The sequence below is a fragment of the Bubalus kerabau genome, chromosome 5, assembly GCF_029407905.1.
Source record: "Bubalus kerabau isolate K-KA32 ecotype Philippines breed swamp buffalo chromosome 5, PCC_UOA_SB_1v2, whole genome shotgun sequence".
Taxonomy (NCBI): Eukaryota; Metazoa; Chordata; class Mammalia; order Artiodactyla; family Bovidae; genus Bubalus; species Bubalus kerabau.
This window is the reverse complement of record NC_073628.1, coordinates 44813915-44929337: the sequence shown is the minus strand read 5'-3', so window position 1 is coordinate 44929337 and position 115423 is coordinate 44813915. Positions and strand designations below refer to the sequence as shown.

Sequence of the window (115423 nt, the reverse complement as noted above, 5' to 3'; positions counted from 1 at the left end):
TCTCCAACACCACAGTTCAAAAGCATCAATATTTGGCAAAACTAATACAATTTTGTAAAGTTTAAAAAAAAAAAAAAGCATCAATTCTTCGGCGCTCAGTTTTCTTCACAGTTCAACTCTCACATCCCTATATGACCACTGGAAAAACCATAGCCTTGACTAGACAGACCTTTGTTGGCAAAGTAATGTCTCTGCTCTTCAATATGCTATCTAGGTTGGTCATAGCTTTTCTTCCAAGGAGCAAGCGTCTTTTAATTTCATGGCTGCAGTCACCATCTGCAGTGATTTTGGAGCCCCCCAAAATAAAGTCTGACACTGTTTCCACTGTTTCCCCATCTATTTCCCATGAAGTGATGGGACCAGATGCCATGATCTTCGTTTTCTGAATGTTGAGCTTTAAGCCAACTTTTTCACTCTCTTCTTTCACCTTCATCAAGAGGCTTTTTAGTTCCTCTTCACTTTCTGCCATAAAGGTGGTATCATCTGCATATCTGAAGTTATTGATATTTCTCCCGGCAATCTTGATTCCAGCTTGTGCTTCATCCAGCCCAGCATTTCTCATGATGTACTCTGCATATAAGTTAAATAAGCAGGGTGACAATATACAGCCTTGATGTACTCCTTTTCCTATTTGGAACGAGTCTGTTGTCCCATGTCCAGTTCTAACTGTTGCATCCTGACCAGCAGTGGTAAATTATTCCAAACATTCAAGGAAAATATAACACCAACTTCTGCTAAACTTTATGAGAATAAAAAAAGAAGGAATACTTCCAATTTTACAATGCCGGTATAATCTTGATAATAAAATCTGATGCAAACATAAGAAAGAAATATGTCAGGTTAATATCTCTCATGAACATAGATTCAAAAACCCTAAATTGTATTAGCTGGTAACTGAATCAACTGAGATTAAGGTACGTTTGTTTTAGATTGTTTCAATATTCAAAAAATATTCACTATAGTTAGAACATAAAGAAGAAAATCATATGATAATCTCAGTAGTTTCAGAGAAAAGCATTGATACCTCTCCTCACTCATTCGTGTTATAAACTCTTAGCCTGCTAGAACTAGAAAGAAACTTCTTTAATATGCTAAAGAACACCTATCAAACCTTTACTGTATACTTCACAATTAAAGGTAAAATCTTTGAAGTTTGCATCATGAGCTCAGGAACAAGGTCAAGATGCCCACTCTCATCTCTTCGGTTTAACAATATACTGGAGATCCAGTCAGGACAAATGGTGTGAGTCCTGGAAAGGAAAAAATACTGTCATTATTTGTGGATAACATGATTATAGATGTGGAAAATCCAAAAGGATCTCCAGACCATTTATAAGAATTAGCAAGTGAATTTAGTAAATTCGGTGTACAAATATCAATTTGCACTTTATATACCAGCAAAAAAGTGATTAGAAAAACAAGTAAAACTACATAGCTAATGAACGATGTACAAGGCCTGCCTATACACAGAACACTTTGAAACACTATTGTGAGATTCTAAACATACTCAGATCCAGATCAAAAACAAAAACATTAAAAAATGCCCATGAAATGTTAGTCCTAATTTCCTGGAAGCCCCAGTCAGGAGACAACCTATTAATTGCTTATCAGAGGATGGTTTTCCAAAAAGTTTTGTGAAAAAACTCATTGATTTCAAGGCTTTGTTCATCTCTGGCAGGAAGGGTTGTGATGTGTCTTATGAGTGTACTGAACATCAGAAGAGCTAAGGAAGATAATGTTGATAATGATCTTCAAAGTGCCGCTGATGAGGGGGGTGAAGAAACTGGAGAGGGCTGATAGAACAGATGAATTTATGCCTGTGTAGCTGCCCTGAGGGTCCAAAGGCGAGCAGCAGGTCACCTGACTTAGGTTTTCAACTGTAACCAAGGCACAGTATTAACAGCAATTTCCGTCTTTTGAGTCAACATTAATGTGCACCCAAATCTAACTTTTAGTGTACTAAAAGTCATTTATAGTCTGTCCTCTGTGAAACTAAGCCCTCGTAGTGAGGAATATTAGGACAGTGTTATTCAAAGCATGGATAAATTTTGTGCGTCTGTGGTTAGGCTTGTAAATTTATTGAACACATACTATGTGTCAAGTGCTCTAGAAGAGATTTTACACATATAACACCTGTCAGATATTTTGGTCCTTTTCTTAGAGATAAGGGACTGAGACTCATGGAGTTTATGCAACTTGCTCGACGCATCCAGATACTTGAGTCAAAAGTCAGTTTTGAACTCAGACTTGACCCTAACCCTAAAACTTGAGCTCTTTTCATTACACTGTGATGCCTTCAAACTTGAGTTTTGTGATAAACCATTTAGTTCAGTAACTGATACATCATTAGAATTCAGTAAGTTCTATTCATATTTCATTTTATTAAAATATGGCTGAGTCTCCTAAGGAGTCTTTTTTTTTTTTTTCTTTTAATGAACTAGAGTCTGAATCTCTTATCCAATGATTGATAGCTTCTCGGTGGTACACATTGTGAAAAACTATAGGAACGATAATACAAAACATGACAGAGAGAGATTTCTCCAAGCTTTTCTCTCAAGAATTGACAGTAAGTGAAGACAGCTAGGATCTAACAAAATCCTAGCTGTCTGTGGGCTGGGCTTCCCAGGTAAAGAACCTACCTGCCAATGCAGGACACATAATAAGATGCGAGTTCAGTTCCTGGGTCAGGAAGATCCCCTGGAGGAGAGCATGACAACCCACTCCAGCAGTCTTGCCTGGAGAGTCCCATGGACAGAGGAGCCCAGCAAGCTGCATCCACAGGGCTGCAAAGAGTCGGACACAACTGAAGCAACTTAATATGCATGCATATACTTTCCCTCTACTGTATTCCTTTGGTAACAAACTCTTAAAAATCTGTGATACTCTTCAAAGACAAGAAAGATTTGCTCCAAACGCCGAGGATCAGTTTATCCCTGTGGTGTATTAATCATTGGATAAAACCTTAACTTATTTCATAAATAACAATTTGGAAAGTCTTATAAATGAACAGCCTGGAGAATCCCAGGGACGGGGGAGGCTGGTGGGCTGCCGTCTATGGGGTCACATAGAGTCAGACATGACTGAAGCGACTTAGTAGCAGCAGCAACAGCAGCAGGAACTGAATTAGTTCTTCCATCTTGAATGAGTTAGACTCTTGTGGTCACTGAGTTTGCAGTAAAGGAATCTCTTCCTGCCTTTTGAGTAGGTTGTTGTTTAGTCACTAAATCATGTTTGACTCAGTGACCCTAGGGACTGAAGCCTGACAGTCTTCTCTGTTCATGGGATTTCCCAGGCAAGAATTCTGTAGTGGGTTGCCTTCTCCAGGGGATCTTTGCAATCCAGGGTTCGAAACTGTGTCTCCTGAATTGGCAAGTGGATTCTTTACCAATGTGCCACCTGGGAAGCTAAATTCTTAATGAAAAGAATTATCTTTCATTTTGCTATTCTGAAAAAAAGGTCCAGTAGAAACACAAGAAGCTATTTAAAGTGTTTGCATGATAATAAGTAGGAATGAATAACCACATTTCTAATTTACCAGTTATTTTCAAGGAAAGAGAAAGGTAACTTTTTATTTAAAAACACCATTAAAAAATATTACCCACATGTGAACTCACATTGTGGGTTGTATGTGACAAATATTTCATCTTCAGCAATCTTTTTATATTAATACTTGGTATTCCAAATAAGAGACAATCCTTGTTAGATTGTCCCATTTCTCTTTAGGAAGTTCAAACACTTTTTTTAATTTAAGTGTAACAAAACACAGTTACTGTTTCTCTAATGGTTGTTTCCTAGATTCATTTCATCTCTTACAACCTAACAGCTACCAGTGTCCTCACTTTACACCTCTTTCTCACAAAGCTCACCCGCTGTTAAGAAACTCAGTTAGCACATTATATAGGTGGCTGTTGTTTCAACACTCTCCTTTATCCCGAGCTCCAATCATTTTTTCTGTAAATGTAGTCAGGCAGTGCCCCTTGAATGCCCTACTAGTACCCCAAAATCAGATTCAGATTGTATTGACTTTTAAAAACATTTTTTTAAAGCTTTACTGAAGTGTAGTTCGGAGAAGGCAATGGCACCCCACTCCAGTACCCTTGCCTGGAAAATCCCATGGACTAGAGGGGACTGGTAGGCTGCAGTCCATGGGGTCGCGAAGAGTTGGACACGACTGAGCGACTTCACTTTCACTTTTCACTTTCATGCATTGGAGAAGGAAACGGCAACCCACTCCAGTGTTCTTGCCTGGAGAATCCCAGGGACGGGGGAGCCTGGTGGGCTGCCGTCTCTGGGGTCGCACAGAGTCGGACACGACTGAAGCGACTTAGCAGCAGCAGCAGCAGCAGAAGTGTAGTTGGTTTAAATATTGTGTTAATTTCTGCTTTACAGCAGTGATTCCCTCACACACACATATATTATTTTTCATACTCTTTCCCATTATGGTTTATCACAGGATATTGAATATAGCTCCCTGTGCTGTACACTAGGGCCTTGTCATTTATTAAACTGACTTTAAATACCAAGTATCTGTTGGGCAATTTCTAGGCATGCTTATCTCTGTTCTCCAACTGCAAAATTAAAAGTATCTTGAATTTAAATACATAGTCTTCTTTCTACCCCATACGATGTTGCATTATTATAAAGAGCTACTATGTATTGAACCACCTAACTGTGCTCTATGTACTGTACATGTTACCCTGTATACAGGAGATCTCTTTAATTAAAAAATAAAGGTAGATGATATTATCTTGATTAAAAAATATTTAGATTCAGAACGTTTTATGTGCCCAGTTCAGTTCAGTCACTCAGTTGTATCTGACTCTTTGCAACCCCATGGACTGCAGCACGCCAGGCCTTCCTGTCCATCACCAACTCCCGGAGTTAACTCAAACTCATGTCCATTGAGTTGGTGATGCCATCCAACCATCTCATCCTCTGTCATCCCGTTCTCCTCCTGCCTTCAATCTTTCCCAGCAGCAGGATCTTTTCAAATGAGTCAGTTCTTCGCATCAGGTGGCCAAAGTACTGGAGTTTCAGCTTCATCAGTCCTTCCAATGAACACCCAGGACTGATTTCCTTTAGGATGGACTGATTGGATCTCCATGCTGTCCAAGAGACTCTCAAGAGTTTTCTCCAACACCACAGTTCAAAAGCATCAGTTCTTTGGCACTTAGCTTTCTTTATAGTCCAACTCTCACATCCATACATGACTACTGGAAAAATGATAGCTTTGACTAGATGGACGTTTGTTGGCAAAGTAATGTCTCTTGTTTTTAATATGCTGTCTAGGTATGTCATCGGAGAAGGCAATGGCACCCCACTCCAGTACTCTTGCCTGGAAAATCCCATGGACTGAGGAGCCTGGTGCCCTGCAGTCCATGGGGTTGCTAAGAGTTGGACTGAGAGACTTCACTTTTAATTTTCACTTTCATGCATTGGAGAAGGAAATGGCAACCTACTCCAGTGTTCTTGCCTGGAGAATCCCAGGGATGGGGGAGCCTGGTGGGCTGCTGTCTCTGGGGTCGCACAGAGTCAGACTTGACTGAAGCGACTTAGCAGCAGCAGGTATGTCGTAACTTTTCTTCCAAGGAGTAAGCGTCTTCTACTTTCATGGCTGCAGTCACCATCTGCAGTGATTTTGGAGCCCCCCAAAATAAAGTCTGACACTGTTTCCACTGTTTCCCCATCTATTTCCCATGAAGTGATGGGACCAGATGCCATGATCTTCGTTTTCTGAATGTTGAGCTTTAAGCCAACTTTTTCACTCTCTTCTTTCACCTTCATCAAGAGGCTTTTTAGTTCCTCTTCACTTTCTGCCATAAAGGTGGTATCATCTGCATATCTGAGGTTATTGATATTTCTCCCGGCAATCTTGATTCCAGCTTGTGCTTCATCCAGCCCAGCATTTCTCATGATGTACTCTGCATATAAGTTAAATAAGCAGGGTGACAATATAAAGCTTTGATGTACTCTTTTCCCAATTTGGAACCAGTCTGTTGTTCCATGTCCAGTTCTAACTGTTGCTTCCTGACCTGCATACAGATTTCTCAAGAGGCAGGTCAGGTGGTCTGGTATTCCCATCTCTTTCAGAATTTTCCACAATTTGTTGTCGTCCACACAGTCAAAGGCTTTGGTATAGTCAATAAAGCAGAAATAGATGTTTTCCTGGAACTCTCTTGCTTATTCAATGATCCAGCAGATGTTGGCAATTTGATCTCTGGTTCCTCTGCCTTTTCTAATTTCAGCTTGAACATCTGGAAGTTCACAGTTCACATACTGTTGAAGCCTGGCTTGGAGAATTTTGAGCATTACTTGACTAGCGTGTGAGATGAGTGCAATTGTGCAGTAGTTTGAGCATTCTTTGGCATTGCCTTTTTTTGGGATTGGAATGAAAACTGACCTTTTCCAGTCTTGTGGCCACTGCTGAGTTTTCCAAATTTGCTGGCATATTGAGCGCAGCACTTTCACAGCATCATCTCTTAGGATTTGAAATAGCTCAACTGGAATTCCATTGCCTCCACTAGCTTTGTTCATAGTGATGCTTCCTAAAGCCCACTTGACTTCACATTCCAGAATGTCTGGCTCTAGGTGAGTGATCACACCATCGTGATTATCTGGGTTGTGAAGATCTTTTTTGTATAGTTCTTCTGTGTATTCTTGCCATCTCTTCTTAATATCTTCTGCTTTTTTAGGCCCACATCATTTCTGTCCTTTATTGTGCCCATCTTTGCATGAAATATTCCGTTGGTATCTAATTTTCTTGAAGAGATCTTCGTCTTTCCCATTCTATTGTTTTCCTCTATTTCTTTGCATTGATTGCTGAGGAAGGCTTTCTTATCTGTCCTTGCTATTCTTTGGAACTCTGCATATGTGCCCAAGATTTCATATAACAGAGAAAAGATTCGAACCACAGTTTTTATGATTTCAAAGTTAGTTCTTTCACTACTCGCTGCCTCTAATATTCACTCTCATTTTTAAAATACAGTATAGTGGTTAAGAGTATTTACGAGTTAGCCAACTTATGTCTGAATACTGGATGTTATATTTACTATGCTTATGACTTGAGGTCAAATTATGTTGTTTTCCTCTGCCTCTGTTTTCTCATCTATAAAATGGAATTAATAAAAGTCCATACCTCACTGGATTATAAGAATTATATGAAATATGAACAACCTAATACAGTAACTGGCAAGTAACATAGCAAGCTCTCAATATACTTTCCTGGAAATCATCTAATAGTTATGCTATCTTATTAATTCATTATTAAAATTTTTCCTGTATACCTTTTCATCTTTTTTGCTGTTAATATCCACGGTCTAAATATAAGAATCTATCTTATTAAATTACTAGTCCATTTTCTATCCTAGCAACACACTGATCCTGTGTCTGCAGTCATTTTTGGGCACTTCTTTCCAAGAATGCACTCTCTATTCTTCTTTGTGTCATCAGATCCTACTCACCTCTCCAGGCCCAGCTCAAATTTGTGTTTAACCAAATTCTTCTCAATTAGTGCTTTCTTCTGCCCACCGAGAAACCAGGAGTTAATCTTGTTTTATGATTGAGTGTGAGTGATAGACCCTCAGTTATATCTGACTCTGGGACCCCATGGACTGTAGCCTGCCAGGCTCCTCTGTCCATGCAATTTCCCAGGCAAGAATACCAGAGTGGATTGCCACATCTTTCTCCAGAGGGTCTTCCCAATCCAGGGATCGAATAGGGATCTCCTTCATTGCAGGCAGATTCTTTACCATCTGAACCACCAAGGAAGCCTACTATTAAGAGACATTTCTAAGTATAAAAAGAGGTCAACTTAAAAAGTATCAGCAGATAGGTGCTTGACTTTATCTTATAATCTATAGAAAATACATTAGAATATGTCATGACTCCATACAGCTTTTCCAAAGGAATACCCAAGACAGAAGTAGCAACAAAGTTATAAATGACAGTCATCGATCCGATAAATAATTTAGATAAAGCTTATCTGTCTCGAAGAGATAGGGACTGGGCAAGTGGTCAGGAAGGAAATACAATGTGCTTTTAACTTTGGATGAAAAATAATGTTCAGTTCCATGTTGCTGAACATAGTTCTGTTTTTGCCAAATAAATCCTCTACTTCAAATTACTGTGTGGATGCTTAATTAAAATGCTGCCTCTGGCCTTTGTTTTGGAATCTGTTATTTTTGTTGCCGCCTCTTGATCACTGTGCTTGGAAGCTCCCACTTCTTTCCCGGGTCCCTGAAGCCTCGGATTCCCTCCCGCTGCCCTTGGAAGCTGCCCCATCCTCCCCGTGGTCCTTCCAGCTCTGGTTGCTCCATGGCCACCGAAAGCTGCCAGCGCCGTGAGTCGTGCCCCCTTCCCTGTACTTCTGTTCCTGCTGCAGTAGGGCTATCCAGGCAAGCACCCTGCTTTCCTTTGAGAAGGACTGTTCCCCTCACTTTGGAATCAGTATCCTCACCCAGCTGCTCTTTAAGTTCTTTCCAAGCATAACTAAGCTTTGGCATTAGAGTTTAACATTCTCAGGTGGTCTTACCTATTCCTGTGGACCTCAGATTGATACACACTACTCCTCTCTCCAGGGCTTCCCGGTTGGCTGGTGGTGAAGAACCCACCTGGCAATGCAGGAGACATAAGAGACCTGGGCTCGATCCCTGGGTCGGGCAGACCCCCTGGAGGAGGCCATGGTTACCGTCTCCAGTATTCTTGCCTGGAGACTCGCATGGACAGAGGAGCCTGGCAGGCTACAGTTCAGGGGGTCACAGAGTCAGACTCGACTGAACAGATTTAACACGCACACACTCCTCTCTCCACACGACAGCCTGATGCCATAGTCCTAGCCTTGTCCACCAAAGGACAGATTTTGTGAGTCGCATCTGGCTTTAGGGTAAGAGACTATTGGATACTCGGTTCTCCAAGGAAATATCATTCTCTCCTTACTGTTACCGTTCACTGATTAATCACAATCTGTTGTGAATACACTGCATGTAATTGCTGACATTATCAAAATTTTGTGGAGAGATAGTTGTGATGTGTATTCATCAGGGTAATTAATTCTAGCTGCTGGAGAAAACAAACTCAAATCACAGTGGATTAAAAAAAAAGGTTTATTTTTTATTCATGTTTCTGTCTGCCTAGGGTCAGGTGACCTGCTGGAGATCTTGAGGAAGTGCTGGCTTCCAAACAGTGACTCAGGGAAACTGGTTTCCCATCATGCAGCATGATTCCCCACATGGCACATGGTCATGAGTGAGTTAGAATGGGAATCAGTCGCTGGAGTGGTTTACAGCTGGGGTTACATAATAGTCACTGTGGACGGTGACTGCAGGGGCTTCCCGGGTGGCTCGGTGGGTAAAGAATCCACCTGCAATACAAGAGATGCAGGAGACATGGGTTCAACCTCTGGATAAGGAAGATCCTCTACAGGAGGGCATGACAACCCACTCCAGTATTCTTGCCTGGAGAATCCTGTGGACAGAGGACTGGCAGCTACAGTCCATGGGGTCGCAAAGAATCAGACACAACTGAAGAACTGAGCACACATGCAAGGTAACTGCAGCCACGAAGTGCAGAGACGCCTGCTCCTTGGGAGGAAAGCTACGGCAAGCCTAGACAGTGTAGTAAGAAGCAGAGACGGCACGTCGCAGACAAAGATCCCTATAGTCAAAGCTATGTAGTCACATACGGATGTGAGAGTTGGACCATAAGAAGGCTGAACGAGCACTGAAAAATCGGTGCTTTTCAACTGTGGTGCTGGAAAAGACTCTTGAGAATCCCTGGACTGCAAGGTGACCAAACTAATCAGTCCTAAAGGAAATCAACACTGAATATTCACTGGAAGGACTGAAGCTGAAGCTCCAATACTTTGGCCATCTGATGCGAAGAGCTGACTCATTAGAAGAGACCCTGATGCTAGGAAAGACTGAGGGTAAGAGGAGAGCAGGTGACAAAGGATGGTGAGTGGATAGCATCACTGACTCAATGGACCTGCATTTGAGCAAACTCCAGGAGGTAGTGAAGGACAAGGAAGCTAGCATACTGCAGTCCATGGGGCTGCAAAGAGCTGGACACCACTTAGCAACCAAACCAGGTGGCTCAGAGGTAAAGAGTCTGCCTGCAATGCAGCAGACCCAGGTTTGATCCCTGGGTCGGGAAGATGCCCTGGAGAAGGGAATGGCTACCCACTCCAGTATTCTTGCCTGGAGAATCCCATGGACAGAGGAGCCTGGTGGGCTACAGTCCACGGGGTCACAAAAGAAGCGGGCACAACAGAGTGACAAATACACTTAGGGAGTAAATAACAACAGTGACTTAATAGTGTATCTCCATTCACATTTTCATTGGCCAGATCCCAGTCATGTGACCTTAACTCAACAACAGAAGCTGGGGATTCCTTTTCTTGTGTTCCCTGGAACAGGAAATGGAATTGATCAGCTTCTAGCTTGTCTGTGACCCTTCGGCAGTCTCCCCTTGACTGATATCGATCCGCAAGACTTCTATGAAGCTATCTCTTACCTGTTCCACCTGAAAACTAGATCATGTCTCGACTATTCCAGTCACTCCCAGATAATAAAACATCACTTGAGTTCCAAGAACATTCTCAATCTAGTAATTGAAATGTCCAGACTGACTCTGAAATCCATTTGAAACTAAAGTATTCCTCTTTCCATCCTGCATCTCCACCATGGTGAGAAGCCAGGTATGGGGCAGGAAACACGATGGGCTTCTCTTCACTAGCGGTGATTCCTGAGACGAGGATTGGCACCGGGAGGGAACCAAGAGGATACACTCAGGGCATATCAGGTTTTAACTGTATGCTCCTAGCCAGGAGCTAGTGCTCTCTGGGTATGGTAGATATTAAAAATCTTTTTCCCCTTTATGTAGTACATTATGAGTTCCTTGGAGATTTCCCAGTTAAGGACATTTGATTTCCTCACCCTTGATGTTGGTAACATCTTCATCTTGGCTGTCTGAATGATCCCTGTCTCTCTCCTTTGTTTTGTTTTTCACTTTATTTATTGATTTTTGGCTGCGCTGGGCCTTTGTTGCTGCACACGGGCCTTCTCTGGCTGTAGCAGTCAACTACAGTGCGGGCTTCCCATTGTGGTAGCTCCTCTTGTTGCAGAGCCCAGGCTCCAGGATGCTTGGGCTTAGTAGCTGTGGTACACAGACTTGGTTGCTCCCTGGCATATGGAATCTTCCTGGGCCGGGGATAGAACCTGTGTGCCCTGCACTGGCAGGCAGATTCTTAAACTCTGGACCAGGGGTGAAGTCTGATCCTTACCCTTATGTTTATGCATCTAATAAACATGTTCATAACAAGGCTGACTCTTGGACAGTTTATTTCTTAAAAAAGAATCCTTCAGACTGGCTCCCTATTATACAGTCTTTCTTGGCTTCTTGACAAATCTACTGACATCAGTGGACACTAAGCTTCTTCCTACTGTAGATAGCACTTTTCATTCTGAGACTAGGACCATAGTCCCAGCCTATTCATTTTCGATTTCTCAGGCATTTCTTTGCAAACTCCAAGGTGTAACAGAAAGTGGGGTCGGGCTGCTTCCTGCTCAAGAATGAGGCAAAACTGGTGGAAAGGAAAGTTGGCTTTATTTTGGATGCTGACAGCCTGGGGAAGAGTGGACTCCTGTCCAAAAGCTGACCCCCTTCACTGACAGTCAGTGGGCAAGAGCTTTTATAGTCTGAGGGAGTGGGCTCCGTGCAGAAACAGCACAGTCAGCTCTGACCGTCATCCTGAAATTAGTCATGTAGTTGTCTGATCAGCATTATCTTGATTAGGTACAGTTAATCATCAGGTCCAAGATCAGTTTGTTTCCTTTTCATGAGGCCATTTCTCAAAATTGTGACAGAGTATGTCATGGCCATAGCCTGATCATCATGTAGTTAGCTTTTTTGCCTGATGGAGATTCCAGTGTCTATAAGAAAGATCAGAGGATATGGCTCAGAATAGTATCTATAGCCTTTGAGAAGGAACAAGAGGTTCTTGACTTGACTTAATGACTAAACTACTATTATTTGGTCTCCTTTGACTGTTTTCTTTGTTTCTGAATGTTCTCACTTCTCTGATTCAACTTGTTCTTTGATTAACGTTTTCCCACAGACGAAAGGCAGGCAAAGAACATGAAGGACAGGGAACATAGGGTCTTGTTCCTATTCAAAGGGATGCATGAAAGTGAAAGTGAAAGTCGCTCAGTCGTGTCTGACTCTATACAGTCCATGGAGTTCTCCAGGCCAGAATACTGGAGTGGGTAGTCTTTCCCTTCTCCAGGGGATCTTCCCAACCCAGGGATCGAACCCAGGTCTCCTGCATTGCAGGTGGATTCTTTACCAGCTGAGCCACCAGGGAAGCCCAAGAACACTGGAGTGAGTAGCCTATCCCTTCTCCAGGGGATCTTCCTCATCCAGGGATCAAACCCAGGTCTCCCGCATTGCAGGTGGGTTCTTTACCGGCTGGGCCACAGGGAAAGCCCAAAGGGATGCAGACCAAGCTGTGTAAGTGGTGTTTTTGTTTTTTTAATTATTTCTTTGACTGCTTCAGGTCTTAGTCACAGCGATTCCTTGCATCACGTGGGATGACCGCAGTACGTGGACTCTCTGGTTGTGGGGTGCGGGCTCAGCAATCGTGGCTCTGCAGAGTGTGGGATCTTAGTTCCTCAGCCAGGGATGGAACCTGTGTCTCTTGCATTGCAAGGAGGATTCCTAACCACTGGACCACCAGGGAAGCCCCTGTAAGTGGTTTCTTGAAACCTTTCACAACCTGCCTGAAATAAAGAGAACATCTTTTCCCTTATATAAGAGCAAGTGTTGAGGAAAAAATATTGTAACATTCTCAACTGTTTTCCTTCAATATTTCTCTCATCCTTCAACCTCATCTCAGGAGGTTGTGGCTTTTTAGTCACACTGTTTGCAAGATCTGCGTAGGTGGTTTGAATTCCTTTGAAATTTTAGGGGACTGAATGTTGACATATATTGCATTGTTTCTCTAACCTGAGACGATACTGAGAAAATTATCAGTTTAACATATTGTTGGCTTAATAATAAGCAAAATATCCAAGGAATGATTTACTTTTAAGAAATAAATCAGAGTGGATTGTCTAAAAGTCATGGCCCACTCATTTGCATTCTGACTGGGAAAGAAAGAGGAAGAATTAGATCTTAGTGCATTGGGCATCATCTTCAGATTTCTTCCAACCCTATTTATTAATAAACCTATGTTTCCCATTTTTAATCAATTTATAATTAACATACCATATTATATTAGTTTCCAGTGTATAGAATAGTGTTTCAATATTTTTAAACCTTATGAAATGATCACCTCAGTAAGACCAGTTGCCATCTGTCACCATACAAAATTCTGACAATATTATTAACTGTATCGGAGAAGGCAATGGCACCCCACTCCAGTACTCTCGCCTGGAAAATCCCATGGACAGAGGAGCCTGGTGGGCTCCAGTTCACGGGGTCGCTAAGAGTCAGACACGACTGAGCGACTTCACTTTTTCTTTTCACTTTCATGCATTGGAGAAGGAAATGGCAACCCACTCCAGTGTTCTTGCCTGGAGAATCCCAGGGACAGGGGAGCCTGGTGGGCTGCCGTCTATGGGGTCGCACAGAGTCAGACACGACTGAAGTGACTTAGCATAGCATATTAACTGTATTCCCTATGTATTGAATTATATATATATATGTGTTTGTGTGCATATGTATCCTTGTGGCTTACTTATTTTACAGCTATGAATTTGTGCCTCTTAAGCCCTTCACCTATTTCTTCCAACTCCCCCGCCCCCTTCCCTCTGGCAACCGTTAGTTTGTTCTCTAGGAGTCTGTTCCTATTTTGTTTTGTGTGTTTGTATTGTTTTTTAGATTCCACATGTAAGTGCGATCATACTCTATTAGTTTTCCCCTTTCTGATTTAGTTCACTTAGCACAGTACCCTCCAGGTCCATTCATGTTGCTGCAAATGGCAAGATGCCAGTCTTTTTTATGGTTGAGTAATATTCTATTGTATGTATATACACCACATCTTCTTTACCCATTTATCTATGGAGAGACACTTAGATTGTCCCATCTTGGTTATTGTAAATAGTGCTGCAGTGAATAGGGGTATATATGTCTTTTTAAATTAATGTTTCATTTTCTTCAGGTAAATACCCAGAAGTGGAATTCCTGGATCATAAGGTAGTTCTGTTTTCAGTTTTTTTGAGGAAACGCTATACTGTTTTCCAAAGCGATTGTACCAATTTACATCCCAACCACCAGTGTATGAGTGTTCTCTTTTCTCCACATCCTCATCAATGCTTGTTCTTTCTTGTCTTTTTGATAATAGCCGTTCTGTTAGGGGTCAGATGATAACGAACTGTGATTTTGATTTGTGTGTCCCTGATGATTAACCAGTCCATTCTGAAGGAGATCAGTCCTGGGTGTTCTTTGGAAGGAATGATGCTAAAGCTGAGACTCCAGTACTTTGGCCACCTCATGAGAAGAGTTGACTCATTGGAAAAGACCCTGATGCTGGGAAGGATTGGGGGCAAGAGGAGAAGGGGATGACAGAGGATGAGATGGCTGGATGGCATCATCGACCCGATGGACGTGAGTCTGAATGAACTCCGGGAGTTGGTGATGGACAGGGAGGCCTGGTGTGCTGCGATTCATGGGGTTGCAAAGAGTCAGACACGACTGAGCGACTGATCTGATCTGATCTGATGATTAACAATGTTAAGCATTTTCCCATCTACCTGTTGACTATCTGTATGTCTTCTTTAGAAATGTCTATCCAGGCCCTCTGACTCTTTTTTTTAATCAGGTCATTGTTTGATATTAAGGTGGTTGGGGACTGAGTCCATAACCTGTGGAATCTGATGCTATCTCCCAGTCGATAGTGTCAGGACTGAGTTGAACAATAGGACTCCGTGGAGAAGAGCATGGCCACCGACTCCAGTATTCTTGCCTGGAGAATCCCATGGACAGAGGGGCTTGGTGGGCTGCAGTCCGTAGGGTCACAAAGAGTCAGACAGGACTGAAGTGGACTTAGCAAGCAAGCAATATGGCACCCAGCTGGTGTCAGAGAATTGGTGCTGTGGGCAGTTCTCCCAGCACACTGAAAATGGAGGGCAAGATCCCTGTAGCCTCTGAGGTCCCTCAAGTTCCCAGTTTGTTTTACACCAGCCCTGCATGATTGCTGAAAGCTTTCTGATGTCTCTTTCCCTGGCAGAGGCCATAGGTTTGGGCTAACCCCAGGCCTCAGCTTCCTGTCACAATGCGCAGATGCCCTTAGCAGGAACATGAATGGAGATCATCAGCTCACTTTCCCAGGACACTCCTTTCCCTGAAATTCTAACCTAGTTCCTGTTGTTCTCACACACTCTTGCTACCATTCTGAAGTTAACCTTTCTGTCCCCTGATATATGTGTATGTGTGTGTATCTAAAACAAATACATGTATGTGAAAATGTTAGTCGGTCATGTCTGACTCTGTGACCCCATGGACTGTAGCCCACCAAGCTCCTCTGTCCATGGGATTCTTCAGGCAAGAATACTGGAGTGGTTCAGTTCAGTTCAGTTCAGTTCAGTCACTCAGTCGTGTCTGACTCTTTGTGACCCCATGAATTGCAGCACACCAGCTCCCTGTCCATCACCAACTCCTGGAGTTCACCCAAACTCACGCCCATCGAGTCAGTGATGCCATCCAGCCATCTCATCCTCTGTCATCCCCTTCTCCTCCTGCCCCCAATCCCTCCCAACATCAGGGTCTTTTCCAATGAGTCAACTCCTCGCATGAAGTGGCCAAAGTATTGGAGTTTCAGCTTCAGCATCAGTCCTTCCAATGAACACCCAGGACTGATCTCCTTTAGGATGGACTGGTTAGCCATTCCTTTCTCCAGGTCTCCTGCATTACAAGTGGATTCTTTACCATCTGAGCCACCAGGGAATCCCATATACATGTATACATATGTATTTAAATTTTTCATGCTATTTTACTATTTATTTATATCTATTTCCATTAGTGATTATTCGTGAGGATTTATTATTTCATTTTCATGACACCTCGCATTATAACTGCTCTTGGAACACAATTAAGAAACTTTGTTAAGTTGAAATATGTTTGGTTTATGGACTAATCTGCCACTTCCTTAATTTTGACTAATTTTGGAATTTACTTAAATTAACACACATGTTTGAAATAAAATAGAATACAAGGTAGTGAAGAATCAGAAAACTTCCTTAAAGCACCTAAAGTCTAGGGTAGAGTGAAAGTCATAGTGATGCCTCTGAGGTGTCTCCATTTACAGAGGGTTTCTTATTAATTGTCTGAGGGGTGAGGAATTTCTGGGTGGCATATTTCCATTTCATAACTCTCTTCTACCTCTTTCTCCTGGATTCCATATTTTCTGGTACTTTTCCCAGCAGGCTTGAGAATTTCAGAAATGTAGAGCAAGCCCTCTAGCTACATGTTTACTTAAGGAAAAATTCTATGTAAGATTACTTCTCAAACTTGAGTAAAGAATGTGTTGTACATGCTAAGCTGCTTCAGTCCTGTCCAATTCTTTATGACCCCATGGACTGTAGCTCACCAGGCTCCTCTGTCCATGAAATTCTCCAGGCAAGAATACTGGAGTGGGTTGAGTAAAGTATTTTCCTCCCTTAAAAGGAAAATATTTTAATGGATTTCTAGCATTGTCTTAACTTATTTTTATTATAGCATTAATAAAATATGCTTAAGAACAGGTATAAATTCACTAGCTCTTTTAGAACTAAAATATCAAAACACATTTATAGATTAGTTATATGCATGTGGGCTTCCCAGGTGGCTCAGTGGTAAAGAATCTGCCTGCAATGCAAGAGATACAAGAGATGTAGGTTCGATCCCTGGGTTGGGAAGATCCCCTGGAGGAGGAAATGGCAGGCTGCTCTAGTACTCTTGCCTGGAGAATCCCATGGACAGAGGAGCTTGTCAAACTGCAGTCCATAGAGTTACAAAGAATGGTGCAAGCTTGAGCAACAGAGCATATATAAATATAACATTTTGTTAAAAGTAAGATATTAACTAAATGGGATAGGTGATGTCATCTTTTAAATTTAAAGGCCAGTATTGAATTTAATTGTACAAATATGCACTTGCTCATTTGCTGTTTTACTTTCTGTGTTCTTTTCTATTTACTTTTTCTTGAAGTATAATTGATTTACAATGTCACGTTTGTTTCACATGTACAGCACGTGATTCAGTTTTATATGTCTATTCATTTTCATATTTTTCCCTTATAGTTTATTATATAATATTGAGTACAGTTTGCTGTTCTATACAGTAGGTCCTTGTTGGTTGTCTGTCTATTTTACTTTCTGTGTACTTGATTTTGTTCTTTTGAACTGCTCAGGTTATTTTTTGATTGTTATTCCTATCATTTTCATTTAATGTTTAATAGAACATTTTTGTAACTGCCAAAACATGATTTCAGTGGGCCAATTAAAGTAATGTTGCATTATAGAGCACAACACTGGAACATTTTAAGGACCATTTTAAACATTTCTTCATTTTTTATTTACAACTATACATACTGCCAATGAACTTGTATAAGCTGGTAAGCTGACACGAATGACCTGCCCAAAGCATTTGCTTGCAACTTGGGCTGACTGTTCAGGCACAGAACAGTGTGAGTTCAACATGACCTGTTAACATGATGTTAGGGCAACTTTCAGCTGTCACAGCACCAAACTGATTATACATCCAAAAACAAACCAGGGAACAGAATTAATTTTTAATTTGGTTCTCATCAGGGGTCCCCAACCCCTGGGATCTAAGGTCTGATGATCTGAGGTAGAGCTGATATAATAATAACAGAAATAAAGTGCATCATAAATGTAATGCACTTAAATCATGCTGAAAACGTCCCCCACCCCCACCGCATCCATGGAAAAATTGTTTTCCACGGTAGCACAGTCCTTCGTGCCAAAAAAGATTGGGACAGCTGCTAGATGATCTATTTTATTCTGTGTTTGGTCTCCCAGATTTAATGAAACGTCACTGATGTGTCTATGAAACCTGCTTGGATACTGCATCCATCAAGGCACTGTTGGGTACAACACACCGCATGCTGAAGAAATCACTTCTATTTCTTGTCTCAAGAAAAGGAAAGATGGCATAGTAGTGTTTGCCACCCAAGTATTTTCCACTCAATATATAACACTTGCTCAAACTCTTTCTCCTTATACCAGCTTTTCCTGTGTTGGCCAAAAGAATTCCTTGTCTCCTTTGGTCCTACAAGAGGTGTGCCATGGAGTCCAAAATCCTTGGCTGTCTCTGTGTTCTATCCATGGCTTGGTATATGTGTGCATGCGTGCGTGCTCAGTTGCTTCAGTTATGTCCAACTCTTTGTGACCCTGTGGGCTTTCCTTTGTCCAGGGATTTTCCAGGCAAGAATACTGGTGTGGGTTGCCATGCCTTCCTCCAGGGGATCTTGCAAACCCAGGGATCAAACTCACATCTCCTGCATTGCAGGTGGGTTCTTTACCCACTAAGTCACCTGGGAAGCCCTACATGTGTGCAATTAGCTGTATTTAAAGGTAGAAAGTCTTGAACATTCCAAGAAAGTTTTATAAGATAAAATTCTATAGGATTTCAGATAAGTGAGATTCCTTTCATTTAGGATATTTGAAAAGATATATTGAAATATAGCAAATGATAGCAAATATAGCAAATATTAACAACCGTGTCTCGTGTTCTGGTTCCCCCAATCCCTAGAAAGCATGCAGCTTTCTTCCCTTTTCCTACTAGAGTCTCTCTGCTTTATCACCAAGATCAGGGTCTACACAAGACTATGTGGTAGCTTTGTTCAAATGAGAGAAAGGTGCCCCTTCTCTAGGTGAAGGCAGCCCAGCACCAGATTGCATGGTCTGGTAAACAGAGCACAAGCTGGTTTTAACCTGCAATTTTTCCGTTGGTTGAGTGCCCCTGTTCAAGGTGTAACATGCACAGTTGTCTATGGTGGCATCGACCATCATTCACTTAGATATTCTACCATGAATCATCTTAGACTAATAAAATGTGATACGTTAATGGAGGATTTGGGAAATAAAATTCTCTATGGAAGCTACTGAAAAAGACACTCGGTCTCATTGGACATGAATAAGAAAGAGATAGCCTTAGTTAATGCAGGATCTTGAGATCTTGCAACCAGGCCCAATAGGAAGCTATATTAGGTATAACATACAAAGACACAGAAATGGCTCAAATACAGTACAGGTTTGTTCCTCACTTACATCAGTTAAGTTTTTTATTGCTGACATCCAATCAAAAATTGCCAGCACCCAACAAGGTTTTTGTGTTCCTATAAATATTGTTGGGGCTTCCCAGGTGGTAAAGAATCCACCTGCCAATGCAGGAGACACAGGGAGGTGGGTTCAATTCCTGGGTCACAAAGATCCCCTGAAGTAGGAAATGGCCACCTGCTCCAGTATTCTTGCCTGGAAAATTCCAAGGACAGAGGTGCCTGGCGGGCTAAAGTCCATGGCGTTGCAAAGAGTCAGACATGACTGAGCACGCACGTACATAAACATTATTGAGCTTTGTTCTGGGGTGGTCTTACATTAGTTAGAAACAATTTTATTCTTTCAGGTTTTACTTTTATTATTTGTTAGCAACAATGAGAGAGCCTTTAGTTTCGGGCTAATTTAGTCCCACTGCTGAGACAAGACTCCTTTGAAAACTACTTAATACTCCCATGAATTATGAGGGTTTTCAGCCTAGCTGGATTCTTTGCAACCCCATGGACTATAGCCCTCCAGGCTCTTCTGCCAATGGAGTTTTCCAGGCAGGAATACTGGAGTGGGTTGCTGTTTTCCTCTCCAGGGGATCTTCCCAACTCAGGGATTGAGTCCAGGTCTCCTGCATTGTGGGCAGATTCTTTAACCTCTGAGTTACCAGGGAAGCCTTAGCTGTTGAGAAGAGACACTAATTTCAGCCCTGTGTGAGTTCCAGGTAGTGTTCCTCCTGCTGCTGCTGCTGCTGCTGCTAAGTCGCTTCAGTTGTGTCCTACTCTGTGCGATCCCATAGATGGCAGCCCACCAGGCTCCCCTGTCCCTGGGATTCTCCAGGCAAGAACAGTGGAGTGGGTTGCCATTTCCTTCTCCAATGCATGAAACTGAAAATGAAAGTGAAGTCACTCAGTCGTGTCCGAGTCCTAGCGACCCCATGGACTGCAGCCTCCTCCATGGGATTTTCCAGGCAAGAGTACTGGAGTGGGGTGCCATTGCCTTCTCCAAGTGTTCCTTCTAGAACATTGTTTTTCCAGACTCAAATAGTTTCCTCACACGTGCTGATCAGTACTGTGCTGAACACTCAAGGGGTACCCTCTGCACACTTCCCAAGGGCTCTCTCTCTGCGCCGCTCTACCCTTTATGATGCTTTATCCTGTGAACTCTAGCTGCCTAGGTACCCTTAGAGTCCCATCTCTGACTCCTCCTCCAGACAGTGTGCTGGGCCCTGCCTGAAGTCACACTCCCTGAGCCGTGTCCCAGCACCTCTCTCTCCAGGGTTGGAAGGATGGGGCTGATCTTGCTTAGCTTCTCAATGACCACTCTTTTTCACTGCCTAACGTCTATGACCAATGCCTTGAAAACCATTGTTTCAAATATCTTGTCCTGTTCATTGATTGCTTTGGGAAGGAGGGTAAATCTATTCTCTTAACTCCATCTCAGTTAGAAGTGGAAGCACCCCAACTCCTTATAGCTCCTGGCTCCCCGGCTCTCAACACAAAGCTTGCAGGATCTCTGTGCTCTTTTCCGTCAAGCCACAGAAAGAGAAAACACACAAAGGATCACATGTGGGTAATTTTTATGAGTCAGGTCTGAAGGGGGGTTGCTCACATCTGTGACGTCTCCCTGGCCAGACATGGATCACATGGCCACATCTGACAGAAAGGCTAATGGGACATCATAGTCAAACAGAAAAAGGAAATGGGTTTTGGTGAATGTCTAGCCAGTTTCTGCCACGTTGCATTTTTATGGACACCAAATGCCTATTTTATCCTTCCTTCCACACAATAGAAGACACTTATTCTGTGTCAAGGAAGACAGTCATCCAGGTATTTATGATCTTCAAGTGATGCTTGCTCTTCTCCACTGAGTCTGAATAGCACCTCTAATTATCTTGCAGCATATGAAACAAACAAAAAATAAATTATTTGCCTCCCATGCCCACCCAGCATAAAGTATTGGAGCAGAATCCGTTCAGACAAAGGCAATGAATGGGATTCTACTGTGGCCCATAGCATTGATAAATGCTCTGTCAGCAGGCACAGGGAGGCCGCTCTCCCCTAACAAATAGGGCAGGTCCTTTGATTAGACTTTTATTCTAGTTTCTGAAAAGAACATTTTCATCTTTTGCTTTCTGCAGGCCCTGGCTCCTCCCTCTGGGAGGTGCTTCCTTGTTAATTATCCTCCCTGATCTTTTTTTTTTTAATTAATTAATTTATTTTAATTGGAGGCTAATTACTTTACAGTATTGTAGTGGGTTTTGCCATGCATTGACATGAATCAGCCATGGGTGTACATGTGTTCCCCATCCTGAATGCCCCTCCCACCTCCCTCCGCATCCCATCCCTCAGGGTCATCCCAATGCACCAGCCCTGAGTGCCCTGTCTCATGCATGGAACCTGGACTGGCGATCCAGTTACCATATGGTAATATACATGTTTCAATGCTATTCTCTTTTATGGTATGGTGACAGCCGAAATTCTGTCCTGAGGAGCAGTCCTTTCTCAGGGGGTACATAGATTTCATACTTCTTTTCTGTTCATGAAATTTTGGAGCCTGTCTGTGTCTGAGACATGTGTGGTCAAGATATCTTTAATATCGGTTCATGGCCATGTGTAGCCCATGTACGCTTCTGCATGCTTTCTCCTCCACAAGCTATTACATTTATACCACTTCTTCTTGGCTGCAACACAGTCACATGACCAAACCTAATTGTAAGGAAAGCTAGGAAATCATACAGTCCACTTGCCTCATCAGGAGAAAGAGCTAAAAACCTTGGTGAGCAGCTAACCAGTTTCTGCACGTAAACCAAAACTGTGGAAGGTAGAGTAGGAAGATCAGAAAAGTGAAATCCTTCTTGACATCCTTGAGCTACTCAATCAAATTCATTGTATTAATAGCACTGGATTTTTCAATGATGTTAGCTAACATTCTTTTTATTGCTGAAGAGTTTTAGTGGGGTTTTCTACGACTTGCTATGCCAAATATTGTAATTAATACAGTTGCCAGAAGAGTTTTCCATTAACATCAACTAACAAACCAAACACCCAGTGATGCCTGCCTGTTATCTATTTGTGTAAAGCAGTTAGAATGTCTAATGTTTGGGTTCCCACTGAAGCACCTAATGTATCAGGCTTGCATCCTGGGAGATTCAGCTTGGTCCATGGGATGAGGCTTCAAAATACTTAACACAAGAGTTTGGAGGCTGGCTAATTCCAGGTTTGAAGAACACTCGGAATTCATGTTTATCTGAGAGTTAATCTCTTAGTAGAAATGTGATGTGTGATGCTCGACTGGTGGTGGTTTACTTGCTAAGTCATGTCCGACTCGTTTGTGACCCCATGGACTACAGCCCACCAGGCTCCCCTGTCCATGGAATTTCCCAGGCAAGAATACTTGAGTGAGCTGCCATTTCCAGGAGAAGGAAATAGCAAGCCCGACCTCAATTCCCAACTCAGGAACTGAACCCGCAACTCCTGCTTGCCAGGCGGATTCTTCACCACTGAGCCACCTGGAAGTCCATACGGCGTCTCAAGGTCTCAGAATCTACGACCACATCTTTGAACTTCTCAAGAGCAGAAGAAAACCCACAGCTTAGTCACTGGTTCGAACTTGACTCCAGGTTTTTGTTTGTTTGCTTTTCCCGGCTGAGATATCAGTTGAGTCTTGGCCATACTTCTTGGTAATACCCAATCTGAACTCAGGTCTTAAACTAAATTCAAACAATCTTACTTCTCAAGGCCAAAATAAAACTGAGCACAGTTCTCACTTTGTGGTGTCTGCTTCCTTCTGTCTCCTTTGTCAGCAGAGAAGCTCACTGGTGTCTGCCTCCCTTTGCTTCCTTATTAAGAAGAGAAACTCATTTTCCCATTTCCTGTTTCTGCTTTTGGGAATCATTCATTCATTCATCAATTGAGTCAACAAATATTTACTGAATGTCCACTGTGTATCAGACTCTGCACTGTGCTAGGAAAAAAGCTAGACTGAGCAACTTCCACAGATCAGAAAGGAGAAAAGCTCATGGAGCATTTAGGCAATTTCTAGAATGGTGCTGTGGAAAATAAGCATGGGGGGGAAATAAGGTGTTGAAGTTAGATACTATTGAGTTTAATCTCCAACTTAATTACTTACAAATTGTGTTAATTGTGAAATTAAGCTATCCTATCTGTGCTTTAATTTCTTTGTTGTAAACGTGTGGATAATACCATTATTTCAAGGTTAGATTAATAGCTAAATGATACAGTGTTAGTGAAAGCGCTTAGCACAGAATGGGGCATAATAAATGCTCCCTCTTCCCTCTTTCTTTTTTTCTCTCTCACCTTCCCTCTACTTTCTTTCACCTTCTCTTCTTCTCTTTCTCATTTTCTGTTTTCCTTCCTTCTTTTCCAACACCCTAATTTTCTACCTGCCTTTTCCAGTTGAACATGCTAATGGCTAACTTTCCATCCTCTAAGGTTAAACTGAAATTCCAACAAATAGTCATCAGCACAAACGGCACAGATTATATGCCCTTTGAGTATGTAATCGAGACTATAGATAAAAATATCACTTATGAGATATGTACTTTCTTTCCTTCCTAGATACTGCACAGTTGTTTTTATTTATTCTGACTCTAAAAGTAACACATCATTGTCCAACCGGGTTGATGGCCTAGTGCTACTTCCCAGACATGTCACAGAGGTGTTACTGTAGAGAGCAACTAGACATCCAAAATAATAATCAAAGCTAAAATGATGACAGAGCAAAATATTTTAATGGAAGACAGAAAAGCATGAGGACTTAGTAGAGTTTTTAAAGCTATGCATTTATCTAATTGACCATACTTGATAAAAATGTACTATTTGGATCTATTTCATTTTAATAAATAATTATAATAGGTGAATAATGAAAATAAATAGGCTTGTTTGATTCCATTTGCCAAATCTTCATCTTGAAATACAGTATTCATTTTAGTGCTCTAGAATTTGAGTATATCATATATTATCATATATTACAGGTAGCATCTTAAAAAGGATATTTTTGTAGAATTTATTTGTTGACTATCACCCCAAATTAAATCTGTAATTTAAAAAACTTTGTCTTTATTAAAATGTGTGAAATGCTTTGAGGCACTCAAGATAAAGAGTGCCAAATACTAAGTATAATTAGATGTAGAAAATTTGCACGTGCTAAAAACTATGTTCAAAGGCCTCATTAATTTTTTTTGTGAAATTCACATTTTGAATGAATTCCCAAAATATATGAAAGGTAATTTTATAAAGCCCAAGAAGACTATTTTTATTACTACTTATTTAAATTTTTTTAAAAAAGACAGATGTTGTATTATCTCTTGAAAAGGAAATAATATTTTCCCAACATGCCATTTCCTGTGATATATCACTTCCTATACAATATGATAAAAGTCAAGAAAAAACTCATTAAGACTCAAGTGAAGTTATACTTAACATATACTTAACTATACTATTGGGGTTGAGAACTGATAATTTGCTAAGCTTCATCTTAGATACACTTTTAAAGGACAACGATCTACGATTGTTTGGGAAAAAAATTTATTTCATAATGTTTGAAATGAGGGAAATCCTCATTATGTAAACAAGTAAAATTAAGAAATCAAGGTACATATATAGTTTGTTATAACTATATTTATATACCTACATATTAAATATACATTTTAAGAATAGAAATAAATAATAAAATAACACACAATATAATGTTGGCAGTAATTGTGTTAGATGATGAAATTATGGCTGGTTTATTTTTTCTACTTTTGATACTTGTCAAACTTCCTGAAAATGGACCTTTAGGAATGTAACTACTATTTGCCTCTGAGCGGTGAGTGAAAATTCAACGTTAAATATATGTATTAACAGAAGCATTTATGACTTACTAGTAACTCTCCAGAGAAGGTGATGGCACCCCACTCCAGTACTCTTGCCTGGAAAATCCCATGGATGGAGGAGCCTGGTAGGCTGCAGTCCATGGGGTCAGGGAGGGTCGGACATGACTGAGCAACTTCACTTTCACTTTTCACTTTCATGCATTGGAGAAGGAAATAGCAACCCACTCCAGTGTTCTTGCCTGGAGAATCCCAGGGACGGGGGAGCCTGGTGGGCTGCCATCTAGGGGGTCGCACAGAGTCGGACACGACTGAAGTGACTTAGCAGCAGCAGCAGCAGCAGTAACTCTCCAAAAATAAATTTTCTTTTTGGTAATTATATTATGTTCCTTCATAAAATGGATAATAGTATGTTACAGATTGGAGAAGGTAAGTTCAGAAAACTATTGCTTATTAAGCAATAATAGTTTAGATTTTTGAGCACCTACTCTACATACTTTACATTCTTCTACTTAGTACTCAGAACAACGCTACTAGGGAGTACTAGCTTTATCTCCGTTTTACAGGTAGTACACCAAAGCGCAGAGGGGTTACGTATCCGGCCCACGGTCACACAGCTAACAAATGCCAGCAGCAGAATGAACCCAGGCAGTTTGGCTGCAGTGATTTCCCGTGATTATCAGGTAGAGAGTGATAGAGCCACAGTTCAAACTCAGGTCTTCTTGATGCAAAAGCAGCATGCGTTTTAGACTTTCAGAGCAGCTGGGGAATCACTTTTAGCAGGGCTCAGTGATGCTTTCTTAAGGGAAGTTGAATTCTTTTTGTCTTTTAGATTTATATATGAGCTTTAGAGTTCTTTTAGCCCTACGGGATAAACATCATAGCTAGTCTTACGGTATTTAGTCTTATAGCAGAGCGCTTTTCCTCTTATAGTGATCTCTTCAATTTCCTAAACAGTTGCTTAGTCATTTATCTGATTCGATTTTTACAACCAGGGAGGGTGATAATATTCATCACATTTTGCTGCTAGAGAATCTGAGGCTCAGGGAGATCCAATGACATTCAAGGTCATACTCCAAGTGAGTTTTAGAGCTGAGACTTGACCCAGGAATTTATCTTTTTGGTGGAATTTGAAGAATCATGTATGCAAAATTAAGAGTTATTGTTGGCCTCCACATTTAGTATGCCCCAAGCATCAGTCCATGGGGTTGCAAAAAGTCAGGCACGACTTAGTGACTGAACAACAATAGCAATGATCTGTTATGTATGTTTCCTCCTTTCAACGGAAATGACCACTCCTTCCTTTGCTCGGACCTGTAATTATAACCCTTTTAATAATGCTTGTCAGCCCAGCATTCCAAATCTTGTTTTTCCTAGTTCTGCTAACTTCTTGTATAATAAATACTGGGCAGCACTAGCTAATTAGCAAACAGCAGACACTGCACACTGATACATAACTCTTACTCTTCCACGGCCCCTGTTTGCTGCCAGTGACTTGTGACCTCACCGTGAACCCAGATGCAATAAAGCCACCACTGTGATTAGGCTTAGAATGCATGTAATCTTCTTAGCCTTAGTTGAAACTGTGAAAATCCCTTTCATCTTCAATTATTATTTATTTGGCCCTTTTCTTCAGAGGGCAAGGGGCTGTCTAATCCCCCAGGCTGAGCCTCAGGAGTCTGTTTTAGCAGGAAAGAATGCCAGCTTTGCATACCAGGAGCTGGAAGACTGGGCCATGGGGCAGAGAGGCCATGACCCTGGTGGGGCTGGAGGTGGGGAAGCTTCAGGACCTTGCTTGTCTGATGGGTATTTTCCAAGGGAGCTGCTTGAAAAATGACGCGTGAAAAGTTCCTGGCTATGTAAAATTCTCCTACCTGGAAGAGAATTAACAAACTGTAAAACAACAACAACGATCCCTAAACTGAGGTGCTAACAGTGACTCAGGAGTCACTGGTTCAGAGGATTCAGCTGATTGAATTATTGCATTCCCAAAGGGCCTCAAGTCAGCAAAGCCAAGGTGTGGTCACTGAAGACACACAAACTGTATTCCAGAAGAGCTGAGCACGTTGGAAGATGTGTTCATCAAGGCCATATGCCCAGATTGAATCCCCTTGGAGGAACTCGGCTTTAATGAGTCAGTGGTAAAGGCTCGGCTGAAGAATTGTTTCATCAGATGGAGGAAGTAGCAGCAAGACAGCTGCCACCGCCGTAAGCGCTTGTCTAACGGGGCCTGGAGCTTTAGCTTCACATGATCCTGATCTTCTTGAGACTGCTGGAGTTCCTGGTACCATTTTTTGGGGAATTTATTATGGGATTATCAGCTTTAGGAAGGCTAATGGACAAGTCCGGGGGGCATCCGACCCTCTCTGTACCATACGTCACGTTGCGCAATAGCATGCCTTCCCTGGGGAAGATGATCCCAGCTGTCAGGATAAGCATCTCTTCTCCAAGGTGCACTGACCGAAGGAGGCAGGCACCACGCAGTGTGGCTTCTGACTCAGGAACTCTGCAGCTGACACAGATCTGGGATTGAACCCCTGATCAACGGAAAGGTATTCCAACCCCTTTAGTGGGTAGACTTAGTCTATACAGACCAGAGCTAAGAGTTTGGTTTTTTTTTTTTTTTCTCCTCCTTTGGAAAGAACAATGACAAAAGCAAACTCCCCTCTCTGCTCATTAAGATGTTGCCTGTCTTTCCTTTTGGTTCTTCCTAAACCAACTTTCTGAAATAAAGATGGTCATTAGATGCAGAGAGGGTGTCGGGGCAGGGATTACTGGGGGACAACAGAAACATGTCATTTTATCCTGTCTCCCAGTTTGCCCCAAGTTGAGTTCAGCTCAATGAAAGGGTCTTCATTCAGTAATGCAGTTTAAGAATTCCTGTTTCCCACAGACCATCTATTATCTGTTTCACAAAACACCTAGGTTACGGTTAAGGCTTGGGCGCATGAGGACTTGAAAATCTATAGGCAACTTACAATTCCAGTGGTATTTAAACACTTCCAGTGTGCTGCACTAGGCGTTGAAGTGCTGGGTAGTAAATTTTCCAATAATTTTTAGGAAGCTTCTATGAGATTGTTATTTAAAAAATTAACTTAATTGATCAAGGAAGCTATTACATTTTTTTAAAAAGTAAATAGATCTAAACATTTCTTGGAAATCAAGTAACTGCTAAGAAAATAATCAACTAATAAAACACTCTCAGTGGAAGACTTGGAAAAGTCAGCTGAGGAAATCTTCCAGAAAGTAGAATAATGAGACAAAAAGAACAAAACAGTGATTTTTAAAAGTCTTAATAATGCTGGTCTAGAGTTAGTTAGAAAAAGGTAGAAAAAAATTGTCTAAGAAATAATGCAACAATGCTTCTGGAAAATCAAGTGCATGAGTATCTGGGTGTCAGAAATTACTTAGTTACTTAAAACAAGGTATATTATGTAAAATCTCAAAATGCCAAAAGTAAATAAAAATAAATAGTAAATCCTAAGAGAGTTCCAAGATAATCATACATTAATTTTCAACATTTTTAAACTCAATATATGTATATTATAGAGAATTTAGAAAAGTACAAAGATGAAAAATCACCAATAGGTCTATCATTCATATTTTAAGTTTCCTTCCAGCTATATGTATAATCACACACATGTGTTTGCAAAATAGGGTTGAGTATACATATGTATATATGTATATGTGCACATTTATGTTTCATACGTAATTTTATATCTTGCTTTTTCCAGAATAATATTGTATCTTAAACATTGCATGGCTCTAAATATTCTGCATAAACATGATGTTTAATGGCTGTAAATATTATATTTTATGGATATGACATTGTCTTTTTAACCAATTTTCTATTGATTGGTACTCAGATGGCTACTATAAATAGTGCTGCATTAACTAGCTAGTGCATAAAGTCTTTGAAAGACTGTCAGATTATTTCCTTAGGATGGATTCTTACAAGAGGAATAAATGTTTAAATGGCATTTACTCTTTGTTGGATAATTATGCCTGTATTTAAGACTCTTAATGCACATGGCCAGGTTATTGTTGAGAAAGTCTGAACAATTTGGTGAAGCCGTTCTAAGCGGGTTCCAGGTGTATGAGATGAAGTGACCAGACCAACTTAGGAGTTAGTAGCAGAGTCACACGGAGAAGGCAATGGCAACCCCACTCCAGTACTCTTGCCTGGAGAATCCCATGGATGGAGGAGCATGGTAGGCTGCAGTCCATGGGGTCGCTAAGAGTTGGACATGACTGAGTGACTTCACTTTCATTTTTCATTTTCATGCACTGGAGAAGGAAATGGCAACCCACTCTAGTATTCTTGCCTGGAGACTCCCAGGGACAGAGGAGCCTGTTGGGTACCATCTATGGGGTCACACAGAGTCGGACACGACTGACGTGACTTAGCAGCAGCAGCAGCAGAATCACAAATGGAACACAGTTCTTAAAACTTGTAGTCCAGCAGTCTTTGGACACCCTGCCCCTGCCCCCTTTGCATTGCTTTCTGCAGAAGCAGGTAGCAATGTTTAAGTTTCTTGTAGAAAAAAACAGGCAGTGTATAGCACCCAGGACTCTAAGTGATTCAGTTCAGTTCAGTTCAGTTTGGTCGCTCAGTCATGTCCGGCTCTTTGTGGCCCCATGGACTGCAGCACACCAGGCCTCCCTGTCCATCACCAACTCCCAGAGCTTGCTCAAACTCATGCCCATTGAGTCAGTGATGCCATCCAACCATCTCATCCTCTGTCATCCCCTTTTCCTCCCACCTTAAATCTTTCCCAGCATCAGGGTCTTTTCCACTGAGTCAGTTCTTCACATCAGGTGGCCAAAGTAGCCAAAGTGATTGGCAGTAACATAAGACATGGTTTCATATTGTTCATGTTTTCCGTCATCATTAAAGCATTTACTGTCTGTGCCAATCAGGACATTTAATGTCCTGCTGTAGCCCAAATGACAGAATGTCTTGAGCCCACAGTTGGAGCATGGCAGGGGCTGTGCCAGGTGCTGGTAGGGTATAGAATTGGTAGGATATAGAGTGGGAAGAAATCTACAAAAAGAATGCCGATAGGACATGCTGAGACGGCATATACATAAACTGCTGTTTTATAAGTGTGCTTGGGAGGGAGACGACCTTGTCCTGTCTTATTTGGCTGCATAGGACAGAAAACACAGCTCAACAAAGGGTTAAATAAGATAGAATGTTTGCCTCTCACACATAAAATAAGTTCAGAGATTGTGAGTGGAAGAATGCCCCACTGAAGTAATTTATTTATTTACTTATATATATTTTTTTCTGGAGTATAATTGCCTTACAGTGTTGTTCTTTCTGCTCTCCAGCGAAGTGAATCAGCTCTGTGTATACACATATCCTCTCCCTCTTGGAGCTCTCTCCCACACCCACCCATCCCATCCCTCCATGTTAATTTTCTGTTTAGTTGATCTATCCATAGAGCACCAAGTTGAGCTTCCTGTGCTTTACAAAGAGGATTGATCTGGGAATAGTGGCAGGTGCAAGCAGGGAAAATGGAGTCAGGGAGATAGCCTTAGGAAACCACTACTTGGTGAGACGTCAAGAAGGGCTGAAGTGAAGAAGACAGGGTGAATGGGAGAGAGTCTGGAGGGGAGCATCAGAGAATCGGTGTCAGAGTGGAAAAGTGAAGTCGCTCAGTCGTGTCTGGCTCTTTGCAACCCCATGGACTATACAGTCTATGGGATTCTCCAGGCCAGAATACTGGAGTGGGTAGCCATTCCCAGGGAGTCTTCTCAACCCAGGGATTGAATCCAGGTCTTCCGCACTGCAGGTGGATTCTTTACCAGCTGAGCCACCAGGGAAGCCCCAGAGTGGGAAAGTGGGGCACAAACAGGAAGGGGGCAGAATGACAACAGGGTTTGGGAGGCCATCCCCCTACGAGAAGACTTCAGTCTCCTTCCAGGGATACGTGCCTTGCGGGGAGGCTCCCGTCAGTGACTGGCCTGCAGACCCGGCTGCCAGGCGGGCAGTCACTCCAGGACAGCGTGGGGACTTTGCTGCCCCGGAAATGGAGCTTTGGTTCTCTGGGGAAGGCGTGTCTCTCAGCACTGATAAGATAAGTGGAATCAAGATGAGAAAAGGTTGACTGCAAAATTACCGAAACTTAAAACGCTGATACTCTGTACTTCCTGGAGAGACCTAGGAAAAGTAATTGTGATGATTGCTGGGAATCCTCCTCTAAGATCCATTCAGTGCACATTCATTTTTTTTCTTCTTTTGAAAACAATAATTATTCCTGTAAAAATAGAATATATAAAAGTAGAAAAATACATAATAAAGCAAAGCAGTAATTTTGTCATCTAGAGATCATCTCTGATGACATATTGGTGTATGATTTTCTATATCTTTATATGTGTTTGTGTGTATGTATAATGGAAATTATGTATTTTATGCCAAACTGGGTTTAGTACAAATATAGAGATTATCAGCAGACACTTGATAGTTGAACAAACTGGGTATATACTTTGTGGTTTTCTCCCAATTTTAAAATGCAGTGAAAAATATTGTGAATATCTTTCCAGATAATTCAGTATTTTTCTTAAACATCATTAATAAATGTTGTATAATATGTCATCATGTATATACAACATTGTAATATTTCACCTGAGGCACATTTAGAAAATGTCAGTTGTTTTCTATGATAAACAACATTGTAATATGCATCCATGGAGTTAAATTTTTACAAACTTCTCTCTCTAATGATAGATGTTCATAAATTCCTACAAATACAATTTTTAGGTAAAGAGACACATGCATTTCTAATGTTTTTGATACATATAACCCAATTTTTCTCTAACAGCTTTTTCTTCAATTATAATCCCACTAGGATCATGCTAATGTCCATTCTTTGCATCCTCACTGGTATTAGATATTTTTATATTAAAACATATATGTCAGTTAGAAAAATGCAAAATGGTTTCTTGTTATTGTTTTTCTATTCCTACTACTGTGAAAAATAATTTTTTACATTATTATTGACTTTTTGTGTGGTCAATTGTCTTCAGTTGTTTATTTGTATTCCTGTTCTTTATCTATTTGGATATGTTAAAACAATTTACAAGAGCTCTTTATATATAAAGTATAAAGTATATTCCCTTTTTGCCTGCCTTAAATGTCAGACATTTAAGGCAGGCAAAAATCTTCCCTATTTTGCATTTGCAAAATGTTTTTCCTCTTATGATTTCTTCCTTTTGCATAATACTTAAAAATCCTTTGACCACAATAACATTGAATAGGTATTCACGTCTATGTTCCAACAGCACCTTTATGGACTAGAAGAAATGTATTGAGGGACCTGAGATAGAGTCAGAAGACTCGGGCTGCTGGGATGTGTGGCAATAAAGAGGGAGGAGTCGAGTGTGGCTGTTTCCAGGCTTGGTAGGCTTTGGGGAGGGTGGAACCAATGACTAAAACCAGGAATACAGGAAAAGGAACAAGTCTGTTGGGGTAGATAATGACTACAGCTCTGTACATGTTGCCTTTGAGATGTCTTCCAGAAAACCTGGCAGAAATGCCCAAAAGGCAGTTGGAACAAAGGTGCAGAAGGCAGGAGTGGGATTGGGGTTTTTAGTACAAATACAGAGGTCATCAGCAGACACTTGATAGCTGAACAGCATTTTCAGCGCATCTCCTGGGTCAAACAATGTGCTGAGCATTTTACTGTATTATTTCCTTTAGGCTTCTTCCTTTAGGAGGTAGAAATTATTATCCTCATTGTATTTAATTAATTTATTTCTTAAGTAAATATTTATTTAATTTTTGACCGTGCAGGTCTTCGGTTGTAGCCCAAGGGCTACTCTCTCTGTGGCCTGGGGGCTTAGTTGCCCCTTGGGTGTGTGGGATCTTAGTTCCCTCACCAGGGATTGAATCCATGTCCCCTGCTTTGGAAGGCAGATTATTAACCACTCAATCACCAGGGAAGACCCTATCCTCATGTTATACATGGGGGACAAGCCTACAGAAGTTAGATGACTTTCCTAAGGTACTACGCCTGGTTAGTGGTAGACCTTGGCTGTAAAATGAAAGAAGACAGTCTAATGGCTGAGTTTAATCTCTAGCCGGTTTTGCTATTTTATCACGGGAGTGTCCTCAAGCAAGGAAAGTCCGGGTCCTGAGGGTGGAGAATTGCCCTCTGGAGTGGTGGGCAGCAGAGGAGGGGAGAAGCCAGGGAAGGGGTCTGAGAAGGAAGCAGAGGGCCGTGTGTGCGTGCCGACTGACACTCCAACCAGGATGCTCACAGTTTGATGACTGGGGCTCATGTTCTAAATATTCTCGTAGATACATGAGACCCGACTCCTCAACCTGACCCTCAAAAATTCAGTCACAATGTTTTACACAAAAATGTGTCTTGATTTGACCCTGATGCTGTGTCAGCAATTTTCTTGAGTTACCCTCTGAGTCAGACCATCCCAGTCCCTGGGTCCCCACTTGTTATGAACGAGGGGCTCATTGTCTTTTGCTTGAGTTGTTGAATGAGTATGAGTATCCTTTTACCTTTGAAGCATACTTTTTTCCCTCTTTTATTAGATATTTCCCTGCATACTTAGGACTTTGTAAAATACACAGTCAGCTCCTTTTCTTTGCAGTCTGGATGTCTAGTGTGTGTGCATAGTTGTATCTGACTCTTTATAACCCCATGGACTGTAGCCCGCAAGATTCCTCTGTCCGTGGATCTTTCCAGGAAGAAAATATTGGAGTGGGTTGTCATTTCCTTCTCCACGGAATCTTCCCCACCCAGAGATCAAACCCACGTCTCTTGTGTCTCCTTTGCAGGTGGATTCTTTACTGCTAACGCCACCTGGGAAGCCCAAATAGTGTTGCATATTTCTAGACAACTGCTGCACCCCTGAATCAATACTGGACGTAACTCCCATTGCAAGTTAACACAGGTTTCAGACCAGCCTAGTAGATTAAAAGCAAATTCTTTGAAGACAATAAAGAAATGAGCTGCAGCCTTAACTTGGCAAAACTATTTATTAAAATACTGATTTAGGAGATTTTTTTCAAATGCCACTCTCAGCTGTATATCTCATTTGAGAACTCTAATCCTCTGCTTCAGGAATGAACTTTCTTTAGGACATCCCTGGCTTGTCCCTGTGGTTTGGTATAATTATTAATGGTGACCCCTTTCACTCTCAAGAGTCCCGGTTTAGATGATAAAAATTTATGGTCTCCTCTAACAGGCCTTTTGGAATAAAGTCCATGTCTTTGAAGATTGTGTTAATCTAAGAAAAATCACTTTACCTGTCCTACAACAGAATATTTGGCACCCTACCTTACAGTCATTTACATATTTCTTCAGAGCAGCAATTAAAAACCACATAAGCTAGTGAATAACTCCTATGGCTCTCTTATTGTTCAAAGCAAATAAAGCAACTTCATAGGGGCTCGCCTAATATAGCAGGCCTGGGAGGGGAGCATGAGGGTTTCAAGTTTGTGTTTGCAAAGCCATCATTTAAATTAGTTTTTCCACTTAATATGTGCAAATAATTTGTTCCCACACTGGTCAGCAAGGGAGCGAAGTCTTAGAGAAATCTGACTCTGTGCCGTGTACGACACCATTCATCCTTGAATTCCGAGCCCTTTGTGAGACTTGAGTCACCCGCTTTACTGTTTTTCAGGAGAGGGAGTGCTGTGGTTTAGCAATCTGAGGGTAGTCAGATGGTCAAAACATCCCCAAAGATGCTCTGAGATTGACTGCGGAGAGCAGGTTTCATGGTGCCGGGCGGCTGCTGGGAGGAGGCGACACATGGCACAGCAGCAGACCCTTCTTTCTGGAGGGAGAACGGCTTGCCAGGATAAAGCTGGGCACCCTTGTGGACAGTCTGAGGCAGACGGGGTCTCAGGAAGCCTCATGATCTGGGGGTAGAGGGAGGATGGGAGACAAGGATGGTCTGCCTGTTTGCTAAGGCCCTTGCAATCTAAAGAAGCTCTAGCCTGACTCTAGTTTATATTCTGTCCCCACCTACCTGGGTCCCTGTTTGCAATCTACTTCTGAGCAAAGGAAATAAATTCAAAGCAAAGCAAGGGAGCACAGACGCGTTTGCCCTCCAAAAAAAATGTACTTGGAGAGCGCTTATCTTGGGGGAGAAATATACAGCAGCTGAGCAGCTTACAGAGCCACAGCCAGGAAACTAGAAGAGAACTACAGCATAAGGTTTGGTTTGAAAATGCCTTTGCACAGTCTTTTTCCACCTCTCAGGTAATGGTGCCATGGTGGGGTTGGTTAGAAGGCCGGGCTGTCACTTACCGGAATACATCCAGAAGACCCAGAATACTATTTTAGAGTCAGAGGTACTCTGCAGAGATCTCGCAACCCAACTCTGTCATTTTACACAGGGTCTTTCAGAATTCTAGCCTGTGAACTGCTAGGCCGTGGTGCTTGTCAAGCCACTCTGAAAGTCAAAAGTGAAAGTCGTTCAGTCGTGTCTGACTCTTTGCGACCCCCATGGACTATACAGTCCAGGGAATTCTCCAGGCCAGAATACTGCAGTGGGTAGCCTTTCCCGTCTCCAGGGGATCTTCCCAACCCAGGAATCAAACCCAGGTCTCCTGCATTGCAGGTGGATTCTTTACCAACTGACCTATCAGGGAAGCCCTTCAAGCCACTTTAGTCTAAAAGATTTAAAAATTGTAAACTGAGAGTCATTTCTTCCCTCTGTGAAGAACTGTCATGAGACCTAACTGAGTGACCCTGGAAACAAGCTGCAGGACTTCCTTCCCAGCCAGCAGCTCACTCACCGTGACCGACCACTGTCCTCAAAGAGGCAGCAAAGTTGAAACCTCAGGACCCAGTCCTCAATTTTGCATTCTCTGGTGTAAAGAGCCCTCTTCCCCTCGTGTATAAACTCCAGGTCCTGAATCTTGGTCAGCCTGCTACACACAGTAAATCTAAACATCTGATGCTCCAACAGGCCCTTGGTGAGAAAAGGAGATGAGGTGAGGATGATTCAGCCAGACCCAGCTGGGAGAACACGCTGGGGCCTGTGATGTTGGATCAGGCAGAGCTGGCTCACATGATGTCTCAGACAGCCACCCCCTCCTTGCTTCCACCACCATTAGCTTCTACTTCTTTTTTAAAATTTTAACTTGTGAAAACTTTATTGTTTTAAATTAACTTTTAAATGCAGACCCAATCTCTAATCCACATACAGTGAATGATTTAGCTTTTCCATGTTGTAGGGGAGTCAATTTTGTTAATTGTGTTTTTCAAGGAATTTGCCCATGTTGCTTAAATTTTTAAATTTATTCACATAAAAAAATTATTCACATAGATCTGTTCAAATATATTTTCATTCATTTTTTTTAATGTCTATAGGAACTCATACTGCCAATTTATGTTTTCTCAAATTAGTACTGGAAGACTAAGTTTGATTTTGGCTTTTTCATCACAAGCTGTTTGCCCCCACGTACGTTACTTAAAATGTCTAGGCTCTTTACTGGATTAGAAATATATATTAGAGGCTAGGATACTATAATATGTTCCTTATTATTTAGTTAGTTTAAAGTGCCATGAGATAAGAAAAAAGAGAGTAATCACTGTAGCCGATACTATTCTTGGAAGGTATCACAAGACACTGATACTTGACCTGAACATTTCAGGATATGTGATCTAGCCTATAGGGCTGCGTATACACACCCAAAATGTCTAGGTCTTGTTTTCCTCATTTGTAAAATGGGAAGAATAATCGTATCTATTCTTAGGACTGCTGGGATGATTAGATGACATGTGTATAAAACCTGGCACATAACAAGTGCTGGATCGATGCTTGCTCTTATTATCATGTAACATAATCTGACCAGTTGTCTAAATTGTCCTTCAATGCTGCTCAGAGCTTATAGGAGAGGATAGGGGGAAACTAAGCCATGGATGCCCTCAGCATTTACAGCCCAACTATCCTCCTGTTAGACCATTAATTGGGCTTCCCCTGTGGCTCAGCTGGTAAAGAATCCGCCTGCAACACAGGAGACCTGGGTTCGATCCCTTGGTTGGGAAGGTCCCCTGGAGAAGAGAAGGGCTACCCACTCCAGTATTCTGGCCTAGAGAATTCCATGGACTGTACAGTCCATGGGGTCGCACAGAGTCGGACACGACTAAGCGACTTTCACTTCATTTCAGACCGTTAATAGTTGAATAGGTGTGAAAGGCCCTCAGCGTTCACACTCCCAAGCTGTACCAGATCACGGAAAAAGAAGAGGCTGGGGCAGCTCAGATGACTAGTGTGAGGTCACTCACCTCGAAAACCAGGCGTGCTGGACCCAAACCCAGCTGATGGGCCTCCTGAAACTGTTTGCCTCGCCTCCAAATTCTCTCTACCCCGCGGGGCAGAGGCGCAGCCCACGACCTCAAGAGTCCCATGTTCAGCCAGACCGGTTACCTACCGTCTGTCTCCCCGCAATTCACTCTCACTTGCCAAACCTGAAAACTGAAACCCACACCTCCAGCTTTGTGGCCAAGATAACAGGCGAGAAAAGCACTTCGGAAACTGTCAGGAGCTGTAACGAATAACGTCTGCAAAAGGGCATCTGCGCGTGAGCCTCCCCAGTCTCCGGGGCCCAGGAATCGCTCAGGTCTCCCCCCGAGCCGCGCGGGCGGGGTGAGCAGGCGGGTCAGCCCGCGGGGCTCGGGTCTGGGCGTTTCTGCAGCGGCCAGGGAGGAGTTCCGCCCTCGCCCCCGTCCCGCCCCGCCGCCGCCTCGCGCCCGCACTAGCGCTCCACGAGTCTCTCCGGCCCGGCCCCCGGCGGCGCTTCCCTGGTCCGCAGCAGGCACCGCGCGGCAGGCGGGCCGCCACCATGCAGGTCCCGCACAAGGAGCACCTGTACAAGTTACTGGTGATCGGCGACCTGGGCGTGGGCAAGACCAGCATCATTAAGCGCTACGTGCACCAGAACTTCTCCTCGCACTACCGGGCCACCATCGGCGTGGACTTCGCGCTCAAGGTGCTCCACTGGGACCCGGAGACCGTGGTGCGCCTGCAGCTCTGGGACATCGCTGGTGAGCCCCGGGGCCGGGAACTGGGGCGGGGGCACCTCGCAGACCATCTCCTGTGCCAGGGCAGCGGCTCGCGGCCCCGAGGAGACCTGGGTCTACCTCCCGGGCGCTGCGCCAAGAGAGACTTTCCGGGGTGTACTGCAAACTTGGTTTCAAAGGAAACAAAAAAAGTTTCTCCCTAGCGCGCTGCAACTTCACGTGCGTTCCTTGGCGCTTTGCGGCGGCTGCTTTATCTCCGCCTCCCACAACCTCCGCTGGGATCTCTGGGCTCAGCGCGGGCCTCCCCGGGACCCAGAGGGAGACCCTCCGGAATTGCACTAGGTTCTTGATCCCCAGCTCACTTTCCGGGCACCGGCAGTCCTCCGGGTGACGCCGCCCGGAGCGTCCCGCCCGCCCTTCCTAGCCTGGTGCCGGGACCCGCGAGGGGAAGCCCCTAGACCAGTTCACAGCGGGAACCGGGAGAGTTCCGGACTTGTGGTGTTTCCCAATTCCTGTTCCTAACTGCTCCCTTTATTCCAACTTTCGACACCCGCTTTTCTACCGTTCAATCAAGAAAGCTGGAGGTTCTCTGCTTTGAGAAAGCCAAGGACCTTTCTGTGTCTGCACTGGGGGTAAATCTCTCACTGTTTCTGTTTGTCCTTCTGTCTCTCTCGTCTATGAAAAGGAGATCGAGTATGTTTATTCCTGTTAGGGTCATTTTTGTCTAAGGGTCTATTCTTTGCGACCCCATGGACTCTAGCCCACCGGGCTCTTCTGTCCATGGAATTCTCCAGGCAAGGATACAGGGGCGGGTGACCATGCCCTTCTCCAGGGGATCTTCCCAACACAGGGATGGAGGCCAGGTCTCTTGCGTTGCAGGCGGATTTCTTTACCGTGTGAGCCACCGGGGCAGCCCCTTTCTGTGACATTCGCCACAGATTTCTTGATTTGTTCCTAAAGTTTCACTAAGAGGTCTGGAAAATGAGGAGCCTCTTACAATGTTTGAAATCAGAATTTGATTCCTAGGGTTTGTACCAGGAGTTAGGGCTTCAGTCTAAGGTGGAGGTGCAAAGTGTCCCTGGACCCAGACTGTGGGCGTGTCCAACCCTTCACTGCGGATCCCGAGCTCACCATCCTGCTCCCCACAAGCCCCTTCAGCTCAGCCGCTTCCCCGTTAAGTTGGAACGCAGTCAGACAGTGACAACTTGGGGACTCTCCTGCTAAGAAATTTTCAGGTCCCCTGGGATTCCTTGTGAACCCCTTCAAACAATCAATCCATTTCACGTGGGTCTATTTCATAGTCTGTGGCACTAGGAACCTTTACAAGTGCTGGACCCAAACGGGCCACTTCTCTTTGAGAAAATAGGTTCATTTTAGCAGATGCATTTGACTGGAAACTGTACTATGGCTTGAAGTGAGAACATATGTGGGAAGTTTTCCGAAGGGCATTTCTCGTTCTGGGGATTCCAGTGCCTCTTTAATCAGGAGCTGCCAGGTCTTATGATAAAACTCTTGACATGTGAATAGATTCTTTAGTGTCATCGTTGACTGCTCTAGGAGCACAGGGATTAGCAGAGACCGGAAGATGTCGTTGGCCACTATCTGATCCGGCTGTATATGTAGAAAACCCTCTGTGAGCAGGGGCACTTTGCTGCTGCTGTTCGTAGAGTCTAACACCTCTGATGTTGCATCAACATCTCTAGGACCCAGGTGTAGAATTAGCTTACTCTTTGAACAGGGGTGTAGCTGTAATTTAGTTTTTTATCTGAAAATCAAATGAGGATGTGACCTCAGGCACGTTACATAATGTCTGTGAGTCTCAGTGTCCTAAGAATACTCGGGTATAGAGATGAAGAGCCTAAATTCCACTCGAAACGCTTGCATCTGAATCCCTGTTTCACCCCATATTTCTTGGGCAATTTTAAGTAAGTTTCCTAACTTCCTAGTCTCCGTTCCTTATCTGTAAATAGAATGCTTTCTCCCAACAAAGGAGAAAACGAGAGGAAAACCGACAAATGCTAACTGAACCCATTAGTACTTACTCCCTAGGAGAACTGCAGAAATTGTTGCTATACTAGCTACTTTTTGTTTTTTGAGTATGTGTAAATGCTAGGCAAGAAGGACATGATATGAGTGTGCTAATTAGATCTTATTAAACGATAATTCCTGATGAACGAATATAACCTGTTCTAAAACACCCAGCACCATTTTCCAGCTCTATCCATATTACAACATTCCGTCTTGAGCAATTTCATTCCCAAGCTTAGAAATACCTCCTCCAGTTCTGAAGTTGCCGTGGAGGCTATAGTCACAGAAGTCTGTGTATATAAGAAATCCAAGGAACCTCAGAAAGTCAGTTCTATAGCTATGGTGGTGTGCACCATCTCTGTAGGGAAGTTTATTTTTCCCAGAGCTTTGATGTTCAATGCTAACCTGTCATTTCAGCCTCCAGCCCAAAGAGCGCTGTGGGCTGGGTTTGAAGTTCTTGGTGGTGGTGGTTTAGGCACTCAGTTGTGTCTGACTCTTTGCAATGCCATGGACTGTAGCCCACCAGGCTTATCTGTCCATGGGATTTCCCAGGCAAGAATACTGGAGTACCTAGCCATTTCCTTCTGCATGGGAACTTCCTGACCCAAGGATCAAACTGGGACCCCCTACATTGCAGGCAGACTCTTTAACCAACTGAGCTACCCAGGAAGCCGGCTTAGAAGTTGGGCAGCAGGCAAAGTTTGTTGGTGGGGGGAGCTGGGCCATTGTGGGGAAGGATGATTGGAGTGTAGAATGGACATGTTTCAAGCTTCATAGCTAGTCCTGTGAAGAGTAAGTGCATATGGAACCCAGCCTCAGTGGCCCAGTCAGACCCCAGTCAGACCCCATCAGCTAAGTGTATCTTAGAGCGTCTTTAGATCTGCCTATCAGTCCAACCTTGGGGAATGCTTCCTGTCTGCTCGCTGCTCACTTTTGGTGTGTGTCTTACAGGCACGGGTAGTGACACTCATTTTGAGCTTGCTAGGGGTGTTGATGAAGTAGAGGAAACTTGCCTTGTCCTGAGAGGATATCACATCCATCTGCTATCAAGGGAATCTTTTGCTCAATTAGACTTTTAATATCCATTTGGTTCAGGGCCAAGTTGGGTCCTATTTGTTCAACTAATTCCCATGATCTTTGTCTTGTGGTCACTTAGACTGGCCAGTCTGCTTCTGCAAAATATTGCAGAAAGTACTTTCAGGAACTTGTGAAGTAGACCTTGAAATCACTGAGATGAATCCCACAAACCCCATAGAAGACTCTGAATCCCAGTGATTCCACCATAGAGGAGCATCTGAGTTAGCTTTGGATTTGGAAACTCTTGATAGAGTCAGAGAAATTAAGTAATTTTGCCCAAGGCCACCCAGCTAGTAAGTGGAAGAACTGAATTTGACTCAGGTCTGTTTGATATGGAATCAAGCCATGCTTTTTATACCATAACCCTGTGAGGGCCTGGTGTACAGATGACCCACTGGCGTTATACACAATTCCTCTTTAAGGGCACTGCTTATTTAGTAGATAGATTATCCTTGCCTTCTTTCCCTTATTGCTAATATGTTTTTGGATGGTACCACAGTGCAGAGAGTGAAAAGAAATGGAACAGAAATCTATTTCTGGGCTTCCCTGATGGCTCAATGGTAAAGAATCAGCCTGCAATCCTCCCAAGACATGGATTCGATCCCTGATCTGAGAAGATCCCACATGCTGTGGGGCTCAAGCCTGAGAGCTCGACTATTGAGCCTATGCTCTGGAGCCCAGAGGCACAGCTGCTGAGCCCTCATGCTCCAGATACTGAAGCCCACATGCCCTGGAGCCCAGGCTCTGCAACAAGAGAAGGCACCATAGTGAGAAGCCCTAACACCACAACTAGAGAGGAGCCCCAGCTCACTAAATCTACAGAGAAGCCTGAGCGGAAACAAAGACAGAGCACAGTCATAAACAAATAAATAAATACAAATTTAAAAAAAAACACTCAGAGTCAGAGTTTCCACCCAGTTACAAAAACACTAGTTTCAAAAAATAAAAAGAAAGAAAATCTTATTTCTGAAAATTTGATTCTTAGTTATAGGGTAATCAAAAAAAGAAAAAGTTCACACTTGAGATGCTTCTTTACTACTCCTCTCTGAATCCTGATGCTTTGACTATTACCATAATAACTTGCACAAGTCACAAAGCTAGTAAGCAAAGTTGGAATAAGCTTCTCAGTACTAACTGGGCACAGAGAGACCACGTTAGAGCAGACAGAGACTGCAAGAGGTACCATCGTATGAACATGTGATATCACAGGGAAAGAAAACATTTGCCACTTGAAAGATGGGCAACTGAGATCCAGCAAAGTTTCACGATTTGCCCGATGTCAAGTATTACAGCTTTAGAATATCCATAATTCATAATCCATAATTAATACTATATTTATTAGAATACATTTGAAGTATTCTATTGATTACTTTGATGACTCCATTAGCACTTTCAAAGAGAAAAGCACAATTTTGTCTACAAATCTTGCTGTGCTTTGGGAACCAGGTACCGGAATTGGGACAGTCATAGTAATAGTAGCTAACATCTTTAGACATTTATTCTTACAACTGTCTGTGCATACATAATTTTTAATTTCCCAGTAAAATAGCTGGTTAAGTGGTAGTGCTGGAACTTAAAACTTGGTCATTGAATCTAGCACCTAGGTTCCTAATAGTTTTGCTTTACTTCCCACAGTTCAGAAATAGAATACTTCAGATGTAGTCTAATGAATATAAATTATGGATATTCTAAAACTGTAATACTTGACATTGGGCAAATCATGAAACCGTGCTGGATCTCAGTCCCCATCTTTAAAATGACAATTGTTTTCCTGTGATATCTCCTGCACGGTGTTGTCTCTTGTAGTCTCTTTCAGCTCTAATATGGTCTCACTGTGCTCAGTTGCTTCTCTGGTAGCTCAGCTGATAAAGAATCCGCCTGCAATGCAGGAGACCCTGGTTCAATTCCTGAGTCAGGAAGATCCCCCGGAGCAGGGATAGACTACCCACTCCAGTATTCATGGGCTTTCTTGGTGGTGCAGATGGTAAAGAATACACCTGCAATGCAGAAGACCTGGGTTTGATCCCTGGGTTGGGAAGTTTTCTTGGAGGAGGGCATGGCAACCCATTCCAGTATTAACATGCCCAGTTAGTATGAAACAGCTTATTCCAACTTTACTTACTAGCTTTGTGACTTGTGCAAGTTACTTAATTTCTGTGCCTTGGTTTCCTGTCTAAAACCTGGGGACAATGGCAGACCCTGCATCTTAGAATTAAAAGAACAAGATGGGTTAATTCACGTAAAGCTGTGCCTGATGCGTTCTGAATGTTAGCTATTACTCTTCTTTTATTAACTGTTATCACAAACTTCTTTCACATACATTTTCCTGCTTGATCTTCTCAGAGTTGCTGAGGGTATAGACAGAGCAGGTGGTGTCAAACCTATTTTATATTAGATCAAGAATCAGAGACCCAAGATCACAAGAGCGCTCATGTGGCAGAGGAGAGCAGGAAGAGCAGGTCTGTTTAACTCCATCTTTGATGCATATATTTGAGAAAAATGACCAGATCTGTGGGTCATCAGAAAACTCAATTCCACATTTAACAAATACAGTAGAAAATAAAGTTGGCAGGTGATGTACAGAATCCTTCTCTCCCACGTGAAAGTTTCACGGCAAGACTCTCCTAAGTAATACATTCCCCTAAATAGTTAAAATCCAACACATAGGAAAAATATTTCCCCGCAGGGCACATCTGTATTGACTTTCCCCACCTAAGCTGTGTGACGAAGCCCTGGAGGACATTAACTCTCCAAGTGGCAGAGGGGCAGCAGGAGGTAGCCCGGGTCTAGAGTTACTCGCATTTAGAGGCAGGAGCCCAGAGCATCAGTGGCCCTGAAGGTCATCTGGGTCACAGTGCTCAGTTGTTTTAGTGTCTGTGAAGTGCTTCCACATTGTAAAATTCAACTGAGGTTTTGGATTTGACCTCTCTTCAATAGACTTCAACTGAGACTTCCTGGTGGCTCAGATGGTAAAGCATCTGCCTACAATGCAGGAGGCCTGGGTTCAATCCCTGGGTCAGGAAGATCTGGTGGAGAAGGAAATGACAACCCACTCTAGTATTCTTGCCTGGAAAATCCTATGGACGGAGGAGCCTGGTAGGCTACAGTCTACGGGGTTGCAAAGAGTCAGGAACGACTGGGTGACTTCACTTTCTCTTCAATATCTTTTTTTTTTTTTTAATTATTTATCAGCTTTCTGGGTCTTTGCTGCTGTGCGGCCTTTCGCTAGTTATGGTGAGCAGAGGCTATGCTCTGCTGACAGGGCATGGACCGTGGTGGTGGCCTCTCTCATTGTGGAGCCAGGCTCAGTGGTTGTGGCTTCTGGGCCCTGGAGTATGGGCTCGATAGCTGTGGCCCCCGGGCCTAGTGGTCCTGCGGCATGTGGGATCTTCCCGAATCAGGGATTGAACCCGTGTCTCCTACATTGGCAAGTGGAATCTTTACCACTGAGCCACCAGGGAAGCCCTTTTATATCTATTTCTAAAAGACAAATTCTCCGGGACATTTTAGAAGTGTCTTAAATATTAATGCAATGGATCTGAAAATGTAGAGAGTGCTAAATTTGGCAACCGCTGTGCCAGGCTAAAAAATAAAAATGCATGGCAAGTCTGGGCCACGTTCAAGTGGGCAGTTATTGTCTTGTTTCTAGCCTGGCTAATTACAGAGTTTCTAAATACCATGTGGGTTAACATGCTATGTGCTTACAAGTAAATAATATGAACACTGAACGGAACAGTGAACTTTTGACGTGAGGTGAAGGCTGGGTGGGGAACGCACCTCAGGGCTTCTTACAAGGAGGTTGTTAGACTCTCTGGGCATCACAGACGCATGGGCATTAGGCCTGTGGGATACGTTCTCTAATCTAGGCTTTAGAGGACTGGTTCTGACAGGTGGGCACAGAGCAGCCTGACCAAGGAGCACTGGAATGCTTGAGAGGAGGGAATGTGGGGAGCAGCTCCTATGTGTGTGTTTGATTTTTTCAGCAAATGTGTCTATTAAATGCCTGCTGCTTCCCTGGTGGCTCAGACAGTGAAGAATCTGCCTGCAATGCAGGAGACCTGGGTTCCATCCCTGGGTCAGGAAGATCCCCTGGAGACGGGAATGGCAACCAGCTCCAGTATTCTTGCCTGGAGAATTCCATGGACAGAGGAGCCTGGCGGGCTACACTCCATGGGGTCACAAAGAGTCAGACACGACTGAGCGACTAACACACACACACACACACACACACACGTATCTGTTAGGCACTGTACTGCTTAGGGAAACAAGAATAAAGACTTGAACAAGACCTTAACAAGTTCATGGTTTAGTGGGCATGATAGCGTGAAAGCAAATACACTGTAATGGTGAGTAAATTGTGTTGGTAAACGTGACTCCGAAATTCTCTGGTGATACAGAAGGGGTCCTGTCCACACCACATCCTTCCATTCTCTGAGATTAAGCCTGATCAGACTAAACAAAGCCTCTGGCTAGGGTGATTTCCTGAGCTCTTTCCTAGCACCAGTGATTCCCCGGGAGGGACTTCCAGGCCACACACCTTGAGACAAAAGTTCATCCTCTGGCCCTTTTTAATTCTGTCTCCTCCTGAGGAGCTCATGCATTCCTGTGGCTTTAAACTCTGTACCGTTGACTCCCAAACTGTGCTTATAACCTTGCCTTCTCATGAGGTTCAGACCTACAATTCCATCTTCCTACTGGACATTGCCTTTATGATATCTCAGATATATTGCAAGATCAATATGTCATAGCCAAGTTGCATAAAAAAGCAAGATTGCTTGTTTTCTCTAGTAATAGAGTAATATATGCTCAATGTAGCAAATGTGGAAAGTACAAAAGAAAACAAAAATACGACACAGCAACAAGGAACATAGACCTTACCGCTCTTAATGAAAGTAGTAAATGATGTCTTTGTAAATCTTAACCAGACTTATCTCTCCACGTACCGATCTTCACAGTGTAGTGAACTATACTGCTTTTTACCCAGTTACGAAGCCCTGAAACCTCTGCCGTCTTTTCTCCGTCTCTTCTGAGCTTCGCATGCTCTCCATCTCCAGGTCAGATAGTGATTGTGCCTCTCCGGCAACTGCCCTAAAGCAGGGGCAGCTCTGTTATCCCCTGTCCTGCTGTCCTAACTCCCTGGCTAGTTCTAGTCTCCTCCTCCTCCAGTCCTTATGTGGACTAAGGTCACGTTTATCTTCCCAGAATATCGCTTTGGTGGTTCTTCATTGCCTACAGATTATAAACATCATGGTGAAAGGAATGAAAGTCCTTGGGATGAGATGATTGGACAGATGATGACTAGAAAGAGGACAGATTCTAAATTTTAGAGCTGTTGAGGGAGCAGTTCGTGGGGTCCAAGATGTTCAGAAGTACGTGGAGTCCTTGAGGCCTGAACTGGTCCAAAGGAAACCCAGGATCTGTCTCACTGTGGACTTGTCAGAACACAGTTACTCTCATTGAGGGTCAAAATGATACTTAAGATTTTTTTAATGTGTTTAACTTAAAAAGTCATTTTACAATATGAGAATTTGAGAAGTGTAAGATCCTGCCTGGGAAAATGTGTTCATTCATTTGATAAGCACAGGGTTTTTAGGAGGGGATGAAATAGGCATTGGTATGGAATCTGATATTCCACAGGGGACATAAAGTTATTTAAATATAATCATGGAGATGATTACTGACTGTTTTGATAAACCTCTGAAGGAGAAATGTCAGGTGCTAAAGAAAGTCAAATCATGGGCCCTGCCATCGCCATGGTGTGGAGGAGAGGGCTGTGGCTAGGAGGAGGTGGAGAGAGGCAGCAGCAGCAGACAAATTATGAAAGGATGCATTTGCTCTGCCAGTGGTTAAGAGGGGTCGTTCTGTACATTTATCAATGTATCAGAGTAAATCTTTGCAGTTTAAACAGCACCATGATTCTGGCAAATAGGTCATTTTATTTCCAGTTTTATAAGTGAGGAGACTGGGCCAAGGGTAAGTAGTACGTGGTGCCTGGTACGCTGTAGTTGCTCAGTAAAAGTGGGTTTGGTGTTAAATGGCCAGTGGGTTGATACTACGGTCATTGCTCAACTGAAACATTTTGAGGAGAGTTGTCTTGTGGAATGTTTAGACCTGATTGCTCCCTCTTCTGAGAATTAACTTTGGAAAACCCTGCAAAGCTTTCAACCCATTGGGAATCTTTTTAACATTGTATTCTCTTTGCTTCTGGAATGGACCTTCCCAGATGGATATGGTGGCCCTGCTGCTCCTTGGGTGGAAATAGGTTTATTCTGTGAAGGGAAGAGCCTCATCTTCTAGGGGGTGTATTAGAGTAGTCTCCCTCAATTTGACAAGGTCAAGTCTGAGACTCTAGCCTGGGATTCCAAATTATTGAGTTCCACTAACTTTTTCCAGTTGTTTGAGAGCTTGCTTGAGAAGTTATTTGGTCTTAAATTAACTCTCTGAAAATATGTCAGGGTTTAAACTTCACCATTCCCCACTCCCTTTAGTTTTCTATTCTCAGGTATTAGTCCTGTCCTATCATTTCTATCTTAGAAAATAGCTTTCTCTTATCCCTCCTTTCAGTAGCCATGTCTTCCTCACAACTCGTCTGAACTACTGCGGCATTGCACTAAAGCTCATCCCTTCCTCAAGCTTTCCCGCCCATCAGCTTGCAATCCGCAGAGGTGAAGCTTCTTAAGGCAGTGTCTGTCTCCAGTTAGGTGTTCTCCAGTGTGGCAGCCTTCAGTGGATCCTCATCACTTTCAGAGTGAGAGACTAAGCATTTTAGCATGAAGTTCAAGGCCTTTCTTGATCTGGTCATTGTTAGCCATCCTAGTCCCATCTCCTGTACCTGTGATTCTTGACCATTCTGGATATCTTACTGTGGCTTCAGTTCAACTACCATCCCCTTTATACTGTGGCTCGTACAGTTGTCTCTGGCTAACTACACTTTCCCCTTTCTTTTCTTAAATAGCTCCTATAGGCCCTTGGTCATCACCCATCTCACTTCCTTCAGGAAGTCTCTTTTGAGCCCAGGTGGCCGAGGAAGATACTGTTTATCTGCTCTCATAATATCCCATGCTTACCCCAGATTAGAGTCCTCTACCACTGCATTGAGATGCTTTTTCTTCCCAATTATAACCCTAGAACTTGGTTCTAGTCAGTGTTTAGTGAGTTTTATTCAATAAAAAGCTTCAGTCAACTATTTCATCATTGCTCTAAAAATTTCTTCAATAAACAAAAGAAACTTTTTGTTTACAAACAAAAGTTTTTCACGCTTCAAAGACTTTGTAATTTTCTGAACACTAACAGAAAAAGGCATGCCTTTTAGAATTGATAAATACAGCAATCATTTTTCTTAAGGTGGCATTCCATTTTATTTTTCACCATAAAAACTAGGGAGTGACCTTAAAGAGCATTCTTAAGAACTGTGCTTCTTCATTTAACAAAATCTTCCTAATTCAAAGTGAAACGTCATTCATTTGGAGGTCAAATGACAAAGCTGTATTTTCCTTTTATGATTTTTGGATAGATTAAATGAGGTAATAAAGGTAATTTTCACAGAGTTAAAACCTGTAGGTCATCAAAATAAATCCTGCATTTTACAGTTGAGGAAGCTGTGCTCTAAAAGGGGGTTTCTATTGATTTCTCAGGCTCAGAGAGCTAGTCAGAGGTAGAACTGGAAGAAGAATGCTGGCTTCTCTGATTTGTTAGGGATGAGATGTGAGGAATTAAAAAATTCTTTTTAAACACCGGGTGTTTTGGCATTGTCTTAGTCCTGGGGCACAGGAATAAATGAATTTAGTAGGTGCTCAGCTTTGAGAGCTTCCCTGGTGGCTCTAAAGCATCTACTTGCAATGTAGGAGATCTGGGTTTGATCCCTGAGTCGGGAAGATCCCCTGGAGAAGGAAATGGCAACTCACTCCAGTATTCTTGCCTGGAGAATCCCATGGACAGAGGAGCCTGGTAGGCTACTGTCCATGGGGTCACAAAGAGTCAGGCACAACTGAGTGACTTCACTTTCACTTTCAGCTTTGAGAGTTCACAATAAAGCAATCAAGAAGAGAGAATGTTGGTATGGCGTTGAGGTGAACCAAAGGCATCCACAGTTTAGATTCAAAAGACATGCCTGGTTTAATTTCCCCAGTGCTCCATTACAGGCTCAATATGTGGCCCCTTGGACTTCCTCTTCCTTATTCACACTCCGTATTTATCGCCTCCACACCTCTGCTCCTGTTCTTCTTACTAATTCACATGTCCTTCCCTTTATCTCCACATACCCAAACCCTATCTGATGTTTAAGACCTGCCTGAAAGGGACCTCCTGTACAAAGACTTCCCTAATTCTCTGCTCCAGTGGTAACTCCTTCCTCCCTTGAATCAACACACCTCCACTCCCTCCTGTCTTGTCTCCTTTTAGCAACTTATTAGAGTTCTACTGTACCTCTCCAGATATCCTTTCCAGTATTTAGCAGAGCTTGCTGCAATTATTTGTCTCATGATCTAATGAAATGACTGTGGACTTAGCCAAGATGTGGAGAAAGAGAAAGTACCGTGGAGGAGAGTGAAGCAAAAGCAGGTTTGGGATGCAAAGGCAAGCAAGTTCAGGAAGAGGGTAGTCAATCATTTCAAATGTCCGGGAGAAACTGGAATTATTACTTTTTGCTCTGAACCATTATGTTTTCTAGTCTGTGTTATCCTGATTCATTATTTAATCTTTTTTCCTCATCAGCCTTGTGTAAATGTTCTCTCTCGGGAAGGACAATGGACAGCTTCGCTACTTGTATACCACCTCAGCCTATTGGAGATCAAGAAATTATCTACTGTGTGAGGGATTCAAACACATTTCAACCTAATTTGTAGGGTGAAGTTTGACAGCAAATGATTTAAATTACTTGTTGACAGAACTGTTTCCCCTGTAATATAATGTGTTATTAATACCACCCTTTATTGGGTGTTAGGCATGGTGCTGTACATTTTTTATGCATCATTTTATTTACTGCTCAACAGGAACTGATCTTATAGGTTCTGTTACTAACCTCATCATAGAGGTCTACGCTTACAAGGGCTAAAAAACAGATAAACACACAAAACTCTTCAAAAGGTGCATAGAAGGTAGGAGATAGTGCTGGGATATGAACTGAGATTTGCCCGGTTACAAAGCAGTAGCTATTTTCTAACTGCTCCATCTACTATTGCCTGTGGGTAATAGGTAATATGACAGTGTGATAGTTTTCACATATCAAGGATTAAGTTGCATTTTGAAAATGTATCGTATGTATTTTAAAGGAATATTTATTATTATTTTTAACCCTTCTACTTTGGATAGAGCTAAGAATTGAATGAGCTGAATTCTTTGCATATATCATTGCTTACATCATGTGGTTGGTTTGACTTAATAAGAAATATCTAAATATACTATATTTAGACAGGAAAACCACAGTGCATAAGGGATATAGACTCTAGTTTGAAAATTAAAGATAAGAGTAGCCATGATGCTTGATGGTATTGGAATACAAATTAAGTCTTGATGGTGGTAGAAGGGGTGTGTGTGTGTGTCTGTGCATTTTAAACTTAATGAAAGAATCCTCTAGACTAGACTTGAGAAGCTACAACAGAGTTTCTCAAACTCCTCAGTTCACAGAACCTTTAGTATCAAAGTACAGATAATTTTTTCATGGTGTCTTTAGGCCAACAGAAGTACTTAAAAGCTCTGTTTTTTTTTTTTTTAATTAAAAAGATTTTTTAATATATATTCATCAATTTTTTATTTTTATTATTTTTTGTAATATACATTCTATTGAAGTATAGTTGACTTACAATGTTTCAGGCACACAGCAAAGTGACTCAGCTATACATATACACATATATTATTTTTGAAATTATTTTCCATTAAAGCTTATTATAAGATATTGACTATAGTTTGTTAAGTAATTAGCACCAACAACTTCATAAGTATTCTAGTCTAATAATTTAATAGTCCTTTGGGAAAATGGAGGACATAAGTGAAAATGATTTTTATTTCATTTTTAATAGCTATGATTATTTACGATAGGGACATGTATTGCTTTGGGCCATAGAACAGCATCTCAAAACTGAGTCAGAGTGGTCACCACCACCCTCATTTCCTGTTTCTTATTGATTTTCACATGATCCTGCGTTTTATCACACCAACTGCAAAAACGCCAGCTTCAAAGAGATACGAGCACATCAAAGGAAATGTAGCACAATCTAATGTTAAAATTGTGACCTGCCTCTAGCTAGTAGTTCCCGAGGTGTCTGATTGATCTTGAGTACCACTGCTTGCCTGGGTAATTTAAAATTATCCAGTTGCAACCCTGTGACTTCACTAAGGCCCCCCAGAGCACGTTGGAACACATTTTGGGAATTTTACCTATGAAGGAATCTGTGAATTATTTAAGCGTGAAACCCTTAGAGTCCAGGGTCCCTTGTGAGTTATTTATAAAAGTATCTTTAAAGAAACTGTGGTGAGGCAGTTCTGAACTGGGGACAGATTTTTTTTCAGAGTGGATTTTAAGAGTGAACAGGAGTTTAGTAGTCATGGAAAGTCAATGAATTGGATTAGAGATCTTGCTTTATTCAGTCCACTCCTCTCCCTGATGGGGATCCCTCTCTTAAATAAGAAATCATTATTCATTGTTACTTTATTGTGTAAAGAGTACTTGTGTTACCAGCTCTATTCTGTTTTGCAAGACCATTGTGAGCACAGACTAAGAGCTTCTCAGAGTACATGTACGAGGGGGAGATCGTTGTCGTTAAGTCACTATGTCCAGCTCTTTGCAACCCCATGGACTGCAGCACGCCAGGCTTGCATGTCCTTCGCTATCTCCCAGAGCTTGCTCAAACTCATGTCCATTGAGTCAGTGATGCCATCCAACCATCTCATCCTCTATCATCCCCTTCTCCTCCTGCCCTCAATCTTTCCCAGTATCAGGGTCTTTTCCAGTGAGTTGGCTCTTCCCATCAGGTGGCCAAAGTATTGGGAGTTTCAACTTCAGCCTCAGTCCTTCCGATGAATATTCAGGCTTGATTTGCTTTAAGATTGACTGGTTTGATCTCCTTGCTGTCCAAGGGACTCTCAAGAGTCTTCTTTAGCACCACAATTCTAAAGCATCAATAGGGATCAGTATTAGAAGAATTCCACAGCGGGCTTGAGGAGACTACAGTGGAACTGGGGACAGCTCTGCAGTTTGCGGCACGTAGAAAGCGGTGGTGGGCGGGGTCTGATTGGACGGGCGAGCCAGTGGGCGTTGTCAGCGCTGTCTGGTATCAGGGAGGAACGAACTGAGCCTGGGGCTAGGTAGTCAGAAAGGTAGGATTTGGTATAACCTTGAAGAATAGGTAGGATTTAGTCAGGCAGAGATCAGAGATGGTGTATGTTCCAGTGAGGATGGGAAGGCCGTGGAATGGTGAATGAAAGCAAGAGGCAGAACTCAGTGAGCCCAGCAAGGCATGGACTGCTGGATTGCACCCAGCAATCCACAGTCTGAGGATTAGCCTTTGACTTGTAGATCAAGCTGTGCAACCTTAAAAATCCCACAGGAGCCCAAGGGGTAAAGTAAATGAACTCTTTTCTCTACCTGGCAATCACTTGTTCATCTTTCCTAAGGTCTTCTCTGAAAAAATCGGTTCTCACTTCTGGACCACTCACTCTTCTGCTCCCTGTTTCCCTAGGAAATGAAGATAAAACTTCCCCTGAATCCTGGCTCCCATTTTGTTTCTCTGCAAAATTTCATGTACAGCTGGATAGTTGTATAGAAATGAGGCTGAATGTGTTGAAGAGTATTTTGAAGCAAAGAACCAATCATGGGATCCTATGTAAGCATGTATAAGAGACTTAAAATTTTAAAAAGTGGATCAATAGCAATGATTTACTTTAAAATAAAATTATATAAATGTCATTGAATTCCAAATAGTTTGTTATAATTATTTGAATAAAATGGATATAGATAACGCACATTTACGTTTAAGGCAGTGTTATCTAACAATGTGAAAGGAAGAGTATCTTAGCCACTTTGCTTGTTTGTTTTTTACTTTAACATGGAGTGCTTGGCTATGGAAGACAGTTTGGCAGTTACTTACAAAACTAAATATACGCGAACCATATAACCCAGCAATTGTGCTCCTTGGTATTTACCCAAAGGAGTTGAAAAATTATGTCCACACAAAAGCTACACACAGATGTTTATAGCAGCTGTATTCCTGTCTGCCAGAAGGTGGGAGCCACAGATGTCCTTCAATAGGTGAATGGTTGCGGTTCCCCCGGTGGCTGAGCTGCCAAGAATCTGCCTGCCAATGCAGGAGACTCAGGTTTGATTCCTGAGTCAGGAAGATCCCCTGGAGAAGGAAATGGCAACTCACTGCAGTATTCTTGCCTGAGAAATCCCATGGACAGAGAAGCCTGGTGGGCTACAGTCCACAGGGTCAGAGAAGAGTCAGATTCGACTGAACGCACACACAGTTGAATGGTTAAACCAGATAATGAAATATGATTCAGCACTAAAAAGAAGTGAGCTATGAAGCCATGAGAAGACATGGAGGGAACTGGAATGTATATTACTAAGTGAAAGAAGCCAACTTGAAAAGGCCGTACAGTATGTGATTCCAACCCCATCATATTCTGAGAAAGGCAATGCTATGGAGACAGTGAAAAGAATAGTGGTTGCTAGAGTTGGGGTAGGAAGAGGGGTGAAATAACGGAGCAAGAGGATGTTCAGGGCAATGAAAGTACGCTGGATGATACTGTAATGATGAATACATGTCCTTAAACATTTGTCCAGTGCCGTAGAATATACAGCACTAAAAATTCACCCTAAGGTAAACCATGGGCTTTGAGGGATTGTGATATGTCAGTTTAGATTCAGCAATTATAACTGTTAGTGTATCACTCTGGTGGGTGATATGGATAACAAGGGAAGCTATACATGTATCGGGGCAGAGAGTTTATGGGAAATCTCTATACATTTCATTCAATTTTGCTGTGAACCTAAAACTGTTTTCAAAAATTTAAGTCTCAATAATGATAAAAAATAAACATAAAAAAGAGCAAGTGCTTGGTACTGATCAGCTCAAATGAACTCGACGGAGTAATTCATAAAATATTGACCCCAGATTTCTGCATATTCTGAATTTTCAAGACATTCCATATTTGTATTTATCTTCCAATTTGCAACTGTTGGGAAATTGTTCAAATTGCTTTAAATCTTGTGTGGGTCACATAACATGTGAGCAGCCCAATCTCCCATTTTGGCACCTGTTTTGGGCAGCAGCAGATTTAATTAAACAAATTACAGAGTGACAACAGGGCTTTGGATGGTAAATCTGGCGGAGGTGTACAGAAATTAAAATACAAGTAAATCTCCAGTCCTGACCACCTCAGCCCTGGAACTTCAGACTCACATATCCAGCTGCCTACTCACCACATCTGCGTAACGGACATCTCAAACCTAACATGTGAAAGTCCCAGTTGACTTCCATGAAACCTGTGCCTCCCAAAGCCTGCTCCATTGCAGCTAATGGCAGCTCCATGCTTTCAGTAATTCAGGTCAAAAGCTTGGTAGTCACGTCTGGATCATCTCATAAGTTATAGTTCACCTATCTTCTCTATCTCCAAATATATCTGGAAAATGGCCAGTCTAGACCATCTTCACCACTGCCCCTTTGGTCAGCATCAATATCTCTTGCCTGGACTGTGGTTTCCCCGCTTCCAACCTTGATTCCCGTATGTCATGCCTCAATGCAGCATCCATAGGGATCCATTTACTTCTATCGGTTCTTGTTTCTCATCTGTGCACAGTCTTTCATACTTTCCAGTTTCATCCAGAATAGCAGGTAGCCTCAGGATAATGGCCTGAAACTGTCAACAGTCTGGATCCTGTGATCCGCCTGCCTCATCGCACATTCTTCTTCTCCTTGCTCAGCTCTCTCCAGCCAACAGTGTTCCCATGTTTTCCACACGCGTGGCAAACACTTCTGAGCCTCAGCATCTTTGTACTTGCCACTCCTCCTGTCTGAAGCACTCTTCTCCTAAATATCCTAATGGCTTGCTCCCTTACTTCTTTTTGATCTTTACTCAAATGATACCTTCTCACTGAGCCTTCCTTATCCATCTTGCTTTACTTTACCCTGGCCTCTTGTGGCTCAGCTGGTAAAGAATCTGCCCGAAATGTGGGAGACCTGGGTTAGATCCCTGGGTTGGGAAGATCCCCTGGAGAAGGGAAAGGCTACCCACTCCAGTATTCTGGCCTGGAGAATTCCGTGGACTGTATAGTCTACAGGGTTGCAAAGAGTCAGACACAACTGAGCAACTTTCACTAGCATACTCATTTCTCCTTTGCTGCTTTATTCATTTATTTAATATTTATTTGGCTGCATTGGGTCTTAGTTACAGAGTGAAGGCTCAGTAGTTGTGGTACATGGGCTTAGGTGACCTGCGGCATGTGGGATCTTAGTTCCCTGACCAGGGATGGAACCCATGTATGTCCTCTGCATTGCAAGGTGAATTCTTAACCACTGGACCACCAGGAAGTCCCTGCTTTTCTCCATAGCACTTTTCACCAGATAATGTAATATTATATGTATCTTACTGTTTTTGTTTACTGTGGATCTCTTTTTACTAGAATGTAAACTTCATGAGGGCTTCCCTGGTGGCTCAGTGGTAAAGAACCCACCTGTCAGGAAGGCAACAATTTTTAATGTTTTTTTTTTTCCCTTAGTTGCTGATTTTTTTTCATTGTGTGTTTCTAGTGCCTGGAAATTCACTGGCATTCAGAATTTTTTGTTAGATGGATGAAAGAAGTAAAGTGGTTGGACATAACTTAAATAAAGTGATTTCAGTGGGAGTGGAAAGAAAGTGATATTTGCCAGGGACATGACAGATGATGATTCTTAAAGACTTGGTAAGCCTGAAAGTAATCACCGGGAGGGAGTGAAGAGTCAGGGGTCATCTATTCACTCAGCAAGGAGATCTTATTGACCACCTACTAGGCACCCAGGTCAGTGTTTGTCATGGAGTTGCAGAAACTTGGCTCTGGCCAGGGGAAAGAGGTTGGCAGTTTTGTAGGGGATAATTACCCAAGGTTAATTCTAGAATAGAAGCCTAAGTGACTTGGGAAAATGGTAATTGATTGCCACTTTTCTGTCACTGGTTTGGTGGAGCAAAGAAGTGAGGAGAGATGATGAAAAAGTTCCAGAACCGCTGCCAGAGGGTCAAATGGGCTCTAGAAAAATGATGAGAACTGTGCTCTCCATCAATAGGCTGACTCTGATCCTTGTCAGGGGGTTTCCCTGAGCCTTCAAAACCTGCTTATATCACAGGAAATTCAGTGGCCATTTACTCTTCGTAGCAACTGGATATTTTTTTTTTCCTTTCTCCAGATCCTTGTTCAAAGTTCATGGTTACTTTTGGTTTTATCTACCTGCTTTTCATACCATTTCTCTCTAGAAATAAAGAGCGTACCTTGGTATGGTATACTTTTAACCCTACTGATTTTGCCATGACCCCCACAATTTATATTTGGAATAAATTGATTCCAAGGGATTATTTCTTAAGATGAGAATTACTGTGAAAGCACAACATTCCAGTCTGAAATTCACTGCAAGGATGTGCACATAACCCTGTTGTAATAATGTTAATTTTCTCCATCAATGAACATCTATTGATTCTTTACTGAAAACAAGAGGAGAATATAGAGTTAGTGTATTAGTAGGTGGCACTGGCTCATGAAAACAAGATAATGCTGTATTTTAGAGGAAGGAAGAATTTTAATTTCAGTTTATTTTTACCACAATACTTGGAGCTCTTACTATATCCAAACAGTAGAGGAATAAACTTCAGATTTACGGTGTAAAATGTGACCAGCCTGCTCTCCAGGTTTTTGCAATGCCAAGTTGGAGACAGAAGCATGAAGATGCAGCATGGTAAGTGTGAATGGAACAGGATAAAGAAAATGCTGTGGAGTCGTGAAAAAGGGAGTCAGGGTTCCGGCTGGCAGGTTCTGTGAGGTTTCAGGGCACAGAGATAGGATACACAGGATGTAATTGAAGGTGAGAGGGGACATGTGGAAGGAATTCAGACTTTGGGAACAGAGTTGCAAGAAAAAAAAGGCCAGGAAAGCCAGAGAGTAGTGAAGGATGTGTTCTGGGAAGGACAGGTCACCCGGTGTGGCTTGGCTATGGAGCACTCGGAAGGGAGGGACGGGAGAAGAGCTTGGAAGGGTAGTTGGAGACAGTCTTCCAATGTGTAGTTTCATTCGAGTGTCTTTTTTTTAAAGCGTGGAAGAATCATTGAAGGGCTACAATGGCAGAGATTAATGGTAATATTTGTATTTTGAAAGTGATTCTAATAGAAATAGAAGTTTTAAAACTTCAGCTAGAGAGGGCTTAAAAAAAAAACAACAAAAAAAGAGTTTTCTAGGCCCCACACAAAAGCAGTACAATAAGAATCTCTGAGGAGGATGCCCTGGGGACAGGTGTTCTGTAAATACTTTGGGTGATTTCTTTTGTCCCCCCAGCCCTACTGAGATATGTATTAGTCGCTCAGTTGTGTCCAACTCTTTGTGACCCTATGGACTGTAACCCTCCAGGCTCCTCTGTCCATGGAATTTTCCAGACAAGAATACCTGAGTGGGTAGTTATCGCCTTTTCCAGGGGATCTTCCCTACCTGGGGATCGAATCAAGTCCCTTGCGCTGCAGGCAGTTTCTTTACCGTCTGAGCCACCAAGGAAGCCTCTATTGAGATATAAGGTTACTCAGTTTGTGTAAGTTTAAGGTATACAACATGGTGATTTCATATATGTGTATACTGTGAAATCATTCCCACAGTGAGGTGAATAACATCTCCATCACCTCACATAGGGACTCCCAGGTGGCTCAGTGGGTGAAGAATCTGCCTGCAATGCAGGAGATGCTGGAGTTTGATTCCTGGTTCAGGAAAATCCCCGGAGGAGAGCACGGCAACCCACTCCAGTATCCTTGCCTAGAGAATCCCATGGATGGAGGAGCCGGTCAGGCTACAGTCCATAGGTCGCAAAGAGTCGGACATGACTGAAACGACGGAACACACACCTCACCTAATGCCCTTCTTGTGTTTGCTGAGAACATTTGAGACTTACTCTTTTAGCAACTTTCCATTATGTAATACAGTATTGTTGACTATAGTCACTGTGCTGTATCTGAGATCTCCAGAATTTATTCATCTTATAACTGGAAATTCATACCTTTAACCAACATCTCCCCAGTTCTCCCATCCCCTAGCCCGACAGCCACCATTTTGCTCTTTGTTTTTATGAATTTTTGGCTGTTATGGAGTTTTTAGTTTCTTCATATAAGTGAGATCAAATGGTATTTTTCTTCCTCTGACTTATTTCTCTAACATAATACTAATGTTATTGCAAAAGACAGGATTTCCTTCTTTTTTACAACTAATATTCTGTTGTATATGTATATAGTTGGTCCTCTGTATCTGCAAATTCCACATCCACAGATTATAAAGGACAGAGTGCATTTTATAAGGGACCTGAGCACCCACGGATTTTCATATGTTTAGTGGGTCCTGGAACCAATGGTCTGCGTGTACTGAGGGATGACCAACCACATTTTCTTTGTCCATTGCTCTGTCAACGGACATGAGAGTGCCTGTTCAAGGTAGTGATTTCATTTCCTTTATCTATACCCATTAGGTGATTTCTTGTGCTGCCAGAACAGCAACTGTCTGAAGACCTGTGTTAGTTATATTTATATTTATTGTAAGGGGAAATGGAGGTGATAAAAACTGAGATGCCAAGAACCTCAAGAGCTTTCAGCGGTCCAGATGAGGGCTTGAACTGGAGTAGAGAGACTGCTGATGGAGCAGAGGGGCAAAGTCAAGAGCCCCTTTTGAACTAGAAGTGTTGGTGGGATGTGGGAGACCCTTTGTGTGTGGGGATGAGAAAGGAGCTGGAAGATGACTTTAGGGACCACTCTGGTGGTGGTGTGGATGGTGTTTCTGCACAGGGAGAACAGGAGGAGTAGGAAGCAGATAACTGGATGTCTTCATATGGGGGAGGCTGATCAAAGGGGGTTGGCCAGAGGCAATAATGAACTTAATTTAGGTGTGTAATTCAGTTCCTTGTTTTACCAATGAGGTAACTGAGACTCTGAATGATGAAGTGACTAGTTTGAGGTCACACAGCTAGTTGGTTATTAGAAAATCCTCTTGTTTTTATACCTGTCTAGAAGATTCACTGCTTGGTTATGCTGAGAGCATCCAGATAGTACTAGTAAATAATTACCAAGTGAAAAATATTATTAAATATATACTATAGTGGTGTTGCTGGTGTATGTTTTTAGCTGAATCCATGACAGCAAACTGGCCATTGCAGGCCATTGGAAGAGAGAACCAGGTCTTGATTTCATGGTGTTATCATGGGGCTTTGTGCATATGTGCTGAGTCTCTTCAGTCGTGTCTCACTCTGTGTGATCCCATGGACTGTAGCTGCCAGGCTCCTCTGTCCATGGGATTCTCCAGGCGAGAATACTGGAGTGAGTTGCCATGCCTTCCTCCAGGGGATCTTCCTGACCCAGGGATCGAACGCACATCTGTTGCATCTCCTGCATTGGCAGGCAGGTTCTTTACCACTAGCACCACCCGGGAAGCCCAACATAGAGCTGGTGCTGCTGCTGCTAAGTCGCTTCAGTTGTGTCCGACTCTGTGAGACCCCGTAGACAGCAGCCCACCAGGCTCCCCCATCCCTGGGATTCTCCAGGCAAGGACACTGGAGTGGGTTGCCATTTCCTTCTCCAATGCATGAAAGTGAAAAGTCAAAATGAAGTCGCTCAGTCGTGTCCAACTCTTTGCAACCCACCAGGCTCCTCCATCCATGGGATTTTCCAGGCAAGAGTACAGGAGTGGGGTGCCATCACCTTCTCCAGAACATAAAGCTAGGAGGCATGAAAACAGCAAGCATACTTCAAGATTGGCCAGAACAACTTCATTTTACAGATGAGAAAACTGAGTCTCAGGGAGAGAAATATAGTTGTATAAGGCTGCACAGGTAACAAGGGATTAAGTTGAAGCCTCCCCCTGCCCCCACCCCACTCCCACCTGCCACCTTCTGACCCTTCCACTTAGTGATTTCTGTGGGAGGTCATCCGAACTATTACCGCAGCCATTGTACTAACCTTTGTGATTCGGCTGATTGCTTTATCATTTAATATCCCTTTAGACTGAAAACTGAATCATGAGCCGTGTCTACATGGCTATGGAGTATGTGTTTAGGTTCGACAAGAAATGGGGACCTATATGGAAAACCAACTTATTTTCAATCTGGGCCTCCAGTATGACACTTCTTGGTTTAGAAGTTCTGTAACTACAGCACAAAGCACAGAACCTGGACCATATTGTCTATACAATAAATGTGGGTCAAATGTGTGATTTGACCCCAGTGGCTTTTTTTTTTTTTTTTTGAATTATAGTCTTTGTTTAAAAAGTAAATCACCTGTGATGGATTCATCAGGTCTCTACTGGGTCCACATGTAGGCACTCACTAAGCGTCACATGGTTCTCATTCTTTTCTTAAGAAACAGCAGAGAGGGCTGTCAGCTGACGAAGGCACGATAAAATGAGTGCCGGAAAGCTCTTGGTCTGAATGTGACCTCTTGCTGGAATGCCAAAAATACAAACTTGCCAAGTCTCCTGGCCCAGTGACCTCCATATACAAAGGTCTTTTCTTTCTAGAAACAAACCTTTTTCTTCTGGTTTCTGATCTGACACACATACCCTCACAAACTCAAACACACACACACACAATCCCTACGAAGGTGTAAGTCTATGCGGTCTATGTAGTATATCTTTTTTTTTTCTCCCTGTATAGACCCTTTGCCATATATTTGAAATGTAAAATCTTTCTTCTTAAAGGCTGCCTTACTGTACTATGAAAACCCTGGACAAGCAGATTATTGAATAACCCATGACTTTGCCCTTCATCTGATTATTTCTCTGAAAGGGATCATAAGACATCCTGAAAAAGCCCAGAAGCCTTCAGAGTTCCGAATGATCACAGAGGGCCTTTTTCCCTTGTCTTCCTGAAATGTCATGGCCACCCTGATCAGTATCAAAGGAAATCACTGTATGCATAAGGATCTAAAACAACAAAAAACGGAAATAAAAGAAATTTAGAACTCATTTTGGAAAAATGAAAGTTCGTCTGTGGGCTTTGGGTCATATGAGGAGTATTATACCACTCTTTCATTGACTAGATGATTGTGGGGAATTAGTTTTTAAATGCTGTATAACACAAGTAAGGGATATTTTAGGACGGTCATGTGGCTCTGACAAAGTGCTCTTCTTTCCAGTGATATGTGCCTGAGGACACAGGCTCACACACTAGGTGAGGAAGCCTTGACCTTCATGTGTTTTCATTAAGTGCTTATGGATCAGTTCCTCTTACAATCCACAGTGCTAATGCCAGTGTGAACATGACCTACAAAAGAATTTGGTAACTTGAAGTAAAACTCACCATGACAAAACCTTGAACTCAAATGTTAAGTGTCCTTAGAAGTATGTTGACCTACAGATACATGCCAGTTTCAGCATTTTTTTAAAAAAGAAGTTGGCTTATTCAATACACACTTTGTTTTAATTTCTGAAACTTTATAAAACTCTGAACATGAAGAAGTTCCCAAATCACAATAAAATAACTCTGCCTGGTCATACACTTCTGGAGTTTGGGGTTCAGAAAACATAAACCCAGTCTTCAGTATCTCCCATCTTCAGCAATTACTTGTGGACAGAGTTAAAAGCAATAGGATTTTTTTCATATTTGTTGATCAGCTCAGATTCCTGTGATGTTCTTTCATAAACTCTGGTCTAGAACTCTGATTTCACTACCTTTGTTATATTGTCTTTTATAATTTTTAACACGCTGGAGAAAGGGAGGGAAAGCTCAAGACTAGCTACTTGCTAGGGACTGTGCTGGGTACTTTACATACATCAGTTCATTTCATCCATGTAACAGCCCTGTGAGGTACATATTATTACTTTTGCAGATGGGGAAGGCTAAACTTACTGTGTTTAAGAAACTTGTTAATATTCATTTAGAAAATTAATAATCAGAGCAAAACTGATTCTGGCTGATTGGTCTAAATAAGACCAATCCATGGTAAAGAATCCACCTGCAATGCAGGAGACCTGGGTTAGATCCCTGGGTTGGGAAGGTCCCCTGGAGAAGGGAAAGGCTACCCACTCCAGTATTCTGGCCTGGAGAATTCCATGGACTGTATAGTCCATGGGATCGCAAAGAGTTGGACACGACTGAGCAACTTCTACAACAACAACAATGTATTTATATGTCAGAAGGCTTTCCTTATCCAATAGATTGCAGACTAGTTAAGGGAATAGGTCAACTAGCTCACTGTTGTAGTCCTCGCATGTAGCTCAGAAACGGGCATCGATGGACAAACATGTGTTTTGTTCAGTTGAGTTGAATGGGACACTCCCGGTACATAAACCCAGGGGAGAGAGAGTACAAGACTATGGTTTAGTAACTGAGGGTATTCATTGTTGGTAAATGACTATGAGCTTTGGATTCAAAAAGCTCAACTTTGGATTGTAACTTCTTAAGCTTGCATCTGTATAATTTGAAGAAGTAACTTAGCCTCTCTTGGTCTCACTTTAAAATGGGAATATTAATTGTACCTTCGTGATTATGAAAATTACATTTCTGATGGTTAGCGAATGTACTATTATCCTTAATAGGAGTTGACTGCGGATGCCTTTGTAACATGCTAATCTAATTAGTACTAACTGTCCCACTAAAATGTAACTCCATGATGGGAGGTATTTTCATGTTTTAATCATTGTATTCCAAATATTTAGAACACTACTGTCCAATAGAGCATCCTATGATAATGAAAGTATTCTCTATTGGGGTGTCTAATACTGTAGCCACAACCACATGTGGTTATCGAACACTTGAAATGTGACTGTGGAACTGAATTTTAAATTTTATTTCATTTTAATTAAACCAAGGTAGACATATGTGCTAGGGGTATACTGTATTAGCACAGTCCTGGGGTGTTACATGCTCCAAGGATATTTCAATAATTACTTATTACATGAATGAATCCCCTTGGGATTCAAAAAAAAAAAAAAACCAAAACAAGAGCTTGCTGGTTGTGTATTTAGTGCATTTTTTATAGAGAAGCAATGAAACACTTTACGGAGTGATCTGCTCATTCTGGAAGCCTTGTTAGGGTCCAATATATGATTCAGTTTACAACAGAAATGAATTTTTGATTTCTGTTTCTTTTTGGTGATAGGTCAAGAAAGATTTGGAAACATGACACGGGTCTATTACCGAGAAGCTATGGGTGCATTTATTGTCTTCGATGTCACCAGGCCAGCTACATTTGAAGCAGTGACAAAGTGGAAGAATGACTTGGACTCAAAGTTAAGTCTCCCTAATGGCAAACCAGTTTCAGTGGTTTTGTTGGCCAACAAATGTGACCAGGGGAAGGATGTGCTACTGAACAATGGCCTCAAGATGGACCAGTTCTGCAAGGAACATGGTTTCGTGGGATGGTTCGAAACATCGGCAAAGGTAATGTGACGTTAAAGGATAAGCTTATTGTAGGCAGGATTCACAAAGAAAATGGCATATAATCATCATCATTATTACCATAATGATAGTATATGTTTGTTTAGCGATTTGTAGTTCTCAAACTGCTTTAATCTCTTTCTTATTTCAAGGGGATGGGTGCAACTGTGACCCACAACTTAAGGTGTTTGTGGCTAAGGCAGCAAAGCAACCTGGATGTGATCACACCGACAGTATTCAATAACTGTGTTCATGTATGGAGTGCTTATGATATGTCAGTGGGATTTTTGTGTGTTTTCTCATTTAGGCCTCCCAGTAGCCCTGGTAGGTAAGAATGATTTTAGTCAATGAAAGAAACAGGCTTCACTTTCAGTGTCAGTGCTTTACTCAAGTGTTAGTTGACTCCATCAGCACTTAGTATGTTTCACTGTGTATCAGGAACTGTGCTTTGCCCTAGAAATGAAAAGATGGCCAAAGCACAGAACGAGCACATTGGGAATGTTGGAATAGTGGGCTGAGAGAATGGGTGGCAAATACGCCTCTAAGGAACATAGTGTAGCTTGGCACTGCTCACCCTCCTGGTGGCAGCGAGTAGCAGGAAGTGTGGGCAGAGCCAGGGCCAGAAGACGCAGAATCCAGTGTGAGCTGGTGAGAGGCTGACACTCCCCTTTGTGCCCCACGCTGTTATCTAACCTATCAGGGGCACAATTTTTACTCTGCTCCCTTTGTCTCTGTGTCTCAGTATCAGAGAGAAAAATAGTTTCATCATACATTTTGAAAAAATTTAAAAAATCATAAATTAAAAGTAAATGGTTTAATATATTTTTCTGATATTTTCTATGTGCATATATATATATATATATATGTTTTACATTACTAAGATTGCATTCTGCATAGTTGTAAATCACAATTTTTCCACTTATTTATTTGTGGAATACACATATGTATACTTGTGGAGCGCAGGCACTGTGCTAATTGTTTGGGATTCATCTTTGAGTAAGATAGGCATTGTCTCTGCACTGAGGGAAATGCTGTGAACCTTTGAATGCGTGGTTTGGAAATACAGCTTGAATGGACATCATTTAAATAGGCTTAAAGAAAGAAAGAAAGTGAAGTCATTCAATTGTGTCCGACTCTTTGCGACCCCATGGACTCTAGCCCACCAGGTTCCTCCGTCCATGGGATTTTCCAGGCAGGAATACTGGAGTGGGTTGCCACTTCCTTCTCCAGGGGATCTTCCCGACCCGGGGATTGAACCCAAGTCTCCCACATGGTAGGCAGACGCTTTACCGTCTGAGCCACTAGGAAATAGGCTGAGGAGGAGCCTCTGAAGGATTTTACACCAGAGGGTAGAGTGGTCAGATTTGCCCTTGGGGACTCTGGAAAGACAGATTGACATGGTAGTGATTGTATTCTTATGAGAAAATGACAAAGCCTTGAGCTGTAGAGATTACAGACAAAAACCTGATGTGAGACTATCGCTACAGTGAAAGCTTGAGCAGGAAGACTGAACAACTGCTTGGGGTGGGAGGCGCTGGAGCGGGAGGACGGGGTGGTGATGCCCCTTATCTGACCTCTTGGTTCAGTCTTTGGGGGAGGGTCTCAGTGCCCGCCTTCTCCCAGTGCTGCCTCTCAGTTGGCCTTATGTTTAGAAAGTTTTACTTCTTGGTTCCTTGTTTTCCTTCTTGAGGCCTCAGCATGCTTGTATGTGCTTCCCCTTTTTCCTTTTAAAACCCTTTGTTTTCCTTATTATTTTTTAGGATTTTTTCCTTAGATTTGGGACACAGTACCTGTTTTCTATTTCCTGGCTCTCATTGAACCTTGTTGGTTTGTTGGTTTCAAGAATTTATTGTAAAGATAGGTCAGCCAAGTAATACTTGCTGATATGATTAAGTGATGGACATTTAAGAAACACTATCCTCCGCCCTCCGCCCCACCCCGCCACAATCCCCCACACCAAGTGGCACGTGGAATCTCGGTTCCCTGACCAGGGATCGAACCTGTGCTGCCTGCATTGGAAGCAGAGTCTTAACTGCTGGAACACCAGGAAAGTCCCAGAAATAGTACATTTTTAATTGTCTGGTTATTGGGTGTTAGTCTGGCTTTTTAAAAAATTCCAAAATGTGGGTGAATGCATCCATTTACCAATTCCTTAGCCCCATACTCAACTTCATTCCACAGATCCTTGAATATTCCTTCAAATTCCTTTCTTTCCTAAGAGTCTCCAGCCCAGAAACCTCTAGGGACAGGGGTAAGAACCAGAATTTTGGAGAACTCCTTTTCTCAATTAATGACCTTACATCTGGAGGGCAATCTATATCGAATGACTCATATTATATAAGGATATATTTAAATCCATCATTCTTTCATTCAGCAAATGTTATGGAACACCTGTTATATACCAGGCACTGGGAACAGAGAAATTTATGAAACAGGATCCTGACTTCATGTATAACAATAACAACAAAACCTAAATAAAACATATGGATATATCCAATATATATTGGACAGACAATAAGTACCAACAGAAAAATAAGAGAAAAGGAAGGAAGAGGCCTATGAATTTGTGAGGAGGGCTGAAATGTCTTGTGGGACAAGGACTTTCTTTCACTTCATGCTGACATTCGTTGCACAATGACTGCAGTGTCAAACTCTACTTAAGGGCATGATGTTAATTAACTTAAGGCCTGGCTGACCCACCATGCACTTCAATGCTGGATTTCTAATCCTCCAAATCCCAAATCCTTTACAAATCCAAGTGTAAACTTTGAAGAGAAGCTTTGTACAGAGAGAGGGCGGAGGGAGTTTCCCAAGGCTAAAGGGCACCGACCTGCTAATATGACCGAGGGTACAAGGCCTCACTGTAGAAGGTAGAACCTACACCTCTCTTCCCTCCAAGCATACTGCTGTTGAAATTGTCCTTCTGGATTCTTAATAATGAAAATTGCTTCCCAGAGCCAGGCTGGTTTTCAAAGTTGACACCGAGGTGTGCAGGAACAATCCTGCAGCAAGAACAATACTGCAGCCTTGATTAGTCAGATTGTTCCCAAAGTCTCTTTATTTTTAAGATCTCTGATAAAGCTCTGCTTCCTTTCTGAGGATAGTATTTCAGCGTTTACAAAACAGAGGCCCGGCTCAGACTGTCTGCCTGAAGCTAAGATGGCAGCATTTGGAGGCAGCACCAATTCATTCTTTGATTACCTTTGGGACCCGGGAACATTTCCCATAACGATCTTTGTTTTAGAAAAGTGTCTCTCCTAACAACATGAGTCCTCTTGGGTCACATCATTATCAGTCTGGTGATAAACATCTGATTTTCTTTTTTTTAGTGTTTCCAAAACTTCTAATGAGCTAACATCCACAGCCTCTGGCTTTGTTCTCCTGGCCGCCTCTTGCACAAATCCTGTGGGCATCATCAGCAGTCTGGCCATGCCCGAAGCTGAAACTAACAGGATGTTAGAGGACCTTGTTCTTTAGACAAGCCTTCTTTCTGCTGCTGACCCCACTGCCAAAGTAAATTTGCCCTCTTGCTCTTCAATCTTCTCCAGAAACTTTCTGCAAGAATTTTCATGCCGTGTGCTGTTGCTGGAATAAGCATGGTACCCTCTGGCTGTGAATTAAGAGAGGGAAAAAAATTAAAAGTAAATGTATGCTAGCATCTTTGGTTTTTCACACCATCTCTTCAAATACCAAAAGCAAAGGAAGGAAAAGAAAAGCAGTCTCCTAAGTCAGGTTTTCTTTCGTTTTCAACCTCTGCATTCTCTTCTTTTCTTAGCCATGTTTAGTTGAATTCTGCCTGGGGATTCACTACAGCCAGGTAACATATAACTGGGGTGAGCATATGTCCCATTTTCTAGAACATTCCTGATTTATGCCTGGGTTCCTAGCAAAATTATTTTTAACACCTCCATTTCTGGTCTGTAATTTAATTTAACCTGTAGGTCAGGAGCTCTGATGCATCTCACTGTCCACATCATATCTTATCTCTAATAATGGGCTCTTATGCATTTTTGTGTCCAAGCTCGGTATTTATAATATGCTTTGGTAGATTTGTCTATTTAGAATGAGGGCCTTGGCCTGCTCTTGCTAGAGCATTCCCAAGATTGAGAATCCTATCTTTTGGGCCCATATCAATGGCTGATGGAGCCCCCTGACCTTCTACTCCATTTATCTGGTGCCTTCTTGATACTTTCTGCCTGAATCTCCGAAGGTACTTCCTTTGGATTCATGCTATGGCCAGATCCAATTACCTTTTAGAGTTACTATGAGATTAAGCAACCCAGGGGTCCCTGAATGTTTTATGTCTGATCCCACCACACACACATCCCACCTTGTCTCAATCTCTGTAGCTGACTCTGAGGCTCACAAAACCTGCACTCAGAAGAAGGGTCTGTTTCTACATCTCAGTCCTTACCAGGCTCCATCTTACTCTTATGCTGTGGTGGTTCCCATGAGGCTGTGTTCAGAAGCAGGACACCAGGAAAATGCCATATAGATGGGAAATAATAGGGCGGGTGGGATCTACCCGAGTGGCCACAAGAACAGTCTCAGAAAGAACTGCAGTGTCTTCTGTTTATGTAGCCTCCACAGCATGCTCTACTTCTGGCAGATTTCCTTTCTGTTTCTGTCCTATTTATAGTGACCTTTAGGCCCACCTCAATCTCAGAATATTCTAAGATCAATAGGTACCCTAGAAGAAACTTTCTAACATTAAACTCTTGAATTTTAGTCTCTTCCCTAAAACTAAAAAGCAAGATGTTGATGTGTTGCCTGCTAAGGGAAGGAATATACCCAGAAGTAGTTTCTATAAGACATTAGTAGCTTTTAGGGGGAGGAGAAGACTCTTGAGAGTTGATTGGACAACAAGGAAATCAAACCAGTCAATCCTAAAGGGAATCAACCCTGAATACTCACTGGAAGGACTGATGCTGAAGCTGAAACTCCAATACTTTGGCCACCTGATGTGAAGAGCTGACTTATTGGAAAAGACCCTGATACTGGGAAAGATTGAAGGCAGGAGGAGAAGGGGGCAACAGAGGATGAAATGGTTGGATGGCATCACAAACCTAATGGATATGAGTTTGAACAGACTCCGGGTAATGGTGAAGGGCAGGGAAGCCTGGCATGCTGCAGTTCATGGGGTCACAAAAAGTCAGACACAACTTAGCCACTGAACAACAACACACAGGGGTTTCATGGTGCAGCGAAACACCTATTTTTCATGTGTTTTGGGTTTCCAGTAACTGTTGAAAACACATTTATTATCTTTAGGGAGCTCCTCACCAGGGAAGGCTCCCCAGGGAGAGCCCATAAAACTTTCTTCTTTTGCTTTCTTTGCAGCTAAAAAACAGACATATGACCTAGATTCCACCTACAGACTGATTCATAAGTGAGCAACTAGAGGATAAAGGTGCAATCCAGAACCCGTGTTTTGCCCCCTCTGGGGAGGGTGCTGGCAGAACAGACTTCCATTTTTGGGAGAGAGTGTAGTTTGCTGAGTCCTCTGCTGGATGCGGAATCAAGATCTGGTCCCAGGAACAACTGCATTCAAGTTGAGTTCCTCAGAGCTTTTCAGATTACAGGACCTAGTGTTCATTGATGGCTGGTAGCAGTGTTCTCATCATACTTGTTCTATATGGGATCTGAGTTTCTGGAAGCTTAGGCTAAATCTGGTTTTTCTAGACTACTGTTTCTGTAGCCTACTGAGTAATTCTGCAAGCAATCTAACATGCCTTGAATAAATGATTTCATGTTTAGCTAGCATTGGCTTCTGAGTCTTGTGACTGAAAATTCAAATTAATATACGTGATCAAATGGATTTGAGAAAACCAACTTCACTGTCCCCTTTGCTGTTGGAATTCTCAGGCCTTTGATATCTTATGCACATGCTGAATCTCTGGTAATAACAATGTCTAGGTTCTTCCTGTTTGCTGTATGTGAACTTTGTGTAGAAATTTTTATGTGTATGAACTCATTCAATCCTGGCATGATCCTATAGAGTAACTATTAATGTTATTACAATTAAAAAAAAACGTTGAGATGAGACCTAGGCGATTTCCCTAAAGCTATATAGTTATTACCTTACTTCTTTGATTCTAACAGACACTTTTTGTTCCTTCCTAGATTAAGATTTCAAAATCAAGATATGTCTCTAGTTAGTGTGGATTTCTAAAACGATAGTGTCTCACACGTGTAGTGGTATTTTTTGTATTATCTCCTCCAAAAGGGCACTCTCTCGGGCATCAGTTTGTAAATCATTTTTGGCCACACAGAACACTTAACAAACTAATAGAACACTTTTAAGGAAATGCTGTGAAAGGGAAAGACTGAAGGCAAAAGGAGAAGAGGGCAGCAGAGAATGAGGCGGTTGGATAGCATCACCCACTCAAGGGACATGGATCTGTGCAAACTCCAGGAGATAGTGGGGGATGGCAGAGCCTAGCATGCTGTAGTCCATGTGGTCACAGAGTCAGACACGGCTGAGCAACAACAGTAAGGAAATGCTGGCCTAGAATTCTCTTGGAAAGGGAAAGTTTTCTGTATTTCGTTGTATTTTTTTAAAATGCTTTTTAATTTGTTACAATATTGCTTCTGTTTTACCTTTTGGTTTTTTGGCCTTGAGTCATATGGAATCTTAGCTCCCTGACCAGGGATCAAAACCTCACCCCTGCATCAGAAGGCCAACTCATAACCACTGGACTGCCAAGGAAATCCCTGTATTTCATTGTTTAGTAAACTTTTATTCATTATCATTATTATTTTTTAATTGCTCTGAAAGCTGAAATAAGCAGCAGTTAAGTGGCTCATTTTCTAGAAACTGCTTGAAGGGTAGGATCACACATCATTTATTTTTATAGGCTTTTAGAAAATATGTAATTAGAAATACAATGCATTTATACAAACCGGAAATGCATTGTTGAGCTTGGGTATGGGTAGATGGTTACTCTAATTCATTTTTTAATGAACTGAGTATAGGACATTGTTCTTCAAAAACCCTTTTATTTTTCAATCGAGTAGTAAGCCATCTCTGGCTTAGTCCCAAATTTTAAATATCAATCCATGAAAAAATTCTTGATAGTCACTGGTGCATTCATTGATTCAACACAATTTGTATCGAATGACTGTTCAAGTCTGTGCTGTGAACAATGTGTATTAAACCCTTTCTGGGCTCAGAGTATGCTTTTAGTTTCCTGTTCTTAAACTGCCAGAACTCCCTATGGGAAGTAGATATGACACATTTTAGGCATCTGTCTCCAAAGACTTTATCTGTAGTTGTAGGCTGTGCCTCCCCTGACTCGGTTGGGGTACAACATGTTTAACCTGGCATTTTTAACCAATCTGCTTAAAGCTGGTTGTTCTTAGGAACATAAAAGGAAGGGCCCAATTTGAAAATCCAAAACCAGACCAAAGTTAGAAGGTATCATGTACAGGAAATGATGGCAATGGTTAAGAGTCATGATCATTTCATATAGTGACCACTAGTCTGTAGTACAACTATTTGAATCATCATTTCTGACAGATTCTTAATGCCCTGCATGAAAAATGGAATCATTGCTTGAAACTGAGAGTAGCTTAAGTATGAGTCTCAAATTCAAGCAACTCATCTGTTTAGGAGTCAGTATAAATTAAGAATAATATTTTAATTTTTAACTTCAGCTAATTAATTCTCCAGAGGTTTTCTAGGTCTATGCTAATTATTTGCTAGGTAATATGGGAAGAAGCACAAGCTGGAATCAAGATTGGCGGGAGAAATATCAATAACCTCAGATATGCAGATGACACCACCCTTATGGCAGAAAGTGAAGAGGAACTAAAAAGCCTCTTGATGAAAGTGAAAGAGGAGAGTGAAAAAGTTGGCTTAAAACTCAACATTCAGAAAACTAAGATCATGGCATCTGGTCCCATCACTTCATGGCAAATAGATGGGGAAACAGTGGCTGGCTTTATTTTTCTGGGCTCCAAAATCACTGCAGATGCTGATTGCAGCTATGAAATTAAAAGATGCTTACTTCTTGGAAGCAAAGTTATGACCAACCTAGATAGCATATTAAAAAGCAGAGACATTACTTTGCCAACAAAGGTCCGTCTAGTCAAGGCTATGGTTTTTCCAGTGGTCATGTATGGATGTGAGAGTTGGACTGTGAAGAAAGCTCAGTGCCGAAGAACTGATGCTTTTGAACTGTGGTGTTGGAGAAGACTCTTGAGAGTCCCTTGGACTGCAAGGAGATCCAACCAGTCCATCCTAAAGGAGATCAGTCCTCGGTGTTCATTGGAAGGACTAATGCTGAAACTGAAACTCCAGTACTTTGGCCACCTGATGCAAAGAGTTGACTCATTGGAAAAGACCCTGATGCTGGGAGGGATTGGGGGCAGGAGAATGGGACCACAGAGGATGAGATGGTTGGATGGCATCACCGACTCAATGGACATGAGTTTGGGTAAACTCTGGAAGTTGGTGATGGACAGGGAGGCCTGGTGTGCTGCGATTCATGGGTTCGCAAGGAATCAGACACGACTGAGCGACTGAACTGAACTGAACTAATGGGCTCCAACTATGACTAAGACATTGCAGGAAAATAAAGACAGACCCTCAGAGGTTATTACCACAGCCAGGTGTGCGGGAGGCAAGGAGTTGCATTTGCCATCCTCTCCTGCAGGGATCGCATTTGTATTACCCGCAGTGCAGGTCCTTCTTGTCTCATGCTTAGACAGTTGTTATAGACTCCAGACCTGGCTTGAGGTAGACTATAAAGCATGATGCTAAAAATTCAACCTATCCAAGGAATCACTTGGATTTTTTCATAGTCCAGTTCAAGAATCTTCTGTAGGGTGTACTTCTTGATTTAAATTTAGACATCTGAAAGCAGAGGTCAGCTGGCTATGACCTGTGGGCCAAATGTGGCTGCCCCTCTATAGTAAATGAAGGGTTATCAGAGCACAGCCATGCTCATTGGTGCACGTGTTATCTGTGCCTGTTTTTCTACTACAACTGCAGACTTGAGTAGTTGCAACAGCAGCCTTGTGGCTTTCAAAGCCTGAACTATGTATCATCTGATCTGACCCTCTACTCATTATGTCTTACAACAGCAACTGCTTCTCTTTTTAGCTTGTGGCTTTACATGCAATAGCTCATCCTTAAAAGATTCTTGTAAGTCCTTTTATTATTCTTGCTTTATGGATGAAGGGATTAAAGTTTAAATTGGAGAACATAAATGACTTGCTAAAGATCTCACAGTTGGTAGGTTGTAAAGTTGGGATTTCAAGCCAGATGTGCTAATTGTACACCCAGCCACCACCCTGCACTATCTTATGGCCTTTTCCAATCTAGACTTATTATATAATAACTGTTTATGGAGCAACTGATACTTGGTTGGCTAGAGACTGGGATCCATAGATAAATATTGCATTGGCCAAAAAGTTCATCCGGGTTTCCCCATAATGTCTTATAGAACTCCTAGAGTGCACAGTATACCCTCTCAAACACACTTCCCAAGAAAATTATTTAGCCCCAAATTTCAATAGTTCTGAGACTAAGAAACCCATATATCATGCTTTATCTTAGAATTTTCTAAATGCTCTAAGGAAAAGGTACTAATTGAATACAAGTTCCTGTTGGTTGGCAGTTTTCTCTTAAGGAAAATCAAGTAGGGTGGACTTTTGAGTTTTGTCTGTTTACCAAGTATGCAATTATATGAAAAAAGTTATGAGATAATTCTTGCCCAGTGGTAACAATTGTTAGATTGTGGGGTTGTGGGTGATCTTGTTTTCATGTTTCTGGTTTTCATCTTTTTTTTTTTAATTTTTTTTAAAATTTTATTTTATTTTTAAACTTTACAAAATTGTATTAGTTTTGCCAAATATCGAAATGAATCTGCCACAGGTATACATGTGTTCCCCATCCTGAACCCTCCTCCCTCCTCCCTCCCCATACCATCCCTCTGAGTCATCCCAGTGCACCAGCCCCAAGCATCCAGTATCGTGCATTGAACCTGGACTGGCAACTCGTTTCATACATGATATTATACATGTTTCAATGCCATTCTCCCAAATCTTCCCACCCTCTCCCTCTCCAACAGAGTCCATAAGACTGTTCTATACATCAGTGTCTCTTTTGCTGTCTCGTACATAGGGTTATTGTTACCATCTTTCTAAATTCCATATATATGTGTTAGTATACTGTATTGGTGTTTTTCTTTCTGGCTTACTTCACTCTGTATAATAGGCTCCAGTTTCATCCACCTCATTAGAACTAATTCAAATGTATTCTTTTTAATGGCTGAGTAATACTCCAATGTGTATATGTACCATAGCTTTCTTATCCATTCATCTGCTGATGGACATCTAGGTTGCTTCCATGTCCTGGCTATTATAAACAGTGCTGCGATCAACATTGGGGTACACGTGTCTCTTTCCCTTCTGGTTCCCTCAGGGTGTATGCCCAGCCTTGGGATTGCTGGATCATAAGGCAGTTCTATTTCCAGTTTTTTAAGGAATCTCCACACTGTTCTCCATAGTGGCTGTACTAGTTTGCATTCCCACCAACAGTGTAAGAGGGTTCCCTTTTCTCCACACCCTCTCCAGCATTTATTGCTTGTAGACTTTTGGATCACAGCCATTCTGACTGGCATGAAATGGTACCTTATAGTGGTTTTGATTTGCATTTCTCTGATAATGAGTGATGTTGAGCATTTTTTCATGTGTTTGTTAGCCATCTGTATGTCTTCTTTGGAGAAATATCTATTTAGTTCTTTGGCCCATTTTTTGATTGGGTCATTTATTTTTCTGAAGTTGAGCTGTAGGAGTTGCTTGTATATTTTTGAGATTAGTTGTTTGTTAGTTGCTTCATTTGCTATTATTTTCTCCCATTCTGAAGGCTGCCTTTTCACCTTGCTAATAGTTTCCTTTGATGTGCAGAAGCTTTTAAGTTTAATACACCACATTAACAAATTGAAAAATAAAAACCATATGATTATCTCAATAGATGCAGAGAAAGCCTTTGACAAAATTCAACATCCATTTATGATAAAAACTCTCCAGAAAGCAGGAATAGAAGGAACATACCTCAACGTAATAAAAGCTATATATGACAAACCCACAGCAAACATTATCCTCAATGGTGAAAAATTGAAAGCATTTCCTCTAAAGTCAGGAACAAGACAAGGGTGCCCACTTTCACCATTACTATTCAACATAGTTTTGGAAGTTTTGGCCATAGCAATCAGAGCAGAAAAAGAAATAAAAGGAATCCAATTGGAAAAGAAGAAGTAAAACTCCCACTATTTGCAGATGACATGATCCTCTACATAGAAAACCTTAAAGACTCCACCAGAAAATTACTAGAACTAATCAATGACTATAGTAAAGTCACAGGATATAAAATCAACACACAGAAATCCCTTGCATTCCTATACACTAATAATGAGAAAACAGAAAGAGAAATTAAGGAAACAATTCCATTCACCATTGCAATGGAAAGAATAAAATACTTAGGAATATATCTACCTAAAGAAACTAAAGACCTATATATAGAAAACTATAAAACAGTGGTGAAAGAAATCAAAGAGGACACTAACAGATGGAGAAATATACCATGTTCATGGATTGGAAGAATCAATATAGTGAAAATGAGTGTACTACCCAAAGCAATTTATAGATTCAATGCAATCCCTATCAAGCTACCAACGGTATTCTTCACAGAGCTAGAACAAATAATTTCACAATTTGTATGGAAATACAAAAAACCTTGAATAGCCAAAGCGATCTTGAGAAAGAAGAATGGAACTGGAGGAATCAACCTACCTGACTTCAGGCCCTACTACAAAGCCACAGTTATCAAGACAGTATGGTACTGGCACAAAGACAGAAATATAGATCAATGGAACAAAATAGAAAGCCCAGAGATAAATCCATGCACATATGGACACCTTATCTTTGACAAAGGAGGCAAGAATATACAATGGAATAAAGACAATCTCTTTAACAAGTGGTGCTGGGAAATCTGGCCAACCACTTGTAAAAGAATGAAACTAGAACACTTTCTAACACCATACACAAAAATAAACTCAAAATGGATTAAAGATCTAAACGTAAGACCAGAAACTATAAAACTCCTAGAGGAGAACATAGGCAAAACACTCTCTGACGTACATCACAGCAGGATCCTCTATGACCCACCTCCCAGAATATTGGAAATAAAAGCAAAAATAAACAAATGGGACCTAATTAAACTTAAAAGCTTCTGGTTTTCATCTTTTAGTTTGATTATGATGCTTTTACAATGACAAAGATACATTTATAAATAAAGATATAATAAAATTGGAAAAAAAAAAACAAAACTGTTGAGGCTTCTGTAGCCTTTTAAGGATTCTCTGGCTGAGGGGCTGATGCTCAGGGACATAGTCTGACTCAAGGCAGAGTTTTCCCTTCTCTGTTTCCCACCCACCTACTACTTTAATATCTGAATTTTAGTATTCCCAGTATTCATCTCCATGCTTTTTCATGCAGCTCCTTCTGCTTCAGATATCCTTCTCTGGTCTTTGCCATAGGTAATTCCAGATTTTCCATATCATTGTTCTCTTCCTACTCACACCGTACAGCCTCTACAGATGTTTCCTTGCTGCTAAGTCACTTCAGTCATGTCTGACTCTGTGCGACCCCATAGACGAAATGTATCTGCTCACAGTACAGCTTCAAGGTCCCTCACCCCAAAAAAAGAAAAAAAAAAAGTTGGGCTGACAGGCTACAGCCAAGCAAGAAGCTCACTCCAACAAGCCACGGCCCTGCCCCGGGGTGTGGGGGGCGCTGGCCTCGGCCAGCCGGCTCCAGGTGGTCAGATGCCAGGCTGTGGGTCCTTAGCAGGTTTAGTCATTAAGGTGTCTGCAAATAAAGTTCTCAAAACATCTGTGCCTTTACCAAGGGAGGGAAGGAAAGAGGGTACAGGAGATGCTGACAGTTACTCAAATCCACCCTGAACCATCCCTCGACGGCCGCGGGTCCCAGCCAGGCAGGGAGGACTCTGTTACCATTCCTTCTTCTTCTCGTCCATGGACACACCCCCGGGGCCCAGGGCCACCACCAGGAGCAAGCTTCCGATCACCGACATGCTCCAGGCAAGAACACTGGAGTGGGTTGCCATTTCCTTTTCCAATGCATAAAAGTAAAAAGTGAAAGGGAAGTTGCTCAGTCGTGTCCAACTCTTAGTGACCCCGTGGACTACAGCCCACCAGGCTCCTCCGTCCATGGGATTTTCCAGGCAAGAGTACTGGAGTGGGGTGCCATTGGCTTCAGCATTTACAGATGTTTCCTTAAGGAACTCTGCCTCTGCTGCCTAAGTGTCTGCCACTGGGCGGTGGCCCTCTGCTGGGCCAGCTCACCCCAGGTGGCTCAGCCCTCCCTCCGGATGATGGATGTTGGCTACAGGGTTGAGGCAGGCTACGAGTCTCTGAGAGACTGTGTCTCTCTAAGCCCAGAAAATCCACCTTTTCCTCAGCTGGATCCAGGCTGTAGGATCACTGTGGATTTCTGAACCTGGAAAAAGACTCTGAGAAGCACAGAGGGGCACTTCGGCAGAGAATGGTGAGTGTGGGCGTGGAGGCCGTGTAGATGGGGGTCAGGCTCTTACCTTGGACCCAGAGGTGTGTGGTTTTGGGCCAAACACTTAATCATGCTGAGCCTCTATTTCTTATATGAAAAATGGAGTTGTCATAAGAATCTGTGATAGTAAGTGCAAAATACCTGGAAGATTAGTATGCAATAAATGGCTGGTCTCTCTCTTAAAAAAAATACACATGTGTGCAAAAATTGCTCCCAGTTTCAGAGGCTTCCCAGGCAACCCTGCCCACTGAGTCATGGATGCTTGTTCTAGAAGCAGCCCATGGCACCTTCAATTGCTTAATTCCTTTCTAATGATATCTTTAGAAAAATGTGTTAGGATTAGGGGACTCCTGGAGAAAAAGTTCTATTCAGCTGGGGCAGGAATTTTATGTTGGGGTGGAGTATCAGACCCAGAAAGGGAACAGGGAGCCTTGTCAAACAAAACTCTCTCCTCAGATTTTTGCACAACCCTTCTGTCGATGGTACGTTACTGTCCACCCATCCCCTTTGAGGATCTCTGCGTGTATTGAGAAAGGACTTCACTGGTGGCTCAGACGGTAAAGCATCTTGCTTACAATGTGGGAGACCTGGGTTCGATCCCTGGGTCAGGAAGATCCTCTGGAGAAGGAAATGGCAACCCACTCTAGTACTCTTGCCTGGAAAATCCCATGGACAGAGAAGCGTGGTGGGCTACAGTCCATGGGGTCGCAAAGAGTCGGACACGAGAGATGTTGCCCTGGGAGTGTGTTGCCCTGCTTCTTGGTGTGGAAGCAGGACCTGGAAGCTGGCAAATGATGCACTTAATTAGAGGAAGACTGGAGCTCTGTTCTAAAGGACAGTAGAAGAGTTCAGAAGGACTTGATGGGTTTCCTGGTGCCAAGACAGGGCGCCAAAATTCGAGGCAGGGAAAATCTGAAATCTTTGTAAGATTTCCACTTTTTCACTTTTAAAAATCCTATCCTGTCTGTCCATCATAATGATTTCTGTAAAAATCTTTTAAAGGAAAAAGGCATATCTTTCAGGATTTCCAGGAGGAAGGATATTCCTGAGGTTCTATCCTCTCTGGAGCAGAGGTGAGGGGTATGGAAAAGTGTAGGTGAAGGAGGATGGGAAAAGCAAGTAGAATCCAGTGCCTTTGGGAATGGAAATGTTGCCTGAGTGCAGACCATGACAGATATGTCCTCTTTGGTCTCTGATTTTCAGTAGTAAACCATGGCTGCAATTCCCAGACTCAAAGAATGATTAAATACCAGACTTAGCTTCTGGAATCAGCATTCTTCCTGGATCTCTACCTCCAGCATGGCTTCCTTCCAAACCTCAGACTTCCAGGTCCCTCTGGATCTCTGCTTAGATCATACCTCGACAACTCTTCAAATCCAACATGTTGGAAACAGAATTTATTAGCTTTTCTGCAAATTAGATCATCTTTGTGGGAGACCTCACATCCACCCAGACATTTGATCCATACTCCCATAGAACCAAGTTACTTATTCCTTCAGAAAGCCCAAATTCCTGAGCAAAAAAAACCCAAAAAACCCAAAACCCATAGTGATGCTCTTCTCTGCCTCTCCGAGTCTATCCCTGGCTACTTCCTACCTGTTTATCCCCTAGTGATACTAAACTGCATCAAGTCCCCTGTTCACATTTTGGAATTCCTGCTTCCTGGAACATGCTTCCTACAGTTAATTCACCTGTCCTCCACTCTTCCTTCAGGACTCAGCTCAAGCATCATCTGCCACTGACTCTCAGGTAGTCTCTCCTATCTCTTACCACATTGTGTTAAACTTCTTCCTCTGTGGACCTGTCTCCCGCGCTGACTGTGAAATCCTCCTGTTTACCCATCCAGGTGAACATCGATCACTTGGTCAGTGTTTATTGGCTGGAACAGAATTTTTTTTGCTGCAGTGCTTTTCAAGCACTTATTCAGAAGATTCTTTTTTCTGTATTATTCTTTCTTTGGCCTGTTGTGGGGGTATGTCTGTCCTTAGAGAACAGTGAGGAAGAAGCAGAAAAATTAATTTACTGCTATATTTCCCAGGAGCATACCACATTATGTAACTCCTTTCATCCAGAAAGCTCCCTAGACACTTTGCACAGCAGGGAGATTGCAGCGTCCCACAGCGTGAAGCGGGGGTAGAGACGAAAACCGAAGACGAGGGAGACCGTCCCCCTTAGTGCCTTGGGCCCGAACTAGCAACTGCAGAGTTTTTAGCTCGGTGATTCCACTAAGACTGCCCAAGAATCTACCATCAGCCTGTGGATTTTATTAGCCAGCATATTGCTTCTTCATACCCCAGAACCAGCATCGAGAAGTTTCCTCCTCATTGAAATTCTCATGTACCTCTCGCTGGTTTCAGGTATTGTCATTTGAGCCACACAGACTGTTGTTTTTGTCTTTTATTTTTTAACTAATAAACAGAGTTTCAGAGAGGTTTTTCAGCGATTTTCATTAAAGAAACGAAGCCTAGACAACAGATCTAGGCTAGAACTCCCTCCAGTGATGTGATTCCTGAATAGAGTCGTACATCAGAACACCCGAGGAGCTTGTTGAAATACACTGCAGGTGCCTTGGCCCTAATCTCAGAAATATCCGGAGGGGCAGAGGATGTATGTTTTTGGAAAACAGTGCTTTGGTGATTTTGATATCCACAAGCTGTTTTACACTTGCTCACTCACTCCTTCATTCATTCCTGATATATTCCTTGAAGACCTGTTGTATATCCAGGCACTTTGCTAAGCACTGAGACCCTGGTGATGAAGGGTACAGTTTCTTCCCATTAAGACGTTCTCAGTCTCCTGGAAGAAAAATCATATAAATGAATAATTACAATATAGTAGGAAGTTCCATAAATACTAGTGGACTCTACAGGGCTGTGAGAGCACTTGAAGGAGAAGGTGTTACCTCTACCTGTGAATGAGGCAGCTTACTTGATATTTGTTCTAAGTTAGCAAGGATAAGAGAGTCCCCAAAGGAAGATCCAAGGAGACCGCTGGGAGGAGCTTCTTTTTAACACGTCTGTGCAGAGGGGCATAGGAATCCAGCTTTAGAAATCCCTGGGTGTTTTAAAAAGCAAGGAGAGTTTCTCATCTTTTAAAAAAATTTTTGCTGTTGAAATATACTTGATTTACAATGTTGCACTATGTACAATAGCCAAGACATGGAAGCAACCTAAAGTGTCCATTGACAGATGAATGGATAAAGAAGATGTGGTGTTTATATACACAATAGATTATTAGTCATAAAAATAATGAAATCCCATTTGCAGCAACATAGATAGACTAGGCATCATCATGCTAAGTGAAGTAAGTCAAGACAGAGAAAGGCAAATATTATCTTTACCCTAAAATATCTAAGTAAGAAGGTGTCACTACTTCAGTTACCTAGCTTTATCAGCCATCAGAAAATTGTCAATACAAGACCATGGAGACTTACTATTAAACATAATAGAATGACATCCCCTATATGCAGAATCTAAAAAGAAATGATACCAATGAACTTATTTACAAAACAGACTCATAGACTTAGAGAATGAACTTATGATGGCCAGGGGAGAAGGGCAGGGAAGGGGTAGTTAGGGAGTTTGGGGGTAATATGTGCACACTGCTATATCCTCAATATATTGTCAAGTAAAAAAAAGCAGATTAAAAATTAGTATGTTCCCTGTGAATTCTTCTATGTAAAAATAGAAATCTATATATACTTAGAAGATCTGGAAAGTTATACTGCACATTAAACTTTTAAAAATGGCAAGCTTTGGGAAGAATTTAAAATTTCCTATTTTTACTCTTCCGGATTAAAAATAAGCTTTTATAATAAAAAATGGATAACCAACAAGATCTTACTGTAACTCTGCTCGATATTATGTAACAACCTAAGTGGGTAAAGAATTTCAGAAAGAATAGATGCATGTATACATGTATAACTGAATCACTTTGCTATACACTCGAAACTATCACAACATTGTTAATCAGCTACACTCTGGTAGAAAATTAAAAGTTAAAGAATAATAGAGACATGTGGAAACTAAAGTCCAGCAGGATTTAAGACACTCACCCAAAGGAGTACCAGAGCTAGGATTTGAACTAGGTCTGATTATTGTGGATCTACCTGGTGCTTTCTTTCCCACCTTCCTGCTCTTAAAAGCGTGGGCAAAGGCTCTGTCTCCTCTCGCCAGACCATTGTCAGAAACTTCTGGAAGGGGTTGCTTCCTTGTTTCATGAGGGGGTTTGTGGTGGAGACATGTTTGCTTTCTTCCCCCCTTTTTTTCAGTGCTGATTTGGTCTGTTCCCATTTTATGGTCCTTTCCCTCCTTCAATGCGTCTTGTGTGCCATCCCTGAAGGACCCTTAGATTTGTGAGCGGCAGCGTTGCCCTCCCACGGCCTTGTTTCATCTCTGCTTCACTGACTAGTGAGGTATTGATTTCTTGGGAGAACCTGCTGGGACAGCGGATGGCGGTGGGGGGAGATCAATAGTCCATTAGACAGAAGTGGGAAGCAATGGCAGCTGTCTCCCAGTCAGCCTGCTCACTGACCTAACATGCGGGAGTGCTGTTTCAAGGATGAGGTTAGCCTGGGGTGTCCAAGGGTGATCTGAAGGGATGAGATTGTTCCTGGAATAATGTAGCAAAGCCACGGACAGAAAGATCGAGAGCTATATATCCACGTCCTTGAACTAAATGAGGTGGAGCCATCTTTTGAGAATAAATTTGCCTGTCACAGGTTGCTTCAAGGGAAGGAAATTCTATTGAGACCCTTTCTAATTCTTAGGTCACTTTGAATTCTCTAATGTAAGCATGATCTTTGTGAATCGTGAGGCAAGTCACTTAGCTTTCATTTTGGGGCTCCCAAAATGAAAGAGAGGGGTGGCCGCAGTGGGTGCCTAGCAGTGCTTGTACAGTGTGTTTCTGAAACATTGTATGTAAATCCCGTTTTTACATGCTGCCTCAACGGGCTCATTGGGGCAGGTCTCCCAGGATGAGTCCCTTTGAAAAGGAAGAGTTTCTTGGGAAAGAGAAGTATCATTGTCTGGTTCATGTGGTTGTAAGTGTAGTTCCATGTTGCAGATTTTTGTAAAGAAGGACAGACATGGGCAGTAAATTTAAATTATCAAAGTCTCAAGAGGCCTTGTGTTACCACGGTAATAGAAACTCATACTCAGACCCCCATTATCACATCATTGTGTCTTCTACCATTGCATGGAAACCCAGGAAAAATTAGATTTGGAGAGTACTTCAAAATCATCTTGTCATCTAACTCCTTATTTTATGGTTTCCTTTATTCATTCTTTAGAGAATCTGAGTACCTCTCCTCCATGTGACGGACACTGTTAGGCTGTAGGATTATGCCTGGGCAAAACAGATCAAGTCCATGTCTTCTGAGAGCCTGCATTGTAGTGTGGCTGCAGGTAATTAAAAGATAAATAAGTTTGTCCCATAGAACTAAGTGCTAGGGTGTTCGTTTGTACAGGAAAGGAGCCTAGAGCTTGAGTCACATGTATGCATGGGGATTCAGAGAGGAAAGCAGTTTTAGACAGGTGACTAGGGAAGGTTTCACTCAGGTTTTTTTTTTTTTTTTTTTAATTAAAGGTTTGGAAGAGGGCCAGCATTGAGTTGTTTAGATTCCCAGGAAGGGAATGGTCATGGAAGAGGGTTTAGCATGGGCAGAGGTGCCTCTGGAACTGGTAGCTGGGCTTTGCTAGGATGACAGAGATGAGGTAAGAGGTGATGTGTCCAGTCTTTAAAGCATTGTGACAACTTCGGGTTTTGCTTTCAGTGAGATGAGAAGACATCTGCTTTGATCAGGGCTATGATTTGATTTAGACAGTTGTTCTGGTGGTTATGTTGAGCTTGGATTATAGTAGGAAAGGTTGAGAGCAGGAAATCAGCTAGGACTCTATTGTGTATCTAGGGAAGAAAAATTCTGAAAAATAATCAAACTCTATATGCTTTAAAAAATATATTTTATTTTTTAACTTTTTGGCCACACGTGCAGGAACTTAGTTCCCTAACCAGGGATCAAACCCATGCCCCCTGCAGTGGAACTTTGAAGTCTTAACCACTGGATCACCAAGGAAGTGCCTACATGTATTTTTGAACATACAGCAGACAGGATTAACTGATGATTTGGATGAAGGTTATGAGAGAAAGAGGACATTTGGGGATGGCTCCACAGTTCTTGTTCTGAGCAACTGGAGAAGTCGAGTTGCCACTGCCTGAGCTGGGGGTCCTGAGATGTGGATGGGCCGTAGGGAAAGCTACAAGGACTCAGTTTTGTGTATGTTAACATCTAGGAGACATCTAAGAGCACCTGGCAAGTAGGTAGTTGTATGTGATTCTGGAGTTCAAGACAAACAGCTAGGCCATGATAAGAGGACCAAGGCCTGATCTCCAGGTACGCCCAACATTTTGACAAGAAAATGAGGCCACCGAGAAAGGAAGGAGTAGAGGAACTGTGTATTTCACAGAAGAGCTAAGATTGGAAAACAGTGGACTCTTCTCAGTGCACAATTCTAATAAGGTTACATTTAGGTAGCCTGGGTTTTCATCTTCTTTGCCTGTGCTACTCCTCTCAGTAATACAGTGGGAAGATGTTGGATGACAGAAAAACAAAATACAAAACCAGATTGCACCGCACTGGTGCTCTCTCTTTCTCTTTCTAAATCACCAAAAATTAGATTTATTCACTGTGTCTCTGCTAGGTAGTGGGTCTGAAAAATCAAAGCAGAGAAGTAAGATGACTAAGTGATGGTCTCCCTCTATGCCAACAACCGTGCACTTTCCTTTAAGTTGCCAGTAGTTCTAACATAGGTCAGAGGTATCTAGGATATGATTGAAGCGTGCCTTCTGCTAGGTTTTTGGCTGGCTGGAGATATTTAAATCTAACTTTAAGAGCAATTATGCAAATTTGTTTCAGATCTTGAAAGGGCCAAAATATTTAGAAACCTTGTAAATTACATTCATCATATAGATCAAAAGTCTGCTTTTGTTATTTGCCAAGAATATTCAAAATAATGATATTTAACATTTGTATAGTCCTTTAAAATTTAGAATGCTTCCAGCATCTACTTATGTATTTGCTGCTGCTAAGTCACTTCAGTCGTGTCTGACTTTGTGCGTGCGACCCCATAGACGGCAGCCCACCAGGCTCCCCCATCCCTGGGATTCTCCAGGCAAGAACACTGGAGTGGATTGCCATTTCCTTCTCCAATGCATGAAAGTGAAAAGTGAAAGGGAAGTTGCTCAGTCGTGTCCAACTCTCAGTGACCCCATGGACTGCAGCCTTTCAGGCTCCTCCGTCCATGGGATTTTCCAGGCAAGAGTACTGGAGTGGGGTGCCATTGCCTTCTCCAACTTATGTATTTGGCTGGCTACAAATCCTCAGCACAAAAAGATTTTTTCACTCTTTTGTAAGACTTCTCTTTGTTAAACTCCTGCCTGTAGTCAATGTGAAATGGCCTTTAGAACCTTTACCATTCTGGTTTCCCTACCTGGATATTCTCTAATCTGTCCATATGCCTTTTTCCTTTTATTAATGTAGTAACCAGATCTGTTGCCAACATACCAGATGTAGAAGCATAGCATAATGAAACTTAAACTTACCTTGCCTAAATCACATTTCTATTTTAGATAGTATTGTCCTGTGCTAATTTCTTTTAACAGCCGGATCAAACTGTCGACACATGCTATACTTATGGTCATCTAAACGTCCCCACCCTTTTTTTTTCTGCAAATAATAGACCATCAAATAAGGTCTTATGCATTTAAGCTATTGATAATTTGAACCAAAAGTGTGATATTTTAGCTATAGGATTTCCCTATAGCTCAGATGGTAAAGAATCTGCCTGCAAAGCAGGAGACCTAGGTTCAATCCTGGGTCAGGAAGATCCCCTGGAGAAGGAAATGGCAATCCAGTCCTGGAGAATCCCATGAACAGAGGAGTCTGGCCAGCTACAGTCCATGGGCTCACAAAGAGTAGGATGTGACTAAGTGACTAACACACACACCTGGTAGTATTTTATATTAATGTCTATTAAATCTTATTCTGAGGCTTCAATCTATGATTCCAGCTTCATTTTTAATCTACTACTTTGCTTATCAAAGTCAGATGTCAGTTTCCCTTAGGGTCATGTCCATCTACCTTTGAAAGAGACTCTAAAATCAGTGACAGCCAGCAGTTGGCTTTGGTTGCTGTTAGGTTCTAGAGGCTGACTTGGGTTCCCAGCCACAGCCTTCTCACAACACAACAGAAGAAGAGTCTCTTTCCAGTTGGCTATGACAGAGGCTTATATAAGGCAACGTAACCAAGGGGGTGACTATTCCATCCTGTTTACAGGTCCGGTCTACACTCAGTGGTCACGTGTCCCAGGAGGCAGAACTCTCAGGGACAGCTCTTAGATTTCTGCCTGCCATAGTGGTTTCCAGGCAGAAACAAGTTTTCTGGAAAGTTTAAGAGCAAACGACATGTAACAACTGAGTGTAAATGACATGTAACAACATGTAACAACTCTCCATCCTTTTTGACTGTCAAAAAACAAGTTTTACTGGAAGCCCCACCCAATTGACTTCTGCTTATATTTCATTACCCACAACTACCCTTAGCACAAGGAAACCAGGAAAATCAAGTTTTCACTGTCTACTTGTAATTAGGATTCTATTAGAAAGGAAGAGGAAATGTTGCATATTGCATAAATACAATAGCCAGGGCATGAATGGAAATGCCAAATGGAGAAAACAAATCTTGTCTAGTTTAGGAAAAATGGAAGTTAATAATGAAAAAAAAAAATCACAAAAAAGCTCCCACACAGGATTAATCATTGTTAACATTGTCATATTTCTTAACTACATCGTATTATATGCAACTTAAATTATGAACATTTTTGTGATAAACTCTTTGGAAATATAGTTTAATAACTGTATAATGTTCCATCATAAGGATACACCATAATATCTCATAATTAATTCTCATCAGTTCTTCAGTGCTCAGCTTTCTTACCTCTGTACAGGACTACTAGAAAAACCCTACATTTGGGTAGCTTTCACTATTATAAATAATAATGTCATGATGAGTACTTTTTATGTAAAATATTTTATACATTTAAGATTATTTTATTAGACTTTATTTTTAGTCTTGTTGTTCAGTTGCTCAGTCGTGTACAACTCTTTGTGACCCCATGGACTGCAGCACGCCAGGCTTCCCTGTCAATCACCATCTCGTGGAGTTTGCTCAAACTCATGTTCATTGAGTTGGTGATGTCATCCAACCATCTCACCTTCTGTCGCCCCCTTCTTCTGTTGCCCTCAATCTTTCCCAGCATTGGGATCTTTCCCAATGAGTCAGCTCTTTGCATTAGGTGGCCAAAGCATTGGAACTCCAGCTTCAGCATCAGTCCTTCCAATGAATATTCAGGGTTGATTTCCTTTAGGATTGACTGGTTTGATCTTGCAGTCCAAGGGACTCTCAAGAGTCTTCTCCAGCACCACAGTTCGAAAGCATCAATTCTTCGGTGCTCAGCTTTCTTTACAGTAGAACTCTCACATCTGTACATGACTACTGGAAAAACCATAACTTTGACTATATGGACCTTTGTCAGTGAAGTAGAATTTAGTAGAATTACTGAATCAAAAAGAATGGACTTTTTATGGATCTTATTATATAATTTCATACCTACTTTCCAAAATGATGAGCTAATTTATACTTGCCAACAATGGATAGATGTTTTCATATTTCTATGAAAACACTCTAAAATCCCAATTTTATCATCATGTCAGTCTGCTTTTTACCTTTGTATCTAAAAAAAAAAAAAATTGCTAAGTATGCCTTTTATGACTTCCTCAAAACTTCTAATAAAAAAAATGAGGTTAATTCTTTATAAGATCAGAGGTTTGAGCTTTGTGTCATTACATGAAAAACTATTCTTGTTTAGTGTAATCAAATAATTAGTAGTCCTCAGGCACCATTTGAGACAATTAAATTTACCAAGTTCACTTTGGTGAACCACCTCGTCCATAGGACATTATGGTGGGTATTATACTAAACATAATGCAGAAGGCAGTCTTCTGAGCATTCAGTCTGAAATCTTTATTACAGAAAAAAACAGAGTTAGTTTTTTTGTGTTAGCTCTGCCTTCTCTGTGTCATCTATTTGTCCCATACCATATTCTTCAAGCATTAGCCTGCCCCTTTGTGATACTACTTTGCTCTGAATAAACTCCAATACTGGCTTTTTCTGTCTTTAGCACTTTCTCCAGGCATGTTCTTAGACTTGGTCTGAGCTTCCTGACCCAATCTGGATGAATTCAGACCACTCTTGAATCTGTTCTGAGTTCACTTCCCTTCTTCTATCTTTTGTATGTGTTATTTTTAAACTTGATCTTACCTGAGATATTCCTGTAGCCAAACTGGTCTGTTTTAAAGACCTTTTTCCTTTCTTCTTCACTGGGTTACTTGTGATTGTATAGTTAGAATCTCTGTTTCTGAGCGTCCTGATCTTATTTTTGCCTAGACTCAGTCTTATGGATAGTTTTCCATCTGTGAGGAAAACCTACATAACTTCCCATTCATTCTCATCTATTTCTGTTTTAAAGTTCATGAAATATTTTTAGATGTACTCTTTCCTTCCTGCTGTATGGGATTCAGGGGTGAAATAAAGATATTAGGACTTCCTACACTATTCATGGTTCAAAATTAATCACTCTTATTTTCTTTGTGCTACACTTTTGAATGTCAGTATTCAAAAATATATATTCTGTATGAAGAACTTAGAAAACAGCTAGAATTATGAAACAGAAGATTAAAATGATTTGTAATCAAATTACCAATAGATTTCAGTGTTAAGATTTGGTCTGTTTCCTTTCTAATCAGAAACGTGTATATATTAAAAAGAATTTCACCCTATCCCTTTTAAGTAATATTATCCATAAAGTGTCAACCCATAGAATTGGCTTGTTAGATACAGACTTATAGTTACATATATACAATACCAGCAGGAGGAGGAAGGAAAAAAGAAGTAAAAAAAAAAAATTATTAGGATTAGCAAAAAAAAAAAATTAAATTTTACGATGCAAGAAAGCATGTAATACATCTTAAGTGGTTCTCAGGAAAAAAGTCAATATTTTTAAAGTTTACATTTGAAACAGAAGCATCCTTTATCTGGAAAAGTTATTGTCTTTTTGAACCTATTTAATTCAGTAGATTTCTATTAAAAAAAGAAACAGAAAATCAGAACTGAGATTGTTTTAAGCTCCAAGTAGCCTCTTTTGTTCTTTCTTTTATTTTGTTCCAGAAAAAATTATTCAATAACTACTTATGCCTTTCTGAAGAGGTACTTCTTGTCAGAAAAACTTTGTTTTCTCTTTTTGTATGTTCAATATGGGAGCCTCAATTTCCCACTTATTCTGCATATGTTGAAGTTATCAGATGCCACTAGATATGTATCTGACAATGTATAACTTTGTAGAAAAATAGTTTTCTATTTCTTTTACAAATTATACATTGTTTGTATCTGTTTAAAAAGTTCATGCATATATCTGCATTGCTATGGATGATTGCAAATGTCCATAAAACAATATAGTATTAATAAATACCACTGAAGGCTTCCTGATATTTGCAGTGATTCTTTCATGCTTTTTGTGCTTTTACCCTAAGCGTTCCGTTTCAGCTCTCCCTACAGGTTGTCCATAGGTAAGTCTCCATCTCCTATGTATTCCTTCTCTGAAATCACAGTCATTAGCCCAGAGTGCTCACATGACCTAAATCGGGCTCACTCCTAGTATCACTTCTTTCCTGGACACAGAGTCACTTTAGTCTCAAGTGTGAACGTGAAACTGAATCCAAACTCATCAGCCTTCTCCCCCAAGATTCCTCCAGCTGAGTTTGAGGGAAGGAGGCTTTTTCTCTTTAGTGACAGAGCTACAAGAATATTAGCCCAGAGGCTGCTGGCATCTGTCGCCCTCATTTTTTTTTTTTTTTTGTTGGCTATGCTGGGTCTTTGTTAAGGTACGCAGGCTTCTCCAGCTGGGAAGGGTTGAGGGGAGGTTAATTGCCCTAAGGCTTGTGGGCTGTGGTTACTGACCAGGGATCACACCCATTCCCCTGCATCTGCATTCAAGAGGGGTTCTTAATCACAGGACCTCCAGGGAACTCCTGTCTATCTTCCTCTTTATATGGAAAAAACAGCTGGACAGAGAAAAACAAGCTGACCTGCTGGTGTTTGAGAGCCTACAGACATTTTCTAAGGGTCTTGGTGTGGACTGAATCTTTTACCAATTCTGTTTCCCCTGGGAGCTAGCCTCCAGAGGACCTAGGCAATTCAGTGAGTTTCTGATTTTTGCAAACCGAAAACTTCTGGCTAATCATGTAGATGGAGCACACTGGTGCTAGTAATGATTGGTTAAATGAACGTCTCATACTTAAACTTTAAATTTGAGAAATCTTTCCCATTAAGGAAGCATTATTCTTAGGACTCTTACGAATTTAACTACACTAGTCAAGCGCTCGAGATGGTCTCAAGAGTCATCTTCAGTCCTGTTTGGGAAAATGGCAGAGTATAAATACTCTCCTCCTGTGCCTGATGAAACTGACGTCAGAGAGGAGGCTTCATCCTTTTATAATGACTGAGCTAATTTGTAGCAGCATCAAGGCTAGAACCCTGGGCCCTTAATTCTCTTGTCTAAAGTTATCCCGAGTTTAAGGGGAACTTCATTATAATAGATTTCATCATAGAGCAGCTCACAGTATTTTTTGTGATTTTTAATTGGTATCAGTCCATTTTTCTTTCCCTTCCCCTGGCCAGTCCATTCATAAGATACTTGTTGAGCACGTACATGTCAATAGGCCCTGTGTAAGGTGCTGGTAACATTCCCAAGTGCATAAAGGGCCACTTTCTCTCTTAAGAATTTTACTATCTGATGAGAAGGTAAATTTCTAGGAGTCATTGCAATTGTGCATGATTAGAATTTCAATAGGGAACTGCTATGGATGCACCTGGCACCCCACTCCAGTACTCTTGCCTGGAAAATCCCGTGGACGGAGGAGCCTGGTGGGCTGCAGTCCATGGGGTCGCTAAGAGTCGACAGGACTAAGCGCCTTCCCTTTCACTTTTCACTTTCATGCATTGGAGAAGGAAATGGCAACCCACTCCAGTGTTCTTTCCTGGAGAATCCCAGGGACAGGGGAGCCTGGTGGGCTGCCGTTTATGGGGTCGCACAGGGTCGGACACAACTGAAGCGACTTAGCAGCAGCAGCAGCAGCACCAGCATGGATGCACCTAAGAGAACTACCCAGCCCTACCTTGCTCAGGCGCTGGTCGGAGAAGACTCACCAGAGGGAATAATCTCAGTATCTCATCATTCCAAACCAGGCCCATGGCTTACAATTTTGTTACGAGTGTGATCTCACCCTCTTCTGTTAAAGTCATATTAAAACAAAAAGTAAAAACAAACAAGCAAAAGAAAACACGTCAGAATTTCCATAATGGTCCATTGGCTAAGACTCCATACTCCAATGCAAGGAGCCTGGGTTCGATTCCTGGTCAGGGAACTAGATCCCACATGCTGCAACTAAGGGTTTGCGTGCCACAATTAAAGATACTGGAGTGTTGCAACTAAGAACTGGCCCAGTCAAATAAAAACAAATAACAAACAAACAAAAGCATGTACTTCTTTTCAGGTAAGGCTCAGAAAAATGGAAAAAGGCAAAAATGAAGGTAGCACTACCTAGCAAAGGGTTAAAAAAGCCATCAGTATAACAAAATCGGTTAATCTATCCTGTTAATCGGGTTAATCGGGTCTCTATCCACCCAGCCCTGCAGAGGCCATCCACAGCCACTCCCATTTATTCTACCACTGCTCTCAGGCAAAGGTTGCCAAATTGTGCAAAGAGGAACACCAGTCCTGTGAGACAGAGCATGATATCAGTGTTCTGTGATCAGATAAGTTCACAGAATCCTGCATACTCATTCTCTGCTTGGAGATAGAAGGGGAGAAGGGGAACAGCTTGTTCCTTTCTAAGCCTCCCCTCCCAACCTGAATCTGCCTGAGAAATCCTGTGATAAAGAAACATTATGAATTATTTTAAACTTAACATGCCTAAAATTATTTGGGCATGTTAAGTTTAAAAAATTGCTTTTTTCCCCCTGTATCACCTTACAAAACTGCAAAACCTGCTTTAAGATAGCTTACTCTGACAAAGAAGTATGTTTGTCCCTTCAAACATTCTCATATAAAACTTATTATGCAACATTGGGTTATTTCCAAAGTGTTGTATTTTCTTCTCAGGGGCTCTTGCATGCCTAAACTCTTGCTGCATTCTTTCAAATATCTCATCTCATCTTAAACACATTCACAACAACCTTGCAAAACTGTCATTATTTTAATCCCAGATTATAGGTAAAGTAATTGAGGCACAGAATGAGGAGAGTGAAGTTATGGTGACTTCTCTGAGATTACCCAGCTAGCACTGACAGAGCTAGTATAGTTCTGAGTCTTTCTACCACACTGCTCCTCTTCAATAAATACATGCACAAGTAATAAACATTGAAAATAACTAAAAGATTCTAAAACTGGGTAACGTACTTGAATTTCACCCAAAAATTCAAAGCAGAACGCAATGGAATCCTTGTGAATCAAGTAGACACCAGCAGCTATATTCTTCCAAATGAACTATGTTTGGCAGATACAGACGGAATAAGAATAACCCAAGCAAAACACATGGAGGGAAGGGCCTATGGCTTAGCTCAGCTGGAACTTAGCCAAGTGAGGAGAACCAGAGGAGAGGAGACAGCAGAGTCAAGTCGTGGCCGAGCTGGCTGGCCCTCAAGGGTCAAGTGTCAAGGGTCAAGTATCAGGGTCTGCACTGATTCTGAGCAGGCAATGGGAGCCAACCCAGAGTTTTTGAGCTGAGAATGGGATTGAGGCATGACCATCACTACATTTTGATGAGAATGGTCAGGAGACAATCTGGCAGGAACATGGAGGATGCTTGCCATGGGAAAAAAACGAAGGCCTATGATCAGAGAAGAGAGGTGATTACACAGTGCTGACTCAGGCTGAAATGTCAGAATCTGATTGTGAGAAAGGAGCGTATCACTGTCCTCATCTCAAAGCAGGGGCGGAAGAGGCCTGAGCTAATGAGATAGTCGCAGACTGGCTGACTCCACAGTGTAAGAAAGCACAGAGTGTAGACTTTGATGAATAGTGCTTGGTCCCTGAAGAGTGCTCAATGATTATTTGCTGAAAAATGAATTATTTCGTTTAGTTACATGATCTTTCAATATTACATGATAGGAACTTCAAATTGATGTATCACCTCTCTTTTTTTTTTTTCCTATTACAAGTGTGTAGAAGGAAGAAAAGGATAATGTTATTCCATATCAGGGAGAGAAAAAATTATATAGCACATGCAAAGTACTGCCTCAGAGAGGTTGCCCAGGCTAAGAATGACTTGATATCTGACTGAGGAATTTAGGAGTTAGACATCAGGGGTTAGTGGCAAAGAGTAGACATAGCTTCTAGGGTTGGAGCCACAGTTCTGGTAGCTAGCTAGCATCATGACCTTCCTAATATAAAAAGGTGATAGAAAGATGGATTTATTTAGTTTTATCCACACATTCACTTTTACTCATAGTTCTTTTCTCTGTATGTTTTCACCCAAGAGAGTATTATTCTAAACAGAGGATGTTTAAAAGCTCCTCTGTGCCCCGCTGGAGGAGAGCATGGCAACCCACTCCAGTATTCTTCCCTTGAGAATCTCATGGACAAAGGAGCCTGGAGGGCTATAGTCCGTAGGGTCACAAAGAGTCGGACAGGACTGAAGCGACGTAGCACGCACACACTTGTTTCTGTGTGTTTTCACTTGTTTCTATATGTTTTCTATAAGAGAACATTATTTTAAGCAAAGGATGTTGCAGCCATCGAACTATCACATTACAGCCACCTGCACAGTGAGCCCTGAGGGATCTCAGGGCAGAAACAGGATGCCCTCCATTTAGCAGTCAGCTCCTGCAGCCATCCTTGAGGACACTCAGGATGAAAAAGCCCAGGATATTGGCCCCAGACAGCTGATGTGCATATCAAAGGAATAATTTCATTGAGCCCAGACCCTTGCATTTTCCCATACATAGAAAAACGCTAAATTCCTTCACTTGCGATATCTGGTTTTTCTTCGTTAACAGTAATTTTTTGATGTTCTGACTACCTGATTATTGTTGCAAAACCTCCTATGTATCCAGGCTTCTTCTTTCCGTCTTCAGAACAGTCGCTCAGAGCTATCAAGAGGCTAAGTCCTGGGTTTAAGTCCTCAGTTTGGCCTGCAAACACAACATCATTCTCAACATTACAACATGTCAGTTTTCTCACCTCTCAACTTTTCATTCCAATAATACTTTCTGAAAAAGTAAAGATTTCAAACTCTTCTACTAAAAAGTGAGTTAAGGGCCAGATAAAAGGAGCACATGTAAAGAAAAGATAAAACTAAATAAATTCTTCAGCTAGAACTGACCTCCCATTCAGTTTCATAAAAGTTCTTAAGAGAAGATGATATTAAAATAATTATGTATAATATAGAGTCATTAAAATACATAATGTTCCCCACCTTCTACTTTTTGCCCCAAAGAGAAGGCAATGGTACCCCACTCCAGTACTCTTGCCTGGAAAATCCCATGGACGGAGGAGCCTGGTAGGCGGCACTCCATGGGGTCGCTAAGGGTTGGACACAACTGAGCAACTTCACTTTCACTTTTCGCTTTCCTGCCTTGGAGAAGGAAATGGCAACGCACTCCAGTATTCTTGCCTGGAGAATCCCAGGGATGGGGGAGCCTGGTGGGCTGCCATCTATGGGGTTGCACAGAGTCGGACACCACTGAAGCAACTTAGCAGCAGTAGCAACAAGATATTTCTAATCATGCTAATTCTGTCAAGTGGGTGTTGTTCTCTCTAAATTGTAGCTAAGGTCCAGAAAAATTGAGTATTTGTCTAAGTTCACCTACTTATTAAATAGCATAGGTAGTCACCTGAAGTAGTTTTTGAAGCAACAAGATATGAAGAGTTATTTTTAAAAGAGAAAAGTCAGTACTCTGACATAGGTCCACTCGACTGCAAAGCCTTTAGCAGTTCGGCTCAATTTTTATTAACTGGTTCAGTCAGTCTTCCTTCATTTTACCTAAAAAGAATTGTGTCAAATCATAGCTGGAACACAAGATAAGAACAGGCAGTTTGACTTGTGAAGTAAATTCTGTTGTGCATATGTTTTCCTTTTTACCCCCTGCAGAAATAACTCACATCTGAAATTGTCTTCAGGTTGAAACCTGAACTTGTTGCTGTTCTGAGGGCCTCCTTGATTAGGTCACGCATTCATTCGTTCGTTCACTTCCGCAGTATCTTCCAAGTGCCTGCTACTTGCAGGTACTGTGCTGGACACTAGGCTACAGCAATAAGCGCCCAGGAGCCTCCTGTGCTCTGAAAATACAGACAAACCAGCCATCATATTGACTAGCGATAGGTGCCCACATAGAGGGGCACTTGTCTCAGCCTGGGGGAGTGAGAGGCAACTTCTTATGAAAAGTGATCCCTGAAGAATGACTTAAAGGAAGAAGGTGAAGAGAGGCAGATTCAAAAGCAGAGCATGTATTCGTCCGAGGGCATATATGTGATGTCTGGGGCTTCGTCTGTGTGTATCATTTAATCTAACAGGGACCTTATGCACTATAGTTTTCATTAGCCTCATTTTACAGACTAAGCAAAGCAGGCTCAGGGTGTGGACTTTCCCTTGGCCCTGAAGTAAATGGCAACCGAGTTTCCAAGTTTGACTCCAAGCCTCATTCTCTTTCCGTTACTTCCTGGGACAGCAATGTTCTAATCTCAGTCCTCTGACTTGGCACATAGAGATGTCAGGATGGAAGCCTTTAATCATGGTAGAAATGTCCGACTCTGTGAGCCCATGGACTGTAACCCGCCAGGCTCCTCTGTCCATGGGATTCTCCAGACAAGAATACCGGAGTGGGTTGTCATTTCCTTCTCCAGGGCATCTTCCTGCCCTAGGGATTGAACTTGTGTTTCCTGCTTGGCAGGCAAATTCTTTACTACTGTGCAAGCTAAGAGCTTGTTTGCTCAGTCCTGTCTGACTCTTTGCAAGCCCTTGGACTGTAGCCAGCCCACCAGGCTCCTGTGCCCATGGAATTTTTAAGAATACTGGAGTGGGGTGCCATTTCAGGAAATCTTCCCAATCCAGGGATCAAACCCTTGTCTCTTATGTCTCTTGCATTGGCAGGTGGATTTTTCACCAGTAGCGCTACTTGGAGAACTAAGAGGTAGCCTGTGTGATGCCAGGCACGTCTCTTCCCTCCTCTGTGGCCTTAATTTCCTAATGCATCAAAGTCAGGCTGACTTAGTGCATCAGCTGAATTAGTGATGTCTAATTTCCCTCTCTCTAATATTGGGTGGTTCTCTATAAACTTGGAGATGCTCCATGGCTGGAGCGGAGCTCTAGGTGCTGGGAGAGGGATGAGAGGGAGATAAGGAGAAAGGGCTGTAAGGTAGGAGGCCCTGGGACTGTAGGAAAGTGGGGAGAAAGAGGGTGTGAGATGGACTTTTACATCTAGTGCGTGAGGGACAGGGGCTGAACTTGGGTGACGGTGGGGATAGAGGAGTTATTGTCAGAGGGACATGGTCTTTGGAGCTGATCTTATCTGTGAACACTCTCTTCCTCCATATGTCCATAATGACAATGGGACTCTATCCTGTGTTGAAATCAGTGACAATATGACTCCACCCATCCTTCCCAGTGCCTATTAGGTAGACTAAAGTCTGATAACTTTCAGATCTGTCTTCCTTTCATTGAGAACATGTGGCAAAATGCAAAACTATGGGCTTTGGATTGAGGTAGACCCTCGCTTGGGCCCTTACACACTGTTGGCTGGGAACTATAAGACATCCATGAGGAGAAGAGAAGATATAGAACCTTTGAGGATTGGATTGGAAGCCAGAGTTTGCCTCTTACTGTCTCTGAGACCTTGACTATGTCATTTTAGCCGCTCCGAACTTCACTTTCCTGTTCTATCAAATAACGTCAGTACTTCCCATCTCGGCTTTGTCGTGAGGATTACATGAAATTCCAGCTTCTGAGAACAAGGTCTGAGATGAAGGGCTCAGTTTAGAGGAGTCTCAGGAGAAGCTCATGACTGCCAAAGGGAGGAAGTAGTTGCCCAAAGGAATGGAGGAGTGATCTGGGGGGTGAGGGAAGAAAACATGCTGTACACACGGAAATATGGGTGTCCATTGTGCTTGCCCCCCATTAGACTGGACCTACAGTCAATGAGAGCTCGCAGAGAGTTTGGCACCTATGCACTCCATAAACAAGCACTGGATCTTCTTAGAGAAAGTATTTTCAAAGCACTTGTTCTGCGTAAGACTTCTTGCACTGGCATTATTATCTGGTGGGCCATCTGCTCTAATTAAAATTTCACGGAGCTGAGGAATTTAGTACCCTAACCTCAGAGTGCCTGGTACACTTGGTGTGTTGGAGGGTGATGTATTTGGAAAGATTAGAGGAGGATGAATTCTCTGCCAGCTTCTAACGAGGCAGAAGTGAAGGTTTTCTGCTAGGATGTTTTTGCTCTCTGGCACCGGGGGGGTCAGAGATTAAATAATTTGCCACCAGACAGATGTTCTAAAGAGCTAATTAAAAAAACTGACATGTACCCAAGACCTCAGATAGTTAGATTTATATGCCTTTCTCTCTGGGAAGATCAAAATCACTGCAGCTTAAAATCGCTGCACTAAATGTTATTTCCAGAGAGTTCACGATTGAAATGAAAGGAGCATCTTTAAAGACATTCTTAATGATATGGTATATGTCTCTTAATGATATGAGTGTGTCTGAAATCTGAAGGCACATTTCAAAGAAGTGGAAAATCTTAAAAACAAAAAAAATACCCATGCTGGGCCTCATCCCAGACCGATGTCTGGAAGGAGGGCCCTGGCAACAAATTTTCTTGAACTTGCTGAATGAATATGCAGCCAGGATTGCATACTGCTGATTTAGAAATAAAACTACTTTAATATCTGTTCTAATCTTTGAGATAAGGTCATGTCATATATGGGAGCAGGATAGAAAATGGAGTTAGGCCTATTTGGTTGGAATGACACATTGACCAAGCTCTTACTCTGTTCCAGTTAAGTTACTTAACCTTGGTAAAGGTTAAAGTTTCCTTACCTTTAAAATATGGCTGTTAGTTCTTTAATAGATTTTTGTAAGGATTGGATGTGAACAATGTGTCCATAAGTAAAGCATCTGCTATATGCCCAGCACAGTGTGGACACTCAGTAATACTATGGTAGTTACCACCATTTTTTTTTTTTTACTGAAATGCTTTGTTGGGCATTTTAAGGCTACTTCTTGAGGCAAGCGTATTGATATAAATGTAAAGATGCTGAGCAGAGACGTGAAGATGAGCACACATCAACCTAAAGTAGTCAGCACAATAGACCACCTTGTCATACTGCAAATATGTAAAGAAATCACAGCCAGATTCAGTCTAAGTGTATGTGTCTTGGAAGTCTTAGGATGGATAAATTACCTTTACTGCAAAAGATGCTCCTGCAAGTGTTGTTAAAACTCTCTAGAAGAAATGTCAATAAAAATTCCCACGTAGTATTTTGCACTTAAACCAACAGCTGATTCTCAACAATCACCTAGAAAATGTGGGCCTGGCTGTGTCTACTTGGCTGCCAAGAAGCACAGTCAGTTATATCACAATATAATTGCCCCAAAGGTCCAAACCTATAGTTTTATCAGGCAGGGTTTGATTGTTCATGCTCATGTTTCACCGGAGAGGGAGAGGGAAGTGAGTTCTGTATTGCTCTTCCTTCTGCTAGTCTAGACGTTGGCTGTGACTTTAAGAGTGAACAGAAAGACAGACAGGCAGCCGTGCAGAGCAGCCTGGCCTGAGGCCCCGACACAACTTCTTAACCTTTTAAGGCTGGAAATGCATGCCCTGCTTATACTGCGCTCCTTTATTTATTTGGGGAAAATACTTATGGGGACTTGAGATAAGGCTGTGCCCTAAACACATACATCTTGCCTTTTTGCAGTTAGTGTATTGTAGAGATCACGGCAAATATTAGTGTTTACTATTCTCCTTAGACTCACATCTGGCTCTGGGCCAGCCACCGACCCCGTCTCAATCTCAATTTCCTGAGCTGCAAAGTAAAGGAATAGAATACACACATTATCATGTTCTCCTGATGATTAAATGAGGAGAATATGTAGATAAATAGCTGAGAAAAGAAGAGAAGCTAAAGGCAAAGGAGAAAAGAAAAGATACACCCATGTGAATTCGTCCGCAATGCAGGAGACCTGGGTTTGATCCCTGGGTTGGGAAGATCCCGTGGAGAAGGGAAAGGCTACCCACTCCAGTATTCTGGCCTGGAGAATTCCATGGACTGTATAGTTCATGGGGTCACAAAGAGTCGGATACGACTGAGCAACTTCATTTTCACTTTCACCCATCTGAATGCAGAGTTCCAAAGAATAGCAAGGAGAGATAAGGAAGCCTTCCTCAGTGATCAGTGCAAAGAAATAGAGGAAAACAATAGAATTGGAAAGACTGGAGATCTCTTCAAGAAAATTAGAGATACCAAGGGAACATTTCATGCAAAGATGAGCACAATAAAGGACAGAAATGGTATGGACCTAACAGAAGCAGAAGATATTTCAAGGAGATGGTAAGAATACACAGAACTCTACAAAAAAGATCTTCATGACGCAGAAAACCACGATGGTGTGATAACCCACCTAGAGCCAGACATCCTGGAATGAGAAGTCAAGTGGGCCTTAGGAAGCATCACTACAAATAAAGCCAGTGGAGGTGATGGAATTCCAGTTGAGCTATTTCAAATCCTAAAAGATGATGCTGTGAAAGTGCTGCACTCAATATGCCAGCAAATTTCTAAAACTCAGCAGTGGCCACAGGACTGGAAAAGGTTGGTTTTCATTCCAATCACAAAGAAGGGCAATGACAAAGAATGTTCAAACTACCGCACAATTGCACTCATCTCACACGCTAGTAAACTAATGCTCAAAATTCTCCAAGCCAGGCTTCAACAGTACGTGAACCATGAACTTTCAGATGTTCAAGCTGGTTTTAGAAAAGGTAGAGGAACCAGAGATCAAATTGCCAAAAACCACTGGATCATTGAAAAAGCAAAAGAATTCCAGAAAAACATCTACTGCTGCTTTATCAGTTATGCCAAAACCTTCCACTGTTTAGATCACAACAAACTGTGGAAAATTCCTCAAGAGATGGGAATACCAGACCACCTTATCTGCCTCCTGAGAAATCTGTATGCAGGTCAGGAAGCGACAATTAGAACTGGACATGGAACAACAGACTGGTTCCAAATTAGAAAGGAGTATGTCAAGGCTATATATTGTCACCCTGCTTATTTAACTTATATGCAGAGTACATCATGAGAATTGCTGGGCTGGATGAAGCACAAGCTAGAATCAAGATTTCTGGGAGAAATATCAGTAACCTCAGATATGCAGATGACATCACCCTTATGGCAGAAAGTGAAGAGAAAGCGTATTGATGAAAGTTGAAGAGCAGAGTGAAAAAGTTGGCTTGAAACTCAACATTCAGAAAACGAAGATCATGGCATCTGGTCCCATCACTTCATGGCAAATAGATGGGGAAAAAATGAATGGAAATAGTGACAGACTTTATTTATTTATTTTTTTGGCTCCACAATCACTGCAGATAGTGACTGCAGCCATAAAATAAAAAGACACTTGCTCCTTGGAAGAAAAGTTATAACCAGCCTAGACAGCATATTGAAAAGCACAGACATTACTTCACCAACAAAGGTCCATCTCATCAAAGCTATGGTTTTTCCAGTGGTCATGTATGGATGTGAGAGTTGGACTATAAAGAAAGCTGAGCACTGAAGAATTGATGCTTTTAAACTGGGGTGTTGGAGAAGACTCTTGTGAGTCCCTTGGACTGCAAGGAAATCCAACCAGTCTGTCCTAAAGGAAATCAATCCTGAATATTCATTGGAAGGACTGATGCTGAAGCTGAAACTCCAATACTCTGGCCACCTGATGCGAAGAACCAACTCATTGGAAAAGATACTGATGCTGGGAAAAATTGAAGACAGGAGGAGAAGGGGATGACAGAGGATGAGATGGTTGGATGGCATCACTGACTTAATGGACATGAGTATGAGTAGGCTCCAGGAGTTGGTGATGGACAGGGAAACCTGGTGTGCTGCAGTCCATGGCATCCCAAAGAGTCAGACATGACTGAGCAACTGAACTGAATTGAACTGCTCCTTGGAAGAAAAGCTATGGCCAACCTAGGCAGCATATTAAAAAGTGAAGACATTACTTTGCCAACAAAGATCTGTCTTGTCAAAGCTATGGTTTTTCCAGTAGTCATGTATGGATGTGAGAATTGGACTATAAAGAAAGCTGAGCACCAAAGAATTGATGCTTTTGAACTGTAGTGTTGGAGAAGCCTCTTGAGAGTCCTTTGGACTGTATGGAGATCAAACCAGTGCATTGTAAAGGAAATCAGTCCTGAATATTCATTGGAAGGACTGATGCCAAACTCAAGTCCATCACCGACTTGATGGACATGAGTTTGAGTACTCTCTGGGAGTTGGTGATGGACAGGGAAGCCTGATGTGCTGCAGTCCATGGGGTCACAAAGAGTTGGACACGACTGAGTGACTGAACTGAGCTGTAGATAGCATTTATTAAATGTATGCTATGTCCTCTTCACTGTTCTAAGTGTCTTGCATGTTGTGAGTATTAACATGTGTTAATTTACAATCATCTGTAAAGTAGATTCCCTTTACAGATGAGGAAACTAAGGTGGGGAGTGGTTGAAACAGTTTTCCCAAGGTCACACCACCAGAAAGGGAGCTGCGATAAGTTTGGCTTCAGCCTTGTGCTATTTGTACTATACCCTGTGCTCTTTTGCAGAATGCATGTGGTCAGTATAGTGCTTGCTCCTCTACCTGGCTTCCTCTGATAGGTTCCAATCTGAAATAGATGTGCCGTGGCAACCATGGTACACATAATAAGTATTTCCCAAGGTCTCACTGATGAATTAAGTAATTAAAAAAAGCACTAAGGGTCCAGGGCTTCCCTGATGGCTTACTGGTAAAAAATCCACCTGCCAATACAGGAGACATGGGTTTGATCCCTCGGTCAGGAAGATCCCCTGGAGAAGGAAATGGTAACCCACTTCGGTATCCTTGCCTGGAGAATTCCATTGATATAGAAGCCTGGTGGGCTACAGTTAATAGGGCTATAAGAGTTGGACATGACTTGGTGACTAAACCACCACCACCCAAGGGTCCATATAGTTTTGTCTAGTAATGGATTTGTATTGAATTGTTTTTTGACACTTCACTTGCAAAGAAATCTCAGTGGCTCTGTCTGGCCAAGTTCTCATTCAGGGCTCATAGTAGTCAGGTTCCAGATGCCCTTTTCAACCTTATTATATCTTTGCTGTTTACCTTGCTAGTATAAGTTCTCGCAAGGACAGACTTTAGTGTTGTCTTTGTATGCCTCGTACTTAGGAGGAATCTAAATAATTTAGATTGAATGACTGTGAGTCATCATGAATTGCTACCCTGTTGCCATGTACAGTCTAAAAGTAGGCACAGCCACTCCTTGGCTCTGATGGTTTCCTTAGTCTAGAGCCCCATCCTCCATAATCTCACATCCTAGTCTTGACCCCAGCTAATGTGTTAAAAGTCCCAGTTTCACTGGCATCATCTTGTCTTTTACTAAAATGACCCTGCTAGGCTGCCACTAATTTGGCTTAAGTTTTAGCTGTTTTTCTTATGAGGTTGGTGGATTTTCATTCATTTGTCCACACTTCACTGTCTTCATTAGTAGATTTTGCTAATTTATACATTAAAATGAAAGAACCCTATTTTACTGACAAGTTAATATAGGAGTGGAGGTTTAAAAAATACTACTGTCAAATCTAACTTATATTGCTTATCTAGGAGGGCGCTTTTTAATGCTTAAAACTTGCTTTATGAAAGAGAAAGAATCTAAGATTTATTTTGCACCCACTGGTCCTAACATTGTAGTAAGAACTTTTGTTATTGCTCTTGATTTTGAAAAGTTGAAAAAGGAATAAAACTTGGTAAGAGTCAGGCTTTGGTGTCAGCAACATCTGGTTGTGAATTCTGGCCCTCAAACCCTTCTGCTGTATGATCTTGGCACTGGGAGGAGTCTCTTAATCTCTCTAAATTTGTCTTACCTGTGAACAGATATGATATCCCACATTTGATATCTGTGACTGAGCACGCAGCATGTGCATTATCACAAGACTGTCACATAGATGAGGAAAGGGAAGCCCAGGGACATGAATTCTGGCTCTCCAGCTTCCAGTCCAATGGAAGGACTGCAGTGCTCCGGCTGCTCTGAAGTTGGGCATGAACACGTGACTTTCATGGGACAATGAAATGGGAGGATAAACGCTGTGTCTCCCTTTCACTTTTCTCCAGAAGCAATAAGAGCCAGTGCTCAATTCACCATGCCTGTTCTCCCTGCTTATGCAAGCATGGCAAGCATAGAGATGGAATTCTCTTGGCCTAGGTTGATGGTGGAGAAGTCAGGTATCCCATGATGCATGTAGGATGAGTGACAATTAGGACTTTGTTGCTTTAAGCCACTGATTTGGGGGTGTGAATGAATTCTGGTATAAAAACCAGTAAGAACAACAACAACATCACAAACAAACAAAAAAACAACCAGAACTTCACCTTGTTTTAGATTTAGAAACCCTCAGAGGAATTTTTATTAAGGCTCTGTTAAATGGGAGAGGTTTGTTGTTTGTGGAACTCGATAAGTTACCAAAAGCTTTCATAGCAAGTGAACTCAGGGTGGAGCTTGAATGATCAAAAACGTGCTAATGAATATTTACAAAACAAATCCATATATTTACTTTTGTGAGAGACTGAAATGTAAAGTTCTTAGAAGGAATAAACGAGAGGGAGGGGAATAGAAAGAGGATGCATGGGACAGGGTTTAGAAAGAGATATTTAAATACTGCCCTTTGTTTCATATAAATCTCTGCTCTGGTGTTATTCTAGAATACTGAATACTAAAAGCTGTTTTCTCCCCTTAGGAAAATATCAACATCGATGAGGCCTCCAGATGCCTGGTGAAACACATACTTGCCAATGAGTGTGACCTGATGGAGTCCATTCAGCCTGACATTGTGAAGCCGCATCTCACATCGCCCAGCGTTGTCAGCTGCTCCAGCTGCTCCAAATCCTAGTAGGCTCCTGTGCTGGAGTATGGTGGGAGGAATCCAATCATCTCGTGAATTGCGTCTCAAATCCTACCATCTTGGATAAATGTCAGGATGGGGATACACCTGGGGCAAGCCAAAGACCTATGCCTGTAACTTTCTTTCCTCCAAGAGAAATAGCAAATGTTCCTTTTTATGTCCGCCCCCCACCCCGCCCCCACACAGCATCAGCACAGTGTTTACAAGCTTCTGAAATATTTAGTCTGTTACAAAATTCTGTCTTGTAGCTGACCGTAATTCTGCACAAACAGAGTTGGCCCTATTATTTGCCTCTTCGGGTCAGCCAGGGCCTCAGGTCTGAAAGAGAAAGGGGACAAGAACAGACTAGCTGTCAAGTTAAGCGCTGGCTTTCACTTTGCCCCTGGTGTCTTTGTCCAGACCTCAGTACATCCTCTGCTGCTCTGACAGGCCTATTAAGTAGAAGCCGTCCTTTCTCCAGAGATGACCTCCATTCTCAGCAGACCTGGAGTTGTCTCTGATTTAGCTCTTCAGAGTCGTGGACACAGGCTTCCTGTGCTTTCGTTGCTTTTATTCTCAATTGCCGTGCCCTGAATGTTGGTTTCACTGAAAACTTTATGAAAAGACCTCCCCTGGTACGTACCTTTCTGTTCGCTTTCTCTAACACCCGAGCCGTGGGACTCTTCTGTATGTGTAATATATATTATATATATTTTCACAAGTGAAAAATAAAACATGAAAAGATGCTGTTTCCTTATTTCTGCAAGTGCTTCAAGTTTCTCAGTATTCTGAACTTTTTTTTCTGTTTTTGACTGTGTGTCCATTGTTCTCTCGACCCATTTCTAAAATTTAATTTCCAAAAAGGGATGTGAGGGACTCACTTAAAGGAAGGGTACTGTTACAACAGAGATGAGTCGTGCGTCTCATCTGTATCTACAGTTCATATTGGCATGTAGGCCAAGAGTGCAAACAGTGTATCTACACAACTTTTGGTTAAGCAGAGGAATATATTTGCATATATTCTGGCCAGGAAAGCTGCCAAACCAATCAACATAGAGAGAAACAGCTAAAACACGCATGTTGATATCTTGCTTTATACGATGTTTGTGGTGCAGGTATGCTGCAGGTAGCTACCGCTCTTGAAGGGCATTAGTTTTCACTGATGTTGATAATATACTCATAGGAACTTGGTAACAGATTTTTTTGGGGGTGTCCTACCCATATTATCTTGGCATTCACTGTCTCCATAAATACCAACCACACCGCTTCCTATTATTCGTGTTTGTGATCCTTTCCCTAAGGGCATTCTCTGGCCCCTGGAACTCTTGACCCATGAGGCAGGCAGGCCAGTGAGTTAATATCTCCAGAGCATCCCTGAACCAATGACAGCAGGGATTGGGGGGTAAATACTTTAGGTTCTTTTTCTTTCAGGAAGACCAGTTCTGAGCATGCTCTCTGCAGTCTCTTAGATACCCCCAGTGGGATTAATAGACCTTGGCACCCATAGGGGAGACCTTCCCACCTGCCTCATCCTTTATGGTCTTCATTTCATCCTTATTGGCTTTCATCTTTATTAACTTCATTTCCTTCTTTCCTCACTGCCTCACTCTTCTACAAGTGCTTCCTGGGTCACTTTCTAGATAAGCTACTTTCACGCAAATCCTTGTTTCAGGGTCTTATGGTAGAAACCAAAACCTGCCCAAGTTAGTTGGGATAGAAGTGGTTTAGGAAGCTGAGGCTTGACACGAGCTTTTGAACTGAATGACTCACTACCTAGGTGGTAGCAAGGACCCCCTTACTGGTGGATAATATGGGGGAGCCAATCCCTGGCCAGTTATAGCATCATAATTACTAAGAGTCTCATCAGGTAGATTGAGATAGAATACAGTCAAAAGTAAATCTTATATTGCTCTTGTGTTGGAAAGACATGATTGCAGAGTTCATTAACTTCTATGAAACTCTAAAGGGAAAAAAACAAATTACAGGCTTGTGTCAGTTAACACTTGACGCGAGATTTGGTGTAAAAATTTAAAGACTTCCAACCAGCAATCAAAGTGACCCTCACTTCCTTCAGCTCCAGGATAGACCATGCTGAAAATCAGGCCTAAGATTTGATTTTAGGAAAAGAAAACTATAAAGGAGGCTAAGTTCACAGAGCTAGCAAGGCTTCTCCACTAAAATCAGGGTCTTTATAGGGAAAGAGTCGGACACTGAGACATGCGAGGAAACATTTGGGTAGATGCTCTTAAGAGGCTTAAACCCAGAGAGTCTTCTGAAACTTTGCTCCAGAAAAAGAGGCCCTTACCCTCTCCTGTGGAGAATAGCCAGTTACCACGTTAAAACCCCACCTCAGCAGGATGTTTTATAAGGTGATGTTTCCCTTCTCAAGCTCTGCTCCCATCTCCCTTCATTGCTTCTAGACAAATAATTAGGATCAAATCTCAGTATGACTTGAGTGCAAAAGTATGATCCGTGTTTCAAGATGAGATGGATTATTAATCAAGTGAACTATTGAACCTAGCTAATGATTGCTTCTAGGAATCAGGAGGATATTCTGAGGAACTGGTCTTGAGACACTGGATCAGAGAGGACAGAACGTAAGATCAGATAACAATCTATTTGTTTGAGAGCACTCTTATGTGGGTTAATTTTTAACATTCCGGGCAAGTACACCTGGAGCTGATCCCAATGTACTACTGGAATAGCCCTTAAAAGCTTGGAAATGATGTTGGCCTAAAACAAACAATGTGGTTATGCCAGAACCACCTTGGCAAAGCACTGGAAAAGAGTTCCAAGGTCTTGGAGAGGTGGGCATGTTATAATGTATTTATTTTGTAATGTCAAAGAAACTACCGGCTGATTATGTTCCCCGGGAGAGCCCAGATGACACTCGCTTCACTAGAACAATAAGGTTGTTTAGTCACTAAAGTCACGCCCAAATCTTTTGTGACCCCATGGACTGTAGCCCCCCAGGCTCCTCTGTCCATAGGATTTCCTAGCAAGAAGACTGGAGTGGGTTGCTGCTTCCTTCTTCAGGGGATCTCCCCCACCCAGGGATCAAACTCACATCTCCTGCATTGCAGGTGGCTTCTTTACCACTGAGCCACCAGGGAAGTCCCCCAAAACCAATAAGGCATATCCCCAAAAGAGGGATGTCAACTTCAGTGAGAAGATCAGTGGTGCCTGTTCCCTGTAATCCAGTCTTCAGACTGCATGGTTGAAAATGTGGTTGTACTATTAAGTGATACTGTATATGTAGTGCTGAGTCCTAGATAGCTAGCATCAAAAGGGAGAACAAAGCCTTCCACTACCACTTTAAATAATCCACTTAAGAAAGTGGGCTTCCTATCCCACTGTGTAGCCCAGGAACTATATTCAATGCCCTGTGATTAGCCATAAGGGAAAAGAATATAAAAAAGAATGTATATATTTATAACTGAATCACTGTGCTATACGGCAGAAATTAACACACATTGGAAATGAACTATGCTCCAATAAAATAAATTGGAAAAAAAAAGAAAAAGAAAGTGGTCTTCCCCTTTTTATAACTTCAGGTTTTGCTGGGTTAGAACTCTTGATAGTTCTACCAGGGGACACAGTAAACCTACGACTTCGGCTGCAGCCTGATCATTCTTGGCTATTATGCCCAGTAGCCAGCAGTCAGAGAAGGCAGTTACTATATGGACAAGGGTAATTCATCCTGATTGTGACGAGGCCGTAGAGTTGTTGCTAAATAATGGAGCAGGAAGGAGTATGTCTGGAAATCATGGGACTCACTGGCCAGCGTCTTGATGCATCCCTGGTGAGAAAACGAGACGGCAATGGCAGCTGCAACCCTTGATGAGGACAAGCAACCAGGGACTCATCCTCTAAGGGCTCAAAGGCTGAGTCACTTCACCACCCGATGAACCAGGCTAGAAGCAGCTTGGTCTAGGGAATGAAAGTAATAAAGGAGGGAAATGATGAATATCAGTTATGGCTTCAAGATTAACTACAGCAGGAGACTACAGGCTTCCTGTTTTAAGTTCTGTCTTTCTTGGTCTTTCTTTTGGAACTATAACAAGTGATCTAAAAAAAAAAAAAATCAGTGAAAAGACAGAATGAACTTGACCTGCAATGTGAGTGAATCTGGGTAATGCATGCAGTGGGCTATGGTAGAACATGCTGCGAAGTCGCTTCAGTCGTGTCCGATTCTGTGCGACCCCATAGACGGCAGCCCACCAGGCTCCCCCGTCCCTGGGATTCTCCAGGCAAGAACACTGGAGTGGGTTGCCATTTCCTTCTTCAATGCATGAAAGTGAAAAGTGAAAGTGAAGTCGCTCAGTCGTGTCTGACTCTTAGCGACCCCATCGACTGCAGCCTACCAGGCTCCACCATCCATGGGATTTTCCAGGCAAGAGTACTGGAGTGGGGTGCCATCGCCTTCTCTGATAGTAGACCATAGCAGAGGAAAGACTGATGGCAGGAGGTGAAGGGGGCGACAGAGGTGAAAGGGGCGACAGAGGATGAGATGGTTGAATGGCCTCATGGATTCAAAGGACTTCAGTTTGAGCAAACTCCGGGAGATAATGAAGGACAGGGAAGCCTGTGTGCTGCAGTCCATGGGGTCACAGAGAGTCAGACACGACTGAGCGACTGAGTAACAACAACAGAAGCAGAGGAAGGGAACAATCCATTGCAGTCTCCTGACATCCCCCCGATTCTACCTTAAAATGGTCTTTAGGTGCATGAAGCATATTTGTCTCGCGTGCTGGACAGTTGGGAGTGCTACAGAGTTAACGCCTTCAGGAGCAGCCTCATCTGAGACTGACGTAAACTGGTAGATAAATACTTCAGCTTCCTCACCCCTCAGGTGGGATACACCTGAGCCTCTCTGTATTTACTCAGAGACCCTCAGTGCAGCTGAGTCAAGTTTCACTCAGTGGCAACCTGCACATTATCACACCTTTTTTTTTCCTTTCCTTCCCAGTCTCACTGCTCCTCTATCAATGCTCCCAAAGATCACCTCCCAGTTCAGAGATTTTCATGTTTGATTGAGTTACAGTTTCCAGTGGCTCTTAAAATGCCTGAGCATCGAGACAATAGCCCTTATTACCATGCAATCGCTAGTCCACTGCTTTTGTATTTAAACATGCCCTGAAATGTGATGTTTAAGATATGCATGGTAAGATCAGAACTAAGTATAATAACCCTCATCCATCACAGAAAATTGTTATGTATACTGTCTGCAAAATGAATATTCATGGCTTCCTTCTCTCCCTTGACGAATATTCATTGAACAATGACTGTATTCCCACACTTGGCTGGGCCCTGTTGTGGACATGTGAATAACTAAGTCATGGTCTCAGATCTTAAAGTGTTATGATCAGCTAGGAGACACAAACATGTAAATAATTCATCATGAGTCAAGAGAGAAGTCAGATGTCCAAACCAAGACATCGCTTCTGAAAACATGATTTGTTTCTAAATGCAGAAGCTGCAGCTCCAAATGTATTTAAGGAAACAGAATATACGTGCCTACATACATTCTTCCTGGGACACTGGGATCTAGCCACTTTAGACTACTTTGTTCAGCTAGCTCTCCCTGCTGTCTGCAATATTCTTTTCCTTTCTTTGTGTGGAAATCCTACCCATTCCTTAAAGATGAACCCTATGGCACAGACTTTTAGTCTCGCCTATCTCTGTGAGTGCATGGTAAGTTGAGTCAGTCGCATCCAACACTTTGTGACCCAATGGACCATAGCCCACCAGGCTCCTCTGTCCAAGGGATTCTCCAGGCATAAACACTGGAGTGGGTTGCCATGCCCTCCTGCCATTCCCTACCCAAGGACTGAACCTGGATCTCTTATGTCTCCTGCATTGGCAGGTGGGTTCTTTACCGCTAGCGCCACCTGGGAAGCCTGTCTATCTCTGTAAATGACACCAGTTTTCTTGTAATTTACACAGCTCTTGATTGATTCTATCATCAACACTCATATACTGCTTTATAGTGCTGTATCAACTTTTATTTATAGAACACATACTATAGGACAATCACTGATGTGCAACTTTATTATGCCATTCAATTCCCATGGCAACGCTACACAAAAGTATTTATCTCCTCATATTATATATGGAGAAATTGAAGTACACAGATATTGAGCAATTTGCCAAAGCTCACACAGAAACCAATCGGTAAAGCAAGGGCTCCAACCCAGCAGCTTAATTCCAGCATGCTTTAAATGGGTGAAATGTGTGGTGTGCAAACAAATAGGAATAAAACTGTGACAAGAAAAAAAGTAGGGCCATAGGAGAAAGCAGCGTGAGATTATTGTTTCCCCCACTGCGATACATCAGTGGCATTATGGAGCATAGTCCTGGTGTTTTTCCACAGGACGAAATCCTAGGAATCCTTTATACCACTATTTTCCTCTACCTATTTTTTCATCACTTCTCCATTCATGACTCACACTCAGATGTTGGAACTAGCATTATACATGGGTTTAAATTTAGATACATCTCAGTTTTTTTCTGTCTGAAAATATTCTTGGCTTCCTGGGATCCCCAAGCACCACACAACTCCCCAGTACTGTAAGAGAAGAGAGCACGAGAAATCCCAATAAACAGGTCAGAAGTGCTGATGAACTAGTCAAAGTAACTCTCAAAGATGAGGGCAAATGCCTCAGGAGCAAATGAACAGGATTTCACTGCACTGACGAGTGAAGTTTTCCGTTTCAACAAACCCACTTATTTTGTTCAATCTGATAGTTTCTCAAATTAAAAGATGCTTACTCCTTGGAAGAAAAGTTATGACCAACCTAGATAGCATATTAAAAAACAGAGACATTACTTTGCCAACAAAGGTACATCTAATCAAGGCTATGGTTTTTCCAGTAGTCATGTATGGCTGTGAGAGTTGGACTATAAAGAAAGCTGAGCACCGAAGAATTGATGCTTTTGAACTGTGGCATTGGAGAAGACTCTTGAGAATCCCTTGGATTGCAAGGATATCCAACCAGTCCATCCTAAAAAAAATCAGTCCTGAATATTCTTTGGAAGGACTGATGCTGAAGCTGCAGCTCCAACACTTTGGCCATATGATGCAAAGAACTGCCTTATTTGAAAAGACCCTAATGTTGGGAAAGACTGAAGGCAGGAGGAGAAGGGGATGACAGAGGATGAGATGGTTGGATGGCATCACCGACTCAACAGACATGAGTTTGAGTAAACTCTGGGTGTTGGTGATGCACAGGGAAGCCTGGCGTGCTGCAGTCCATGGGGGTGCAAAGAGTCGGACACTACTGAGCGACTGAACTAACTGACTGATAGCCTCTCAGAATGTTAATATTCAGGCACAGGCTTTAGTATATACCTACTTCCCCAGTGGCTCAGTGGGTAAAGAATCCACCTGCAATTCAGGAGACATAGGAAACGCTGGTTCGATCCCTGGGCCAGGAAGATCCCCTGGAGGAGGAAATGGCAACCCACTCTAGTATTATTGCCTGGAAAATTCCATGGACAGAGGAGGAGCAAAGAGTCAGACACGAATGAGCGCACGGCATGCAAGTGCGGTATGCTCACTGAAACTGTCATTGTAGACATAAAATTCTAAAATTCAAAACTCCAGCTGGCCCAGATTATGCTTTCTATTGGGACAAAGTTTGTTTCAAAAGAACTTAGAGAAACCTGATGAAAGTTTTGTTTTAATGTGAAATATCAAAAGAGTTGCTATTACTTCTAATACAATACAATGTGTATGTTCTGTTCCATCTTCAGCTGAACTTCTAAGAAATTACCTTATGCCAGATGTGTAACATCCATCAGTTTGCATTCATTGAACAAACAGTTATCATACGACTGCTTGAGCAAGTTGCTGTGCATTTAAGTAGAACACATGTTAAGGTCTCTACTAAAATGCAGAGTGCTTAATATATGTTAGTTTCTTTCCTTTCTCTGTGATGGTTGTTGTCATGGAAACATGAGGAATAAAAGTCATGGGTCCCTGCTCTTTAAATTTACTCTTTTCTTGGGGAGAGTAATGAGACAGGCAAAAGATACCATTACAGATCAAGAAATGAAGATGGTTTCTGTTTCCACTACATAAAGAGTCCTCATTTTTATTTCACTTTTATAGTAATTATTAATAGTTATCATTTCTTGCTCAGTTCTATACTGTAAGTTTCAAATGTAATGTCATTTCATCATCACTACCACCCTATTGGGGGGAGAGTGATTTCACATTTTATCAATAAGAAAAGAGAATGATAAAAAATAATATCCACATATATTATGTGATTCCGGCAGGATTTCTAGTCAACACATCTTCGTCCTCCAAATCAAAGGCCCTCATCCTTCCTGGCTAAAGCGACAGATCTAGAGAGGAGCCTGTGATCCAACCGACCCACAGAATCGTCTTCTGTGCCTCCTGCCACTTCCCATCAGTGCTTTAGGAAAGGGGGCCACAGGGAATTGCCATGATTTTCTCACCCCATGTAACATCCGGCAGATGACAGTTAGATGAGCCATAGTGGCTCAGATGGTAGAGAATCCGCCTGCAGAGCAGGGGACTTGGGTTCAGTCCCTGGGTCTGGAAGATGCCCTGGAGAAGGCCGTGGCTACCGACTCCAGTATTCTAGTGCTCTTGCCTGGAGAATCCCATGGACAGAGGAGCCTGGCAGGCAACAGTCCATGGGGTCACAAGAGTCAGACACAACTGAGCGACTCACACTTTCTTCCATTCCATTACACAGAGAGACGAGGAGGCCAGCCTGAGAAAGAGGAGGGTGGCGAGAAGTGGTAGGACTTGGCCCAGCTGTGTATGACCCCTGATTTAAACTTTAACTTGCCAGTTCACACGAAGCAGTAAAATCCTCTTTGGTTTCTTTGTTTATCTGTTTGAGGCATTTTGAATTGCTCTTTTGCCACTTGAAACTCAGACTCTACTGAAAATACAACCACACAATTAACAGTGATTTTGTAGTCACATATCTGTGTACCGGTCCATGTTTTGTTTTGTTTTTTTTTTAACTTATTTTATTGGTTTATGACATTATATAAGTTTTATGAATATAATATTATAGTTTTACGTCTACACTATAGCATGCTTATTGGAGAAGGCAATGGCACCTCACTCCAGTACTCTTGCCTGGAAAATCCCATGGACGGAGGAGCCTGGTAGGCTGCAGTCCATGGGGTCTCTAGGAGTCGGACACAACTGAGCGACTTCACTGTATTTTTTCACTTTCATGCATTGGAGAAGGAAATGGCAACATTCCAGTGTTCTTGCCTGGAAAATTCCTGGGACAGGGGAGCCTGGTGGGCTCCCGCCTATGGGGTCGCACAGAGTCGGACATGACTGAAGCGACTTAGCAGCAGCAGCAGCATAGCATGCTCATTACCAAAAATTTAGATTTCACTTGTCATCGTACAGTTGATCCCCTTACCCATGCCATCCTGCTGTCCCCCTTCTCCTCTGATGATCACTATTCTGTTCTCTGTATCTATGTGTTTGTTGTGTTCCTTTATTTTAATTATTTTAAATTTCACGATTGAGTGAACTCATACTGTAATCTTATTTCTCCACCTGATCTATTTCACTTAGTGTAATAACCTCAAGGTCTATCCATGCTGTTGCAAACGGCAAGACTTCTTCTTTTTTATGGATGATTCGTATTATATTATATATATATATATATATATATATATATATATATATACACACACACACACACACACACACACACACATACCACATCTTTATTTGTTCACCCATTGATGGGCACTTAGGTAGTTCCTATATCTTACTTGCAGTAAATAATGCACTGATGAGCATAGGGGAGAAGATAACTTTTTAAATTAGTGTTCTCACATTCTCTGGATTAATACCCAGAATCACATAGTAGTTCTATTCTTAATTTTTTGAGGAATCTTCATACTGTTTTCCATACTAGCTGCACCAATTTACATTCCCACCAAAAGTAGATGAGGATTCCTTCAGGTGTCTAAAGTTTACTTATAATAAAAGCTCTCACATAAAAAGGAGATTTTTATAAGCATTGGAGGCTTTACTTCAAATATTCTACTAGTAGGGAAATAGGTAGAGTCATGACTGATGGAAGAACAATGTTTTATGTTAATAGTAACTAAACAGTCAGTATCCCCAAAGTAAATAGGTAAATAGTGACAAGGGGCTTATAGATTAGAAATAAAGCATACAAATGTTTTTTGGGAATAGATGACATTGTGAAATTACTGTAGATGAGTTCTAATAGGCATAATATACCACTTGTAGTATTTAAATTAACATTTTGAAATTAATTAAAAACACTTTTTTTTAAATTGTAATTTAAATTGGAATTTGGGATTAACAGATATATGCTACTAACAAGGACACTAACAAGGACCTACTGTATAACACAGTGAACTATATTCAATATCTTGAAATAATCTAAAATGGAAAAAAATCTGAAAAAATGTATATATATTATATATTTATTTTATATATATATATACATAACTGAATCACTTTTTTGTACACCTGAATCATTGTAAATCAACTATGTACACTTCAATAAAAAATTAAATTAAAAAATGCTTTAACCAGATGGTTAAAGCAAATCAAGAATCAGGAGACAGTTATTACTGAAATTCCATAAAGTAAGTCCTGGGAATCTCTATTTTATAGAGAGAAAGAGAACATTGAAAGGAGTCCAAAAAACATGGAAAATAAAAATTTTGTGAAAGTGCAAAATAGTGTGGGATCATGGGCCCTCCCCGAAGAAGCATGAGAAGGAATTTGATAAATGACTTAAATTCTGGTTAACTTTTAAAAAAGTGATATTCAGTTATCCTCTTTAGCAAAGGAAAAAAATGAGAGGACAAAGATTAAGTTACATTCAGAAATGCTTTGGACATAGCACACGTAGAACCATAGGGAGTTATGGAGGGACACAATCACTTGACTATGACAAGTAAATTAATGCTAAATCACAGGAACTGAAAAGCTACCATCAGTTCAGTTCAGTTGCTCAGTCGTGTCTGACTCTGTGACCCCATGGACTGCAGCACGCCAGGCCTCCCTGTCCATCAGTAACTCCCAGAGCCTACCCAAACTCATGTCCATTGAGTCAGTGATGCCATCCAACTATCTTATCCTCTGTCGTCCCCTTCTCCTCCCACCTTCAATCTTTTCCAGCATCAGGGTCTTTTCAAATGAGTCGGTTCTTCACATCAGGTGGTCAAATTATTGGAGTTTCAGCTTCAGCATCAGTCCTTCCAGTGAATATTCAAGACTGATTTCCTTTAGGATGGACTGGTTGGATCTCCTTGCTGTCCAAGGGACTCTCAAGAGTCTTCTCCAACACCACACTTCAAAAGCATCAATTCTTTGGCACTCAGCTTTCTTTAGAGTCCAACTTTCACATCCATGAGAGATGACTACTGGAAAAAGCATAGCTTTGACTAGACAGACCTTTGTTGGTAAAGTAATGCCTCTGTTTTTTAATATGCTGTCCAGGTTGGTCATAGCACTACTTTCAAGGGGCAAGTGTCTTTTAATTTCATGGCTGCAGTCACCATCTGCAGTGATTTTAGAGCCCCCCCAAAAAATAAATAAATAAAAAAGCTACCATAGTAAATTATTATTTAAAAGGCTACTTATTTAGTAACTACACTGTGCCTACTACTGTATATATGCTACTTTAACTTCATAACAATGCCACAAGATCATCATTATTAACCCAATTTTACAAATGAGAGTCAACCCAACTTTAGAGGTTAGAGATATT

General features: G+C 42.0%; 1 protein-coding gene across 1 annotated transcript; it reads left to right on the top strand.

The window, feature by feature from the left end:
* The first annotated feature begins 37693 nt into the window (after positions 1-37693).
* RAB38 (RAB38, member RAS oncogene family) lies at positions 37694-104396 on the top strand. Its single transcript, XM_055581571.1, has 3 exons — positions 37694-38117; positions 63498-63778; positions 103515-104396. Exons 1-3 carry the CDS (start codon positions 37916-37918, stop codon positions 103665-103667), a joined length of 636 nt encoding a protein of 211 aa, XP_055437546.1. The 5' UTR covers positions 37694-37915; the 3' UTR covers positions 103668-104396.
* Positions 104397-115423: the final 11027 nt, after the last annotated feature.

Bases quoted from the DNA above. Each gene is read 5' to 3' on its own strand.
- RAB38 (XM_055581571.1), top strand. From the start codon at position 37,916: ATGCAGGTCCCGCACAAGGAGCACCTGTACAAGTTACTGGTGATCGGC. The intron at 38,118-63,497 runs GTGAGCCCCGGG...TTTTGGTGATAG, and splicing joins GCAGCTCTGGGACATCGCTG to GTCAAGAAAGATTTGGAAAC. The intron at 63,779-103,514 runs GTAATGTGACGT...TTCTCCCCTTAG, and splicing joins GGTTCGAAACATCGGCAAAG to GAAAATATCAACATCGATGA.